The 143,852-nt window shown below is 48.8% G+C and overlaps 3 protein-coding genes and 2 pseudogenes across 4 annotated transcripts; 3 read left to right on the forward strand and 2 right to left on the reverse strand.

Annotated features, from left to right (window-relative positions):
- Positions 1 to 4,966: 4,966 nt before the first annotated feature.
- Positions 4,967 to 7,832, reverse strand: LOC100217298 (aldose 1-epimerase). The gene is made up of 5 exons (NM_001143646.1): positions 7,493 to 7,832; positions 7,283 to 7,332; positions 6,284 to 6,407; positions 6,051 to 6,158; positions 4,967 to 5,753 (listed from the first exon to the last, which is right to left on the reverse strand). The coding sequence occupies exons 1-5, from the start codon at positions 7,668 to 7,670 to the stop codon at positions 5,122 to 5,124; spliced, it is 1,092 nt and encodes a 363-aa protein (NP_001137118.1). The 5' UTR covers positions 7,671 to 7,832; the 3' UTR covers positions 4,967 to 5,121.
- A 52,038-nt stretch (positions 7,833 to 59,870) lies between these two features.
- Positions 59,871 to 60,762, forward strand: LOC100384863 (uncharacterized; annotated as a pseudogene). The gene is made up of 2 exons (NR_157347.1): positions 59,871 to 60,373; positions 60,455 to 60,762. The product of NR_157347.1 is annotated as an uncharacterized protein (transcript).
- A 3,256-nt stretch (positions 60,763 to 64,018) lies between these two features.
- On the forward strand, positions 64,019 to 64,449 carry LOC103646365 (uncharacterized). The gene has a single exon (XM_008671100.4). It carries the CDS (start codon positions 64,056 to 64,058, stop codon positions 64,431 to 64,433), a length of 378 nt encoding a protein of 125 aa, XP_008669322.1. The 5' UTR covers positions 64,019 to 64,055; the 3' UTR covers positions 64,434 to 64,449.
- Positions 64,450 to 64,768: 319 nt separating this feature from the next.
- Positions 64,769 to 98,889, forward strand: LOC103648591 (dehydrodolichyl diphosphate synthase 6-like; annotated as a pseudogene).
- Positions 98,890 to 106,213: 7,324 nt separating this feature from the next.
- Positions 106,214 to 108,138, reverse strand: LOC103646366 (galactose mutarotase). The gene is made up of 5 exons (XM_008671101.4): positions 107,759 to 108,138; positions 107,617 to 107,666; positions 107,420 to 107,540; positions 107,168 to 107,275; positions 106,214 to 107,091 (listed from the first exon to the last, which is right to left on the reverse strand). The coding sequence occupies exons 1-5, from the start codon at positions 107,940 to 107,942 to the stop codon at positions 106,469 to 106,471; spliced, it is 1,086 nt and encodes a 361-aa protein (XP_008669323.1). The 5' UTR covers positions 107,943 to 108,138; the 3' UTR covers positions 106,214 to 106,468.
- Between the last annotated feature and the right edge of the window lie 35,714 nt (positions 108,139 to 143,852).

Consider the following 143,852-nt stretch of genomic DNA (forward strand, 5'->3'; position numbering starts at 1 on the left):
CGCTACTTACCATGGCTTTAAGCTCTATCAAATGGACGTGAAGAGTGCCTTCCTCAATGGACCAATCAAGGAAGAAGTCTATGTTGAGCAACCTCCCGTCTTTGAAGATAGTGAGTATCCTAACCATGTTTATAGACTCTCTAAGACGCTTTATGGGCTCAAGCAAGCCCCAAGAGCATGGTATGAATGCCTAAGAGATTTTCTTATCACTAATGGCTTCAAAGTCAGAAAGGCTGATCCTACTTTATTTACTAAAACACTTGCAAATGATTTGTTTGTATGCCAAATTTATGTTGATGATATTATATTTGGGTCTACTAACGAATCTACATGTGAGGAATTTAGTAGGATCATGACACAAAAATTCGAGATGTCTATGATGGGGGAGTTGAAGTACTTCTTGGGATTTCAAGTGAAGCAACTCCAAGAGGGCACCTTCACTAGCCAAACGAAGTACATTCAAGACATACTCACCAAGTTTGGGATAAAGGATGCCAAGCCCATCAAGACACCCATGGGAACCAATGGGCATCTCGACCTCGACACGGTAAGTAAATCCGTAGATCAAAAGGTATACCGGTCGATGATAGGTTCTCTACTCTATTTATGTGCTTCACGACCGGATATTATGCTTTCCGTATGCATGTGTGCAAGATTCCAAGCCAATCCTAAGGAAACTCACCTTAGGGCCGTAAAACGAATCTTGAGATATTTAGTTTATACTCCTAAGTTTGGCCTTTGGTACCCCAGAGGATCCACATTTGATTTAATTGGCTATTCGGATGCCGATTGGGAGAAAGTAGTCTAGGGCTTATATTCTACTCACAAGTATCCGTTTTTGGCGATTCATGCCAAAGGTGGAGAAAGTATGAGCCCAAAGCAAAAGGACCGCACCACCACCTAATTTTAAAATGAAGTTGTTTAAAATTGATATCTTATTGTGTTCGAAAGGGGGAGAGAGTAGTATCTTCAAAATCTATATCTAAAACCCTCTTGAACACTAAGAGGAGGATTTCATTAAGGGGGAGTTTTGTTTAGTCAAAGGAAAAGCATTTGAAACTGGGGGAGAAAATTTCAAATCTTGAAAAATGCTTCTTTCAATCTTATTCATCTATCTTTGACTATTTGCAAAAGGACTTTGAAAAGAATTTATAAAAGAAAACAAAACAAGTGGTGCAAGTGTGGTCCAAAATTTTAAATTAAAAGAAAGCCATCCATGCATATCTAGTAGAAATGATTATTGGTTTCATTCCAAGCAACCTTTGCACTTACATTATGCAAACTAGTTCAATTCTGCACTTTTATATTTGCTTTGGTTTGTGTTGGCATCAATCACCAAAAAGGGGGAGATTGAAAGAGAAATAGGCTTACACCTTTTCCTAATTGATTTTGGTGGTTGAATTGCCCAACACAAATAATTGGACTAACTAGTTTGCTCTAGATTATGAGTTCTACAGGTGCCAAAGGTTCACAACAAACCAATAAAAGGACCAAGAAAGGATTCAAATATAGAGAGCTAAAGTCAGCTGAAGTGTGCCCTGGTCTGGCGCACCGGACTGTCCGGTGCACCACCAGACAGTGTCCGGTGCACCAGGGACTCTAACTCCGAACTGCTCACCTTCGGGAATTCTGGGAGCCACTCTGCTATAATTCACTAGACTGTCCGGTGAAGCACCGGCCAGTGTCCGTTGGGGGCACCGGACTGTCCGGTGTGCCAGCGGAGCAACGTCTACTTCGTGCCAACGGTCGTCTGCGAAGGCATTAAATGCGCTACAGTGCGCGCCTGCGCGCGCAGAAGTCAGAGCAGGCGGCAGAAGGCGCACCGGACAGTCTACAGGACCTGTCCGGTGCACCACCGGACAGTCCGGTGGCCCAGAAGACAGAAGCTCCAACGGTCAGAATCCAACGGCTGGGTGACGTGGCAGGCGCACCGGACAGTGTTCGGTGGCGCACCGGACTGTCCAGTGCGCCATGCGACAGCAGCCTTCACCAAACGGCTAGTTTGGTGATTGGGGCTATAAATACCCCCAACCACCCACCATTCATTGCATCCAAGTTTTCAGACTTTCTACACCTTACAAGAGCTATAGCATTCAATACAAGACACACCAAAGAGATCAAATTCTCTCCCAAGCCCAAAGATCATCCCCAATCAAATAGTGGCTAGTGAGAGAATGACTTGTTTTCATTTGAGCTCTTGCACTTGGATTGCTTCTTTTTCTCATTCTTTCTTGTGATCAACTCAATTGTAACCGAGGCAAGAGACACCAATTGTGTGGTGGTTCTTGCGGGGACTTGGTGTCCCGTTTGATTGAGAAGAGAAGCTCACTCGGTCTAAGTGACCGATTGAGAGAGGGAAAGGGTTGAAAGAGACCCGGTCTTTGTGACCACCTCAACGGGGAGTAGGTTTGAAAGAACCGAACCTCGGTAAAACAAATCATCGTGTGTCACTTCCTATTTGCTCACGATTTGTTTTTCGCCCTCTCTCTCGGACTCGTTCATATTTCTAACGCTAACCCGACTTGTAGTTGTGCTTAAGTTTATAAATTTCAGATTCGCCCTATTCACCCCCCCTCTAGGCGACTTTCAGTTTTGTTTATCTACTATAGCTCAAGACTGTGACTAAATTTCAATGAATTAAGGTGGATAGCGTCAGATTTGAAGATGAGAAGCTTTAGGATACCTCATATTGGGCTAACATTACCATTCCCATGGCACCGTTACCATTCCATGTTTCTAATGCACTGAGGGTCTGAGGCCACGCTTTTGTATGTGCCTACCGCCAAGACACCTTGAGGTACACATGTGGTTTGTTATTATCTTGAAAGCGTAATTGTGCCAATACTATAACCTTAATATGCTTGCTTGATCTATATTTTTTCTGCCATCAAGAATGAGGCAATTAGATAAGGATATATGTTAGCTTTGTCAGTATTGTGTGAGTCTTTAAGCGTAGCAGTAAAAGTTTTGGCACACTATTGTTTTAGTTATTATGATCTGAACAACCCGTTTTATATAGGGAGCTCATGGCAAATGCATCCTCACAACAGGACGATGGAGCTCAAGGCGTCAAGTGGTGGCTCGCTCGGACTCGCGCTCCTCTGCAACAAGGCACTGTTCCCCATGAGGGTTCCCATTACCATTGCACTCGCGTCACCTGTCACTAGGGCTCTGAGCCATTAGAGGCTCGTCAATTTATGTAAATTTATGTTCCGTTGCAATGCACAGGCACATATATAAGATATTAAGATCGAAGATAATATATATATTGTTTGTTTTCATGTATTAACTAACACTGTTTAGATGTACATAAATTACCATGATATTATATGTTTCTGTTACAACGTACATGTACTCACCTAGTATTAAATAAGGTTGTACATACCCTAAAAAATATGATATATGACAGAAACAACATAAATTAATTTTGTAAAATATATTTAAACACGTTGCTCATATATACGAAACCTTATAAACTAAGGCACGCGCACACGACTCCTGTAAACATTTATGACAGATTATGCTAGCAAATCTTATGATCCACAATGATGCCTCAGCGTTAATGGCTGCACTGTTTGACAATAAAATAGTACAAGTATATTTGTGAATGTCTGCTTTTATAATTTATACTTAGTTTAAAATAGCAAAGCATAGAATAGAAGCATGTAAATGATATATACCAGAGGTATCCACGTACGATTCCGTGGAAAAGAACATGACATGTGGGTCTTTGAGCTTAGCCAAGTGCTTAAGAATGGCCCACACAGTTAGACGAAGATTCCATCCACATAGAAATTCTAGAAAGATAAAGGTGGCAAACATCCTACCGGGTCAGGAGATAATAGGGATATCTATGTAAATATGGTAAGATCTCAGTATGATAAGGAAGAAACATGCAAAATGACAGAATATAGCTTGTACACGGTTCTAGACAAACTCGATCACGACTTAACCGACCCAAACACATACCTTATAAACATTGTTCCTTTTTGGACTATAAAAGAAGTGTCGGAATGACAGATCATCACATTATATTACATAGACAATAGACATTGCCATAAATTGAGCGTAGGGTGTTATCTCGTATCGAGAATCTGAACCTGTCTAAATCTTCGAATTTCTTATGCATTTACTTTAAGTCGTCTATATGACGACCTACCCTATAAATGGAGTACTAAAAAATCCTTGACAGTTGGCACGTTAAGTAGGAAAAGTCGTGTTGATCATTAGAGATCTGATGAAAACCATGGGTTTCACACAAGGAGAGGAGGTATTCTTTGGTACCCTCAATTCATTGCCAACTCGTTTAGAAACCTGAGGCTTGCCTAGATTTTTCCAGCTACTCCAGCGTCCCTTGTCCAAGCTTCAGCAACCATCTACTACTACAACTATTCTAGCTCTATTTCACCCATACAAGCCCTACACAATACTAGTAGCTAAACCTCTAGTCTATGTCATAACAACATACAAGCTATGGCTAGCAAGAACTACTAAAGGACCACTTACATTAAAACTATCTACTACTACAACTATCACTACTCTGGTGCTAGACAAACATGTACCACACAAGTAAAATGTAAAAGTAAATGCATGAGTGTGAGTAAATATCCTTTGTATTGCTCTTTAAATATAATCCTTTATCCATCCTAAATTATAAGCTATTTAAATTTTCTCAAAGAGTCAAAAAAAAACTTCGAAAATTGACTAGATTTATATAATAATAAAATAATAATTATTATGTCACCAAACAAGTATCATTAGATTCTCCATTAATTATACTGTTATGTATTTGATATCATTTTTTATAATTTTTATTAGATTTGAGATGACTTGCGTTTTAAACAAAATTAGAATAACTTATAATTTATAAAATAGGACCAGCGAAGTGAAGTGACTTATGAAATTGACTTCGGTTCGTGCATGATTTGATTGGATTGGTTAGTACATAATCTTTGCGATAAACATTAATTACGGTCCGCAAAACAAATTGACTTGAAATCATGTAACGTGTGTCTCCAGTCCCAATAAGGCCCAGTTGCCACTTTGCCAGTGACAATCATAACAGGTACTAGTAGATTGATTAGCCAGGGACCAGGGTGTTGTTGCCTATACAGAGAGCGGCTAGAAGGAGAACTTGAACACCATGTCGTGCTTGTACACCTGCCCCGGCCTGACGATCTGGGAGGGGAAATTGGGGTGGTTGACGGCGTCCGGGAACCCCTGCGTCTCGAGGCACAGCGCGCCGTACTGCTGGTACACCTTGCCGCCCTTCCCCTTGACGTCCTGGAGGAAGTTGCCCGTGTAGAACTGCACCCCAGGCTGGTTGGCCCACAGCTCCAGCGCCCGGCCGGACGCGCCGTCCCGGACGACGGCCACCTTCCGCAGCGCCCCGGGCTCCCCGTCCACGGCGTAGTTGGTGTCGTAGCCGTAGACGCCGGCCTTGCCGCCGGAGACCTGGCGGATGCGCGAGCCCACCGCGGCCGGCGCGAGGAAGTCGTAGGGCGTGCCGGCCACGGGCGCCACCGCGCCCGTCGGGATGAGGCCGCCGCCCACGGGCGTGTACCGGGACGCGAACAGCTGCACCGTGTTGCGGAGGACGTCGCCGCTGCCCTGCCCGCCCAGGTTCCAGTACGTGTGCTGCGCCAGGTTCACCGGGGTCGCCTTGTTCACGGCCGTCGCGTTCATGTGCACCCGCAGCACGTAGGGGGCCGCCAGCTGGTACGTCACGTACACGTCCAGGTCGCCTGGGAAACCTGTTCCACACCACACGCACATCCACAGAAGGGGCGTTTAATTAGATGCACGCGTGGCGTTTTCAGTTTTTTTTTCCCCTCAGTTCAGCTCCCGGCAATATACGTCAGACCTTGAATACATAGCAGTACTGATGTTTACAGATTTGACCGTGTCCGGGGTTTCAAAGTTTGGAAATTTTGTCGAAGAAGGGACGGAGGGAGTAGCTAGTGTTTGGTTAAACTGAAGATTGGTTCTGGAAAGAAAAAAAGATGTGTTTTTTCTGGACGACTGAGGGAGTGTATGTGATCCAGTGTTACCTTGTTCTCCATCGAAGCTGTGGTAGTACAACGTGATGTAGGGCGAGTCACCGCCACCGACGAACTCTTTAACCGTCCATACAACCTGACTGAACCCCCTATGGCCACCTGAAACAAAGGGCAAGAGAGAAATCAGCCACTGCTCTCACGGGGCATTACAATGGAGTGGGGACGATCGACGATTCAGTCCACCCAGCAGCCCTGAATAATCAAGCATATATATATACACACACCATGAAGCGTGTTGTTGCCATCGTTCTTGAAAAGATGGTAAGCCTTTCCGTCGAGCACGAAGCGCGCGTTGGCGATCCTGTTGGCCACTCGTCCGACAAGCGCTCCGAAGTAGCTTTTACCACTCTGAAGAGTGAAGCGAGCTAGGAGGTTTAGTTGCTTATCCATATGGAGAACAGAAACTGAATGTACTATAGGTCTATATAGCACACTGAGAATGCAATTATTGAACCGAATTGTAAAAGGTTGGCAAAGATGCTTTTTTGGATGAAGCTAGAGAGAGAGAGAGAGAGAGAGAGAGAGATTGCATTTGAACTTTTACCCTGTTGGCTCTAGAGTTAGTTAATTAGTCTTGGGCAGAGATCAGGAGATCACGTGGTGGAGGCTGTCTGCTTCCCACAGTTCATATAATACTTGCTAGTTGCTATCTCTCGCGTAACATGGCCACTGCCGGCGCCCAGCATAAAGAAATGAAACTGCATCCAGCTAATGGCCTAATCGTTTCTCAGAGTTCCTTTTTCTTTTCTATTCTATCCCGCTGTGCTTTACAAGGTTGAGACGTGGCGAACACATCTCAAAAAAAAAAAAAAAATTTGTGTGTGTGTGGGGGTTGTTTTCTCTGGCTGGGACCTCCCCGTGTAGAAAACTGAGCTCAAACTGACAGCGACGGCATAGGTCCGTGTGGCTGTGTTTCTTTCTGATAGCCATGGCCTTATGAATGATTGACTGGTTAGCAGCAGCGTGGCTTTTTTGCCGGATACTGGACGGCCAAGTAATTAAATAAATATATATCTTCTCCTTGCATATACACTATTTGCAAAACTGAAAAAGGATGGCGCAAATCCGGAAGATGGAAATGAGGAATGAATGCATGTCCAAGGCTCACTACGACGTTATGCAGACAACAGTAGTTCGTAAAACTGTTGCAGAGATAAGCAAAAACATAAAACCAATAACGGCTGTGTCAGTAAGAACGGGAGCAGTGTGATGCTGGAGCTTACCACGTATCCTCCAATGGTGTCGTAGCCAAGCACGACGTCAGCAAAATCCCCTGCGAAGGGAGTCGGGGCGACAGAGCAGTAAATACGTTGGTGATGGCGGACTGGACTGACTAATCGCACACGTACAGCGGGGGACGGACTGCCATGCATAGATGGATTCTTTTCGAGAGAGATAGAGGAGGAGGAGGAGGAGAGGAAAGTCGAACGCACCTTTGGAGTCCGGCAGCACAACGGAGGTGATGGTGGCGCCCCAGTTGGTGACGCCGACGGAGAAATCGCCCGCCTTGAGCTCGTACACGCCGACCATCTTCCTCCCCGCCGCATTGGCGGAGCCGGCGGCGGCGGCGCACGCGCACAGCAGCGCGAGGAGCAGCGGAGCTCTAGCCATGATTATCAGCCAACGCAGGAGGAGTCAGTCAGCTGTGGCCGTGCCGTGCGCGCCCAGTCGCGGCCTGCGCCTTAAGAAGGACGACGAGCGGAGGCAGGAGCAGAACAGGAGGGACGACTGACTGACTGACTTACTGGGCGACTGGCGACAGCTGCTGCTGCTGGAATAATGGATGGGGGTGTATGCAGTCAGTCAGTCAAAGATGTTGCTGGGATTGTGAATTGTCGTCTCGTCACTCAGCACGCCGAGGCCAGCCACCGCTACCGCTTGTCTCGCGTTTTTTTTTCATTTTTCTTGTCCGCAAGCGCAAGCTAATCTGCGCTGCGTGCGCGCCCATCCAGCGAGCTTCCGTCGCGTGCGAGTGCGAGCAGCAGCAGGCCGCCGGCTACTTGGCTGGCACATGGGCGGCGAGTATTCCGTTCGTCCATGCGACGACCTCGTGCTGCGCACGATGGCCCAGCGGCAGCGCTTGGAAACAGGTAGTACGCACGTTCGCCAGTTGTCCGCGCATATGGTGACCAGCGTTTGTGTGCGCGGTGCGCCTCCACACTTCCGATCGGAAGGAAATCGGTCGGGATTTTTCGTTGCCCGCGGATTGTCCTTGTCCGGGGCACGTTGTGCGGAAATCCTCTAGGGATAGATCCACCGCTGACAAAGCGGTTGTTGGCGAGGGCAAAGGAGTCGTGTGATCGTGAGTTGGTGACCGCGGCGGAAGACACGGGATCACACGGCTGTTTTAACGTGGACAGAGGAGCAAGTAAAACGCGCGCCGGCGTCGTCGTGCGCAGGCTGTAGTTGAACCAGGCAGCGTACGAGTACGATCATATCCGTTGCGGTTGCAGGGACGAAGCACGAGAGTCAGTTCCACACCGGAGCTGGAAGGCCACCTGACCAGAGAGCAGCACTTGCGCTTCTCATCCATCGCTGGCGGTGAGCAGTGGCAGCCTGGCAGGACAGGCGTCACCTGTCAGCAGCACCCAGCAGCGTCACCGTCACGTCGCTCGGGCAAGCGATGAGAGATATGGCGGCCTCCTCGCCGGTGGCGAGCACCTCGCACGAGCCTACGATCTACGGGGAATCTGGAACATCTAGTTCTCTTTGGCTTCAAACAGCGAATCACAGCGACCGCTGGAGCGCTGAGGGTGGTAACTATGCAAAAAAAAAAAAAACCTAGTAACCCGAACCTAAAATACCCGAATTTCGTCCTGAAATTTCGGTTAGCAGCTTGTAAAACCCGAATTTATTTCGGTTAATTCGGGTATCATAATCGGGTATCTGAAATACCCAAACTTTCCAAACTTTCATGTGTAATATACTCAAATCATTCTTAATTATTAATCTGTGCATCTATAATTATGTGTAAGTGTGCATGACTTGTGATTATAGATTGCTTGTGTTTTTTATGTCCATGTATATCTGTTGACGCCTTTTTGGAGGCGCCAATCACTTCAAAAGAACCAACGGCGGTGCTCTCTGGTCAGGTGCGGACGGTCCGCGGCACAGGGCCGGACGGTCCGCGACCTGGTGTGAGGCGGCGGTGCTCTCTGGTCAGGCGCGGACGGTCCGCGGCACAGGGCCGGACGGTCCGCGACCTGGTGCAGGAGCTCGGGTTCCCTGCCTGACGGCCGGACGGTCCACGCCCTAGGGTCGGACGGTCCGCGCGTGCGCAGGGGCGGCGGAAGATCGCCGGCGACGCCTGGATCTCGCTCCCGGGAGGGACCCCGTCGGGGAGGAGAGATCCTAGGAGTTGTCTAGGCTCGGTCAGGCCGACCTAGACTCCTCTAATCGACGTAGAGTCGAGGAGAGGCGGAGAATTTTGTGATCGAGAGGCTAAACCTAAACTAGACTAGAACTACTCCTAGAATAAAATGCGAAATAGAAGTGTTTGATTCGATTGATGATGATTACAAATCGACCGTAGACCTCTCTATTTATAGAGGAGGGGGGCTGGACCCTTTACCGTCAGAACTCCGAGCAAATCCAGCGATTTTTGCCAACAAACGCAGCGAAAAACTCGGAACCCTAATCTGTTCTGCGTGTGCGCGGACCGTCCGGCCCACAGGCGCGGACCGTCCGGACCGCGGACTGTCCGCACCTCAATTTGGTGCTCAACATATGCCCCCTGCCTTTTGGTGGAGCTTGAGCAAACCAAAAGCAAATAACTCGATGAGATTACATCGATTCTCTTAGGCATCTTGCCACATACTAGGATGTTACTGCTTAAGGAATTGCCCATTCAAGGCTTTGGGTAGATCTTTGCCTTGTAATGTTTGCAATAAATAGGCGTTACCAGACATCACCTGTTTTACTTTATATGGACCCTCCTAGCTTGGCGACCACTTACCAAACTTTCGGTCTTTACTCCTTAGAGGCAGGATGGTCTTCCACACCAGGTCCCCTATTTGAAATGACTTTGTTTTGACCTTCTTGTTGTAGGCCCTGGCTACTTTGATCTTTTCCTTTTCTATTGCTCCCAAAGCTATCACCCTCTTGTCGGTCACCTCATCAATATTATCCATCATTGAATTATAATAATCCATGACGGTTAGTTCATTTTGTCTTGCGAACCTGACAGCATTCAAACTTATTTCCATAGGCAACACTGCTTCTTGCCCATAGACAAGCTCAAAAGGAGACACTTTAGTAGCACGATGTTTAGATATTCTATGAGCCCATAAAGTGTGGCGGAACTGCCCGAATTATTCCAACTTAAGTGCCTATGTCCCGCCTCAGAGGCTAGATCGCACTTAAATGGGAATAACCCGTCAATCCCTCGGATCTAGTCCGACGAGGCCACTGACAGGATCAAGTACCACAGTCTCACTCGATGGCGAGTCACAGAGCAAATACAATAAAGCATAAAACCATGCATTAAAGAGTATTAAATTATTACATCATCATCGAAGTTTGCAAAAGTAGTCATCATTGTTCGAAGTGCAGCGGAATAGAACTAACAGTAAATAAACAGAGAGATGGGGAAGCCTGTCCCATCACTCCTCATGCTCCTCCTCAGCCGAGGTAGGGTCCCACTCGACAGTCCAACCCGGTGGCAAGATGGACGGCCAAGTCACTCCAGCAACCATGTCCTCCAGAGAACCTGTAAAATTGTGCCACAAGCAAGGCTGAGTATACTAATACTCAGCTAGACTCACCCGGTGTGAGGAGTCTACTCCTCTACCTCTAGACATGCAGCTGTTTGGCTGTGGGGTTTGGTTGCCAAAAGCACTAGCTGAGTTTCTAAGTCAAGTTTTAACTTTGTCAATTTAAGTGTGACTCTCTTAAGGCTAAATGTGTACTATCTACTCATACATAGTAGCAAACATTTTAGCAATCAACATCTTATAGCAACTCATCATATTTCCACTTGTTACTCAATGCAGTACAAAGGATCATGCAGTCTCATTAGCTGCGAGAAGCATACGATTCGAATCGAGTTTTTATCCTTGCAAGGTAAACCTAAACACACGACATGTAGGGGCACTCCGTCCCCACACACATCAACCGTTCCCATCGATTCCCTGGCAATAGATCAGGGCTCACCGCCTTGGCGTACAATGCCTCACTGACCCCGACTGCCGTCATGCAGTGACCGCACTTGTACCCACCATAACCGGAATGGGAGACCACGTCTCAGGTCGCGTGAGGGGCAAAGTCTGCGGGTAGGTTCACTCAGGTACTAGGCTTACCGATTTACCATATTTCTCGGTATGTGTTTAGTACGTTCAAACGCTTGACACAGGTATCCGCACGTTAATCCTTATTCCATTTTCCCATCTCGTAGACAACCAATCCCCATGGATTGTTGTCTACAACTAGTATCATAATAGTATGAAGGTGGGTACAACCAAATCCTGATCTCGCGCGAGTGCTAGAAAAATCACTCGTCTTCTACCGAGATCCTAATTAAATAAAGCAACTGCTCGACCTATCATACTAGTATTCATCTCAAAAGGATTCCTGAGATCATGCAACTAGGGTTTCAAACAACTCCTACACCTAAGTGCACATTCAGTCCTACAATCATTAAGTATAGTAAAATAGCATAAATAATAGGTTATGCATAAACCGGGGCTTGCCTTCCAAAGCAGTGGCAGGCAGGTCCTCTGGTGCAGGCTCTGGTGCTGGATCTGGGGCCACCTCCTAAGCAGCTCCTTGCTCCGGTACGAGGACGTACTCTCCGTCAGCAAGGTTATAGTCTATCGAATGCAATGAACATGTATGTCATGACTATGCAGAATTTAATAACATTAGGCTAAAAGAAGAAAACTGAGTTAAGGAGTAACTTAGAGTTTCTTGGTCATGCGGGGCTTTTAGTGGGTTATGCTTATCACTTTTAGGTTTAAGTTTTTATTGAGGATAAACATAGGGAATTGGTATTGCCTTTACATATTTCAGTGGACAAGTTAAAAAGAGTTTTTAGGATGACACTAATTTCCTATTATTCATTTTTTCCTTTTTTCTACTTATGGTTTCTAGTGTAGGTTTGAACTACAACAGTGGTTTAATAATTTCCAAAAATTTTGTAAAAATTACAGTGGGTTGCCATTTGCTATTCTAGCCTGCTTTAAGAATTTGAAGCTTAAAATATAGAGGGTATGCTTCGGACAAAAATAACAAGAGTGGTGCAAAATGGGCCACTTTACACTACACCTCCTAATTAGGGGTGGGTTCTGTCCTAAAGGTTATTTTTGCTGGCATCTACTAGTAATAATAGGCTTCTGTGTTAAAAATCATAGAAAGCTAAGGGATGGTCATTTAGTTATGATTTTCTAAAGTTAAATGTCAAAAAGGCACTTTCTACTACATTGTTATTTGAAAAATGTCCAACAGCCAATTTCATATTTTTCCTAAGTTCTTATTAACCAAACATTAGTTATCCCAAGGGTTGGGGTGTTTTCACCTTGGGGTTATTTCTGTAGGGTTTTTCTAAGTTTTCCTTGTTTTATTAAAATAAAAGGTATTCTACTTATTTTATACTAAACCAGGGTATGATAGATTTTTCCAGTGAACTATATTGAATAAGTACCCCTAACAAAAATAGGGGTGCCCTCTGGTTCATTATGTAAATCACATTTTCTATTTTTCTTCACCTTAAGCATATTGTAAAATAAGGGGTCAAAACTAACTTAATGGAGTGGACAGAGAGGTTTAATATTTTTAAACAGGTCAGTAGGTAGATATAAACTTCTCCAAATTTTTCTAACCCTAGCCAAATAGTGCAACTAATTTTTGCCCTATTATTTAGCTTATGGCAAAAACAATAGTTAAATTAGAACCCTAAAGTTTTCTGTAGTACATAGGGGTTTTTATATTTTTCTTAAGTGGTTTACATTATTTAAAGTCTGGCAAAATTGGTTTGACCAAATTTGGATGAACTAAACCGAAGTTATGAATTTTTAAAGTTTCTGTTCAATTTAAAAACAGATTTAATAAGAGTTTCCTGGAAAAACAGTTTACACCGAGGCCCCTGGGTTTAAACTAAATCAACCCGCACAAATCTACCCCTGCGCCACTATTCCCCTGGGTCGCTGACAGTTCAAAAACCCCCCTGACCTTCCCTTCTTCTTCCCCGAGGTCCTTCCCCCAATGTAAACAGTACCCGCGGGAAAGAAAAGGGTGGCGCGGCTTACCGGCGGCGAGATAGGTCCGGCGAAGGGCAGGGTTGGCTCAGGGAGGCTCTAGCGGTCACAGCGAGGTGCGGCTCGACGACAGGGATGGCCGGAATCGCTCGGTCCACGCGCGCAGGCGGGTGTTCTCGTCGGCGGCGAGTGTACCGGCCAAACCACGACGATCTGGTTCAATCCAAGGGCACGGTGAGCTTCACGGGGTAACGTAGTGACCGTGTGTACAAGGAATCGGAAAATGGTTGAGCGGATTACCCGGTCCACGTGCGCCAGCGGGGGGAAGAACTCCGGCGAGCACGGTTTCGCTATTCCGGTGACGCGGGTCCTCGGTTCAAGCTTGAGTAAGCTTCACGGCCTCACCTGGAAGCTATCTGAAAGCTTGGATCGAACGGAGGAGGACGGGAAAGGGGCTGGCCACGATGGTTGCTCTCGGGCGGCACTGGCGGGTCGCGGGGAGGTCGCCGGAGCTAAGGGCTGGCTCGGGGAAGTCAGGCGAGGTACGGAGGAGGCAACGGGGAAGGCAGCCGAGCACTGGGACGGGCTTTATAGCCGTGGCGCGGGCGTGGTCACGGCCGGCCGCGGGCGCGCGGGGGTTCGCACACGGGCGTGCTCTGAGCGCGCCCCCGGGTGTCAGCCCGCGTCGAACACGTGGGAGCTCGCTTCTGCCATGGTTCAACGGCGGATTTGAGCACCATAGCGTGCCTATCAACGGCGGATTTGAGCACCATATCCTACCTTTTTGCTGTGAGTTCCAAGTCAAGATATGGTCGGGGTAGGGAGATAGAGGGGTGAGAAGTTGGCTGTGTCAGCTAGGTCCAAGCCGAGACAAAAATGGTGCCAAGTCGTGTCAAACGCCCTAGGGTAGGTGTGAGAGCACCTAGAGGGGGGGGGGTGAATAGGTGATCCTGTAAAAACTTAAACTTATAGCCACAAAACTTGATTAGGCGTTAGCACAGTTTATGCCAAGTGGCTAGAGAGGAGTCAAAACACAATAACCACAAGAATCCAATCACAGAGATGACATGTGGTTCGGCCAAGTACAAAACTTGCCTACTCCACGTTGTGGCGTCCCAACGGACGAGAGTTGCACTCAACTCCTCTCAAGTGATCCAATGATCAACTTGAATACCACGGTGTTCTTGCTTTTCTTTTCTCAATCCCGTTTGCGAGGAATCTCCACAACTTGGAGCCTCTCGCCCTTACAAAAGATGTTCACAGAGAATCACAGAGCAAGGGAGGGATTAGCAACTCACACACGACACAAAGATCACAGCGAATACGCACACACAAGACCCAGACTTGAGCTCAAAAGACTAGCACACTAGAACGGAGCTCAAATCACTAGAATGTCGAACAAGTGCGCGAGATTGATGTGTGAGTGATCAAGAGTGCTCAAGGAATGCTTGGTGTTCTTCTCCATGCGCCTAGGGGTCCCTTTTATAGCCCCAAGGCAGCTAGGAGCCGTTGAGAACAATTCTGGAAGGCCATCCTTGCCTTCTGTCGTCGGGCGCACCAGACAGTCCGGTGCACACCGGACAGTGTCCGGTGCCCGATTCCTTTCCTTAAATAGGCGCAGCCGACCGTTGCCGACCACTGCAGATCTGGCGCACCGGACAGTCCGGTGCACACCGGACAGTCCGGTGCTTCCTTCCGACCGTTGGCTCGGCCACGTGTCGCGCGCCGATCGCGCGGCCGACCGTTGGCCCGGCCGACCGTTGGCTCACCGGACAGTCCGGTGCACACCGGACAGTCCGGTGAATTTTAGCCGAAGTCGCCGGAGAAAAACCCGAGAGCGGCTGGTTTGCGCTGCGCTGGTCTGGCGCACCGGACACTGTCCGGTGCACACCGGACAGTCCGGTGCCCCAGCCCGAAGCAGCCTTTGGCTTTACACAGCCACTCTCCACTTCCTTTCTTTTCTTCTTCTTCCTGTTTCTAACACTTGGACAAGATATTAGTACACAAAACCAATGTACTAAGGCTTAGAAACATACCTTTAATTGTGATTTGCACTTTGTTCAACCATGGGCACATTTAAGCACTTGTGTTTGCACTCAATCACCAAAATACTTAGAAATGGTCCAAAGGCACATTTCCCTTTCAATCTCCCCCTTTTTGGTGATTTATGCCAACACAACATAAAGCAACTAGAACAAGTGCAAAATCACTTCAAATAAAAACTAACTTTGAGTTTTATTCAATTTTGGCATATATGGATCATCCTTTGCCACCACTTGGTTTGTTTTTGCAAATCAAACTCAAATCTCTATCTCTAAGTCAAACACACATGTTGAAGCATAAAGAGAGTCATTCCAAAAGAGATTGATCAAAGATTTCAAAAACTCCCCCTATTTCCCATAATCAATACTTCTCCCCACAAGAAGCCAACTTTTGACAAGAGAGACAATAAAAGAGTTTAACAACACAAAAACTCTATTCTACTATTTTCAAAATCTCTCAAGTGGTAGCTGATCCATTTAATCGCTTTGGCCTTTATTTTCTCCCCCTTTGGCATCAAGCACCAAAACGGGATCAATCTTGGCCTTGGAACCTCATTGCCTCACCAAAATTTTCAATTAAGAGCAAATGGCAATAAGATTTCATGAGATGAACTTGGAATTAGTTACCCTCTCATCGGAGTGCAGTGGAAGTCTTTCATGGTCCAAGTCCACCTTTTCCCTTTCAATCCTCCTTCGAGACTAAATTACCAAACTCAAGTACATGGTTAGTCTCAAAGGGTCAAGTTGTAACACATCTCCCCCTAAACATGTGCATTACTTTGCAGCGGACTTGTGAGGTCCAGGGAGTGTTTGTACAACTTGAGCACCATAATAAGCAACAAAATGCAGAATGAACATGATCAAGGGCATACACACATGTATGCTACAATTCAATCCAAGTTCCGCGAATCTAAGACATTTAGCTCACTACGCAGCCTGCAAAAGGTCTTCTCATCTAGAGGCTTGGTAAAGATATCGGCTAGCTGGTTCTCGGTGCTAACATGAAACACTTCGATATCTCCCTTTTGCTGGTGGTCTCTCAAAAAGTGATGCCGGATGTCTATGTGCTTTGTGCGGCTGTGCTCAACAGGATTCTCCGCCATGCGGATAGCACTCTCATTGTCACATAGGAGTGGGACTTTGCTCAGATTGTAGCCAAAGTCCCTGAGGGTTTGCCTCATCCAAAGTAGTTGCGCGCAACACTGTCCTGCGGCAACATACTCGGCCTCAGCGGTGGATAGGGCAACGGAAGTTTGTTTCTTAGAGTTCCACGACACCAGGGACCTTCCTAAGAATTGGCACGTCCCCGATGTGCTCTTCCTATCGACCTTACATCCAGCATAGTCGGAATCTGAGTATCCAACTAAGTCAAAGGTAGACCCCTTTGGATACCAGAGCCCGAAGCAAGGCGTAGCAACCAAATATCTAAGAATTCGCTTCACCGCCACTAAGTGACATTCCTTAGGATCGGATTGAAATCTAGCACACATGCATACGCTAAGCATAATGTCCGGTCTACTAGCACATAAATAAAGCAAAGAACCTATCATTGACCGGTATGCTTTTTGATCAACGGACTTACCTCCTTTGTTGAGGTCGGTGTGTCCATCGGTTCCCATCGGCGTCTTTGCGGGCTTGGCGTCCTTCATCCCAAACCGCTTTAGTAGATCTTGCGTGTACTTCGTTTGGGAGATGAAGGTGCCGTCCTTGAGTTGCTTCACTTGGAACCCAAGGAAGTAGTTCAACTCGCCCATCATCGACATCTCGAATTTCTGCGTCATCACCCTGCTAAACTCTTCACAAGACTTTTGGTTAGTTGAACCAAATATTATGTCATCGACATAAATTTGGCACACAAACAAATCACCATCACATGTCTTTGTAAAAAGAGTTGGATCGGCTTTCCCAACCTTGAAAGCATTAACAATTAAGAAATCTCTAAGGCATTCATACCATGCTCTTGGGGCTTGCTTAAGTCCATAGAGCGCCTTAGAGAGCTTACACACATGGTCGGGGTACCGTTCATCCTCAAAGCCAGGGGGTTGATCTACGTACACCTCCTCCTTGATTGGCCCATTGAGGAAAGCGCTCTTCACATCCATTTGGTACAACCTGAAAGAATGGTGAGCGGCATATGCTAGCAAAATACGAATGGACTCTAGCCTAGCCACAGGAGCAAAAGTCTCCTCAAAGTCCAAACCTGCGACTTGGGCATAACCTTTTGCCACAAGTCGAGCCTTGTTCCTCGTCACCACCCCGTGCTCGTCCTGTTTGTTGCGGAACACCCACTTGGTTCCCACAACATTTTGCTTCGGACGAGGCACCAGTGTCCAAACTTCATTGCGCTTGAAGTTGTTTAGCTCTTCTTGCATGGCCAACACCCAGTCCGGATCAAGCAAGGCCTCTTCTACCCTGAAAGGCTCAATAGAAGAGACAAAAGAGTAATGTTCACAAAAATTAACTAATCGAGACTGAGTAGTTACTCCCTTGCTAATGTCACCCAGAATTTGGTCGACGGGATGATCCCTTTGGATCGTCGCTCGAACTTGGGTTGGAGGTGCCGGTTGCGCTTCTTCCTCCATCACGTGATCATCTTGTGCTCCCCCTTGATCACACGCCTCCTTTTGATGAACCTGTTCATTGTCTTGAGTCGGGGGATGCACCATAATTGAGGAAGAGGGTTGATCTTGCTCATCTTGTTCCTGTGGCCGCACTTCTCCAATCGCCATGGTGCGTATGGCGGCCGTTGGAACGTCTTCTTCATCTGCATCATCACAATCAACAACTTGCTCTCTTGGAGAGCCATTAGTCTCATCAAATACAACGTCGCTAGAGACTTCAACTAAACCCGATGATTTGTTGAAGACTCTATACGCCTTTGTATTTGAGTCATAACCTAACAAAAACCCTTCTACAGCTTTGGGAGCAAACTTAGAATTTCTACCTTTCTTCACTAGAATGTAGCATTTACTCCCAAATACACGAAAGTACGATACATTGGGTTTGTTACCGGTTAGTAGCTCATACGACGTCTTCTTGAGGAGGCGATGAAGGTAGACCCTGTTGATGGCGTGGCAAGCAGTGTTAACGGCTTCCGTCCAAAAGCACTCGGGGGTCTTGAACTCTCCTAGCATCGTCCTCGCCATATCGATGAGCGTCCTGTTCTTCCTCTCTACCACACCATTTTGCTGTGGTGTGTAGGGAGCGGAGAACTCGTGCTTGATCCCTTCCTCTTCAAGGAACTCCTCTACTTGAAGGTTCTTGAACTCGGATCCGTTGTCGCTCCTTATCTTCTTCACTTTGAGCTCAAACTCATTTTGAGCTCTCCTGAGAAAGCGCTTGAGGGTCCCTTGGGTTTCGGACTTTTCCTGCAAGAAGAACACCCAAGTGAAGCGGGAAAAGTCATCAACAATAACTAAACCATACTTACTTCCTCCTATGCTCAGATAGGCGACGGGTCCAAAAAGGTCCATATGCAGCATCTCCAAGGGTCTTGATGTCGTCATCACATTTTTGGTGTGATGAGAGCCTCCCACCTGTTTCCCTGCTTGACAAGCTGCACAAGGTCTATCTTTTTCGAATTGAACATTAGTTAGACCTATCACGTGTTCTCCCTTTAGAAGCTTGTGAAGGTTCTTCATCCCCACATGTGCTAAGCGGCGATGCCACAGCCAGCCCATGCTAGTCTTAGCTATTAAGCATGCATCTAGACCGGCCTCTTCTTTTGCAAAATCAACTAAATAAAGTTTGCCGTCTAATACACCCTTAAAAGCTAGTGAACCATCACTTCTTCTAAAGACAAACACATCTACATTTGTAAATAGACAGTTATATCCCATATTGCATAATTGACTAACAGATAGCAAATTATATCCAAGACTCTCTACTAAAAATACATTAGAGATAGAATGCTCATTAGAAATTGCAATTTTACCTAACCCTTTTACCTTGCCTTGATTCCCATCACCGAATACAATTGAATCTTGGGAATCCTTATTTTTGACGTAGGAGGTGAACATCTTCTTCTCTCCCGTCATATGGTTTGTGCATCCGCTGTCGATAATCCAGCTTGAACCCCCGGATGCATAAACCTGCAAGGCAAATTTAGGCTTGGGTTTTAGGTACCCAACTCATGTTGGGTCCTACAAGGTTAGCACAAATATCTTTAGGGACCCAAATGCAAGTTTTGTCTCCCTTGCATTTTGCCCCTAACTTCCTAGCAACTATTTTCCTATCCTTTCTACAAATAGCAAAGGAAGCATTTAAAGCACAATAAATTGTAGAAGGTTCATTCACTACTTTCCTAGGAGCATGAATAATATTCTTCCTAGGCACATGATGAATAGCATTTCTCCTAGACACATTTTCATCATGTATAAAGGAAGAACTAGAAGCAAACATGGCATGAGAGTTAAAATCATCATATGCATTATAACTCCTATAAGCATTTCTAGTTTGTCTCCTATCATGATATATAAAAGCATGATTCCTTTTAGTGCTACTTGCCATAGGGGCCTTCCCTTTCTCCTTGGCAGAGATGGGAGCCTTATGGCTTTTTAAGTTCTTGGCTTCCCTCTTGAAGCCAAGCCCATCCTTAATTGAGGGGTGTCTACCAACCGTGTAGGCATCCCTAGCAAATTTTAGTTTCTCAAAATCACTTTTGCTAGTCCTAAGTTGGGCATTAAGACTAGCTAATTCATCATTCAATTTTGAAATGGAAACTACGTGTTCACTACAAGCATTAATATCAACATCCTTACACCTAGTGCAAATTTCAACATGTTCAACACAAGAGTTGGATTTATGTGCTTCTACTAGTTTAGCATTTAAGTCATCATTAATGCTCTTTAATTTAGAAATTGAATCATGGCATGTTGACACTTCACAAGCAAGCATTTCATTCCTCTTAATTTCTAATGCAAGGGATTTTTGAGCCTCTACAAACTTATCATGTTCTTCATACAACAAATCCTCTTGCTTTTCTAAAAGTATATTCTTTTCATTCAAGGCATCAATTAATTCATTAATTTTGTCTATCTTAGATCTATCTAAGCCCTTGAACAAACATGAATAATCTACTTCATCCTCATCACTAGATTCGTTCTCACTTGAAGAAGCATAGGTAGAGTTGCGAGTACATACCTTCTTCTCTCTTGCCATAAGGCATGTGTGACGCTCGTTTGGGAAGAGGGCTGATTTGTTGAAGGCGGTGGCGGCAAGTCCTTCATTGTCGGAATCGGAAGAGGAGCAATCCGAGTCCCACTCCTTGCCTAGATGTGCCTCGCCCTTTGCCTTCTTGTAATGCTTCTTCTTTTCCCTCTTGTTTCCCTTTTCCTGGTCACTATCATTATCGGGGCAGTTAGCGATAAAATGACCAATCTTACCGCACTTGAAGCATGAGCGCTTCCCCTTCGTCTTGGTCTTGCTTGGCTGCCCCTTGTGACCCTTTAGCACCGTCTTGAAGCGTTTGATGATGAGAGCCATCTCCTCATCATTAAGTCCGACCGCCTCAATTTGTGCCACCTTGCTAGGTAGCGCCTCCTTGCTTCTTGTAGCTTTGAGAGCAAAAGGTTGTGGTTCGTTGATCGGTCCATTCAAGGCGTCGTCCACGTACCTTGCCTCCTTGATCATCATTCGCCCGCTGACGAATTTTCCTAAGACTTCTTCGGGCGACATTTTGGTGTACCTAGGATTCTCACGAATATTATTCACCAAATGAGGATCAAGAACGGTAAAGGACCTTAGCATTAGTCGGACGACGTCGTGGTCCGTCCATCGTGTGCTTCCGTAGCTCCTTATTTTGTTGATAAGGGTCTTGAGCCGGTTGTATGTTTGAGTTGGCTCCTCGCCCCTTATCATCGCGAACCGTCCAAGCTCGCCCTCCACCAACTCCATTTTGGTGAGCAAGGTAGCGTCATTTCCCTCATGAGAGATCTTGAGGGTATCCCAGATTTGCTTGGCGTTATCCAAGCCACTCACTTTATTATATTCATCCCTGCACAATGAGGCTAGAAGAACAGTAGTAGCTTGTGCATTCTTATGGATTTGCTCATTAATGAATATAGGACTATCCGAACTATTAAAGTGCATTCCACTATCTACAATCTCCCATATGCTAGGATGGAGAGAGAATAGGTGACTACGCATTTTGTGGCTCCAAAATCCGTAGTCCTCCCCATCAAAGTGTGGGGGCTTGCCGAGTGGAATGGAAAGCAAATGTGAATTTGAACTTTGCGGAATACGAGAGTAGTCAAAAGAAAAGTTAGAATTAACCGGTTTCCTTTGCTCGTAGTCGTTGTGGTCGTTGTCCTTTTGGGAAGATGTAGACTCATCACTGTCGTCGTAGTAGACGATCTCCTTGATGCGCCTCGTCTTCTTCTTCTTCCCTTCCTTTCGTCTATGACCCGAGCCGGAGTCGGTAGGCTTGTCATCTTTGGGCTCATTGACGAAGGACTCCTTCTCCTTATCGTTGATCACGATTCCCTTCCCCTTAGGATCCATCTCTTCGGGCGGTTAGTCCCTTTCTTGAAGAGAACGGCCCTGATACCAATTGAGAGCACCTAGAGGGGGGGGGTGAATAGGTGATCCTGTAAAAACTTAAACTTATAGCCACAAAACTTGATTAGGCGTTAGCACAGTTTATGCCAAGTGGCTAGAGAGGAGTCAAAACACAATAACCACAAGAATCCAATCACAGAGATGACACAGTGGTTATCCCGTGGTTCGGCCAAGTACAAAACTTGCCTACTCCACGTTGTGGCGTCCCAACGGACGAGAGTTGCACTCAACTCCTCTCAAGTGATCCAATGATCAACTTGAATACCACGGTGTTCTTGCTTTTCTTTTCTCAATCCCGTTTGCGAGGAATCTCCACAACTTGGAGCCTCTCGCCCTTACAAAAGATGTTCACAGAGAATCACAGAGCAAGGGAGGGATTAGCAACTCACACACGACACAAAGATCACAGCGAATACGCACACACAAGACCCAGACTTGAGCTCAAAAGACTAGCACACTAGAACGGAGCTCAAATCACTAGAATGTCGAACAAGTGCGCGAGATTGATGTGTGAGTGATCAAGAGTGCTCAAGGAATGCTTGGTGTTCTTCTCCATGCGCCTAGGGGTCCCTTTTATAGCCCCAAGGCAGCTAGGAGCCGTTGAGAACAATTCTGGAAGGCCATCCTTGCCTTCTGTCGTCGGGCGCACCGGACAGTCCGGTGCACACCGGACACTGTCCGGTGCCCGATTCCTTTCCTTAAATAGGCGCAGCCGACCGTTGCCGACCACTGCAGATCTGGCGCACCGGACAGTCCGGTGCACACCGGACAGTCCGGTGCTTCCTTCCGACCGTTGGCTCGGCCACGTGTCGCGCGCCGATCGCGCGGCCGACCGTTGGCCCGGCCGACCGTTGGCTCACCGGACAGTCCGGTGCACACCGGACAGTCCGGTGGATTTTAGCCGAAGTCGCCGGAGAAAAACCCGAGAGCGGCTGGTTTGCGCTGCGCTGGTCTGGCGCACCGGACACTGTCCGGTGCACACCGGACAGTCCGGTGCCCCAGCCCGAAGCAGCCTTTGGCTTTACACAGCCACTCTCCACTTCCTTTCTTTTCTTCTTCTTCCTGTTTCTAACACTTGGACAAGATATTAGTACACAAAACCAATGTACTAAGGCTTAGAAACATACCTTTAATTGTGATTTGCACTTTGTTCAACCATGGGCACATTTAAGCACTTGTGTTTGCACTCAATCACCAAAATACTTAGAAATGGTCCAAAGGCACATTTCCCTTTCAAGGTGTCACCTCTTTCCAGGGCATTCTAGGGTTAATTTGGCGCCACTTTGTCAATTGGGTCGAAGTGTTTTGAATTTTGGATTAAGGTGAACATGTGGGATCTTTGTTCAAGGTTTAGTTTTTTTGACTTAGGCAAATTCTGAATTCTCTCTTGTGCTCAACCTTGGGCGAACTTTTTGGGGCTTTTATGAATCCTTTTTGGGGTTACTTTCTTACTACCATTTGTAGGTTATGAATTATACTACAACTTTTGTATTTGGCCCAAGCCATGATCATAAGGTTTACATGACCTTTTGATCCTAGCTTCAAATAGGGTTCCTATTGCCCAAGAGGGGTTTGCTTTAGGGTTTTGGGAATTCCCCCCCTTAGATGTGTATGACAAGCTAGGGCATGATATCCAAGATGATTTGCACTTGCTTAGGACCTTGAAATCCAAGTTTGATGTACTTTGCCCAAATCAATCCTCATGTGATAATAGGTTAAAAGGGGTAGCCCTGGGTGGACACCCTGAGTAACACCTGGGGTGTTACAGCCCTCCCCCCTTAAAGGAATCTCGTCCCGAGATTTGAGGTAGAGTCCCTTGGAGGGGTGCCTGAAGGTGTGCTACTTTTTCTTTACTCAAGTTTCTTTTATTAACTGCTCTTCGAATGTCATTCTCTTTGCGACTTCAGAAGGAAGCCCTTTTTAAGTTAATTCCACAACTTAGACTATCCTTGTTATCTAAGTTTTTCTTATAATTGTATTCAAAGGGCAGGTGGGGGTGGGGTTTTGGGTTACGTACCGACTCCTTCAGGCAGAAAGTCGGGGAAGCGAGAGCGTAGAAAATCCTCCATCTCCCATGTAGCTTCCTCTGCTGAATGGTGACTCCACTGAACTTTATACATCCTGATTGACCTTGCCCGTGTTGATCTCTCCTTCTGATCTAATACCTTGACGGGGTACTCTTGATAGGACAAGTCTGGTTCTATCTCAATGTCTGGTTCTGGCAGCACTTCAATGGTGTCGGCGTTTCGAGACCGGGGGGTCCCTCAGGCCGACGAGTGAGTGCCGCGTGCCCCAGCCCAGATGGGTCGAGCGCGTGGGCGAGCGCAAAGGGGGGAAAAGAGCGAGGCGGCTGGAGACCGGCGCGAGAGAGGTGGGAATCCCGCGGCCTTCGTGTTCGTCCCGCGCCCAGGTCGGGTGCGCTTGCAGTAGGGGGTTACAAGCGTCCACGCGGGTGAGGGAAGCGAGCGGCCCCAAGAGAGCGCCTGTCCCGTCCTCGTCCCGCGCGGCCAACCCTCTCTAAGAGGGCCCTGGTCCTTCCTTTTATAGACGCAAGGAGAGGATCCAGGTGTACAATGGGGGTGTAGCAGAGTGCTACGTGTCTAGCGAGGGAGAGCTAGTGCCCTGAGTACATGCCAATGTGGCAGCCGGAGAGATCCTGGAACCCAACTAGTGTGATGTCGTGGCCGCCGGAGGAGCGGCGGAGCCTGGCAGAGGGACAGCTGTCGGAGCGGTCGTGTCCTTGCTGACATCCTCCTGCTTCCGTAAGAGAGCTGAGAGTCGCCGTCGTCACAGGGCATGCGGGGCGCCAGCATTGCCTATCTGGTGGAGACAGCCAGATGGGACACCGGTCTTGTTCTCTGCGGCCCGAGTCAGCTCGGGGTAGGGTGATGATGGCGCTTCCTGTTGACGTGGCTGTCCTGCGCCCTAGGTTGGGCGACGTGGAGGCTCCTCCGAAGCCGAGGTCGAGTCTGTCTTCCATGGCCCAGGCCGAGTCCGAGCCCCTGGGTCGGGCGAGGCGGAGGTCGTCGGCAGAGGCCAGGACGGTGTCCGAGCCCTAGGGTCGGGCGAAGCGGAGTTCGTCGTCTTCTGGGGCTGAGCCCGAGTCCGAGCCCTGGGTCGGGCGGAGCGGAGTTCGCCGTCTTCTGGGGCCGAGCCCGAGTCCGAGCCCTGGGTCGGGCGGAGCGGAGTTCGCCGTCTTCCGGGTCTTAGCCCGAGTCCGAGCCCTGGGTCGGGCGGAGCGGAGTTCGCTGTCTTCCGGGGCTGAGCCCGAGTCCGAGCCCTGGGTCGGGCGGAGCGGAGTTCGCCGTCTTCCGGGTCTTAGCCTGAGTCCGAGCCCTGGGTTGGGCGGAGCGGAGTTCGCCGTCTTCCGGGGCTGAGCCCGAGTCCGAGCCCTGGGTCGGGCGGAGCGGAGTTCGCCGTCTTCCGGGGCTGAGCCCGAGTCCGAGCCCTGGGTCGGGCGGAGCTTCCTATGGTGCCTTTGGCAGGGCCTTTGCGTTATGCTCCTGCAACTTGGTCGGTCGGTGCGGCGATTTAGTCAGGGTTGCTTCTTAGCGAAGGCAGGGCCTCGGGCGAGCCGAAGATGTGTCCGCCGTTGGAGGGGGGCCTCGGGCGAGACGGAAATCCTCCGGGGTCGGCTGCCCTTGTCCGAGGCTAGGCTCGGGCGAGGCGTGATCGAGTCGCTCGAATGGACTGATCCCTGACTTAATCGCACCCATCAGGCCTTTGCAGCTTTATGCTGATGGGGGTTACCAGCTGAGAATTAGGAGTCTTGAGGGTACCCCTAATTATGGTCCCCGACAGTAGCCCCCGAGCCTCGAAGGGAGTGTTAGCACTCGCTTGGAGGCTTTCGTCGCACTTTTTTGCAAGGGGACCAGCCTTTCTCGGTTGCATTTTGTTCCGGTGGGTGCGCGCGAGCGCACCCGCCGGGTGTAGCCCCCGAGGCCTCGGAGGAGTGGTTTCACTCCTTCGAGGTCTTATTGCCTTGCGTAATGCTTCGGCTGGTCTGGTTGTTCCCTCATGCGAGCTGGCCGTAGCCCGGGTGTACGGTCGGGGCCCAAGTTCTCGGGCTGGTATGTTGACGCTGTCAACAGTTTGGCCGGAGCCGGGTTTGCGAGAGCAGCCCCCGAGCCTCTGCACAACGCCGCCTGTCCAGCCGCGGAGTTAATGCGACGGGGCGAGTAGTTGGCGGGGCGGCCGTTGCGCGTGCGCGAGCCGTTCGAGGAACGGATCACGGGCGCGTTGTCTTCACGCCGTGAGAGGGGGTTCTCTTGCTGCCCCCGGATGGGACGTGAGCTTGGCTGGCGACGTGACCGCTGCTCCCGCGCGCCTGCCTCCGTCATTACTGCCGGCCCACTTTTGGCCGCGTTGACCGCCGCGTCAGGCTGGCGCTGCTGGGTCGCGCGCTGGGTCGCCTCGAGTCGCGGTATTGGTTTCGCAATCGAGGAGACGCGGTGGTGGCGCAAGTGGCGGTGCAGTTGCTTGCATGCAGCATCCGGCGCGCCGGTTTGCGCGACGCGTGGGCCTGGGCCCCCATGCTGGCGTGTCAGGAGTCGGAGAAGCGCGTCCACTTGGCGCGGTGGCATGCCGCCTGCATGGCTGCCCGCCTCTTTCGCCCGTTGGTCTGGGCAAAAGTGGAGGGTCACTTGTAACCGCTGGGCGGTTGCGTGCACCACATGCGGCAGTTTGGCTTCTTCTGCTCGGAGCCGGTCTGCATGACATGCGGGACCCAGCCCCCGCGCCGCAGGGGAGGGCTTTGGAGCGTGTTGGAGAAGACTCAGCCCGTGACGGTTGGGGGTGCAAGCAGGGAGAGTTGCCTTTAAAAGGAGGGCGACCCCTTTCGAAAGGCGACCGTGTCTTCTCGCTCCCTTATGCACCGCGTTTTTCCACCTTCCAAGCCCCCGGATGGGGGATACCCGCCGTCTTTTTGCCTCATCGTTGGAGGGACGCAACTCCGTGGGAGTTGGTACCTTTCAGCCATCGTTCGGCTTCAAGGATTTTCATCATGCAGCCCGGCTGCATCCCTCCACCGGCGGTCACCCAAGATGGTGACCTCCAGCTTGATGGTGGGGGAAAGCGAGCCAGGCTGCGGCCTCTGCTCCTCCCTCAGCCTCAAGGATTTTCATCACCAGGGCTGGGGAGGAGAGTGTGCCGAGTTGGGGTCGGCCCCTGCGCGGGCGGCGACCCGCTTCTTCACTCGGTGATTGGAGGGAAGGGCGGCCGTCGTCCGTGGCGCCGGCAGCTGCACCGTGCCTGGCTCTCGGACGCGAGTGGCTTCGGAGCCGCTCGTAGTGCCGGCATCTGCCACGGCAGCTGGAAGAGGTTCTTCCGCCGGCGCTGATAGCCAAGGCCGGCCACGGGCTGACCTCCGACTCTACGGCCTTCTGCCCGTCCTTGCCTCACGAGTTTGGGCATGGGCGGGGGCCTCCTGGCAGCAGCATCCGCCCTGAGGTCAGTGCTGCCGCTGTTCGGCCCCCCGGAGCAGAAGTCGTCATCGTCGCCGCTGCTGGAGCGGGTAACGACAAGCCGTTCGTCAGTCTTTTGTTGCTCCGCAGGCCCACCCCTATCGAGTGGGGTTGTTCGTACCTGCGGAGGGGGAACCGGAGTTCCGTTTGTAATGGCCCTTTGAATGCCAGGGTTTTTTGTTCATTGCGGCTTTCGGGGCCTGAACATGTATGTAATTTCGGCACGGAGCCGTGTTTTTTCCTCATTTTTGAGCGCTAAGACTCGTTTGTTGATTATCTGAACCGCTTCACCAAGCATGAGTCGCCCCGTGTCAAGGTGACGAGTGAGGTATCCGTATCCCGGAGGCGTAGGAGTCCCTCGGCTCGGTCGGCCTTGCTGTCCGAGGCTCCTCTAGCTTAGTTAAAGGGACCCCTCGGCCGCTCTTCGATGAGCCGAGGCCAGGGGTAGCGATATCAGTATGAACAGAGGCGGAGTCGGCTCGAAAATGAAACCTGGTTGGCCGGAGCCTAGCCGGGTTGTCCGTTGGCGGGACCGACGCCGGATTTGATCAGCCGAGGCCTCAGGTCGGGCTGGCGCCCTTGGGAGATGGTCGGCCGAGGCCCCAGGGGCAACCGGCCGAGCCGCCTGCTCGGGCCGGATTCCCGGAGAAGTCCCTGGCAGCGATTGCCCGGGCGTGGTGATGACGTCGTCCTTCGGAGCGGAGATCCTCGGGCCGCATCGCCGTCCGAGGCTAGGTCGGGCCTCGTCGAAGGTGTCGTCGATGCCGAGGGTGTTGCTGCCTTCCAGCGTCAAGACCCGAGCCTGCAGGGTCAGAGTGTCTTGTAGCGTGTGCCTTCTGCAGCCGCCGAGGCCAGAATACACGCCCTCGCTGTGTTGTAAAGCTGCGTCTCCTTTCCTCTTGTTTTGAGTATCTGGACTTTTTGTCGGTAACAGGGATGTTTGTGTGAGTGGGAGTTGCTTCTCGTGGAAGGTGATGAGTGAGGTATCCGTATCCCAGAGGCGTGGGAGTCCCTCGGCTCGGTCGGCCTTGCCGCTTACGCGTACTTTCACCCGTCCATGAGGCCCTGCCACCGACTCAGTCGAGAAGGCTCGAAGGATCGCTTTGGCAGAAGAACTTCCGAACATGAAGACTTGTTCGGTCCGCGGAATCACTTTATCCGAACGTGAGTTACTTATCGCAGAAGGTGATGAGTGAGGTATCCGTATCTCGGAGGCGTAGGAGTCCCTCGGCTCGGTCAGCCTTGGCTGCTTACGTGTACTCCGTCGTTTTCAGGATCCACTTTTCGAAGTAGTCAAAAAGCACGAAAGATATTCTGGCAGAAGAGATCTTTTTTCGAGGAAAATTTCGACGCAGAGGGGGTTCCCCCCTTTTAGCCCCCGAGGGAGGGTCGGGCTTTGCCGAGGCGAGGCCGACCCTTCCTTGATGACTAAACTTTGCGTGGGTGCGAGGTATATGAACGACTTGAAAACATCTCAAGGGTAGAAGCGACGTAGCTGTTGGACGTTCCAAGCGTTGTCGTAGACCTCGCCTTGACTGTTGGCCAGCTTGTACGTTCCGGGCTTCAGAACTTTGGCGATGACGAATGGCCCCTCCCAGGGGGGCGTGAGCTTGTGCCTCCCTCGGGCGTCTTGCCGCAGCTGAAGCACCAGGTCGCCCAACTGGAGGTCTCGGGGTCGGACCCCTCGGGCGTGGTAGCGCCCCAGGGACTGCTGATACCGCGCCGAGTGTAGTAAGGCCTTGTCCCAAGCCTCTTCCAGCTGGTCCAGCGAGTCTTCTCGGCTAGCTTGGTTGCTTTGATCGTCGTAGGCCCTCGTTCTCGGGGAGCCGTATTCCAGGTCAGTGGGCAAGACGGCCTCGGCCCCGTAGACCAGGAAGAACGGCGTGAAACCCGTGGCCCGACTTGGCGTCGTCCTCAGGCTCCAGACCACCGAGGGGAGTTCCTTCATCCATCGCTTGCCGAACTTGTTGAGGTCATTGTAAATCCGAGGCTTGAGCCCTTGTAGAATCATGCCGTTGGCACGCTCTACTTGCCCATTCGACATGGGATGAGCTACGGTGGCCCAGTCCACCCGGATGTGGTGATTCTCGCAGAAGTCCAAGAATTTTCTGCCGGTGAACTGGGTGCCGTTGTCGGTGATGATGGAGTTCGGGACCCCGAAGCGATGGATGATGTTGGTGAAGAACGTCACCGCCTGCTCGGACCTGATGCTGTTCAGAGGTCGGACCTCGACCCACTTGGAGAATTTGTCGATGGCGACCAGCAGGTGCGTGTAGCCCCCGGGCGCCTTCTGCAAGGGGCCGACGAGGTCCAGACCCCACACAGCGAAAGGCCAGGTGATGGGTATTGTCTGCAGAGCCTGAGCGGGCAGGTGGGTCTGCTTCGCATAGAATTGACACCCTTCGCAGGTGCGGACAATTCTAGTGGCGTCAGCCACCGCCGTTGGCCAGTAGAAGCTTGCCGGAAAGCATTCCCGACGAGGGCTCGAGGCGCTGCGTGATGGTCGTAAGCCCCCGAGTGTATCTCTTGCAGGAGTTCCTGACCTTCGGCGATGGAGATGCATCGCTGGAGGATGCCCGAGGGACTGCGGTGGTAGAGTTCCTTCTCATCGCCCAGCAAGACGAACGACTTGGCGCGTCGCGCTATCCGCCGAACCTCGGCTCGGTCGAGGGGTAGCTCTCCTTGGCGGAGATATTGCAGGTACGGGGTCTACCAATTTCGTTCAGGCGTGGCCCCGCTTCGCTCCTCCTCGATGCGCAATGCCTCGCCCTCGTAGACCGAGGGTACCTCGGGTTGAGCTGAGGGTGCCTCGGGCCGTGCCGAGGGTACCTCGGGCTGGACCGAGGGTGCCTCGGGCTCGGGAGGGTCGTCGATCTTGACGGAGGGCTGATGCAGATCCCGGGAGAAGACGTCCGGGGGAACCGTTGTTTGCCCCGAGGCTATTTTTGCCAGCTCGTCCGCAGCCTCGTTGTAGCGCCGAGCGATGTGGTTAAGCTCGAGCCCGTAGAACTTGTCTTCCAGGCGCCGAACCTCATCGCAGTAGGCCTCCATCTTCGAGTCGCGGCAGTGGGAGTTCTTCATGACTTGGTCGATGACGAGCCGCGAGTCGCCGCGAGCGTCGAGGCGTTGGACCCCTAGCTCGATGGCGATTCGCAATCCGTTGATCAGAGCTTCGTACTCAGCCACATTGTTGGACGCCGGGAAATGGAGGCGTAGCACATAGCATAGGTGTTTCCCGAGGGGTGAGACAAAGAGTAGGCCCGCGCCGGCTCCCGTCTTCATCAACGACCCGTCAAAAAACATGGTCCAGAGCTCCGGTTGAATCGGAGCCGTCGGTAGCTGGGTGTCGACCCATTCGGCTACGAAGTCCGCCAAGACCTGGGACTTGATGGCCTTCCGAGGCGCGAACGAGATGGTCTCGCCCATGATTTCCACCGCCCACTTCGCAATCCTGCCCGAGGCCTCTCGGCACTGGATGATCTCCCCCAGGGGGAAGGATGACACCACAGTTACCGGGTGAGACTCGAAGTAGTGTCGTAACTTCCGCCTCGTCAGGATCACCGCATACAGCAGCTTCTGAACTTGTGGGTAGCTGATCTTGGTTTCGGACAGTACCTCGCTGATGAAGTAAACTGGTCTCTGAACGGGCAATGCATGCCCCTCTTCTTGCCTCTCGACCACAATCGCGGCGCTAACCACCTGAGTGGTCGCGGCGACGTAGACCAAGAGGGCTTCTCCATCAGCTGGGGGCACCAAGATAGGCGCCTTGGTGAGGAGCGCCTTCAGGTCCCCGAGAGCTTCTTCGGCCTCAGGGGTCCAAGTGAAGCACTCGGCCTTCCTTAAGAGGCGGTACAGAGGCAGGCCTCTTTCGCCGAGGCGTGAGATGAAGCGGCTCAGGGCCGCGAGACATCCCATGACCCTCTGTACACCTTTTAAGTCCTTGATGGGCCCCATGCTGGTGATGGCTGCGATCTTCTCCGGGTTGGCTTCGATGCCCCACTCGGAGACGATGAACCCCAAGAGCATGCCCCGGGGTACCCCGAAGACACACTTCTCGGGATTGAGCTTGATGCCTTTTGCCTTGAGACACCGGAATGTCACTTCAAGGTCGGAGAGGAGGTCGAAAGCTTTCCTTGTCTTGACTACGATGTCATCGACGTAGGCCTCGACCGTGCGACCGATGTGTTCGCCGAACACATGGTTCATGCACCGCTGGTACGTCGCACCCGCATTCCTCAAACCGAACGGCATGGTGACATAGCAGTACATGCCGAAGGGCGTGATGAAAGAAGTCGCGAGCCGGTCGGACTCTTTCATCCTGATTTGATGATACCCCGAGTAGGCATCGAGGAAAGACAGGGTTTCGCACCCAGCGGTGGAATCCACGATTTGATCGATGCGAGGCAGAGGGTAGGGAACCTTCGGACATGCTTTGTTGAGACCAGTGTAGTCTACACACATCCGCCATTTCCCCCCTTTCTTTCTCACAAGCACAGGGTTGGCGAGCCATTCGGGATGGAATACCTCTTTGATGAACCCGGCTGCCATTAGCTTGTGGATCTCCTCGCCTATCGCTCTGCGCTTCTCCTCGTCGAATCGGCGCAGAGGCTGCTTGACCGGTCGGGCTCCGGCCCGAATATCCAGCGAGTGCTCGGCGACATCCCTCGGTATGCCGGGCATGTCCGAGGGACTCCACGCGAAGACGTCGGCGTTCGCGCGGAGAAAGTCAACGAGCACTGCTTCCTATTTAGGCTCGAGCCCGGAACCGATCCGGATCTGCTTGGAGGCGTCGCCACTAGGGTCGAGGGGGACGGTCTTAGCCGTCTCCACTGGCTCGAAGTTGCCGGCATGACGCTTCATGTCTGGCACCTCTTTGGAGAGGCTCTCCAGGTCGGCGATGAGGGCCTCGGACTCGGCGAGGGCCTCGGCGTACTCCACGCACTCCACGTCGCATTCGAACGCGTGTTTGTACGTGGGGCCGACGGTGATGACCCCATTGGGGCCCGGCATCTTGAGCTTCAGGTAGGTGTAGTTGGGGACGGCCATGAACTTCGCGTAGCATGGCCTCCCCAGCACCGCGTGGTAGGTTCCTCGGAACCCGACCACCTCGAACGTCAGAGTCTCCCTTCGGAAGTTGGAGGGTGTTCCGAAACAGACAGGGAGGTCGAGTCGTCCGAGGGGCTGGACGCGCTTCCCGGGAATGATCCCGTGGAAGGGCGCAGCGCCTGCTCGGACGGAGGACAGATCGACGCGCAGGAGCCCGAGGGTCTCGGCGTAGATGATGTTGAGGCTGCTGCCCCCGTCCATAAGGTCCTTGGTGAGCCTGACGTCACCGATGACAGGGTCGACGACGAGCGGGTATTTCCTCGGGCTCGGCACGTGGTCGGGGTGATCAGCTTGGTCGAAGGTGATGGGCTTGTCGGACCAGTCTAGGTAGGCTGGCGCCGCCACCTTCACCGAGCAGACCTCCCGGCGCTCTTGCTTGCGATGCCGAGCCGAGGCATTCGCCGCGTGCCCGCCGTAGATCATGAAGCAGTCGCAGACCTCGGGGAACTCTCCTGCTTGGTGATCTTCCTTCTTGTCGTCGTCGCGGGCCCTGCCACCCTCCGCGGGTGGCCCGGCCCTGTGGAAGTGGCGCCGAAGCATGACGCACTCCTCAAGGGTGTGCTTGACGGGCCCCTGATGATAGGGGCACGGCTCCTTGAGCATCTTGTCAAAGAGGTTGGCACCTCCGGGGGGCTTCCGAGGGTTCTTGTACTCGGCGGCGGCGACAAGGTCCGCGTCGGCGGCGGCGCGTTTCGCTTGCGACTTCTTCTTGCCTTTCTTCTTGGCGCCGCACAGAGTAGACGCCTCGGGAGCATCTTCCGATGGGCGGCCCTGGGGCTGCTTGTCCTTTCGGAAGATAGCCTCGACCGCCTCCTGGTTAGAGGCGAACTTGGTGGCGATGTCCATTAGCTCGCTCGCCCTGGTGGGGGTCTTTCGACCCAACTTGCTCACCAGGTCGCGGCAGGTGGTGCCGGCAAGGAACGCGGCGATGACATCTGAGTCGGTGATGTTGGGCAGCTCGGTGCGCTGCTTCGAGAATCGCCGGATGTAGTCCCGAAGAGACTCTCCCGGCTGCTGTCGGCAGCCTCGGAGGTCCCAGGAATTCCCAGGGCGCACATACGTGCCCTGGAAATTTCCGGCGAAGGCTTGGACCAGGTCATCCCAGTTGGAGATCTGCCCCGGAGGCAGGTGCTCCAACCAGGCGCGAGCGGTGTCGGAGAGGAACAGGGGGAGGTTGCGGATGATGAGGTTGTCGTCGTCCGTTCCACCCAGTTGGCAGGCCAGGCGGTAGTCCACGAGCCACAATTCCGGCCTCGTTTCCCCCGAGTACTTCGTGATAGTAGTCGGGGGTCGGAACCGGGTCGGGAACGGTGCCCGCCGGATGGCCCGGCTGAAGACCTGCGGACCGGGTGGTTCGGGTGAGGGACTCCGATCCTCCCCGCTGTCGTAGCGTCCCCCACGCCTGGGGTGATAGCCTCGGCGCACCCTCTCGTCGAGGTGGGCTCGACGGTCACGGTGATGGCGCTCATTGCCGAGGTGGCCCGGGGCCGCAGGCGCGGTGTTGCGCGTGCGCCCGGTGTAGACCGAGGCTTCCCGCATGAAACGGGAGGTCGCGGCATGAGGTTCCGAGGGATATCCTTGCCTTCGGGAGGCAGTGCTCTCGGCCCGTCGGACCGCGGCGCCTTCCAGGAGATTTTTGAGTTCTCCTTGGATTCGCCGACCCTCAGTGGTGGATGGCTCCGGCATCGTGCGGAGGAGCATCGCTGCTGCGGCCAGGTTCTGACCGACCCCACTGGATGCAGGTGGTGGCCTGACCCTGACGACATCGGCGACGCGGTGCTGGAGACCCTGGGGCAGATGACGTATTTCTCCGGCCGGGGGTTGGCCCACCCATGCCTGCCCGACGTCCCGGCGGATTGGCTCAAGCTCTCCTGCTCCCTCGTTGATCCTGGCCTGCGCCCCGCGGACTTGCTCAAGCTATGGGTCGTAACCCCCCGCCGGAACGGGGACCACAGCTAGCTCCCGCGGGATGTCAGCGCGAGGCACCGGCCCAGGGGGAGCACCGTCCTCCGGCATGCCGAGATGATTGCCTTCGGAGGGACCCCCTAGATCGACGTGGAAACATTCGCGGCTTGGGTCGCAGTCCTCGTCGTCGAGGCTGCGGCTACCGTCGGAACAGTCGGAGAGGCAGTAGTCACATGCGGTCATGAAGTTCCGCATGGCCCGGGGGTTGCCAAATCCACAGAAATCCCAACAGATGCTGGGGTCGTCATCTTCCTCGGACCCAGAGGGCCCGTAGGTCGAGACGTCCGTCAGCCGGTCCCAAGGCGACCGCAAGCGAAACCCCAGAGGGTTTGTACTCGCCTTTACAAGGGCGCCCGCCAAAGCAAGATTGCTAGGCGGGTTGAGGCGGAGTACAAATGACGTAGGATGGGAATCGGTTGGTACCTTTTGGTCGTCGAGCGGCGATGGAGTTACGTCGAGGACTGATTGCATCGTCGCCTCCGGTACGAGGGCGACGTCCTGCAAGCTTTTCGCAAGCGCGCTGGCGTCGTCCACTTGCTCGGGATTGGCGTGTCGCGGGGAGATGGCGCTCGCCTTCGTCTCAAACGCGAGGTCGACGCCCAACGCGCCCCCCGTTGGGGTGCTAGGGACGTCGACTCGCTCGACAGCCGACGAGGCGCGACCTCCTGCTTGGCCTTGGTTGCCCCGCCTCCTCCTCCGTTGGCGGGGGAGAGGACGGGGCGAGCTCGAATGTTGTTCTTCCGCCACGCGGGGAAGACGTCGTCGATTCCGCCGCCGGCGGGCGGGCTGTCGGCCACCATTGTCGTTGTCGCGCGGTGGTGGAAGGAGTATCATGTCGTAGCTGCCGTCGAGGGACATGAACTCAAGACTCCCGAAACGGAGCACCGTCCTGGGTTGGAGAGGTTGTTGGAGACTGCCCATCTGGAGCTTGACGGGAAGCTGTTCGTCAACACGCGGCAGGCCCCTACCTGGCGCGCCAACTGTCGGCGTTTCGAGACCGGGGGTCCCTCAGGTCGACGAGTGAGTGCCGCGTGCCCCAGCCCAGATGGGTCGAGCGCGTGGGCGAGCGCAAAGGGGGGAAAAGAGCGAGGCGGCCGGAGACCGGCGCGAGAGAGGTGGGAATCCCGCGGCCTTCGTGTTCGTCCCGCGCCCAGGTCGGGTGCGCTTGCAGTAGGGGGTTACAAGCGTCCACGCGGGTGAGGGAAGCGAGCGGCCCCAAGAGAGCGCCTGTCCCGTCCTCGTCCCGCGCGGCCAACCCTCTCTAAGAGGGCCCTGGTCCTTCCTTTTATAGACGCAAGGAGAGGATCCAGGTGTACATGGGGGTGTAGCAGAGTGCTACGTGTCTAGCGAGGGAGAGCTAGTGCCCTGAGTACATGCCAATGTGGCAGCCGGAGAGATCCTGGAACCCAACTAGTGTGATGTCGTGGCCGTCGGAGGAGTGGCGGAGCCTGGCAGAGGGACAGCTGTCGGAGCGGTCGTGTCCTTGTTGACGTCCTCCTACTTCCGTAAGAGAGCTGAGAGCCGCCGTCGTCACAGGGCATGCGGGGCGCCATCATTGCCTATCTGGTGGAGACAGCCAGATGGGACACCGGTCTTGTTCTCTGCGGCCCGAGTCAGCTCGGGGTAGGGTGATGATGGCGCTTCCTGTTGACGTGGCTGTCCTGCGCCCTAGGTTGGGCGACATGGAGGCTCCTCCGAAGCCGAGGTCGAGTCTGTCTTCCATGGCCAAGGCCGAGTCCGAGCCCCTAGGTCGGGCGAGGCGGAGGTCGTCGGCAGAGGGCAGGACGGTGTCCGAGCCCTGGGGTCGGGCGAAGCGGAGTTCGTCGTCTTCTGGGGCTGAGCCCGAGTCCGAGCCCTGGGTCGGGCGGAGCGGAGTTCGTCGTCTTCTGGGGCCGAGCCCGAGTCCGAGCCCTAGGTCGGGCGGAGTGGAGTTCGCCGTCTTCCGGGTCTTAGCCCGAGTCCGAGCCCTGGGTCGGGCGGAGCGGAGTTCGCCGTCTTCCGGGGCTGAGCCCGAGTCCGAGCCCTGGGTCGGGCGGAGCGGAGTTCGCCGTCTTCCGGGCCTTAGCCCGAGTCCGAGCCCTAGGTCGGGCGGAGCGGAGTTCGCCGTCTTCCGGGGCTGAGCCCGAGTCCGAGCCCTGGGTCGGGCGGAGCGGAGTTCGCCGTCTTCCGGGGCTGAGCCCGAGTCCGAGCCCTGGGTCGGGCGGAGCTTCCTATGGTGCCTTTGGCAGGGCCTTTGCGTTAAATGCTCCTGCGACTTGGTCGGTCGGTGCAGCGATTTAGTCAGGGTTGCTTCTTAGCGAAGGCAGGGCCTCGGGCGAGCCGAAGATGTGTCCGCCGTTGGAGGGGGGCCTCGGGCGAGACAGAAATCCTCCGGGGTCGGCTGCCCTTGTCCGAGGCTAGGCTCGGGCGAGGCGTGATCGAGTCGCTCGAATGGACCGATCCCTGACTTAATCGCACCCATCAGGCCTTTGCAGCTTTATGCTGATGGGGGTTACCAGCTGAGAATTAGGAGTCTTGAGGGTACCCCTAATTATGGTCCCCGACAAATGGGTAGGCGAACACACTTCCGCAGCTGAGATACATGGAACACATTGTGAACTGCTGACATGTGAGGTGGCAATTCCAACTGATAGGCCACGGGCCCACAACTTGCTTTGATTTCATAGGGTCCAATGTAACGAGGAGCTAACTTGCCCTTGATCCCGAATCTCTAGACACCCTTGGTGGGTGATACCTTAAGATAAACATGATCTCCCACCTCAAACTGTAGAGGCTTCCGCCTCTTGTCATGATAGCTCTTTTGCCTGGCCTGAGCAGCTTCTAGGTTCTTCTTGATAATTCTGACCTTTGCTTCTGCTTCAAGTACCAAATCTGGCCCAAAAATTTCCCTCTCTCCTGCTTGAGACCAATTCAGTGGGGTCCTACACCTTCTCCCATATAAGGCTTCAAAAGGTGCCATCTTCAGACTGGACTAATAGCTGTTATTGTAAGAAAATTCTGCCAAGGAAAGACACTTGTCCCAATCCTTTCCATAGTGTAGTGCACATGCTCGCAACATGTCTTCCAAAATCTGATTCACCCTTTCTGTCTGGCCATCTGTTTGGGGATGGTATGCTGAGCTTCGTATTACTTGGGTCCCAAGGGATTCTTGTAGCTGCTCCCAAAAGCGTGCCACAAACAGTGCTCCTCTGTCAGATACAATGGTTTTTGGAATACCATGCAACCGCACTATTTGATCAATATATATTTCTGCATACCTCTCTGTCTTGTGGGTGGTATGCACTGGCAAGAAATGAGCAGTCTTAGTTAATCTGTCCACAATAACCCAAATAGAATCATGGTGCCTGGAGGTATTGGGCAATCCCACTATGAAGTCCATGCAAATGCCCTCCCATTTCCAAGATGGTATGGGAAGGGGTTGCAAAGGGCCTGCTGCCTTCAAATGACTAGCTTTGATTCTCTGACAGGTATCGCACTCGGATATGTACTTGGCAATTTCCCTCTTCATTCTGGTCCACCAATACAAAGATCTGAGATCATGGTACATCTTGTTGCTACCAGGGTGCATGGAGAATTTTGAAAGATGAGCTTCGTCCAGTATCTTCCTTCTGAGCTCTGGGTCCTTGGGAACAACCAATCGATCTCCAAACCATAGAATTCCCTTGCTGTCTTGCCGGAAGCACTTGTATTTTTCGGCCTTTTGCTTGATCATTTCCTTGATAACCTGAACACCCTTATCTTCAATCTGTGCCCTGACTATCTGCTCTTGCAATGTGGGCTCCACCGAGATATAGCTTAGGTCACCCGAAGAAACAACTTCCAGGTTCAATCTGCACAACTCATCACACAGGGTGGTAACTCTCACATCCAAGTTCATACAATTGCACTGGGCCTTTCTGCTCAAGGCGTCTGCCACAACATTGGCTTTGCCAGGATGGTAATGCACTTCCAAATCATAGTCCTTGATTAACTCCAACCACCTCCTCTGCCTCATGTTCAGATCTGCCTGAGTGAAGATGTATTTGAGACTCTTGTGATCAGTGTAGATGTTACAGTGAGCTCCCATCAAGTAGTGTATCCATATCTTAAGAGCATGAACCACAACTGCCAATTCCAGATCATGCGTAGGGTAGTTCTGCTCATGGGGTCTGAGTGCTCGGGAAGCACAAGCAATGACTCTGTTCTCTTGCATCAAGACACATCCCAAACCTGTACCAGAAGCATCACAATAAACTTCAAATGGCTTGGTGTTGTCAGGTTGAGCCAGCACTGGGGCCGTTGTCAAATGCTGCCTCAAAGTGTGAAAGGCATCTTCGCACTTTTGGCTCCAATCATACTTGACTCCCTTTTTCAACAGTTCAGTCATGGGTTTGGCAATTCTGGAGAAATCCGGAATAAATCGTCGATAATACCCTGCCAATCCCAGAAAACTCCGAATTTGCCTCACTGTAGTCGGGGGTTTCCAATCCATCACCTCTTGTACCTTCTCAGGATCAACTGATATCCCATCCTCAGAAATTGTGTGACCCAAGAATTTAATCTCCTTCAGCCAGAATTCACATTTAGACCACTTGGCATACAACCGATGGTCACGCAGTTTCTGAAGCACAGTATGCAAATGTTTGGTGTGCTCGGCTTCATTCTTGGAATAGACCAGAATATCATCAATGAAAACGACCACGAACTTGTCTAACTCTAGCATAAACACTGAGTTCATCAGGTACATAAAGTAAGCCGGGGCATTGGTCAGCCCAAAAGACATCACCAAAAACTCATACAACCCATATCTGGTAGAGAAAGCCGTCTTGGGAATATCACTTGCACGGATCTTAATCTGGTGGTAGCCTGAGCGAAGATCTATCTTGGAGAACATCTTGGCTCCTACTAACTGATCAAACAGAACATCAATACGGGGCAGTGGGTATTTGTTCTTGATAGTCACCGCATTGAGAGGGCGGTAGTCAACACACATCCTCAAACTCTCATCCTTTTTCTTCACAAATAATGTTGGACATCCCCATGGTGAAGTACTTGGGCGAATAAACCCCTTGTCTAACAACTCTTGCAATTGCTTCTTCAATTCTGCCAATTCCGCGGGAGGCATCCTATAGGGTCTCTTGGAGATAGGAGCAGTCCCGGGTTGTAACTCGATTGCGAACTCAATGTCTCGGTCAGGTGGCATCCCTGGCAACTCATCCGGAAACACATCCGGGTAGTCACAGACCACTGGGATCTTTTCCACTGGGGACTCTATCATAACGAAGGCACAAGAACGGGTACAACCCTGGTCGGGCAGATATAAGGTAATCTCGCCATCCAAAGGAGAGTGGATTTCTATGGCTCTGGCTGCGACATCAATCACCGCGTGGTGCCGTGATAACCAATCAGTCCCTAGGATGATATCCACACTATCCAACCCCATTATCAAGAGAGTGGTTTTGAAAATGAAACTACCCAGCTTAATTGGTACGTGTCTATTGATCTGATAGGTGGCAACCCTGCCTCCTGGTGTTGAGATTGTAATGCCCCCATTGGTGTGGTGAAAAGGCAATTGGCACTTGGCACTAAATTTGGTACTGATAAAACTGTGTGATGCACCAGAATCAAAAAGAACAATAGCAGGATAATTCAAAACTGTAAAGATACCAGTCAAGACGGGTGCTCCCTCTGGAATATCAGCCATGGTGGTGAAGTTTAGCCTGCCCTGCCTCACTTGCACCTTCTGTCTCTTGCCTTGATTCTGGTTAACATTCTGCCCCTGCCTCTGCTGGTTCCTGGGGCAATTCTTGGCATAGTGTCCGGTGTTGCCACACGTGAAACACCTGTTGTCATTTGCCTGGCGGTACTGCTGCTGCTGGTTGTTCCTCTGAGCGGGAAACTGGGTACGGTTGGGTGCCTGCTGCTGCTGCTGTGGTCGGATCACCCATCTCCCTTGCTGCTGCTGGGGTCCCCTGCTCTGAGTGTCGGACACAATCCTGAAGCGTTGTGGCTGAGCTGAAGGTCCTGCCACAGGGATCTTCCTCTTCTTTTCTGCCTGTCGAGCTGTAATGCAGTCCTCCTGGGAGATAGCCATGTTGACCAACTCATTGTAACTGTTGGCTCTCACGGTGTTGAGACGATCACGGAGCTTAGTGCTAAGCCCCCTCCTGAACCTGTCTCTCTTCTTATCATCCGTATCTGCATGATATCCAGCATACTGGCACAAGTCATTAAAAGCCTGGGCATATTGCAACACTGTCCTGTTGCCCTGAGTGAGTGCCAGAAACTCGTTGAGCTTTCGGTCCAAAATCCCGGCTGGTATGTGGTGTCCCCTGAAAGCTGCCTTGAACTCTCTCCACTCTACCTCTCGATCCTCTGGCTGCATGGCAAGAAAATGGTCCCACCAAGTCCTTGCGGGTCCGCGAAGCTGCTGGGTGGCGAACCTGACTTTAGTGACCTCTGAGCAAGCTCCATGGAGTAGCGGGAACTTGGATTCCACCACTCGCAGCCACACATCTGCATCAAGTGGGTCCTCTGCCCTTGTGAACAATGGAGGCTGAGTACTGAGGAACTCCTGGTAGGTAGCTGCCGTGGGGTGACGCTGATGGTCTCCACCACCATAATGCTGAGGTGGTGGCTGACGCTGAGCTAGCTGCCTCAAGATCTCATTCTGCTGAGCCATTAGCTCCTGTAGAGTGGGAGGCGGTGGCGGCGGTGGAGGAACGCGCTCATTCTGGCCACGACGCTGCCTCCCGGCCATCTGAAAAACCACATATATACTTAACACCATATCTCCAAGTTCAAGGTTTAATCGCGGCGAAAAGAGTTAAAAAGCAAAGTGATAGATTCCAACTTAAACAGAAAGGATTTAAAAAGGCATAAATTTTTCCTTCCAAATTTAAAACTGATAACAGCATCCATCAATCATGCTTCCAAGAGAGTTTGTCATGGTTACATCATTTGTCCCAAAATAAAGACTCAACTCTATCTAGCCTAGTACCCCAAGGGTGCAAAAGCTAAGCTAGCTGCGAGGAGTCCTATCATCACCAACGTCTAACTCTACCCCGGACAGCTAGTGAGCGAACGAGGCAACACTCGACTCGGGGGAAGGTGGTCTCCCTGAGCCAGCAGTGTCCACACTAGAGGCAGGCTCATCTCCTCCCTCGATGTCGACGTCCTCGTTGGCCTCCATATCCTGGATCTCCTGGTGATGCATGTCCAAGTGCTCGTTAGCCTCAGCAAGCTGCTGCTGAGTGTTAATGAGCTGATCCTCGAGAACCTCGATGGTGTTCTCCCTGGTGCCCACCAATTCCTCCAACTCTTGGATATCAGTGGATAGCTGCTCCACCTGCAAGTCCTTTTCCACCATTTCAGTGGACAAATCCACCACAAGCTCCTCCCTGTTGTCCAAAGTAATCTTTGTCGCCTCCAGCAGTGCCACCAGATGGGACATCGCCTCACCACGCATCACTTGCAGACGGTACAGAGCATTCATGCACCGTACGGTCAAGTGCGCAGTCTGTCCTGGGTAGATGGCCCAGATATCCTTGGCATGCTCCACCCGATCCTTCCACATTGGGTCGTCCTCCCTTTCGGCGGGGAACAAGCCAATGGGGTGGGTAGCCAGCTCCAAAGGATGGAATCCGCAGAAAGTGGTCAACCCGTGCAGAGCGATCGCCTCGATCGTGTCCTCAGCCCGGTATCCAAAAGACTCAGTCCAACGAGCGCCAGCCTGGCTGCAGGGGATGAGGCTCCAAGGTCATCCTCACCCTACAGCGGGGCACTCGGTGCTTCTCGAACTGCTGCACCGCGTACTGAGGGGGTGTCGTGTATCCGGCCCCCTGAAGTACCTCCCACAAAATGTGGGGAAAGCCCTCTCGTGCAAGCCCGTCAGTGTGGGATAGTGCATTTCCGTCCTCTGAGGATCCGTGGGAAGTCATCTGTGCACGGTTAAGCGTAAGTAAAAGAAAAAGAATTATAAAAAGAACAAGAAAAATAAAACTCAGCCTTTCTTTAGTTAATTAAAAAGGTACTAGGGACTTAGTTGGTTATTATCTTGTTTCTAAGTCCTTACTCAAATATCCATTTGTTTAATTTAGAAATGCATGCATGCTCGTCCTGAACGACCTCACCCACATAAGGGGATAGGGAAGAACTCCCATCCCTTAAGGTGGCCTGTAGGGCCTAATCACTTAGCCACCTAACTATCCTTCTATCCTCCCAAGGCTTCACGTCCTAGGTCTATCTTGCTCGCCCTACTATCTATCCAACATTATTTCTAACAAGTTTTATTTCGGAAAAAGGATGGTATTTACATTTTATTGATTCCTCTGTGGTGGTACAAGCTCCGATACCAGCTGTGGCGGAACTGCCCGAATTATTCCAACTTAAGTGCCTATGTCCCGCCTCAGAGGCTAGATCGCACTTAAATGGGAATAACCCGTCAATCCCTCGGATCTAGTCCGACGAGGCCACTGACAGGATCAAGTACCACAGTCTCACTCGATGGCGAGTCACAGAGCAAATACAATAAAGCATAAAACCATGCATTAAAGAGTATTAAATTATTACATCATCATCGGAGTTTGCAAAAGTAGTCATCATTGTTCGAAGTGCAGCGGAATAGAACTAACGGTAAATAAACAGAGAGATGGGGAAGCCTGTCCCATCACTCCTCATGCTCCTCCTCAGCCGAGGTAGGGTCCCACTCGACAGTCCAACCCGGTGGCAAGATGGACGGCCAAGTCACTCAAGAAACCATGTCCTCCAGAGAACCTGTAAAATTGTGCCACAAGCAAGGCTGAGTATACTAATACTCAGCTAGACTTACCCGGTGTGAGGAGTCTACTCCTCTACCTCTAGACATGCAGTTGTTTGGCTGTGGGGTTTGGTTGCCAAAAGCACTAGCTGAGTTTCTAAGTCAAGTTTTAACTTTGTCAATTTAAGTGTGACTCTCTTAAGGCTAAATGTGTACTATCTACTCATACATAGTAGCAAACATTTTAGCAATCAACATCTTATAGCAACTCATCATATTTCCACTTGTTACTCAATGCAGTACAATGGATCAAGCAGTCTCATTAGCTGCGAGAAGCAGACGATTCGAATCGAGTTTTTATCCTTGCAAGGTAAACCTAAACACACGACATGTAGGGGCACTCCGTCCCCACACACATCAACCGTCCCCATCGATTCCCTGGCAACAGATCAGGGCTCACCGCCTTGGCGTACAATGCCTCACTGACCCCGACTGCCGTCGTGCAGTGACCGCACTTGTACCCACCATAACCGGAATGGGAGACCACGTCTCAGGTCGCGTGAGGGGCAAAGTCTGCGGGTACGTTCACTCAGGTACTAGGCTTACCGATTTATCATATTTCTCGGTATGTGTTTAGTACGTTCAAACGCTTGACACAGGTATCCGCACGTTAATCCTTATTCCATTTTCCCATCTCATAGACAACCAATCCCCATGGATTGTTGTCTACAACTAGTATCATAATAGTATGAAGGTGGGTACAACCAAATCCTGATCTCGCGCGAGTGCTAGAAAAATCACTCGTCTTCTACCGAGATCCTAATTAAATAAAGCAACTGCTCGACCTATCATACTAGTATTCATCTCAAAAGGATTCCTGAGATCATGCAACTAGGGTTTCAAACAACTCCTACACCTAAGTGCACATTTAGTCCTACAATCATTAAGTACAGTAAAATAGCATAAATAATAGGTTATGCATAAACCGGGGCTTGCCTTCCAAAGCAGTGGCAGGCAGGTCCTCTGGTGCAGGCTCTGGTGCTGGATCTGGGGCCACCTCCTGAGCAGCTCCTTGCTCCGGTACGAGGACGTACTCTCCGTCAGCAAGGTTACAGTCTATCGAATGCAATGAACATGTATGTCATGACTATGCAGGATTTAATAACATTAGGCTAAAAGAAGAAAACTGAGTTAAGGAGTAACTTAGAGTTTCTTGGTCATGCGGGGCTTTTAGTGGGTTATGCTTATCACTTTTAGGTTTAAGTTTTTATTGAGGATAAACATAGGGAATTGGTATTGCCTTTACATATTTCAGTGGACAAGTTAAAAAGAGTTTTTAGGATGACACTAATTTCCTATTATTCATTTTTTCCTTTTTTTATACTTATGGTTTCTAGTGTAAGTTTGAACTACAACAGTGGTTTAATAATTTCCAAAAATTTTGTAAAAATTACAGTGGGTTGCCATTTGCTATTCTAGCCTGCTTTAAGAATTTGAAGCTTAAAATATAGAGGCTATGCTTTGGACAAAAATAACAAGAGTGGTGCAAAATGGGCCACTTTACACTACACCTCCTAATTAGGGGTGGGTTCTGTCCTAAAGATTATTTTTGCTGGCATCTACTAGTAATAATAGGCTTCTGTGCTAAAAATCACAGAAAGCTAAGGGATGGTCATTTAGTTATGATTTTCTAAAGTTAAATGTCAAAAGGCACTTTCTACTACATTGTTATTTGAAAAATGTCCAACAGCAGATTTCATATTTTTCCTAAGTTCTTATTAACCAAACATTAGTTATCCCAAGGGTTGGGGTGTTTTCACCTTGGGGTTATTTCTGTAGGGTTTTTCTAAGTTTTCCTTATTTTATTAAAATAAAAGGTATTCTACTTATTTTATACTAAACCAGGGTATGATAGATTTTTCCAGTGAACTATATTGAATAAGTACCCCTAACAAAAATAGGGGTGCCCTGTGGTTCATTATGTAAATCACATTTTCTATTTTTCTTCACCTTAAGCATATTGTAAAATAAGGGGTCAAAACTAACTTAATGGAGTGGACAGAGAGGTTTAACATTTTTAAACAGATCAGTAGGTAGATATAAACTTCTGCAAATTTTTCTAACCCTAGCCAAATAGTGCAACTAATTTTTGCCCTATTATTTAGCTTATGGCCAAAACAATAGTTAAATTAGAACCCTAAAGTTTTCTGTAGTACATAGGGGTTTTTATATTTTTCTTAAGTGGTTTACATTATTTAAAGTCTGGCAAAATTGGTTTGACCAAATTTGGATGAACTAAACCGAAGTTATGAATTTTTAAAGTTTCTGTTCAATTTTAAAACAGATTTAATAAGAGTTTTCTGGAAAAACAGTTTACACCGAGGCCCCTGGGTTTAAACTAAATCAACCCGCACAAATCTACCCCTGCGCCACTATTCCCCTGGGTCGCTGACAGTTCAAAAACCCCCCTGACCTTCCCTTCTTCTTCCCCGAGGTCCTTCCCCCAATGTAATCAGTACCCGCGGGAAAGAAAAGGGTGGCGCGGCTTACCGGCGGCGAGATAGGTCCGGCGAAGGGCAGGGTTGGCTCGGGGAGGCTCTAGCGGTCACAGCGAGGTGCGGCTCGACGGCGGGGATGGCCGGAATCGCTCGGTCCACGCGCGCAGGTGGGTGTTCTCGTCGGCGGCGAGTGTACCGGCCAAACCACAGCGATCTGGTTCAATCCAAGGGCACGGTGAGCTTCACGGGGTAACGTAGTGACCGTGTGTACAAGGAATCGGAAAATGGTTGAGCGGATTACCCGGTCCACGTGCGCCGGCGGGGGGAAGAACTCCGGCGAGCATGGTTTCGCTATTCCGGTGACACAGGTCCTCGGTTCAAGCTTGAGTAAGCTTCACGACCTCACCAGGAAACTATCTGAAAGCTTGGATCGAACGGAGGAGGACGGGAAAGGGGCTGGCCACGATGGTTGCTCTCGGGCGGCACTGGCGGGTCGCGGGGAGGTCGCCGGAGCTAAGGGCTGGCTCGGGGAAGTCAGGCGAGGTACGGAGGAGGCAACGGGGAAGGCAGCCGAGCACTGGGACGGGCTTTATAGCCGTGGCGCGGGCATGGTCACGGGCGGCCGCGGGCGCGCGGGGGTTCGCGCACGGGCGTGCTCTGAGCGCGCCCCCGGGTGTCAGCCCGCGTCGAACACGTGGGAGCTCGCTTCTGCCATGGTTCAACGGCGGATTTGAGCACCATAGCGTGCCTATCTTGGCAAAGTCACTGTGTACGGTCGCTTCCCTGCTCCATATCCTACCTTTTTGCTGTGAGTTCCAAGTCAAGATATGGTCGGGGTAGGGAGATAGAGGGGTGAGAAGTTGGCTGTGTCAGCTAGGTCCAAGCCGAGACAAAAATGGTGCCAAGTCGTGTCAAACGCCCTAGGGTAGGTGTCACCTCTTTCCAGGGCATTCTAGGGTTAATTTGGCGCCACTTTGTCAATTGGGTCGAAGTGTTTTGAATTTTGGATTAAGGTGAACATGTGGGATCTTTGTTCAAGGTTTAGTTTTTTTGACTTAGGCAAATTCTGAATTCTCTCTTGTGCTCAACCTTGGGCGAACTTTTTGGGGCTTTTCTGAATCCTTTTTGGGGTTACTTTCTTACTACCATTTGTAGGTTATGAATTATACTACAACTTTTGTATTTGGCCCAAGCCATGATCATAAGGTTTACATGACCTTTTGATCCTAGTTTCAAATAGGGTTCCTATTGCTCAAGAGGGGTTTGCTTTAGGGTTTTGGGAATTCCCCCCCTTAGATGTGTATGACAAGCTAGGGCATGACATCCAAGATGGTTTGCACTTGCTTAGGACCTTGAAATCCAAGTTTGATGTACTTTGCCCAAATCAATCCTCATGTGATAATAGGTTAAAAGGGGTAGCCCTGGGTGGACACCCTGAGTAACACCTGGGGTGTTACATAAAGCTTCGGACAAAATCTTATGCCAATGCTTAGGATTATCAGATATCTTCTTTTTTATCAAGTTGATCAATGTCCTATTACTAGACTCGGCTTGTCCATTGGCCTGAGCATAGTATGGAGATGAATTAAGCAACTTAATTCTATATAATTCAGCAAATTCACGTACCTCCTTTGACATAAAAGAAGTCCCTTGATCTGTAGTCAAGGTCTAGGGAATGTCAAATCTATGAATAATATGCTCAGTTATGAACTCAATTACCTCCTTGTGTGTCATGTTCTTCAGAGCAACGGCTTCAGTCCATTTGGTAAAGTAGTCAGTGGCAACTAACACGAACCGATGCCCCTTTGATGATGAAGGATGAATTTCTCCAATAAAGTCTAATCCCCATCCTCTGAACGGCCAAGGCTTGATGATAGGATGTAATTCGGCTGCAGGGACCAACTGTAGGTCGCCGAATTTTTGACACACTTGGCAACCCTTGTAGTACTTGAAACAATCAGCTATCATATTAGGCCAATAAAAACCAGACCTTCGCAACAACCACTTCATCTTTGGAGCTGATTGATGGGTACCACAAATTCCTTCATGTACTTCGGCCATGGCTAATATAGCATCATCTGGGCCCAAGCACTTAAGCAGGACGTCATTGACTGTTCGGCGGTAAAGTTCATCACTCATCAAAACATACTTGAAAGCTGTTCGCCGAATGTTTTTATCTGTCCTGATATTGGGATTTCGTAAATAATTAAGTATAGGTGTCCTCCAATCACTTGCATTGGCTTCATTGTCAGCCGCATCGATTAAGAGAACATTTCTGGTAACTCCGGACGGTCCGCGACCTGGGAATTTGGCTCTACATTGGTTATTAGATTTTCAGTTTTGTGAAATTTCCCTCTCTTTACCCGATAACCTGATGCATCTTGTGCCAAATCATTAGCTCTATGATTCTCAACTCTAGAGATATGCCGAATATTGAATTCGTCAAAAGAATGGATTATGCTCCAACATTTCTCAAGGTAACTATTTAGAGTACCATCAAAACATTGATATTCTTCTAACACCTGTTGGACGACTAGCTGAGAATCATCAAATGCTTTTACATGTTTGACTCCCATACCATTAAAAGTTCTAAACCGAACAAAAGTGCTTCATATTCGGCTTGATTGTTAGTGCAATAAGTTTTCAATTGGCTAGAGAAGTCAAAGGAGACATTACTTGGTGAAACAAGCACAATGCCAATTCCTTGCCCTTCATTGCAAACCGATCCATCAAAATATAAAGTCCAAGGAGTAATAGTGAGGTATGACATGTCTAGTTCATGAATATCATTAACCCGATGTTCTACAATGAAATCCGCTACGACTTGGCCTTTCATAGATTTCAATGGTTCATAGGCCAAGTCATATTCTATAAGTGCATAAGCCCACTTACCAATTCTACCACTCATAATTGGGTTATGCAACATGTATTTGATCACATCGGCTTGACCAGAAACAGTGCAATGACTAGACAGTAAATAACATCTACATTTGGTGCATGCATAAAACAAGCATAAGCATAACTTTTCAATAAAAGTGTACCTTGTTTCAGCATCCACCAACCTTCGGCTTAGATATGTCACCACATGTTCCTTCTCCTCAGTTTCTTGTGTCAGAACAGCCCCAATGACCTTATCCTCAGCTGCAATGTATAATCGGAATGGTACTCCTGCTCGTGGTGCTTTTAATACGGGAGCCGAAGATAAGTATTTTTTGATGAGATCAAATGCTTTTTGCGGTTCTGCCCCCCAAGCGAATTCGACATCATTCTTAAGCCGAAGAATAGGGGTGAACGCATCAATCTTCCCAGCTAGGTTAGAAATAAACCTTCGTAAATAATTCACCTTGCCGAGAAACCTCTGTACCTCGATCTTACAGGTCGGAGGTCCCACATTTCGAATAGACTTGATTCAGTCAGGGTCTATCTCTATACCATGTTCATGTATGACAAATCCTAAAAACTTACCAGCCGACACTCCAAAAGCAATTTACGTGGGTTCATTTTCAAACCATACTGACGCATTTTATCAAAGGCTTTGCGCAAATCAGCTAGATGAGAACTAAACTTAGCCGATTTGACTACAATATCATCAATGTAAACTTCCACAGTGTTTCCTAACAATTCATGGAAGATCAAATTCATAGCCCTCTGATAAGTAGCACCAGCATTTTTCAAACCAAATGTCATGACAACCCACTCAAATAAACCAATGAAGCCTAGACATATAAAGGTCATTTTAGACGCATCTTCTTCGGCCATGAAAATCTGATTATATCCGGCATTACCATCAAGGAAGCTAATAATTTTATTTCCTGATGCATTATTGATTAATGTGTCGGCTATGGGCATGGGATATTCGTCTTTAGGAGTTGCTCTATTTAAATTGCGAAAATCAATGCATACTCTAAGTTTACCTAACTCCTTCTTCTCCACCGGCACAATATTGGAGACCCGCTCTGCGTATCTGCAAGGTCTGATAAAATCAGCTTCTAGCAGCCGGTGGATTTCGTCCTTGATGCGTGGGAGAAGATCTGGACGAAATGTTCTAGCTCTTTGCTTGAAAGGTCTGAACCCAGATTTAATAGGCAGCCGATGCTCTACGATCTCTCGGCTTAATCCAGGCATCTCAGTGTAATTCTAAGCAAAGCAATCTGAATATTCCTTCAATAAACCGATCATCTCATCTCTAGGATCGGTCTCCAGGGTCTTGTTTACGAAAGTCGGCCTTGGAGTTTTACCATCTCCTATGTCAATCTCTTCCAAAGGATCGGCCGATGTAAACTCCTGTCCTAGTTTATCAAGATTTCTGAATTCCTCTATCATGTTCCCCACAGAGGAATTAGAAGACCTTTGTGTGGCGGTGGACTCTCCGGTCTCGGGGACCGGATCATCCGTAATACTGTCCTTTTGCTGTGATATATGTTCGGTCTTAAAGTCTGAACCCTTTTGTGAAAGACCAGACCATCCGGCCTTGGAAGCCGAACTGTCCGTGACCAGAGACTCATGAACTTTGTGTGTATTCATCATTTAAATTTTATTTAGGATTTAGACGATTCTCCATCGGCTCTAGCATTACAGGAATGAAACCTTTCTTATCTATACTTATGAATTGATAATCAGAAAAATCTACTCCTGTGAGACATGTAGCAGTCTCATAAGTCCAGAGTACAGGGGCATCGGCCACAGTGATGCAGGCCGATACATCAGCATGTACTTGTTCTATGTCATCGCCTACCCATTGTATTAGCATTTGATGTAATGTAGAAGGTATACATTGATTGGCGTGAATCCAATCTCTGCCTAGGATTAAACTATAATTTCCTTCTACATCAGCGACGAAGAATGCAGCAGCAAGGGTCTTAGTCCCAATGGTTAATTTAACGGACGTGACTCCCCTGGCTTTGATCGAACTATCAGTTCCAACACCGCTGAGGGTCATGTTGGTCTTGACAAGTTCGTCATCTTGTTTACCTAATTTTCTGTATAATGAATAAGGCATTAGATTTACAGCCGCCCCTCCATCTACCAACATCTTAGCAATCGGTATCCCATCAATGTGGCCGCGCACGAAGAGCGGCTTTAAATGATTTACCGATTCTTTTGGTTTAGTAAAGGCGGCTTCTTTAGGACCAAAATCAAACTGGGCAACAACAGGTTCATCGTCGCCGATAATAGTACAATCGGCGGAAAATGTAATAATATTTACATCCATACCTGGGCGTTCTGGAGAAGCCTCGTAGTCGACCAGATCTTCTCCCAGCAGGTAGTCCTCCTCCATTGATGTTGTCGTGTCATTGGAGGCTTCCTGGTGAACGGCGGACGGTCCGCGCGCGGGGGCCGGACGGTCCGCGTCTGGTGCAGGTTGTCCAGACGCTTCCTGGTGAAGGCCGGACGGTCCGCGCGCAGAGGCCGGACGGTCCGCGCCTGGTGCAGATTGTCCAGACGCTTCCTGGTGAAGGATGGACGGTCCGCGCGAAGAGGCCGGACGGTCCGCGCCTGGTGCAGATTGTCCAGACGCTTCCTGGTGAAGGCCGGACGGTCCGCGCGAAGAGGCCGGACGGTCCGCGCCTGGTGCAGATTGTCCAGCCTTGCTGGCCGTGCTATCTGCCATACCTGCAAGGTGCTGCGCAGGTGTTGTTTGATTTTCTATTTCTGTGGCCGTTTGTTTTTCCTCAACGGCCTTTGGTCTCCATTTCTTTTGCGGTGGCGGGTATAGTGGATGTGTGTCATTGAATATCTTTTCCGCCTCTTTCTCCTGGCTCTCCTTTGCTCTTAGGCGCTGTAATTTTCTCTTTTGGGACCGTGTCAATCCCACTGGGCACCATCGAGGCATGGAGTATTTTGGATCGGCTGTTTTGATGGTAACCGTATCTTCTTTTTTGGTTGTATTGGCCGATTCACCAAAAATCATCGGCCCTTTATTGTCTCCCTGTATGACAACATCTGCAGTGCCTATTTTGATGATATCCTTTTTTGTTGTTCTTTGAGTTGCTGCAGGCATATGCCCCCCTGCCGGATTGGTCGGCCTTGGAGGCCGAGTAGTCCGGCAATCTCGTTGGGCCTGTGCCTGGTGACCGGATTCAGCATCGCTCAATCGGTTTGGTACTGGCGGCGCCAACCTGTCAAAAACAGATGTTTGGGGTGCCCCCCAGGCGGGGTATTGTGGCATCCCAAATGGATATGGTGGCATGCCCCACATTTGATGTGGGACATATGGTGGGGGTAGGTATGTGTATGGATATGGCATAGACGGATAAGGGGGTGGAGGTGTCCATGTCGGCATGTTAGGTCTCAATTGTACAATAGGACCTTTCATTTCTTCCAATTGGTGAGGTGGTCCAATCGGCCTGACCTGACGTTGCTCATGAATGGGTGAGCGGGGTCGCTTTGGTGGTCGGTCACTGGGGCCGGCCTTCTTTTTAACGTATTTAGACAGCAATTGATCGAAAGCCAGGCCAGGCTTGATCAGCCGACCAGCTGCTTTAAATGTATTTGTTTTCCACGTACCTATCTCTGGTCGTCGTGGTTTGAAGGTACGTGGCCGCTACGAGTCCTGAGCATGGCCGGACCGTCCGGAGAAGTGTCGGACCGTCCGCGCCTGGATGACGGACTGTCCGTGATGCGCAGCACGGGTTCCCGCAAGTGTCTCCCTGTCTGTGCTTGCCCCCCAGTGCTAGAGGCTGTGATGGTCACCTTCAGGGTCTCCCCTCCATCGGGAGTCTTCTCGGCCACCACTTTCCTACAAGAAACTTTACAATCCCCATCGGCCTTTTTAGCATTGCCGATGATTGTTTCCCTGCCTTTGCCTTTATCGGCTGTATTTGGCTGAACCAGGACTTTCTTGCCCTCGAAGTCAATCATGTTCATCAGAAAGGGCTCTGTATCCACCTGCATTTCCTGAAATTTCAATCGTCCTTCGTTAATGGCTGATTGAATCTGTCGCCGAAATACATTACAATCATTAGTGGCATGAGAAAATGAGTTATGCCACTTGCAGTACGCACGACGTTTTAGCTCGTCGGCAGATGGAACAGTGTGATTTATTTTAATATTGCCATTTTTGAGTAACTCGTCAAATATTTTATCACACTTACCGACATTAAACGTAAACTTAACTTCCTCTTGCCGTTTCTTTTGAACCGGCTGTAAGGAGGAACAAGCCGAAGATTTGGCCTGTTTTGGCCAAACCATTTCAGCAGCGTACACTTCTGCTGATTCGTCATCTGAGCTACTTTGGTCGCATTCTACTATATGTACGTTGTGATGCATTGTTTTAGCAGTTTCTTTACTCCGGCTTTCGCAAGCCAAAGCTCTCTGGTGTAACTGTGCTAGTGTAAAAAAAATTGTATGCCTTCTAATCTTTCTTTTAAATAATATCGTAGACCATTAAAGGCTAATCCTACTATCTGTTTTTCTGCTAAATGAATTTGAAAGCATCGGTTTCTTGTATCTCGGAATCTCCGGATGTAATCATTAACCGATTCATCTTTTGTCTGTCGCAATGACACTAAATCTACCAAATCTAACTCATAGTCACCGGAGAAAAAATGATCATGAAATTTTTGTTCTAGATCCCCCCATGATGAAATGGAATTAGGAGGTAAAGTGGCATACCATGCAAACGCGGTTCCTGTTAGCGATAATGAAAATAAATGCACGCGAAATGCCTCTGTGTCGGCCAATTCTCCCAATTGTGCTAAGAACTGGCCTATATGTTCGCGCGTGTTTTTCCCTTGATCACCCAAAAATTTTGCGAATTCGGGTATTTTAGTTCCCTGTGGGTACGGGTGGTGATCAAATTAATCGGCTGTCATAAGGTTTCCGATATGATTGCCCCCCAGGGATCATACTTACTCCGAGCTTATCTCGGAACGCCCCGGCTATTTCTTCCCTCACTATATCAATGGCAGCCGGTGCAAGACCACCGGCTCTCTGGTCAAACATAGGTGGGGTTGGTTGCATATTAGTATGTTGTCGTTCCCCCCATTGGTTTGAGCTACGTGGTGCATTTCCATTTGCCTTATATGGCTCATAGGTTTGATCGTTTCTTTCCGACCTTCTAGGTGGGGCCGGAAAGCTTTCCTGGGCTCTGGATCCTGAATTAATGGGCTGGTGCATTGCATAGTGTGATGGGAAGTGTTGCTGGGACGGGCGAGGATTCAGGTAATAATCCTCCTCAAAAGACTCATGCGCGGACTGTCCGGATACGTACCCGGACCGTCCGTGGTTATATGCGGACCGTCCGACTGGGTAGTTTGGGTTCTGTGTCATATGTGGTGGCTCGGGTGCGTATTGGGTATTTCATTAAAAATGGGCCCGGCCGTGACTGGCCCGGACGGTCCGCGCTCACGTGTGGACGGTCCGGGCATGTGCAGATCGGCTGTTTTGCTGCCGATTTGCGGTTGCTCAGGGTACGTGTCCATCGGCATCCCATAAAGGGGTTGTGACTGGTCGTGACAACCTACAGCCGATGTATTACGCGTGTTACCCCCTAATTCTACCTCGTGTGATGGAAAATTTGCAATGCTAGATTTGTCAAATGCACGCGCTAATCTCCTATAATCGTTTTGCATGTCCCCTATGATATTTTGCATTTGTTCACGATGTTCATCTACATAATTCTTAAGAGATTGCATCTCGTTTGTATTACTTACATTGGGGATGTCTGGCGTGGGTCGCAGTGAAGCCGGATCTGTTGCCCGATGTCGGACGACCTTGTTGTTCCTGTCCACTTTGAAGTTGGCCAAGAACCTCGCTTTCGCCTCCTGTATCATCTGCTCCTTGTGCTCCTCGAATTGGAGCTGTTCGTCAGCCGGCAATGTATCCCAAGTCGGCTCTATGATGTTGCTTGGAGAAATATCAGAGCTATCCCTTGAACCGGCCATTGAGGGCCGATTTGATAGGTCTAAATATGTCTTCCCCAGCGGAGTCGCCAAAAAGTATGTTGACGCCTTTTTGGAGGCGCCAATCACTTCAAAAGAACCAGCGGCAGTGCTCTCTGGTCAGGTGCGGACGGTCCACGGCACAGGGTCGGACGATCCACGACCTGGTGTGAGGCGGCAGTGTTCTCTGGTCAGGCGCAGACGGTCCGCGGCACAGGGCCGGACGGTCCGCGACCTGGTGCAGGAGCTTAGGTTCCCTGTCTGATGGCCGGACGGTCCGCGTCCTAGGGCCGGACGGTCCGCGCGTGCGCAGGGGCGGCGGAAGATCGTCGGCGGCGCCTGGATCTCGCTCCCGGGAGGGACCCCGTCGGGGAGGAGAGATCCTAGGAGTTGTCTAGGCTTGGTCAGGCCGACCTAGACTCCTCTAATCGACGTAGAGTCGAGGAGAGACGGAGAATTTTGGGATCGAGAGGCTAAACCTAAACTAGACTAGAACTACTCCTAGAATAAAATGCGAAATAGAAGTGTTTGATTCGATTGATGATGATTACAAATCGGCCGTAGACCTCTCTATTTATAGAGGAGGGGGCTGGACCCTTTACCGTCAGAACTCCGAGCAAATCCCGCGATTTTCGCCAACAAACGCAGCGAAAAACTCGGAACCCTAATCTGTTCTGCGCGTGCGCGGACCGTCCGGCGCACAGGCGCGGACCGTCCGGACCGCGGACCGTCCGGCCTCAGGGCCGGACTGTCCGCACCTCAATTTGGTGCTCAACAATATCATTATTCAAACTATATTTTTATACTAATTTAATATGGTGCATGTGTTTTTATGAAGTTGACATAACAGTTCGGTTAGTTCGGGAATACCCGAAATTCCGGGTACCCGAATTTTCGGATATTGTAAACCCCATTGTAATTTCGAGTATCGATTTTCAGAACCAGAAATTTAAAATATTTGAATGACCCGATCCGAAATTTTCGGGTAATCCGAACGCCCATCACGCCCACGTGCCGAATTGATGGTTTGGATGGTCAGTGCGTGCTCCATGCACGCAAAAATCATGAAACAGGAGGATGATTGAGAAGTGAGAAAGCCATAGTGCTAAGACGCGGCCTGGATTCTGGATAGACTGTAGTTTATAATACAAAACTAAATAGTTTTTAAAAATATTTTTAATTTAAACGATAAACAAAATAATTTATCTAAATGTCTCTGGCCCCATGATTTTTTAGACCACCTAATTACACGCTCTATTAACTTCACTAGATTTACGGGAGCTAGCATACAGAGATCTCAGTTCTCCGCAGATGCCAACGGTAGCCAAGGACGAGCCAAAAAAAAACTAGATATCGTGGAATAAATTTAAACTAAAAGACTAGAAAACATAAACACAAAATTAAAAGCTTAAAGTAGCACAAAAAAGACATTAGCGGAGGATGAGCCAAAAAAGTTAGGTACGGCAGAGTAAATTGAAACTAACAAATTACAAAAGCCAAACACAATCAAAGGCTTAAAATAGCAAAAAAGACATCATATCTTGGGAGTGTTAGGTTCCACCCAACTAATATTTAGTCTATGACACATCGAATGAATGATGATTACGAGTATTAAATGTAGTCTACTTAAAAAACCAATTATATAGATGAACTAAAAGACGAGACGAATTTATTAAACCTAATTAAGTTTATATTTAATACTCATGATTGATATTTAAATATTTGATGTGACACGAACAAATTTTAGTCGGGTGAATCAAACACTCTTGTATGGTTAGAATATTATCAAACGTAGACATTAGAAGTTGTTGTGTGATGCTTTGGACTATAAAAAAGAAGGTGCATTATATTATATGTTCATGTACGGTTAGAATATTACGGAGACTTCTCGCATATTTAAGGTGCTTGAATATTTAATTAACTTTAGACAATATGTTTATACCATCAACTAACAGAATATAGGAAAGGACACACACGCCCCTTCCCTAGCGCCCCTGTTCTAGCACAGGACACACACGCCCCCTCTGCTCAAGCGAGCCCCTGCTGCTTTCCCGTTTGTCGTTCGCTCCATCCTCCTTTTGGTTGTGCCATCGCACTCTGGTCGTGCCTCCCGCTGCTAGGCGCTCGGATCCGCGCGACCCTCCCTCCTCTCTAGGCGTGTGTACGACGGTCGGCCTCATCCCCGATCCACCTCCGGCACGCCTCCCTCGGCCGCCCCATCGGCAGCGTCCGCGTCTCTCCTTCAAGCTTCTTCCATCGCTCCATCACTGGTGTTGACACCCCTTGCCAAACTCCGGGCAAGCCCCTGCACGGCTGGTTCCGCCCCGTCATCCTTCTTCATCATCGCCATTATTGGATCCGTCGCTGCTGCGACTTTCTCGGCCGGATTCACCGCTGTCGTGACCTTCTCAACTAGATCTGCCGTCCTTTTGGCCGGATAGCCGTCTTCGTGGCTGGATCCGTCGCTGTCGTGACTTTCCCAACCGGATCCACCGATACCCCTTCTACCCTGTCGCATCTACCCTGTCGCAGACGTGGCCACCTTGACCGGCATAGACCCACGTGCTGCCGTCAACCTTCCTGGCGGGGCTCCTCAACGATCGGACGAAAGAAGAAGCAAGAAGGTCCTCGTTCTACTGGTATTCTTCTTTTGTTGTATCGCCCCACCGATCGTTGACTCTCGAACGTCGACCCACTCCCGAAGAACAGACTACCGATGCGTGTCTCTCGACCATGGCCACCTCAACTTCGGCTACCTCGGCATCCAGGGCTATTTCAACCCGTCTCTGCTCCAGTCGCAATATTCGTACGCTCACGACGCTACGACTGCGGGGGGTTTCAACCCGTCGGCTCCTACCTTCGAATTCTGCTCCAGTCTCATCGTTTGCAGTACTCCTGTTGCGACTGCGATAAAATGTTAAAGTGTGTTCCTATGTGTAGATGGGCTGGCACTATTGTTGGGCTGCCGGCCCATTAGAGTTATAGTTCATGTGTCTCTATATATTGTAATTCTCTATGCAATACATCAATCAAGCAGTCACTCTCTTACTATCGCGTAGCAGATATTTTTTACTAGGTTAGCACTTGCATTATTGATACAAATGTTTTGATTGTTTATTCCCTGCTCCTTGGCTTTGAGCCTTTGAACATATGCAAATAAATTATTTTCTGCAGCCCGAACATAGGATGTTTGCACAATACATAGAATTAAATATTTGTGAGACATGATCGCCTGAGACTACCACATTCTTTAAAGTGAAAATAGTCTACTAATTCTAACTGACTAAAGAGAACAAGGTAACATCATGGTCTTGAGGAAATGGAAATATTATAGCCCATAGTTTTTCTGATTAACAGAAGTAATCTCCATGAACACGCAGAGTCCACTTGAAACAACCATGCATATATAGGAAGCAAAAGCACCATCAATCAAAGTGTCTGCTTATCAGTAGAAAATCTACTGGATTCTATGAAGTGTCGCTTTCAACATTTTACCATGTGATTGGTTGCGCCGCCAGCCACGTCCAGGCTCACCGCATACGGTTGACCATACAAAATTTGTGATTGGTTGGCTGTAGAGGATGATGGCAGCCTGCTCCCACGCATACCCCATAACCTTTATTTAGCTCTCTCTTCTGCATGCATGGAGATACAGCTTCGCCGCGTTTCCAGCAACCCAGGCTGGCGTGAGTAGTCCTGCAAGATGGGCCGTGCCGTGCTGGCCCGGCACGAGCCCGTCGTGCTTCGGGCTTCAAAGTGTCGGGCCGGGTCGGCACGAATTACTTCCGGGCCGGGCCTTATCGTGCCTATACACTAAAATGGAGGCCCAGCACGGCACTAAAGCCCGCCGTGCTTGAATCGGGCCGTGCTTTTTTAGGCCCGGCACGCAATTAAAAATAAAAACAGTTCATATTACATTAAAAGCTCATAGTCCATATTAACAGCAATGAACACAAATATGAACAACTTGTAGAGTGGAGACTGGAACTGGAACTGCGCACAGCTCTGTGTAGCTGTGTGCTGTGTGCTGCGTCGTGTTGTGTTGTCACAGGTACAGTACAGACAAATGCCCAGTCTCGCTGAGAAGAGAGAACTCTCCGCTTGTCTTGTTCTTTTTTTCACGAGCTACGGAATCTTGGATGCACACCTTTTTGTTTGACAGCGTTTCTGATTCACAGGGTGCACAGCCAGTGGACTGGAACTGGCGCTTCCGCGCTTCGATTCCTGAATCCTGGCTGCGCGGCGCGGTCGCGGAGACGGGAAGCTGGAACTGAAACGGCGTCGCTGGCGCTTCGATTCCTGGAGACTGGAGAGTGGAGACTGGAACTAGAGGTGGCGGGCTGGCGGCACGGCGCCCTGGAGATTGTGACGGGTGCTCTGGAACTGGGAATGGCGCTGGCCCGGGTTAGGGTTTAGGCGGCGGCGCGACGTACTCTGGAGAGTGGAACAGAAACGAGGCGTCGCTGGTATGAATGAATTGCGCATGCGAGTGAACCCTAAAGGCCTTAACGCGTGCAACTGCGAATCTGGGCTGACCGTGCCATTTTTCGTGCCGGGCTGGCCCGAGCACGGCCCATTACCTCGTGCCGTGTCATTTGGGCCATCGGGCCGAAACGTTAAGCACGGCCCAGCACGCTAATCGTGCCGTGCTGGCCCGGTTTCTTTTCTACCGTGCTGGGCCGGGCTTCGTGCTTTTAAATTCGTGCCGTGCCCGTGCTGGCCCGATGAGCACGGCCCAAACTAACAGGACTAGGCGTGAGGCAGGCGCTCCACACTCAGTAAACCAATCACGTGGTTAGTGTCCATGCTTGTAATGTCTATACTAGATTAGAAGGTAGTGTCTTATGACCATATACCTAATGTTTTTCTTGAATGGAGTTGTCGGTTGTTGAATCCGCATTAGGATCGTTTCATTGTTAGAATATGCTACACATAGGTTACAACCTTTTTCTTTGATCAGGTGTTTTCCTGTTTGCAGCTTTGGTAATTGGTTGCATACTACCTCATCATCGGAATGGCGGGGTCACTTATCTCTCCCTCACCTAATGTGGTGAGTTTTATATTTGCAGCGACATTTATTATGGACGGTAATCGTCGATATGCCAAATTCAGAAGCATGTAAGAAGGAGCTGGTCACACGATGGGTTTCTCTGCTCTCATTGCAAGTCTGCTGTACTGCTATGAAATGGGTGTGAAGTACATCACCGTTTACGCATTCGGCATTGACAATTTTAAAAGGGTTTTTTACATTGGTCCCCTTAGTATCGCCACACTACTTGTTACTACCCTTAGTTTTTCTTGTTACTCAGTTTTACCCAACACTGATTCCCTTTGCTCACAAATGCGCCTGGACGCCGTCTCCGTTCACTTTAACGTTACTTACAGGATGGACCCACTACAAACTTTCACTATCTTCTGCGCAGCAGCCTCTTCTTCCCCGATCCCGACTCCAACTCTCCCTCTCTCCTTCGCCTCGGCGGCACGGCAGCCTGCTTCTTCACCGGGGTGGCTGCTTCTTCACCGGCGCGGCGGCCTGCTTCTTCACCCGCGCGGCGGCCTACTTCTTCGACGACGCGGAGGCCTGCGGCGGACGCGACGCGGCGGCCTTCCGGGCGGTCGGATCCGCGGACGAACGGATCTCCGGCGCCTGTCAGATCTTCGAACGCGGCGCGGTGGCCTACCGGGCGGACGGATCCACGGATGAACGGATCTCCGGCGTCACGGCTTGCTTCTTCACCGGCGCCGCGGCCTGATTCTTCGACGGCACAGCGGCCTGCCGGTCTTCTCCAGGCGGGCGGACGCGGCAGCCTGCCGGTCTTCTCCAGGCGGGCAGACGCGGCAGCCTGCCGGTCTTCTCCAGAGCTCGGATTCCAAGTACGTATGATATGAATGTGATGTATTGCGTTCAGATCTACACTTTTGGTGATTACTTATTAATGCTGCTTCGTTCTGCAGATCGGTGATTACTTGAGCGTTGCAATCATGTAGATGGTGCCCGCACCTGATGTAATTGATGTAATGTCAAAAGGGCTCTGGTTGCAACAGTAAGGCATGATTCTCTGTTAGCACTAGGAACTGGAACCACAATTGGTCTGTAATACTGGTAGTTTCAAATTTACCTAAACACTTCAAACCAGAATGGTCTGTAATGTCAAAAGGGATCGGGTTCCTATGAAGTCAAACACAGGAAAGTTTGCATCTTGGAGCCAGACCAGTTGGGCAAATTTTGTTCGGTACCCAATTTTGTTTCGCCATTTCTAAAATCTTGTAGTCAGGCTAGACTTGAACTGATGGTCGAATTTGCACAGATATTTCTCTCTTTATGAACAGTAAAAGAACAGTACAATTATAATGCATCTGATCGAATGCAAATAAATCAATGCATGACTTGCAACCATTTTTAGAGGCGAGGTATAACGCTAAATATCATGACAGGACGATGTCACTGGTTGCTAAATATTATGACAGACTGTGGTGTTCTTTCGCTAGCATTTTACCAGAAGTTATCTTTTTAATTTGAGACACTTTGATTTTCACTACTCCAGTTGAACAGGAAGCATCAGCAGCTCTATTGTCTCATCTGCACTTAAAACACAGTATGTCAGTATCAGGAAATACAGGCTTATGATGGTGAACCTGTGATGAACATTTGTGTCATGATTTTTTTAGTGTGAATTATGGTGTGAGACAAATTTATGTGAATTCTGGGGTGATGAGATCTGGCATGTTCTGATTCTGTACAAAAAAGTACAACAAAATCCAAAAAAAAAATCAAACGCACCATGCAAGCAAGAATCGAACGTGAGACCTATTGGTGTCAATACAGGAAACTAAACTATTTGTATGTAGCCAGTTTCAGCAATGCTCAAAAGTTTTGTTTGTTTTCTTCCTTGAAATTTGTAAAATTTATTCATCTAGCCTCTACAAACTTACTTCATGCATAGATGTCCCTTTTTTGGAATATTTACTATTTTTGTGCTTAAATGCCTTCCTAGCCAAAAATAAATAAATAAATAAATAAATAGCAAATTTGGTCAAAAAATAGTGAAACTTGGTATGGACTCATGTTTTGGCCTTATTTGTTTAAGGTAAAAAATCCAAAGGATTATAAAAAAGTGTGAATATAGGTGCTTCACAAACGGACACATATCTCACTAAGTTTCATGACATTGAACTACAACTACATGGGTTGAGCTACATTTCTTAGTTTTATTTGTTTTCTTCCTTGAAATTTGTACTATTTGTTCATCTAGCCTCTACAAACTTACTTCATGCATAGATGTACCTTTTTTGGACTATTTACTACTTTTTTGTGGGTTAAATGCCTTCCTAGCCAAAATAATAAATAAATAGCAAATTTGGTCAAAAAATAGTGAAACTTGGCATGGGCTCATGTTTTGGCCTTATTTGCTTAAGGTAAAAGATCTAGAGGATTATGCAAAAGTTTGAATATAGGTGCTTCACAAACGGACACATATCTCACTAAGTTTCATGACATTGGACTACAACTACATGGTTTGAGCTACATTTCTTAGTTTTATTTGTTTTCTTCCTTGGAATTTGTACTATTTGTTCATCTAGCCTCTACAAACTTACTTCATGCATAGATGTCCCTTTTTTGGACTATTTACTTATTTTTGGGTTAAATGCCTTCCTAGCCAAAAATAAATAAATAAATAGTAAATTTGGTCAAAAAATAGTGAAACTTGGCATGGACTTATGTTTTGGCCTTATTTGCTTAAGGTAAAACATTCAGATGATTATGCGAAAGTTTGAATATAGGTGCTTCACAAACAGACACATATCTCACTAAGTTTCATGACATTGGACTACAACTACATGGTTCGAGCTACATTTCTTAGTTTTATTTGTTTTCTTCCTTGAAATTTGTACTATTTGTTCATCTAGCCTCTACAAAGTTACTTCATGCATAGATGTCCCTTTTGGACTATTTACTATTTTTGTGGGTTACATGCCTTTCTAGCCAAAAATAAATAAATAAATAGTAAATTTGGTCAAAAAATAGTGAAACTTGGCATGGACTCATGTTTTGGCCTTATTTGCTTAAGGTAAAAAATTCAGAGGATTATGCGAAAGTTTGAATATATGTGCTTCACAAATGGACACATATCTCACTAAGTTTCATGACATTGGCCTACAACTACATGGTTTGAGCTACATTTCTTAGTTTTATTTGTTTTCTTCCTTGAAATTTGTACTATTTGTTCATCTAGCCTCTACAAACTTACTTCATGCATAGATGACCCTTTTTTGGAATATTTACTAATTTTTGTGGGTTAAATGCCTTCATAGACAAAAAAAAATAAATAAATAAATAGCAAATTTGGTCAAAAAATAGTGAAACTTGGCATGGACTCATGTTTTGGCCTTATTTGCTTAAGGTAAAAAATTCAGAGGATTATGCAAAAGTTTGAATATATGTGCTTCACAAATGGACACATATCTCACTAAGTTTCATGACACTGGCCTACAACTACATGGTTTGAGCTACATTTCTTAGTTTTATTTGTTTTATTCCTTGAAATTTGTACTATTTGTTCATCTAGCCTCTACAAACTTACTTCATGCATAGATGTCCCTTTTTTGGAATATTTACTATTTTTTGTGGGTTAAATGCCTTCCTAGCCAAAAATAAATAAATAAATATCAATTTTGGTTAAAAAAATAGTGAAACTTGGCATGGACTCATGTTTTGGCCTTATTTGCTTAAGGTAAAAAATTCAGAGGATTATGCGAAAGTTTAAATATAGGTGCTTCACAAATGGACAACAACTACATGGTTTGATTTACATTTCTTAGTTTTGTTTGTTTTCTTCCTTGAAATTTGTACTATTTGGTCATCTAGCCTCTACAAACTTACTTCATGCATATATGTCTCTTTTTGGACTATTTACTATTTTTGTGGGTTAAATGCCTTCCTAGCCAAAAATAAATAAATAGCAAATTTGGGCAAAAAATAGTGAAACTTGGCATGGGCTCATGTTTTGGCCTTATTTGCTTAAGTTAAAAAATCCAGAGGATTATGCAAAACTGTGAATATAGGTGCTTCACAAACGGACACATATCTCACTAAGTTTCATGACATTGGACTACAACTACATGGTTTGAGCTACATTTCTTAGTTTTGTTTGTTTTCTTCCTTGAAATTTGTACTATTTGTTCATCTAGCCTCTAAAAACTTACTTCATGCATAGATGTCCCTTTTTTGGACTATTTACTATTTTTTTTGGGTTACATGCCTTCCTAGCCAAAAATTAAATAGATAGAAAATTTGGTCAAAAAATAGTGAAACTTGGCATGGACTCATGTTTTGGCCTTATTTGCTTAAGGTAAAAAATTCAGTGGATTATGCAAAAGTTTATATAGTTTAATCGGACCTCTGATTCGGTGAATATAGTTTAATTGGACAAAATGCAAAAAATAGACCCTAGAAGGATCGAACCCAACACACCAAACACCTTACCACTGACACAATCCACTGCGCCATATGTAAGTGACATATGTTCTGACAAAGAAAATTTATTTGACCAATCACATGTGTGCGGATTCAAGGAGCAAGCAACAGCGCGAGACGGCCGGAGCTCAGGACGCCGAGCAGCAGAGGCATGGATCCGCTGGAGACACAGAGCAGCAGAGGCAGCGGAGTCGCTGGGCCGCGGATCCGTCCGCCCGGAGCTCAGGCCGCGGAGCAGCAGAGGCACGGAGCAGCTGGAGATCGACCGGATCCGTCCGCCCGGTAGGCCGCCGCGCCGGTGAAGATCCATCCGCCTGGAGAAGACCGGCACGCCTGCCTGCTCCAGCTCGAGGAGCGCTGGAGATCCACCCGCCTGGAGAAGACGCTGCCGCGTCTGCCTGCCTGGACAAAACCGGCAGGCCGCCGTGCTTTCGAAGAATCAGGCCGCGGCGCCAGTGAAGAAGCAAGTCGCGACGTCGAGGATATACCAGGGCACCAGGCAGCGGAGATCCGTCCACAACCGGTAGGCCGCGCGCCGAAGATCTGCCAGGCGCCGGAGATCCGTTCGTCCGTGGACCCGTCCGCTCGGTAGGCCGCCGTAGGCCTCCGCGTCGTCGAAGAAGCAGGCCGCCGCGCCGGTGAAGAAGCAGGCTGCCGCGCCGCCGAGGATGTGCCAGGCGAAGGAGAGAGGGAGAGTTGGAGTCGGGATCGGAGAAGAAGAGGCTGCGCAAGCGCAAGAGAGAGTGAAAGTTTGTAGTGGGTCCATCCTGTAAGTAACGTTAAAGTGGGCGGAGATGACGTCCAGGCGCATTTCTGAGCAAACGGAACGAGCGTTGGGTAAAACTGAGCAAGAAGAAAAACTAAGGGTAACAATGAGTAGTGTGACGATACTAAGGGGACCAATGTAAAAAACCCATTTTAAAAGGGACCCAAGTGAGGTGGAATCCTTCATCCTTGATGCAGTTAATGGAGGGAAAAAATCAATGAACTATTAGAGAAAAGAAGTGCAATCAACAAGATTAACTGTAAGATCAACTTTTGGGGCAACCAGGACTTGTTATCTGAGCCGGTGAGGTTGGCGGCCCAGAAGCTCATGGAAAGCACAGCTGGGAACACAGGTCTGGTCTTTTCTGTCTGCGCTACATGCCGTACAACTCGACTTCTGAGACTGTCAATGCAGTCAGTGAAGTCTGTGCAGAAAGGATGGAAATGTTTCGGAGTGAAGATATTGGCGACTGCAATGGTCATGCTTATAGATGTCCATCTGGGCCGGGCCCACCGGGTGGCCCGCGACACGGCACGAAAATGGCCCAGCCCAGCACCGGCACGGTCCGGCTTCAAACATGTCTGGATAAGCCCGGCCCGTTCGCTGTGTCGGGCTGGGCCAGGGATTTCAGCCTGTCGGGTTTAGCCCGACCCGACCCATCTAAGGGGGAGGCACGTGGCGGCCCGGTAATATTAACCGGCCGCGCGCGGCGCGTCCTAGCCCCACCCCCTCGCATTCGCATTTACGCTCTCAGTCTCAGGTCTCAGCCTCTCCGCCTCTCGCCCTCGCATCGACGACTCCGCCCGAACCCTAATCTCCTCTCCCCTCTCGGATCTGCGGATCGCCGTCGTCCGCCGGTGTCTCCTCTATCCTCTGTGCTTGGACTCAGTTACCCGCCGGCCGCCCCCGCCGTGCTTGGACATCTATACTTACCTTCCTCTCCCGGTCCTCTCCGGTGTTCCTAACCCTAATCCCCTTCGGTGTTCCTCACTTCACGGATCTCGGCCATCGTCCGTCGTCTCCGGTGCTCCGACTGCACAAGGTGAGTTCCTCGGGCCCTACTCCTTTCCCTTCCCTATTCTATGATTCTGTCGGTGTGTTCATCGGGCCCTACTCCTAACCCTAATTCTTCCGGTGTGTTCCTCAACGTAGGTATCAGTGAAATCCGGTGTTGTGTAGTCGTTGAGGAGTCGGAGACGTGTGCGGTGTGCACGAGGTCGACTGGTCGAGGACTCCAGCTGTGCTCCTCGTGCTCGTTGTCGAGGTCAAGCTCTCAAGGCTATGGATCTTGATGAAAGGGAATTAGGCTTACACCTTTTTCCTAATTGATTTTGGTGGTTGAATTGCCCAACACAAATAATTGGACTAACTGGTTTGCTCTAGTCTATAAGTTCTACAGGTGCCAAAGGTTCACAATAAGCCAATAAAAAGACCTAGAAAGGGTTCAAACAAAGAGAGTAAAAGACATCCCAAAAGGCACCCTGGTCTAGCGCACCGGACTGTCCGGAGTGCCACCGGACAGTGTCCGGTGCACCAGGGCACTCGACGCTGAACTTGCCACCTTCGGGAAAATGGGAGGCCGCTCCGCTATAATTCACCGGACTGTCTGGTGTGCCAGCGGAGCAACGGCTCCTTCGCGCGCAACGGTCGACTGCAACCGCATTCAATGCGCTACAATGCTCGCCAGAGTCAGAGCACGCGCAGTTGGCGCACCAGACAGTCTACAGGACCTGTCTGGTGCACCACCGGACAGCCCAGAGACCCCACAAGTCAGAGCTCCAACGGTCGAACCCCAACGGCTGGCTGACGTGGCTGGCGCACCGGACAGTGTCTGGTGCGCCATGCGACAACAACCTTCCAATGGCCATATTTTGGTGGTTGGGGCTATAAATACCCCAACCACCCCACATTCAAGGCATCCAAGTTTTCCACCTTCAACACATTACAAGAGCTATAGCATTCAATTCTAGACACTCCAAAGAGATCAAATCCTCTCCCAAGTCCGGAATCACTCCAAATCAAATAGTGACTAGAGAGATTGACATTTGTGTTCATTTGAGCTCTTGCGCTTGGATTGCTTCTTTTCTTTCTCATTCTTCTTGTGATCAAACTCATTTGTAATCGAGGCAAGAGACACCAATTGTGTGGTGGTCCTTGCGGGAACTTTGTGTTCCGATTGATTGAGAAGAGAAGCTCACTCGGTCTAAGTGACCGTTTGAGAGAGGGAAAGGGTTGAAAGAGACCCGATCTTTGTGACCACCTCAACAGGGAGTAGGTTTGCAAGAACCGAACCTCGGTAAAACAAATCATCGTGTCTCACACTTTATTTGCTCACGATTTGTTTTTCGCCCTCTCTCTCGGACTCGTTTATATTTCTAACGCTAACCCGGCTTGTAGTTGTGCTTAAGTTTATAAAATTCAGATTCGCCCTATTCACCCCCCTCTAGGCGACTTTCAATTGGTATCGGAGCCAGGTGCTTCATTAGAGCCTAACCGCTCGAAGTGATGTCGGGAGCATCCGCCAAGAGGGAGTTCGGGACCAGCGAGAAGCCCGCCACAAGCCATGGGAAGGCTCCATCCGGGGAGTCCGCCAATAAGGTGAAGGGATCCCCTTCACACAACAAGTCACGTCAGAGCGGTGACAAGAAGAAGAAGATGAGGAAGGTGGTCTACTATGAGACCGACTCTTCGTCACCATCCAACTCCGGCTCCGACATGCCATCCGTAACTTCTAAGCGCCATGAGCGCAAGAAGTTTAGTAAGATTCCCCTACGCTACCCTCGCATTCCAAAACGTACTCCATTACTTTCCGTCCCGTTAGGCAAACCACCCATGTTTGATGGTGAAGATTATAATATATGGAGTGATAAAATGAGGCATCATCTAACCTCACTCCACACTAGCATTTGGGATGTTGTTGAGATTGGAGTACAGGTACCATCACCGGGGGATGAAGACTATGATTCGGACGAGGTCGCCCAAATCCGACACTTCAACTCTCAAGCCACCACTATACTCCTCGCCTCTTTAAGTCGAGAGGAGTATAACAAGGTGCAAGGATTAAAGAGCGCCAAGGAGATTTGGGACGTGCTTAAAACCGCGCACGAAGGAGATGAGGTGACCAAAATCACCAAGCGGGAGACGATCGAGGGGGAGCTCGGTCGCTTCCGGCTTCGCCAAGGGGAGGAGCCACAAGACATGTACAACCGCTTGAAGACCTTGGTGAACCAAGTGTGCAACCTCGGGAGCACCAAATGGGATGACCATGAGATGGTCAAGGTTATTCTAAGATCCCTCGTTTTTCTTAATCCCACGCAAGTTCAATTAATTCGTGGTAATCCTAGATATACACTAATGTCTCCCGAGGAAGTAATAGGAAACTTTGTGAGCTTTGAGTTGATGATCAACGGCTCAAAGAAAATCATCGAGCTAGATGGCCCCTCCACGACCGAAGCACAACCGGTCGCTTTCAAGGCATCGGAGGAGAAAAAGGAGGAGTCTACATCAAGTAGACAACCCATCGACGCCTCTAAGCTCGACAATGAGGAGATGGCGCTCATCATCAAGAGCTTCCGCCAAATCCTCAAACAAAGGAGGGGGAAAGACTACAAACCCCGCTCCAAGAAAGTGTGCTACAAGAGTGGTAAGCCCGGTCATTTCATTGCTAAATGTCCATTATCTAGTGATAGTGACAGGGGCGACGACAAGAAGGGCAAGAGGAGAGAAAAGAAGAGATACTATAAGAAGAAGGGCGGCGATGCCCATGTGTGTCGCGAGTGGGACTCCGATGAGAGCTCCTCCGACTCCTCCTCCGACGAGGACACCGCCAACATCGCCGTCACCAAGGGACTCCTCTTCCCCAACGTCGGCCACAAGTGCCTCATGGCAAAGGACGACAAAAGGAAGAAGGTAAAATCAAGATCCTCCACTAAATATGCTTCCTCTGGTGATGAAGATAACTCTAGTGAAATTGAGGAGGATAACTTGCGCACCCTTTTTGCCAACCTAAACATGCAACAAAAGGAAAAACTAAATGAATTAATTAGTGCTATTCATGAGAAGGATGATCTCTTGGACTCTCAAGAGGACTTCCTAATTAAAGAAAACAAGAAGCATGTTAAGGTTAAAAATGCTTACGCTCTAGAAGTAGAAAAATGTGAAAACTATCTAGTGAGCTAAGCACTTGCCATGATACTATTGTCAACCTTAGAAATGAGAATGCAAAATTAATTGCTAAGGTTGATTCAAATGTTTGTAATGATTCAATTCCCAATCTTAGTGATGATAACGCTAATTTGCTTGCTAAGATTGAAAAGTTGAATGATTCTCTTGCTAGCCTTAGGATTGAAAATGAAGAATTGATTGCTAAGGCTAAATAATTAGATGTTTGCAATTCCGATCTTAGAGATAAGAATGATATTCTACGTGCTAAGATTGTTGAACTTAATTCTTGCAAACCCTCTACATCTACCATTGAGCATGTTTCCATTTGCACTAGATGTAGAGACATTAATGTTGATGCTATCCATGATCACCTAGCCTTAATCAAGAAACAAAATGATCACATAGCTCAACCTAATGCTAAGATTAATGAGCATGACTTAGAAAATGAAAAATTTAAATTTGCTAGAAGCATGCTCTATAGTGGGAGACGCCCTGGCATCAAGGATGGCATTGGCTTCCAAAAGTGGGACAATGTCAAACTTAATGCCCCTCCTAAAAGATTGTCCAACTTTGTAAAGGGCAAGGCTCCCATGCCTCAGGATAACGAGGGTTACATTTTGTACCCTGCCGGTTATCTCGAGAGCAAAATTAGGAGAATTCACTCTAGGAAGTCTCACTTTGGCCCTAACCATGCTTTTATGTATAAGGGTGAGACATCTAGCTCTAGGCAATCAACCTGTGCTAAATTGCCTAAGAAGAAAACTCCTAGTGCATCAAATGATCATAACATTTCATTCAAAACTTTTGATGCATCTTATGTGCTAACCAACAAATCAGGCAAGGTAGTTGCCAAGTATGTTGGGGACAAACACAAGGGCACCAAGACTTGTGTTTGGGTACCTAAAGTTCTTGTATCTAATGTCAAAGGACCTAAAACCGTTTGGGTACCTAAAAACAAGAACTAAATTTGTTTTGTAGGTTTATGCATCCGGGGGCTCAAGTTGGATCATCGATAGCAGGTGCACAAACCACATGACAGGGGAGAAGAAGATGTTCTCCTCCTATGAGAAAAACTGTCACACCAGGATTTTAGGGTCCAAAACCCGGGCGCGAACATAATCACCAGGTGTGCTGGGACCAAGTCTCACACATATGATGAATCATGGCACAGGATCGAATGTCACATCTTTACTACATAACAGGAGTTCTGTACAAAATAAATAAATAATTACATTATAGGGAGACAACGGTCCAGCAACCCAAAGTTGACTGGGAGACGACGACCTAGACCTCTCACGAACTCGCCACAGCATCCTCCACGCGCCTCATCCTGTGGTACCTGTTCTTGACCTGTGGGGGGGTGTGAGACAGCAAGAGTGAGCTCACATACGTTCATCGCTCAACAAGTTGTGGGGAATAATGTGCATGAACTCGCCAAAGGTGGGAGCTCACGTGAAGTGTAAGGCTTACTAAAGAGGATGGTTAGAGCTGAGCATTGCTTTTAAGGTTGGTCAAAATTTTATTAGCAATTACTAAGTATAAGTAAATACCAACCCAATTAAATAGTAGAACAAAAGTAACAACCTCACCTGCGATGCATTGCATATGACAAATTGAGTTTAAGTTCCATAATTTAATCATGTGAGTGTCCGAGCCGCTCATGACCGTGAGCACGGCTAGTATACCAGTTTTACACTCTGCAGAGGTTGCGCATCTTTACCCACAAGTCGTGTTACCCAACTGCCACGGAGTTGATCAGACTCCATACACCTCTACCAAGGAAGCGAGGCAGGGTACCACTACGAGGCCTTTACAAAGTTCCACTAGCTTCAGAAAACCCGCTACAGTTTATAGGAAGCTCCAGTGCAGGGTTCTTGCCTGACCGCCATCGCAGCAAAATCAACCAAGGACCTCCCTACACTGACCACTCCCCTACTGCCCTTGCCCCTTTCGGGTAAGGTAGTCCTCCACTAGCTTTCCTAATTAATCAGCCAAGGGCGTCCCATTATACCCTTGTGGTAGCACTGTTTTCCCGGGTGGTTCTCCATGTTCCCATTAACATAATGATCTTATCATGAATAATAATAATAAACAGATAATAAAAAGTATAACAATGAGTGATGAATATCTTTATACCCAAAGCCATATAAAGCAATAGCATATACTACCCAAAAAGTTTGTAGTAAAACCAGTGGTGATACAAGGTATAAAGATAGTCAAAATCTAGGGTATCCTATTGGGTCCCATCAAAATTAACCTATGCAGATCATTATGATTAATAAGAACATGAATAGATAAAAGAAATGATCAAGGGCACAACTTGCCTTCCACGAGCTCCTGCTCAGCTACATCTACTTGCTGAACCTCAGAATCCACTGTAGCTTGCTCGTCTACTCGCATCAACACAATACATACATAGTATAGCAAAAATTAACATTACACCAAGCATGTAAATAAAATACACAGTAATATTCTAGACATTAAAATGAGATCACAGAAACTGGAATCATTAAATTTGGAGTTATAGATTTTAAGTTATGAATTTCCAAAGATTTTATGCGCTTAATATAGGGTTAAGTGAGAAACAAATTTTAATATGTATTTCATGTAAAAACAGTGGTACTATTTGATAGAGAATAATATTACAGAATTATAGGAACTGGAATGGTCCAATTTGGAGTTCATATGCATTTTATACAAATAAACAAGTTCTAGCATTTATTTTTACACTAAAAAGTGTTTTCCTAATGAATTTATTTGATTTTCTAATTATCTGGACCGAGCGCATAAAAACCTGAGAGGACAGGGGCCCTAGCACAATTATTCCTAAGACCCATAGCGCACTGCGTAGGACGGCGGGTTGAATAAATGAAAAGGCAGGGGTTCTTTTGCAAAGCATACAAGCTGAAGGGGTATCGGGTGGCATCAACCATCCGATCTACATCTGACGGCCTAGATTAGACTCATCTAAAATCGAAACAGTACGAAGTGCGGTCCGTCCGATCAGCGATCTACGACATAGATTGAAATAACTGTGATGGAATCCTAGACACACGATTCAGATCAGATGGATCAGAATCGTCGCAGGACGCACACACTTGCTAGGCGCTATCGTGGTCGTTCACGCGACAATCAACAGCCACAATACTTCTTCTCTCCCACGCGAACACCCGAGCACCCAGGAACACGCGCATGGCGGCGACCCTGCCGGAGGGAACTCAATCCGGCGCTCCACAACCCCAAACTCAAATTAAACGGCGCAACATGAAATTGGGGACATGGTTTAGCGGTGTAGATGGTTCTCACCGGAAATATCGGAGTGATTCCTCCCGGCCACGGCACTAGGCGGACTCGCGGCAAACTTGAAGCTCCGATGACGAATCACGCGAGCTCCAGTTAGAAATCACCAGTGGAGACCCCCCCCGAGGAGATCCCGCGCACACTGACGATGCCAACCGTTCGCTCACCGGGATCCCGACGCCACCATAGGAGAATCTCCCCGTGGCGGCTCTCTCTTTCTCTTTCTCGGTTCACGGAAAAAAGGGCAGGGAGATAGAGGATGCGCGGCGCTGCCCCGCGATTATATAGGGTCAACGAAATCGGTAGTGGGACGCGCTGCTCCTGGGAGAATCGCGGAGTTAGTTGAGCGCGGTCGTCAGCAGCGCAAACCACGGTGATTCCGTTGGAGCGCGCAACAGCTTGCCTGCGGGGAAGACGGAGCACCTGGCGAGCGGGCCCCACCAGTCCGGGCGAATGACGAAATGGGCCCACAGGCCAGCGTCGCGGCGCGCGGATGAGTGAGTGGTGGTCACGCTGTCACTGCCAGGGCGGTCCCGCGCACCAGTGAGATGGTCTCCTGAGCTAGTGCGGAGCGGAGGCGCGCGACTGCGGAGCTGGAATGGGCTGCACGAAGCAAGCCAAGTGGGCTGATAGCGCGAATTTGGGCCCACGGCGTGGATTTCCTGATTTTCTTTATTCTTTTCTATTCCCTTCCAATTACAACTTCAACTCCACTTTAATTTCAAAATTTGTGGCAATTTCATCTTCAAATTTATATTTTATACTCCTCTGAACATAGTATGGATAAATTTTATTTATTTACAAATTTATTCTGTTTTGCATAGTATTTTCTCTCTTGCTTTATATACATTATTTCCAATTTCCTAAAGTACATTTTTTTTGTTAACTTCAAATTCTCACTCAAGTATTATATATATTATTATTATTTTAAATGCACAAACAAATAAGACCCAGCATGATGCATAAGTTGTTTATGTGCCACTTGTTAATTATTCACTTTTCAATGTGGTTATTCACATGTACCAATGAGTAAAGGCAACACATATAGGGAGAATAATCTTAGTTCTTATGCTTTTACAAATTTGGGTATTACAAATCCTACCCCCCTTAAAAATAATCCCGTCCTCGAGATTTGTAAGAAAAAAAAGGATTATACCAAGATTGGTTTGTAATTGAGGTTGTAGTTTCTAATTGATTCAAAAATTAAGAGTCTCTCTCTTTTTTTTAAATACAATTTAGCAAGTACTTAGAAATGCATGGGTATCTTCTAGTTTAGACACACAGTTAGGTAAGAAGAGAGATGGTCAAAGTGAGGTTAGCTGATGGTAAGAAGAACTTGGTAAGGGAAGACTCCATCGAAGGTGGTAAATCTTGAATCATCTCGAGATCTGATTTGACTCATATTCTTCCATGTCGAGGTTGATCTCCTCCTTCTTGCTCTTTGGTGTCTCCATCCGGGTTTGGGACAAGAGGCTAAGAGCAACTCCAGTAGTTCTTTAATAGACTTTCTAAATCAACAATTTAAGTAGTTAACACAAAAACTTATCTCCAACAGTTCTCTAAATGAACTTTCTAAATTTAACAACTTCTCATCTAACCTTATTTTCTCTCTACATTTGGCAACCATTTAGCAACTCCCTAAACAAAAATGTTTACTGCATTATATAGATAATGAAGGTAATTGATGACATTTGTGATTTTATTTTTTATGTGGATAGATACAAAACGAAACTACAACCTATATTTAGAGAACTATTGGAGAACTCACATTTTTTTACTCCCAAAGTTATTTAGCAACTTCTTAAATTTGTGATTTAGAGAGCTAAAATTTACATAACTATTGGAGTTGCTCTAAGATAGATCTGTTATGTAAGTCAAGTTGTTGGGTATGGCCTTATCTTTTGTACCAGCATTAAGTAACTTACTCTAGATTAGATCATAATAGATTAGATAAAAGCTAGATTAGATTGGATATGACTAGATTAGACTAGTTAAAATCTAAATAATTTTTTTTGGATTAGCTTATGGTTGTTATTCTAGAGTGGGATAAATATGCTGATTAGGGCAAGATGGATCCATAAGGATAAGGTAGAATCTTTTGAGGTTAGTTAGATCTATTAGGATGAGATAAAATCTTTTCAAGATAAGATGAATCCATTAAGGTAAGAGAGTCTTTTAAGATAAGATAGAGCTATTAGGCTAGATATATTTTAATTAGGATAATCTAGGTTGTTTAGTTATCTTATGAATTTTATTTATTTACATTTATGTATATATGTATATGTAGATGTAATTGTGGACATTACTCCACAACTCATCCCACTCAATCAAAGATCCAAATCAGACAAGTATCATAAGAACAAACATTCAAGCACATAGATACCTAAAAAAATAATTTTGTTTTTGTTCCTAAGAGTAGGTCTCCTATTCCTAAAGGTCACTTTAAGCACATGATTTCAAAGTGCGAAATCCACATTTGTCTTTAGAAAGAAAAGGTAAGAATAATCAGAGTAAGCGGAAATAGATGAGAAAAGATTAAGGAAAGTTTTGGAAAGAATCAGAGTAGCAAAGGTAAGTAAGCATTGGTTGTCCAGTTCTATCTAGGTTTCGTCCTACAGTCAACATTCCTCTGATACCACTTCTGTCACACCCGGATTTATGATGAATCATGGCACAGGATCGAATGTCACATCTTTACAACATAACAGGAGTTCTGTACAAAATAAATAAATAATTACATTATAAAGAGACAACGGTCCAGCAACCCAAAGTTGACTGGGAGACGACGACCTAGACCTCTCACGAACTCGCCACAGCATCCTCCACGCGCCTCATCCTGTGGTACCTGTTCTTGACCTGTGGGGGGTGTGAGACAGCAAGAGTGAGCTCACATACGTTCATCGCTCAACAAGTTGTGGGGAATAATGTGCATGAACTCGCCAAAGGTGGGAGCTCACGTGAAGTGTAAGGCTTACCAAAGAGGATGGTTAGAGCTGAGCATTGCTTTTAAGGTTGGTCAAAATTTTATTAGCAATTACTAAGTATAAGTAAATACCAACCCAATTAAATAGTTGAACAAAAGTAACAACCTCACCTGCGATGCATTGCATATGACAAATTGAGTTTAAGTTCCATAATTTAATCATGTGAGTGTCCGAGCCGCTCATGACCGTGAGCACGACTAGTATACCAGTTTTACACTCTGCAGAGGTTGCGCATCTTTACCCACAAGTCGTGTTACCCAACTGCCACGGAGTTGATCAGACTCCATACACCTCTACCAAGGAAGTGAGGCAGGGTACCACTACGAGGCCTTTACAAAGTTCCACTAGCTTCAGAAAACCCGCTACAGTTTATAGGAAGCTCCAGTGCAGGGTTCTTGCCTGACCGCCATCGCAGCAAAATCAACCAAGGACCTCCCTACACTGACCACTCCCCTACTGCCCTTGCCCCTTTCGGGTAAGGTAGTCCTCCACTAGCTTTCCTAATTAATCAGCCAAGGGCGTCCCATTATACCCTTGTGGTAGCACTGTTTTCCTGGGTGGTTCTCCATGTTCCCATTAACATAATGATCTTATCATGAATAATAATAATAAACAGATAATAAAAAGTATAACAATGAGTGATGAATATCTTTATACCCAAAGCCACATAAAGCAATAGCATATACTACCCAAAAAGTTTGTAGTAAAACCAGTGGTGATACAAGGTATAAAGATAGTCAAAATCTAGGGTATCCTATTGGGTCCCATCAAAATTAACCTATGTAGATCATTATGATTAATAAGAACATGAATAAATAAAAGAAGTGATCAAGGGCACAACTTGCCTTCCACGAGCTCTTGCTCAGCTACATCTACTTGCTGAACCTCAGAATCCACTGTAGCTTGCTCGTCTACTCGCATCAACACAATACATACATAGTATAGCAAAAATTAACATTACACCAAGCATGTAAATAAAATACACAGTAATATTCTAGACATTAAAATGAGATCACAGAAACTGGAATCATTAAATTTGGAGTTATAGATTTTAAGTTATGAATTTCCAAAGATTTTATGCGCTTAATATAGGGTTAAGTGAGAAACAAATTTTAATATGTATTTCATGTAAAAACAGTGGTACTATTTGATAGAGAATAATATTACAGAATTATAGGAACTGGAATGGTCCAATTTGGAGTTCATATGCATTTTATACAAATAAACAAGTTCTAGCATTTATTTTTACACTAGAAAGTGTTTTCCTAATGAATTTATTTGATTTTCTAATTATCTGGACCGAGCGCATAAAAACCTGAGAGGACAGGGGCCCTAGCACAATTATTCCTAAGACCCATAGCGCACTGCGTAGGACGGCGGGTTGAATAAATGAAAAGGCAGGGGTTCTTTTGCGAAGCATACAAGCCGAAGGGGTATCGGGTGGCATCAACCATCCGATCTACATCTGACGGCCCAGATTAGACTCATCTAAAATCGAAACAGTACGAAGTGCGGTCCGTCCGATCAGCGATCTACGACATAGATTGAAATAACTGTGATGGAATCCCAGACACACGATTCAGATCAGATGGATCAGAATCGTCGCAGGATGCACACACTTGCTAGGCGCTATCGTGGTCGTTCACGCGACAATCAACGGCCACAATACTTCTTCTCTCCCACGCGAACACCCGAGCACCCAGGAACACGCGCATGGCGGCGACCCCGCCGGAGGGAACTCAATCCGGCGCTCCACAACCCCAAACTCAAATTAAACGGCGCAACATGAAATTGGGGACATGGTTTAGCGGTGTAGATGGTTCTCACCGGAAATATCGGAGTGATTCCTCCCGGCCACGGCACTAGGCGGACTCGCGGCAAACTTGAAGCTCCGATGACGAATCACGCGAGCTCCAGTTAGAAATCACCAGTGGAGACCCCCCCCCCCCCCCGAGGAGATCCCGCGCACACTGATGATGCCAACCGTCCGCTCACCGGGATCCCGACGCCACCATAGGAGAATCTCCCCGTGGCGGCTCTCTCTTTCTCTTTCTCGGTTCACGGAAAAAAGGGCAGGGAGATAGAGGATGCGCGGTGCTGCCCCGCGATTATATAGGGTCAACGAAATCGGTAGTGGGACGCGCTGCTCCTGGGAGAATCGCGGAGTTAGTTGAGCGCGGTCGTCAGCAGCGCAAACCACGGTGATTCCGTTGGAGCGCGCAACAGCTTGCCTGCGGGGAAGACGGAGCACCTGGCGAGCGGGCCCCACCAGTCCGGGCGAATGACGAAATGGGCCCACAGGCCAGCGTCGCGGCGCGCGGATGAGTGAGTGGTGGTCACGCTGTCACTGCCAGGGCGGTCCCGCGCACCAGTGAGATGGTCTCCTGAGCTAGTGCGGAGCGGGGGCGCGTGACTGCGGAGCTGGAATGGGCTGCACGAAGCAAGCCAAGTGCGCTGATAGCGTGAATTTGGGCCCACGGCGTGGATTTCCTGATTTTCTTTATTCTTTTCTATTCCCTTCCAATTACAACTTCAACTCCACTTTAAATTCAAAATTTGTGGCAATTTCATCTTCAAATTTATATTTTATACTCCTCTGAACATAGTATGGACAAATTTTATTTATTTACATATTTATTCTGTTTTGCATAGTATTTTCTCTCTTGCTTTATATACATTATTTCCAATTTCCTAAAGTACATTTTTTGTTAACTTAAAATTCTCACTCAAGTATTATATATATTATTATTATTATTTTAAATGCACAAACAAATAAGACCCAGCATGATGCATAAGTTGTTTATGTGCCACTTGTTAATTATTCACTTTTCAATGTGGTTATTCACATGTACCAATGAGTAAAGGCAACACATATAGGGAGAATAATCTTAGTTCTTATGCTTTTACAAATTTGGGTATTACAAAAACCAAGATCCCCAACGAGCTATCACATTCGGGGATGGAAATCAAGGTTTGGTCAATGGATTGGGTAAAATTGCTATATCACCTGAGCATTCCATTTCCAATGTTTTTCTTGTAGATTCTTTAGACTATAACTTGCTTTCAGTTTCTCAATTATGTAAAATGGGTTACAACTGTCTTTTTACGGATATAGGTGTTACTGTCTTTAGAAGAAGTGATGATTCAGTAGCATTTAAGGGAGTGTTAGAGGGTTAGCTATACTTAGTAATTTTGATAGAGCTGAACTCGACACTTGCTTAATTGCTAAGACTAACATGGGCTGGCTCTGGCATCGCCGACTAGCACATGTTGGAATGAAGAATCTTCACAAGCTTCTAAAGGGAGAACACATTTTGGGACTAACAAATGTTCATTTTGAGAAAGATAGGATTTATAGCGCATGTCAGGCAGGGAAGCAAGTTGGTGTTCATCATCCACACAAGAACATCATGACAACTGACAGGCCACTAGAGCTCCTACACATGGATCTATTCGGCCCGATTGCTTACATAAGCATCGGCAGGAGTAAGTACTGTCTAGTTATTGTGGATGACTATTCTCGCTTCACTTGGGTGTTCTTTTTGCAGGAAAAATCTCATACCCAAGAGACCTTAAAGGGATTCTTGAGACGGGCTCAAAACGAGTTCGGCTTAATGATTAAGAAAATTAGAAGCGACAACGGGACGGAGTTCAAGAACTCTCAAATTGAAAGCTTCCTTGAGGAGGAGGGCATCAAGCATGAGTTCTCTTCTCCCTACACGCCACAACAAAATGGTGTAGTGGAGAGAAAGAATCGAACTCTATTGGACATGGCAAGAACCATGCTTGATGAGTACAAGACTTCGGATCGGTTTTGGGCCGAGGCGGTCAACACCGCCTGCTACGCCATCAACCGGTTATATCTACACCGAATCCTCAAGAAGACATCGTATGAACTCCTAACCGGTAAAAAGCCCAATGTTTCATATTTTAGAGTCTTTGGTAGCAAATGTTTTATTCTTGTTAAAAGAGGTAGAAAATCTAAATTTGCTCCTAAGACTGTAGAAGGCTTTTTACTAGGATATGATTCAAACACAAGGGCATATAGAGTCTTTAACAAGTCCTCTGGACTAGTTGAAGTTTCTTGTGACATTGTGTTTGATGAGACTAACGGCTCTCAAGTAGAGCAATTTGATCTTGATGAGATAGGTGATGAAGAGGCTCCGTGCGTCGCACTAAGGAACATGTCCATTGGGGATGTGTGTCCTAAGGAATCCGAAGAGTCTCCAAATGCACAAGATCAACCATCTTCCTCAATGCAAGCATCTCCACCAACTCAAGATAAGGATGAGGCTCAAAATGATGAAGGAGAAGATCAAGAAGTTGAGCCACCACAAGATGAGAACAATGATCAAGGGGGAGATGCCCATGATCAAGATGAGGAAGATGAGCAAGCTGCAAGACCGCCACACCCAAGAGTCCACCAAGCAATCCAATGAGATCACCCCGTGAACACTATCCTCGGCGACATTCAAAAGGGGGTAACTACTCAATCTCGTATTGCTCATTTTTGTGAACATTACTCTTTTGTTTCCTCTATTGAGCCACACAGGGTAGAGGAAGCACTTCAAGATTCGGATTGGTTGGTGGCGATGCAAGAGGAGCTCAACAACTTCACTAGGAATGAGGTATGGCATTTAGTTCCACGTCCTAACCAAAATGTTGTAGGGACCAAATGGGTCTTCCGCAACAAACAAGATGAGCATGGTGTGGTGACAAGGAACAAAGCCCGACTTGTGGCCAAGGGATATTCACAAGTCGAAGGTTTGGATTTCGGTGAAACCTATGCACCCGTAGCTAGGCTTGAATCAATTCGCATTTTACTTGTCTATGCTACTTACCATGGCTTTAAGCTTTACCAAATGGACGTGATAAGTGCCTTCCTCAATGGACCAATCAAGGAAGAGGTCTATGTTGAGCAACCTCCTGGCTTTGAAGATAGTGAGTATCCTAATCACATATATAAACTCTCTAAGGCGCTTTATGGGCTCAAGCAAGCCCCAAGAGCATGGTATGAATGCCTAAGAGATTTTCTTATCACTAATGGCTTCAAAGTCAGAAAGGCCGATCCTACTTTATTTACTAAAACTCTTGACAATGATTTGTTTGTATGCCAAATTTATGTTGATGATATTATATTTGGGTCTACTAACGAATCTACATGTGAAGAATTTAGTAGGATCATGACACAAAAATTCGAGATGTCTATGATGGGGGAGTTGAAGTACTTCTTGGGATTTCAAGTGAAGCAACTCCAAGAGGGCACCTTCATTAGCCAAACAAAGTATATTCAAGACATTCTAAACAAGTTTGGGATGAAGGATGCCAAGCCCATCAAAACACCCATGGGAACCAATGGGCATCTCGACCTCGACACGAGAGGTAAATCCGTAGATCAAAAGGTATACCGGTCGATGATAGGTTCTTTACTCTATTTATGTGCTTCACGACTGGACATTATGCTTTCCGTATGCATGTGTGCAAGATTCCAAGCCGACCCTAAGGAAGCTCACCTTACGGCCGTAAAACGAATCTTGAGATATTTAGTTTATACTCCTAAGTTTGGGCTTTGGTATCCTCGGGGATCCACATCTGATTTTATTGGTTATTCGGATGCCGATTGGGCGGGGTGTAAAATTATTAGAAAGAGCACATCGGGGACTTGCCAGTTCTTGGGAAGGTCTCTGGTGTCTTGGGCTTCAAAGAAGCAAAATTCCGTAGCTCTTTCTACCGTCGAAGCCAAGTACATTGCCGCAGGCCATTGTTGCACGCAATTGCTCTGGATGAGGCAAACCCTTAGGGACTATGGTTACAAATTAACCAAAGTTCCTCTTCTATGTGATAATGAGAGTGCAATCCGCATGGCGGATAATCCCATTGAGCATAGCCGCACTAAACACATAGTCATTCGGTATCATTTCTTAAGGGATCACCAACAAAAGGGAGATATCGAGATTGCATATATTAACACCAAGGAACAATTAGCCGATATCTTTACCAAGCCATTAGATGAACAAACCTTTAACAAACTTAGGCATGAGCTAAATATTCTTGATTCTCGGAATTTCTTTTGATGTCTTGCATACATAGCTCATTAATATACCTTTGATCATGTCTCTTTTATATGCTATGACTAATGTGTTTTCAAGTGAATTTCAAACCAAGTCATAGAATTGAAAGGGATTTGGAGTCTTCGGCGAAGACAAAGGCTTCCACTCCACTTCATCAATTACTCACCCTTCGCCGTCGCTCTGAGCAACTCTCCAACTTTGGTATAATCTTCACTCATATTTTGTTCACCAAAGGGGGAGAAAATAGTTACAAAGGGCTTATATTTCACTCAAGTATCCGTTTTTGGCGATTCATGCCAAAGGGGAGAAAGTATTAGCCCAAAGCAAAAGGACCGCACCACCACCAATTTTCAAAATTTAAAAGGTCTTGAAATGATGAATTTTTTCAATTGGTATCTTATTTTCGATAGAATTTCAAATTGGTACACCCTCTTTAAAAACTAATATCTAAAACCCTCTTGAACACTAAGAGGAGGATTTTATTGAGGGGGAGTTTTGTTTAGTCAAAAGAAAAACATTTGAAACAGGGGGAGAAAATTTCAAATCTCGAAAATACTTCTCAAAAACTTACTCATTTACCTTTGACTATTTGCAAAAGGACTTTGAAAAGAATTTACAAAAGAATTTGCAAAAACAAAACATGTGGTGCAAGCGTGGTCCAAAATGTTAAAAATAAAGAAACAATCCATGCATATCTTATGAAAATATTTATTGGCTCAATTCTAAGTAACCTTTGCACTTACAATTATGCAAACTAGTTCAATTATGCACTTCTATACTTGCTTTGGTTTGTGTTGGCATCAATCACCAAAAAGGGGAGATTGAAAGGGAATTAGGCTTACACCCTTTTCCTAATTGATTTTGGTGGTTGAATTGCCCAACACAAATAATTGGACTAACTGGTTTGCTCTAGTATATAAGTTCTACAGGTGCCAAAGGTTCACAATAAGCCAATAAAAAGACCAAGAAAGGGTTCAAACAAAGAGAGCAAAAGACATCCCAAAAGGCACCCTGGTCTGGCGCACTGGACAGTGTCCGGTGCACCAGGGCACTCGACGCTGAACTTGCCACCTTCGGGAAAATGGGAGGCCGCTCTGCTATAATTCACTGGACTGTCCGGTGAAGCACCGGACAGTGTCCGGTGCCACACCGGACTGTCCGGTGTGCCAGCGGAGCAACGGCTCCTTCGCGCGCAACGGTCGACTGCAACCGCATTCAATGCGCTACAGTGCGCGCCAGCGTTAGAGCACGCGCAGTTGGCGCACCGGACAGTCTACAGGACCTGTCCGGTGCACCACCGGACAGCCCAGAGGCCCCACAAGTCAGAGCTCCAACGGTCGAACCCCAACGGCTCGCTGACGTGGCTGGCGCACCGGACAGTGTCCGGTGCGCCATGCGACAGCAGCCTTCCAACGGCCATATTTTGGTGGTTGGGGCTATAAATACCCCAACCACCCCACATTCAAGGCATCCAAGTTTTCCACCTTCAACACATTACAAGAGCTATATCATTCAATTCTAGACACTCCAAAGAGATCAAATCCTCTCCCAAGTCCGGAATCACTCCAAATCAAATAGTGACTAGAGAGAGTGACATTTGTGTTCATTTGAGCTCTTGCGCTTGGATTGCTTCTTTTCTTTCTCATTCTTCTTGTGATCAAACTCATTTGTAATCGAGGCAAGAGACACCAATTGTGTGGTGGTCCTTGCGGGAACTTTGTGTTCCGATTGATTGAGAAGAGAAGCTCACTCGGTCTAAGTGATCGTTTGAGAGAGGGAAAGGGTTGAAAGAGACCCGGTCTTTGTGACCACCTCAACGGGGAGTAGGTTTGCAAGAACCGAACCTTGGTAAAACAAATCATCGTGTCTCACTCTTTATTTGCTCATTATTTGTTTTTCGCCCTCTCTCTTGGACTTGTTTATATTTCTAACGCTAACCCGACTTGTAGTTTTGCTTAAGTTTATAAATTTCAGATTCGCTCTATTCACCCCCCTCTAGGCGACTTTCACTTGACCCGGCTGCAGAGGCGGAGGAGCGATAACTTGAGGACCACAATGAGGCGATGGATGCTAGACAAGCCTTAATGGGTGTTGGTGTCACTCATTTAGATCCTATTGAGCTCGAGGATTTCGTCGCCTCTAGAACAGGCACTGCTACAGACTCCACGAGCACACCAGCATCTACCACTGCCTCTGCTGGTGGTGGCTCAAGGAAGAGATCCAAAGTTTGGAACAATTTCGACGAGTTAACCAATCTGGTAAATGGTAAGCGTGTAAGGTATGCTGCTCGATGCAAGTTCTGTCATGAGACATTAAGTGCTAGATCCTCTTCTGGTACTGGTCACTTGCTTAGACACAATTGTAGTGCTAAGAAGGCACAAAATTGTTGGAACTTTCTCTCCCGAACAAGATGATCCAACGGGGGAGTGAAAGGGAAGCAAACAAGGTTTTAGCTCAAGAAGGCAATTGCTCTATTAATCCAGCCTCTCAAGGGCACTGTGCGGGGGTATTTATAGGTGCCTGAGTGCCCAGCATCATGGATTAAGGACGCATGTGCCCTCAAGCGCCTAGGTCATCCCCGGAATACTCCCATAAAGCAGGGTTACAAACTGTCATTACAGAAAAGCCTTCACAAACCGGGCCCGTAATGCGCTTAGCCGCGCGGGGCCTTTTACAATGGGCCGAATTCTACGTGGGCCTTCGCGTTGGACGAGGCCACGAGATGGAGCGACCTCGTCGTAGGCCTTCGTCTTGCAGCGTATCGGACGAAGGGTGGAAACTGTCGACCGTTTAGCCTCTGTTGGTTCGGTGAGATCGGCGAAGGCATCGAGCGAAGGGTGGCGTCTTCGCCTTCGCCCCAACATTTGCCCTCCGAGGGACCAGTTCGACTAAGTCATCTGGTGCCGAAGGCGTCGCTAGATGGTGGAGACGCTGCCCTCGCTCGAAGTGGTTCCGCGCGGGTTTTTGATGTGACCGTTGATGGACGCGGCACTGTTGGACTGCAGGTTTCTCGAAGCGTCGCGTCCTGTGTATAAAAGGGGGCGGGGCGGCGCGGGTTAGGTACTCTTTCTGCGCGCCGCAAAACCCTAGCCTCCTTTTGAAACCGTTTGATCGCTCGCCTACCCTCCTTGCTCCTGCTCGTCGGAGATCTGGCCCGTGTGAAGCAGACCGCCTGCCGCCGCCGACGGTACGTAGCCATGTCATCCTCTTCCTCTTCCGCTACCAATACACCGCCGGCCGGCGCATCGTCCGTGGGCACGCTGAGCAACGTGGCGGTGGAGGAGTTGCATCCTGGTGACACAGTGGAATTTGGCATGTCGCGGATGTCCTCGATCCGCGTGCACGACATGCAACACCTTGGATATTTTGGCGGCGGAGTGGCGCGTGTCCCGGGGGCGGAGGAGGTCCCCGAGCCAGAAGGCGAGTTGGTCGTCTTCGAGGCCTTTTTCGCCGCTGGCCTTCGTCTGCCTGCGCATCGATTCGTGGCGGAAGTTCTGCGTAGATTCAAGCTCCAGGTCCACCAGCTGACACCGAATGCCATGGTGGCCCTGGCAAAGTATGTCTGGGCGACGACTTCGTACGGCGGGCAGCCCTCTGTGGAAGTCTTCGCGAAGCATTATTGTCTGCATTGGCAGAAAAGGAAAATTGGACATAAGATTGCACAATTTGGATCTTGCACATTTACGCCGAAGACCGGCAAGACTTCGATGGAAGTCGTGGAGTTGGTGCCCTGCGCCCGCAATAAATGGGGCAACTGGTGGGAGTTTTGGTTTTAGGTTTCCGAAGGCACAGTCGAAGACCATCAAGGGCTCCCCGTGGCCATCATGTGCTCACATTATTATGTAGCGTACCCGTAGTTCGAGGTAGCGGAGGATGATGAAAACGAAGGGGCCCTTCGGTGCGCTGTCCGCATGAGTAGCAGGCGCGACCTTGTTGAGGAGTTTGTCGGGTATGGGGTATGGCCCTTAGCGCATGGCTGGGCGCTGGGCGAAGTATGCCCTCGCTAGATGCCCTCCCGTGGTGGGATGCTGGTGCGAAGTCCTGCCTTCGCGCTGGATTTGCATGGTCGAGATCCTGCCGCATTCGTGCGTGAAGCGAAAGACGGTGCGGCGAGGATCGTGGGTCGCTACGTGCCGAAGATAGAGGGTCCACGGAGCTGGGATATCCGTGGGTCCAATGACAGGCTGAACCGGGTCTTCGAATTAAACCATTTACCGTACGGTTGTTATCCCGGGGAAGACGCCGCCGACCGCCGCGGGAAGAAACCGGTGGGCGGTACCGAGGAAGGGCCTTCGCTGGAGGCTGCCCCGGCCACTAAGAAGAGAAAATTAGGTACTATAGTGGGGGAAAGGGGGTGTCTAATAATTTTGCTGTGGAGTTGATGGGACATGTGCGGCCCCCGGGGGAAGGATGTCTTCGCCCGAGCTCCGGGAGTCTTCGGCGCGAATGCTGGAGGTTACCGGGGGTCGGTGGCCAAAGAATCTTCTGATCCCCTGGGCAGAGGGTGAAGACATGTCTATGTCTCGTATAGCTCGTGGCTTGAGAATTTTCCCTTACGGACGGAATATTGCTGTTGTTGTGTCGGCAGTGATGAACAAGGATCGCCAGGATGTTGCGCAGAAGCGCCGGGCGGTCATCAGGCTCCCCGATCCTAGGCGTAAAGCGAAGAGAGCGCGGAGGAGTGCGAAGGCTGCCGCCCCGGCGGTAGCCAGTCGCCGTTGGCTACGAAACCGGCCGCGCCCGGATCCAGCAAGGTGCCGGAGAGCACGAAGGCAGTCGTCGCCGGCGGAATCAAGTCTACCCCGGGCAGAGCTGCGAAGGTCCGGGAGCTGACTTCGCCGGGGAGACGCGTTGCTGACTTCGGCACGAATATTAGCATGGACGACTATTTCATTGGTAAGTATGTTTTTTTGACCGGTGGTGCGTTGCAGGGTCGGGCGAGGGGCAAATGGTTGTTGTCCCGCCTGCGGTGGCAACCACGGCGTCAACCGCGGTGGTTGGGATGAAGGGTAACGCTTTTTGCGCGAGCGGCGAGATTTCGTTGGCCGCTGCCGTCAAGAACGAGGCGGGCACCATGTCCCGCCGGCTGAGGGAGGCGTCACAGCAGCTAAGTCAAGTAAGTTGAGCTGGACTTCGGTGTTTGCTGTTTCCATGGGGATTGTGGTCTTATGTGTTTCTGTTAGGCGGCCGACTTCGCCGACCGTGTGGCGTCTGGTGCCCTTACTGCAGATGTGTCTGCCGAAGTCGAGAGACTTTGGGCGCAGCACGCGGACGCCGTCCGGGAGAAGTCGGCTGCGGAGAGCAAAAACCGCAGGCTGGCGGAGAAGGTGGCCGCCCTGGAGGCCGAGAAGATGGACCTTCGGTGCCAGCTGGTGGAGGAAAGGAGGGAGGCCAACCAGGCCATCGCCGAGGCGCAGGCGGAGGCCAAATTGGCGCGGGCGGAGGGAAGTCTCACCAGCCAATGCGCCGAGGAATGGGAGGTGAGGTTCAACGCTCTGCGCGGCCGCATGGACAAGGCCGAGGCCTCTACGTGCTTGGAGGTTGAGCGGACGCGCGCATAGCTCGTGGACTCGTACCGCGAGCTAGGTGCGCGGACTGCTGACTTCGAGGTGCCCGACCGGGAGGCGGGCCTTCGCTTCCTCGAGTGGTTGCAAGAGGAACTGCTGGTACTCCCGAGCATCGTGGAGGGTTTCATGTCCTTTGCCTCCCTCGTCATCTGCGAAGGGGCCATGAATGCTCTGTCCTGCGAGGGGTGCAAACACTATGAGGTCTTCGACCAGTCCGATGAAAACTTTGAGCGCGAAATTTTTAAGGTCGTAGACCCTGTGGTAAAGGATTCCGCGGGGGCACTCTTCGATTGGATGTGGGGTCCTCATGGTCGGGAGGCGGTTAGGAAGCGGTCTGATCGGGCGAGAGAGCAGGTAAGGCTTGTTTTTTGTTTCATGTGGTTGAATGTGGGTACGTGTGGGTTTGTTGAATGAGTGTGCTGTTGCTGCAGATGGCGCGTGCCGAGGATGTCGAAGACCTTGGGGATCTGAACGGCGCGCGGCCCGAGGCCGAGGTCAACCCGGTGCTGCCCGAGGCTGAGGTCGACCCGGTGCTGCGCTCGGAAGCTATTGAGGACTCCTCCGCCGAACTTGTGTCCACTGTGTCCGGTGAAGGCTCCTTGCCAGCCCCTGCGCCGACGGCGGAGGACCCCCCGAAGGCGATGGCGGAGCTGGCAGCGGAGGATCCCATGGCGGCGGCCGGGCCTTCGCAGGTGGCTTAGTAGGTGTGGGGGAGTTAGTAAATTTTGCCTGTGTTACTGAACATTGGTTGCTGCGCAGGTTCAAGATTTTGGGCTTGCGCACGCAACCGCTACTGACACTACTAATTTTGTGGCGGCTTCGACCGTGGTTGCTGAAAATGAATCGGATGATTCTGTGTCTAAGTTTTTTGAGTCTGGTGATTCTGGGAGTTCGGTCATGTGGACTGAAGAGTCTTCGGATGAGGACTTGGATTATTTTGCGGCCTTGGATGTGGCTGCGGCGGAGGCTTCTCCGCGTGTGATGGATGCTGAAGTTCTTCCTGGTCCAAGTGTTGGGCGTAGGCAGCGAAGGGCGGTGGCGAAGCGTAGAGTGAGTGAGGTGGAGGGTGGTCGTCTTCGTGTGGGCAGGGCTGGCAAGCGGGAATTGTTGTCCTCGCCAGTTGGGGCGAGTGTAGGTGAGGGGGAGTTGCGAAGTCTCTTTGAGGGTGAGGAGCTGAGGATAATGCTGTTTAACTACAGGGAGATGGGTATCATCCCGAAGGTTGAACCAATGTAAGGTGTGATGCCCTCGCTGTATGTGTGTAACTATAATTTGTATGATTATTTGTATGATGAGGTTGTGTGCCTTCGCTGATCCGGTTGTGCCCGTGGGGGACTTGTGCACTTGGTCTAGCGCGTTTATTATGTCGGTCCGGCTGCACCTGTAGTCGGTTTTTGCACGGATAGTCTTTTGAGGGAGACTTCGATTTTGCGCATTTGTTGTGCTAGTCCGGCTGCACCCTTAGGCAACTTTTGCACGGATAGTATTTTGGGGAAGACTTCGATTTTGCACACTTGTTGTGCTAGTCCGGCTGCGCCCTTGGGCGACTTTTGCACGGATAGTCTTTTGGGGAAGACTTTGATTTTGCGCACTTGTTGTGCTGGTCCGGCTGCACCCTTGGGCGACTTTTGCACGGATAGTCTTTTGGGGAAGACTTCGATCTTGCACACTTGTTGTGCTAGTCCGGCTGCACCCTTAGGCGACTTTTGCGTGGAGTGTCGCACGCGAGGGTAGCCAGCGCTGTCCCTCACGGTGACTTCGTTGTGGTCGAATGCCGAAGACCGTCGATGCGGTCTTTTTCAACGTTGTAATTTTTGCGGGGGATTTTTTGCGTGTATATTACATGGCTCCGCCTCATTAAAAACCTCACCCCCGGGAGGAAAAGAGTGCGGGCCGGAATAAAGCTGTTTTGCGAATTACAAGGGCGAGCTGGCCCTGAGGAGTCAAACAAAAAATTTGCGGAGATTGTCAATGTTCCAAGAATGCTCTAAGTCCTCGCCGGATGGCGTTGTTAGCCTATACGCGCTGGGGGACGCCTTCGACTTGACGATGAAAGGGCCCTCCCACTTTGGCTCTAGCTTGCCCCGGGACTCTATTCGAGCTGTTCGGACGAGTACGAGGTCTCCTTCGCTGAATTCCCTCAGGATGACTTCGTGGTCGCGCCATGCTTTTGTTTGAGCTTGGTATTTGTTTAAGGCCTGTAGGGCGAAGACGCGGTCTCCGTCGATGAGGTCCTTCAAAGTAGGCTCGTCTACGTCGGGGACGGCTGAAGTGACTGTCCGTGGTGACCCATGTTTTATTTCTTGCGGGGTCATGGCTTCCGATCCATATAGAAGGCGGAAAGGGGTGAACCCAGTCGCCCTGCACTCAGTCGTGTTCAGCGCCCAGACCGCTTCAGGTAACAGTTCGGCCCACTTGCCTTTCTTGTCGTCGAGGAGCATTTTCTTGATGGCTGTGAAAATTTTACCATTGGCGCGTTCCACGACTCCGTTGGATTGCGGGTGGTACACTAAGGCGAAGGCAAGCTTGGTGCCAATGGAGAAGCAGAAGTCCTTGAAGTCTTGGCTGTCAAATTGCTTGCCATTGTCAATTGTGAGCTCGGACGGGACTCCGAAGTGGCAAACAATGTTTTGCCAGAAGAATTTCTGGGCAGTCTTCGATGTTATTGTGGATACTGCCCTCGCCTCGATCCATTTGGTAAAATACTCGACGGCGACGAAGGTGAACTTGAGGTTCCCTTGGGCCGTGGGTAGGGGCCCGACAATGTCCAGGCCCCAGCGCTGAAGGGGCCACGTGTGGGCGATTAGCTTTGTGAATTGCGAAGGGCTTCCTGAGCGTGGAGAAAACTTTTGGCAGGCTTCGCATGACCTTGTGACCCGATTTGCAGCGCAGATCATAGCGGGCCAATAGAAGCCTTGTCGGATCACCTTTGCGGCTAAGGCTCTAGGCCCTACGTGAGAGCCGCAAGTCCCGCTATGGACTTCGCGCAGGATTTGGACGCCTTCGGTCTCGGTGACACATTTAAGCATGGGTTGGCTGACCCCCTTCTTGTAAAGCTGGTCGTCGATGAGCGCGAAGTCCGGCTTCGGTGTTTGAGGCGCTTGGCCTCGTTGATATCGGTTGGGTAATAGTACCCCTGCAGGAACAGGGTTATTGGTGCCCGCTGGTCTTCGGTCATGATGAGGTTGACTATGCGGTGGCCCTCGCTGTCATTGGTTATTTGAAGGCTCTCTGGGCTGCGGACGGCTGGCGTGCCGATGACATGGTTGAATACGTCGGAGGGCAGGGCCTCGCCTCTGGCGGCTGCCTTGGCCAAAGCATCGGCCTCCTCATTCTTGGCTCGGTCCACGTGCTGCAAGGTGAAACCTTTGAATTGCCTCTCGAGACTGCGGATAGCTGCGAGGTATTGCATAAGTGCGGGGTCCTTTGCTGTGTAGTCTTTCTCGACTTGGTCGGCGACTACCTTGGAGTCTGTTTTGATGATGCAGGTAGTGACACCAAGTGCCCTTAGCTTACGAAGGCCGAGGATGACAGCTTCATACTCTGCTATATTGTTGGTGCATCTGTCAGACTCCAAAGCAAAGCTAAGGCGTGCTGGATATCTGTGCTTGACCTCTATGGGTGAGGTAATGACTGCAGCGGCGCCTGCCCCCTCATGGCACCATGCGTCGTCGCACTGGATTTTCCACACCTTCTCTGCGGATGTGTCCGGCTGCGCTATTGGCCCAGTCCAGTCGACGATGAAGTCTGCCAGGACTTGTGACTTGATGACTGTCCTGGGCTCGAATGTGATATGGTAGCCGGAGAGTTCGGCTGCCCATTTAGCAATCCGGACTGATGCCTCCGGGTTTCTAAACAATTCGTCGAGTCCCCTATCTGAGGTGACTCGGACCTTGAACGCTTCAAAATAATGGCGCAATTTGCGCGAAGCCATAACAACTGCGTAGGCAATTTTTTCCATTTCCGTCATATTGCATTTTGATGTCGTGAGTACTTCGGAGACGTAATAAACTGGACATTGCTTGATCGTGCCCTCTCTGCCCTGATCTTGAACCAGTGTTGCGCTAACCGCGTGCGACGAAGCTGCGATGTAGAGCAACAGGGGTAGCGAAGGGTTGGGGCTTGTAAGAATCGCCAACTCTGACAGGTACTGCTTTAATGAAGCGAAGGCCGCCACCTGCTCTGGTCCCAATGCAAAGTTTTTTGTGTCACGGAGTGTTTTGAGGAAAGGGAGGCTTCGCTCTGCGGATTTGGAGATGAATCTGTTGAGGGCAGCCAATTTGCCTGTCAGTCGTTGGACGTCTCTGCCTGACTGCGGGGGGCGTCATGTTGATGATGGCCTGGATTTTGGTCGGATTGGCTTCGATCCCGCGGTGCGACACCAGGTATCCCAGTATTTTCCCCTGACGAACGCCGAAGACGCACTTCTCGGGGTTTAAGCGAAGTCGTGCGTCTTGCATGTTCGCAAACGTTTCGGCGAGGTCAGCCAGATGGTCTTCCTTGCTTCTGCTGGCGACGACGATGTCGTCCACATATGTGAATATGTTTCTGCCGACTTGGCTCTCGAGCACCGTTTTGGTGAGCCGAGAGAATGTGGATCCGGCGTTCTTGAGTCCCTCCGGCATTCTGATGAAGCAATACGTGCCGAAGGGTGTTATGAAACTGGTGCTTGCCTTGTCTTCCTCCTTCATATATATTTTATGGTAGCCGGAGAAGCAGTCAAGGAGTGACATGACTTCGCACCCGGCCGCACTATCGACGATTTTGTCGATCCGAGGCAGCGGGAAGTTGTCCTTGGGGCAGGCCTTGTTGAGACTGGTGAAATCAATGCACATCCGCCATTTGCCGCTCTTCTTCTGTACCATCACTACGTTGGCGAGCCATGTAGGGTAGGCGAATGGCTCGATAAATTTGGCCTCAAGCAGGCGATGTACTTCGGCCTTGCCGGCTTCTGTCTTCTCATCAGACATCTTGCGCAGCCGCTGTTTCTTCGGCCTCACCGAAGGGTCGATTCCCAAGCTGTGCTCGATGATGGAGCAACTGAATCCGACCAGGTCGAGGGCGGACCAGGCGAAGACGTCTTTATTTTTGGACAGACAGCAGAGGAGTCTCTCCTCGTCATGCGGAGTGAGGTCTTCGTTGATGGTGACCGTTTGCTTGGGCGTTGCTTGGTCGAGGGGGACATTCTTGGTCCCATCGTTGCTCTGCAGCTGTGCCTTGTCGTGTTCTTTGGCGGTTGGGCTGGCAGACTCGGGGACCTCGTGCTGGGCCGTGAGGCAGTGTACGTTCCTTTGCCTAGGAACGAAGTCTCTTTCTATGTTGCGCGCGGCCTGCTGGTTGCCGTAGACTGTGATCGCGCCTTGCGGACCTGGGATCTTCATGCACAGGTAAAGTTCGTGAATGGCTGCCTCAAACTTGTTGATGGAGCCCCAACCCATTATGGCATTGTACGGGTACACCATGTCGACGATGTCGAACGTGACTTGCTCACTTCGTGCATTGGGAGCTACACCGAAGGAGAGGGGTAGCTCTATTTTGCCGACAGGAAAGGTGCCCTTGTCGCCGAAGCCATACAGTGGGTTGTCCGAAGGCTTAAGCAAGTTGTGGTTGATACCCATGCGGTCGAAGGCATGGAGGAAAATGGTATCCGCCTGGTTGTCATTGTCGACTAAGACTTTGTGCAGGTCCCAGCCTGCCACGCTGCAGTTGATAACCATGGCGTCAATGTGGGGTGCGCTACGCAGGTCGATGTCTCGGGCGTCGAAGGTCAATGGCACATGGGACCACTTTGTCTGCACGACTGGACCGGTGACGGCGACGTGGTTGATGCTGCGGTAGTGGTCCCTCTTTTGTCGCTTCGTGTCGTAGTCGACACTGGACCCCCCAGTGATCATGTGAATGACTCCGCAATATGGCTGATCGGCGAAGTCTTCTTGCTTTGGGGCCTGTGGGTGGTTGGGGTGGTGGATGTTTTGCTGTTGCGGGTGTGGAGGTGGGAGTGGGGGAGGTACGATTTGTACCTCCTGGTGGTGTTGGTATGCGTGGTGAGGTGGGTGCGGAGCGGGGCCGTGGTTGTATGGCTGAGGGGGTTGTTGATATGTGTGCACGACAACTCTAGGGTTGTCAGCTGGTTGCGCCCGTGCCATCCTGTCTCTGGTGGCCTTCGTCTCTGGGCAGTCTCTTGTAGGGTGCACGCAGTCTTCGCCGTAGAACAAACAGTAAAATATGCGTGCCTGCTGCGCACATCCCCGGCCCCGACCACGAGTTCCATTTCCGCGTCCCTGGGGGGGATACTCCTGGCGGCGGGGGGCCTCACCAGCGGGGTGCTGGTTGGCGATGTTGTGTACCTGCTGCTGACTTCGGCCGTCCCGACTGGAGTCTGCCTGCGAAGGCCTCGTCCACGTACGGCTGGACTGCGGATGGTCTTTAGGTTTCCTCTGAGACTCGACTTTGCGCTGGTGGAGCTCTTCGGATCTGGCGTATTTTTCGAATAGCTGATACAGCTCCTAGAGGTTCCTGGGTGGATCTCTGATGCAGTGGCTGTAAAGGACGTCAGCCCGAAGACCACTGATGGCGTAGTGAATGGCAATTTGGTCATCAACCAAAGGCAGTTGTGACTTGAGAGTCAGAAACTTGTGGTAGTACTCCCTCAGAGTTTCTCTTTCCAGCTGCTTGCAGAGTGAAAGTTCAGCCAAGGCGTCGGTGTCTGGGCGGTACCCTTGGAAGTTGAGCAGGAATTTGTCCTGGAGACTTCTCTAGGAGTCGATGGACAATGGGGGCAACCTGGTGTACCAGGTGAGGGCCGGGCCTTCGAGGGCGATGATGAATGACTTGGCCATCGTGGCGTCGTCCCCTCCGGATGATGCAACGGCGACCTGATAGCTCATGATGTACTGTGTTGGGTCAGTGTTGCCGTTGTACTTGGGATAGGTCCCTGCCCTGAAGTTGGCGGGCCATGGTGACACTTGCAGGTGTGGCGCCAGGGGACTCCGCTCGTTAAGGTAGTTGACACCTTGGAATGTTGCGGCGTGCGGGATGGCGTGTTCGCGCTGAGGGATGAACAGGTCTTCGATTTGTGCGCGCTGCTGGAGGGGTGGGCCATGTTGCAGACCGAGTTGGCCTTCTCGCTGCATGAGCGTGATCTCTTGCTCAAGCTCCTGAGCCTTCTGCTCTTCATCGCATATCATCTGGCGCACCTTGGCTTGCGCAGACACACGTTGGCGCTTGGCCTCGAGGATCTCTTTTTGCTTCTGGAGGTTGCGGTTCTTGATGCGCAAGGCACATAACTGTAGCTGTTCCTCTGCTGAAACGACGATGACTTCGCCGTCCTTGGTGGCATCCGCGCCCTCTGGTGGAGCGAAGCCTGGGGGAGGTTGCGGTTGTCCTCCGGAGCTGCAGGTGCAGAGACTGCCTTCGGGTGTGGGTTGTTCATTGCGCTGCCTCTTGCTGAGTGTGTCGTCTTCGTAGGCTTCTTGGTGGGTGGTGTCGACGAGGGCCTTACCCCTTTTCTCGGCCAGCAGCGCTGCCTTCGCAGCTTCGTCAACGGATGGGGCTGCCTTCGAGCTAGCTCTCTTGGGTGCCATCGCGGGTGGTTTTTCGTAGCACGAACGGTGGGCGCCAAATGTTGGAACTTGCTCTCCCGAACAAGATGATCCAACGGGGGAGTGAAAGGGAAGCAAACAAGGTTTTAGCTCAAGAAGGCAATTGCTCTGTTAATCCAGCCTCTCAAGGGCACTGTGCGGGGGTATTTATAGGTGCCTGAGTGCCTAGCGTCATGGATTAAGGACGCATGTGCCCTCAAGCGCCTAGGTCATCCCCGGAATATTCCCATAAAGCAGGGTTACAAACTGTCATTACAGAAAAGCCTTCACAAACCGGGCCCGTAATGCGCTCAGCCGCGCGGGGCCTGTTACAATGGGTCGAATTCTACGTGGGCCTTCGTGTTGGACGAGGCCGCGAGACGGAGCGACCTCGTCGTAGGCCTTCGTCTTGCAGCGTATCGGACGAAGGGTGGAAACTGCCGGCCGTTTAGCCTCCGTTGGTTCGATCAGATCGGCGAAGGCATCGAGCGAAGGGTGGCGTCTTCGCCTTCGCCCCAACAACGATCACTCTGGCCAAACCCTATCTGTGCTTAAGTACAACCCCGATGGTTCTTTGCAGCGTTGGGAGTACTGTCCTTCTGTTGCAAGGAGTGAACTTTGTCGTTTGATAGCTAGAGATGATCTACCTCTATGGCATGGCTCCACTGATGCATTTAAAGAATACATCACTCGTTCACATAACCCTAGATTTGTGCATGTTTCTAGGCAAACCACTGCTAGGGACATGATTAAGTTATATAATGAGCGTAAGGTAAACTTAATTGGTACTTTGAAAACTGATGTTACATCTATTTGTCTAACCTCTGATATTTGGGCTGGCAAGGCTAAGGAAGACTATTTAAGTGTAGTTGCTCATTTTGTGAATTCTCACTGGGAAATAGAAAAAAGGTTGCTTGGTCTAAGCTTAATTGATGGTAAACATAGTGGTGTTAGTATTGCTAATCTGGTTACTACTGTGATAGATGATTATGCTTTAACTGATAAAGTATTTGCAATCACCTTAGATAATGCTTCATCAAACAATACTGCCATGAAATATCTGAGACCTTTCTTGTCTCGTTACCTTGGTGTGCCTGCTCCTGTTGTGACTGATGATGATGATGATTCTTTTACACCTACTGATGATGACTTGTGCACTATGTTCTTGCATCAAAGATGTTCATGTCATGTTATTAATTTAATTGTTAAAGTTGGTCTTCAACATTTGAAAGCTTATATTGATGATTTTAGAACTACTATAACCTTTTTAAATGCTTCAAATCAACGAATAGTTGCATATAAAAGCTATTGTATGAGTATGGCTATTCGTCCTCGTAAGTTTGGTGTTGACATGGATGTTAGATGGAATTCTACATACTTAATGCTTAAACACCTAGTACCATACAAGTCCAGCTTTTCTGTTTTTATCAAAACTCAGTATCCTTTGCATCCTGATGGTACTCCTTTACTCACTGATGATCATTGGACAATTGCTGAAAAAGTTCTTTCTTTCCTAGAATTATTTTATGAATCCACTATTGCATTGTCTGGTGTTTACTACCCTACTGCTACTTTGATGCTACACCATATTCTGAGGATAGCCAGACATCTAAATTCATTTGAAAATGATAGACTTCTTACGGCTGTTGTTGTTCCTATGAAAGATAATTTTTTGAAATATTGGAGGGATATTCCTATTCTATATGCTGTTGCATTTATTTTAGACCCAAGGGCTAAGATGAGGGGTTTTAACAAACTCCTTGTCATGTTAGCTAGCTTAACTGGTACAAATTACTCTAATGTTCCAATTGAAGTACTTAATCACTCCCTAATCTGTATAAAAAATAGTAAACCCCTCAGTACACCAAATTAAGGTAGGGTTTACCATTTAAAATCATTTTAGCTCAAAGTTAAAGAAAATAGAAAAGGTAGTGTAAAATAATAACTAGGGGCAACCATATTTTTGCTAGCTCACTTATTTAGTATAGTTCACTCGAAAATTTTATTAGACCCTCTGGTAGTGCAAAAGAAATGCCTTTCCTTTTATTTTAGGAAAATAATGAAAACTTAGGAAAATCTTAGAAAAATAATCCTGAGGAGAAACCACCCCCAGCCTTGGGATAACTAATATTTTGTTATTATGAATATAGGAAAAATATGAGTTCTGTTGTTTGATATTTTTCAAATAACAAGTTAATTATAAGTATCTTTTTGGCATTAAACTTTAGAAAATCACAACTAAATATTCAGTAGGTCTTTTTCAGTGATTTTTAACACAGAGGCCTAATATCACCTATGAATCTTGACAAAAAATAAAATTTGATATAGAGGCCTCATTTAAATCATAGCTATAGTGTAAAATGTCCTTTTACACTTGTTTTTGTTAATTTTGCACAAGTAGTATCTGAATTAATATCCACCTCAAATTTTTAAGAGAACCCACAAATGTAAATATTTACCCACTGTAATTTTTATAACATTTTTGGAAAATGTTAACTAACCCTGATGGTTCAAAAATGCTTAATAAGAAGCAATAGAAAGAAAAAGGGAAACCTTGGGAGAAATAGATGAAAATACAAAACTCTTAAGTATATCCAAAAAGAAACCCTAGAGAAACACTAAACTTAATACTATTTTACTATGCATAACCTTTCCAAATGTTCACATCATTTTTATGCATATATCTTATGCATTGCATTCGATAGACTGTAATCTCGCCGACGGGGAATACATCCTCGTGCCGGAGCAAGGAGTTGCTCAGGAGGTAGCCCAGGATCCAGCACCAGAGACTGCCCTCGAGGATCTGCCTGCCCCAGCTTTGGAAGGCAAGCCCCGGTTTTATGCATAACCTACTTATTATGCTATTTTACTACACTTATTGTTTGTAGGTTTGTAATGTGCACTTAAGTGTAGGAGTTGTTTGAAACCTTAGTTGCATGACTCAGGATACCTTTTGAGATGGATACTAGTATGATAGACTTCTTATGGCTGCTGTTGTTCCTATGAAAGATAAATTTTTGAAATATTGGAGGGATATTCCTATTCTATATGTTGTTGCATTTATTTTAGACCCAAGGGCTAAGACGAGGGGTTTTAACAAACTCCTTGTCAGGTTAGCTAGCTTAACTGGTACAAATTACTCTAATGTTCCAATTGAAGTTAGATCTAAACTATCCAAGATATTTCAGTTGTATGAAGCTAAATTTGGTGACACACGCCTGCGTGCTAATCAACACCCAACATCTCTTGGTTCTGGTAAGAAAAAAATGGCATGGGATGACATCTATGGTGATGATGACTATGATGGTGAGTTTTCTGTGGGAAGGAGACCAGGTTCTAGTTCTATCTCTACTGCTGCATCCACTTCTAAGCTGGCATCTTACTTAGATAGTGATACTATAACTGAGTTTGATGAGGACTTCAATGTCCTATCTTGGTGGCATCAGCATAAGCTCACTTATCCTAATCTTGCTCTACTTGCTAAAGATGTCTTGACAGTCCCAGCTTCTACTATATCTTTAGAGTCTACCTTTAGTCTTGCTGGCAGGGTGATTGAAGAGCGTCGACGTCGCCTGGCTCTAGATATGGTCGAGGTTTTGTCTTGCATAAAAGACTGGGAGCTTGCTGATGCTCACCTACAGCATACTGAGGAGGAAGAGACACGGGAACTTGAAGCTGAACATGAGAATTTGTACCTTGATGATCTAGAAGAACACAAATAGTAGTTGGTGGTGGACTGGTGGTGGGCTAGCTTAGTTGTTTGCCTGATGCTTGATGGCTTATTCTTGTAATGAACTCATCGACTGTATGAACTCATGTACTGTATGAACTTATGCCTTAGGGCTTAGAAGTTGTGGTTGTACTCTTTTTTCCTTCTTAGGCTTTTTTTCACGAGGTGTGAGTTTTTGTCTAAGAAGGTTTTTAATGAGCCAGCCATTGCGCACAGCTCCATAATTATCTGTTTTCATATGTTATGTGTGCTTGTGTGTTGTGCTGTGAATTTTAGAATTTTTTGTAATTTCTGATTTTTTTAGGGTGTGCTAGGCCAGTGGAGGGCACGGCCCAAAATGGCCCACAGGCTTTCGGGCCAGCTCGGCACGTTTTGGGCCTGTCCGAGCCGTGCTTGGACACATGTCCTGGCAAGAGACTCGATCCGGCATGGCCCGAGAAAATAGTGTGTCAGGCCAGACACGACCATGTTCATGCCGTGCCTAACCAGGTTCGGGCCGGGTCCGTGCCGGACGGCCCGGATGGACATCTATAGTCATGCTGCGAATAACGGTGTGTGTTCAGAGACTTCAGTGGCGGATTTGGATGGCCACATGTATATAGTGCTGGTTGCCCAGATCCTGATATCGTCATCCGGACTTCAGGCGAGACTCGACTGACCAATTTCCTCCTTTGGCAGACAACGTTTAGTCACTTGCAGAATCCAGATCCTTTGTGGCTCGAGTTCTCTTTCAGGCACCTTGTTTGGGTCTAGAGCAGTGCAGGAAGTTGGCTAAGAATCAGTTCCATTTATTTGCAAGGAGGTGCCAGGAAGGCTTGACTATGAACATCTCACGCTAGTACAAAGAAGCTCTATAGTGACGGTTGTAAACCTATTTTCACTAGCATTTCTTAGAACCGTCGGTGGTAGGGGCCAGTAAAAATCATCATTTTTACACGCGGGTAACTGAGGACCGCGGGTGAAAATCGATTTCCACTGGCGGTTGAGTTAAGAAAACCACCAGTGGAATCCACTGATAGTCCACGTAATAAATTTGCTAGTAAAAATTATTTTTAGAAACATTAAACGAGTTTTTAAAACAGTAAAAAAATTATTTAAGGAGAGGACTCAGCCTACCCCACCTACCCGTCTCCGTCGAAGTCGTGGCATTTTTTCACACAAAATTCACGTGCTACGTGATTGTTAGAAATCAAACCGTCAACCTCACCCTCGTACATACGCTCCAATGTCACTCCGTCTATGACATGCTTTATCTCTAGTTTATAGTTTTTTTTCACATGTTACAACTATTTAAGTGTAAATTGCTTATTTGAGAACGTAAACGAATTCAAATAAAAAAGTTGTCAACTACAAAGTTGAATAACTTTTGAAGTTCTACAACTTTCATTTTGACACTTTTTTCATCCGAGGTAATTTACAAAATTTGAATTTTAAATTTGACATACTTAGATTCAATTTTGAGAACCGAAATGAGTTCAAATAAAAAAGTTGTCACTACAAAGTTTCATAACTTTTAGAGATCTACAATTTTTATTTTGGTGGTTTTGTTATACAAGGTCGTTTGAAAAACTCGAAAATTTAAGGATAAAAATGATTTTTAGTGGTGGTTCCTTAAGAAAACCGCAACTAGAAATCGATAAGTACAGGCGGTTTCTTAAAAAACCGCCACTAGAAATCATGTATTTTTACAGGCAGTTTTCTTAAGAAACTGACTGTAGAAATACGATTTCTAGTGGCGGTTTTCTTAAGTAACCGCCACTAAAAATAGCACAGTCGTTTGATAACCGAATCCGTCTGTAAAAATATATCGTCCCGCAAGTTTTGAGTCTTTTTCTATTAGTGTCGAGCTGTACAAAACTTCCCCTTCTCAATTTCCCGGTAATGGGAAGTGCAAAAAAGAACATACTAGCATATAACATTATGAATAGTTCACAAGCAAAATGTGATTGCTAGAGCGGATCTAGACAAAATAATCATTGGTGTCATCTCTATTAAATTATAAAATCATCAACTCATTTAAGTGCTAACATACATACATTCTAATAGAGATTACTAAAATTCATTGGTGTCACATGACACCACAAAAAGAGCCTAGATCCGCCCCTGACGCTACCGTAACTATGTAACTTATTTGAGCTTGTAAAAGTGCTGTGATTCCTAAATCAATAGGGTGCCTGGGGTAACATGGTGTGTGAGCGCATCATGCTTTTACCGGATTATGATATCAATGCTACCATTTGCCAAAGGTTGCCATTCGAGAAGGAGAAAAGTTCATGGCGGTGGGCGGTTGGTGATTCAATGGGCGGACCTTTACTTCAGGGTTTATAGGTAGCCCCTCTCTAGTCTGTAAAATACATATCTTTTGATCTAATTAATTCCTCTGTTTTGCACGACAAAGACCGAAGCTTCAAAGTAGGGGCTTCCCCAAGAGCTCCACAAGACCACAAATGAGGGTTAGAGGATAGATTTAAGGGTTCTTCAAAATTTAAGGTTCTAGTAGTGATTCTGTTGGATCTTGTTTTTTAAAAACTTATTTAGTTTTGATGGCTCAAGTAGGGGCCGTACCAGAGTTATTGTAAGGGTATCTCTAGCAGGTAGTGTAAACGGTTGGGTAAAGTACTGTTTTGCACTGTAGATTGTACTGTTTGTAGAGTTGAGTTTGAAATAGAGAGTGAAATAGGGAGTCTGCTGGAGATAGTCTAATACAGTAAGATATAGAGAAACCTTAATAGCATATTGTGCTTGGTTTGAAAAATGAGTTAGTGCATCATATTCTCACCCTTCACTTTTTTATTTGGTGGTGGAATAAAATAAATTAATCCATCATTATTTCATTCCTCGTAGACTAATAGTCACTAATAATACGAGAAATGAATTCATTCAATCAAATTTGTGGAAGGAATGAACATCATCTTGTTGACGCCTTTTCGGAGCGCCAAACACTCAACAAGAACCGTGGCGGTGCCCTCTGCACAGGGGCGGACGGTCCGCGCGCAGGGGCCGGACGGTCCGCGGCCTGGTGCGAGGCGCGGTGGTGCTCCCTGCGCAAGGGCGGACTGTCCGCGGCCTGGGGCCGGACGGTCCGCGGCCTGGTGCGCTGCTGGGACTTCTGCCTGACGGCCGGACGGTCCGCGCCCTGGGGCCGGACGGTCCGCACGTACGCAGGGACGGCGGAAGATCGCCGACGGCGCCTGGATCTCGCTCCCGGGAGGGACCCCGTCGGGGAGGAGAGATCCTAGGGGTTGTCTAGGCTCGGGCCGGCCGACCTAGACTCCTCCAATCGGCGTAGAGTCGAAGAGAGGCGAAGAATTTGGGGATTGAGAGGCTAAACCTAAACTAGACTAGAACTACTCCTAGGATAAAATGCGAATAAAAGTTGTATTGATTCGATTGTTGATGATTACAAATCGGCCGTATACCTCTCTATTTATAGAGGAGGGGGGCTGGACCCTTTACAAACTAATTTCCGAGCTTATCCCATGATTTTAGCTAACAACCGTAGCACAAAACTCGGAACCCTAATCTGTTCTGCGCACGCGCGGACCGTCCGGCCCACAGGCGCGGACCGTCCGGACCGCGGACCGTCCGGCCTCAGGGCCGGACCGTCCGCGCTCAATTTGGTGCTCAACATATGCCCCCCTGCCTTTTGGTGGAGCTGAGCGAACCAAAAGCAACTAACTCGATGTTATCACATCGGTTTTCTTAGGCATCTTGCCACTTACTAGGATGGTACGCAGTGGCCTTGGTCTCGATGGTTGACTCAACGGACGTGATCCCTTTAGATTTGATCGAACTGTCAGTCCCAACATCGCCGAGCGTCATACTGGTCCTGACCAATTCGTCGCCTTGCCTTCCTAATTCTCTAAGTGTTCTGGCGTAGCTCCGTAGTCGACCAGGTCTTCTCCTTGCAGGTCGTCTTCCTCCATGGGCGTCGGTACGTCGTCGGAAGTGTCTTGGTGTAGTGCGGATGGTTCGGCCTCAGGGGTCGGATGGTCCGCGTCCTGTGCAGATGATCCGGCCTTTATAGCCGGACAGTCTACCATACCTGCAGAGAGATGCACAGTTGTTGTTTTATTTACTATCTTTGTGGCCGTTTGACTTTTCTCAACGGCCTTTGGTCTCCATCTCTTTTGCGGTGGCGGATACTGCGGATGCGTGTCATTGAATATTCTTTCTGCCTCTTTTTCCTGATTCTCCTTTGCTCTGAGGCACTGTAATTTTCGCTTTTGCGATCGTGTCAATCCTGATGGACACCATCGAGGCATGGAGTATTTTGGATCGGCTATTTTATTGACAGTCGTACTTTCTTTTTTGTTTGTGTTGGCCGATTCACCAAAAATCATCGGCCCTTCGTTATTTTGTTGTACGACGACATCTGTCGCTCCTATTTTAATGACCTCTCCCTTTTTCGTTCTGTTGGAGGTTGTAGCTGTATGCCCCCCTGCCGGATTAGTCAGCCTTTGGGGCCAAGTTGTTCGGCAATCTTGCTGGGCCTGTGCTCGTGGACCAGATTGAGGGGCTCTCAATCGGTCTTGTACTGGAGGTGTCAACCTATTGAATACAGATGTTTGGGGTGCCCCCCAAGCGGGGTACTGTGGCATCCTAAATGGGTATGGTGGCATGCCCCACATTTGATTTGGGACGTATGGTGGAGGTATGTATGTGTATGAATATGGCATAGGTAGATATGGTGGTGGAGGTGTCCATGCAGGTACGTTAGGTTTTAATTGAACATTATGACCTCCCGTCCTTTCCGATTGGTGTGGTGGTCCAATCGGCCTAACCTGTCGTCGCACCTGGGTGGGTAAGCGAGGTCCGTTTGGTGGCCGGTCGCTAGAGCCAGCCTTCTTTTTCACATATTTAGACAATAATTGATCAAAGGTCGGGCTAGATTTTACCAACCGACCAGTTGCCTTGAACATGTTAGTTTTCCACGTACCTATTTCTGGTCGTCGTGGTTTGAAGGTACGTGGTCGCCGCGGCTCTTCGACGTTGCCGGACCGTCCGCACCTAGACACCGGACCGTCCGCGATGCGTAGTATGGGTTCTCGCGCATACCCCCTTGTCTGTGCTTGCCCCCCAGCGCTGATGGTTACCTTCAGTGTCTCCCCTCCATCAGGAGTCTTCTCGGCCATCACTTTCCTGCAAGAAATTTTGTTGTTTCCATCGGCCTCCCGTGCGTTGCCGATGATGACTTCTTTGTCTTTGCCCTTATCGGCTGTGTTGGGCCGAATTAGGACCTTTTTGCCATTAAAGTCGATCACATTCATTGGGAAGGGCTCCGTGTCCTCCTGAAATTTCAATCGTCCCTCATTAATGGCCGATTGAATTTGTCGTCGGAACACATTACAATCATTAGTGGCATGGGAAAATGAGTTGTGCCACTTGCAGTATGCGCGACGCTTTAGTTCGTCGGCAGGTGGAACGATATAATCAATTTTAATGTTACCATTTTTTAGTAATTCATCGAATATCTTATCACATTTGCCGACATTAAATGTAAACTTAACCTCCTCTTGTCGTTCCTTTTGAACTGACTGCAAGGAGTAGCAAGCCGAAGATTTGGCCTGCTCGGGCCAAACTATTTCGGCAGTGTAAACTTTCTTTGGTTCATCGTCCGAACTACTTTGATTGTGTTCTACTATAGGGACATTATGATGAACCGTTCTGACTAGTTCTTTGCTTCGGCTTTCACAAGCCGAAGCTCTCTGATGTAATTGTGCTAGAGTAAAGAACTGGATGCCTTCTAATCTCTCTTTTAAATAATAGCGCAATCCATCAAAGGCTATTCCCGCCAGTTGTTTATCTGTTAAATGAATTTGAAAGCATCGGTTTCTCGTATCCTGGAATCTCCGGATATAATCACTAACCGATTCATCCTTTTCTTGTCGTAGGGTCACTAAGTCTACTAAATCTAGCTCATAATCACCAGAGAAGAAGTGTTCATGAAATTTTTGCTCTAAGTCTCCCCATGACAAAATGGAATTAGGAGGGAGCGTGGCATACCATGTGAATGCAGTCCCTGTTAAGGATAATGAAAATAAACGCACACGGAATGCTTCGGTGTCGGCCAGTTCTCCTAATTGTGCTAGGAACTGGCCTATGTGCTCACGCGTGCTTTTTCTTTGGTCACCCGAAAACTTTGCAAACTCGGGTATCCTAGTTCCCTGTGGGTATGGGTGGTGATCAAATCGGCTGTCATAAGGCTTCCGATATGATTGCCCCCCAGGGATCATGCTTACTCCGAGCTTATCTCGGAACGCCCCGGCTATTTCTTCCCTCACTATACCAATGGCAGCCGGTGCAAGACCACCGGCTCTCTGGTCAAACATAGATGGGGTTGGTTGCATGTTAGTATGTTGTCGTTCCCCCCATTGGTTTGAGCTACGTGGTGCATTTCCATTTGCGCTATATGGCTCATATGTTTGATCGTTTCTTTCCGGCCTTCTAGGTGGGGCCGGGAAGCTTTCCTGGGCTCTGGATCCTGAATTAATGGGCTGGTGCATTGCATAATGTGATGGGAAGTGTTGTTGGGACGGGCGAGGATTCAGGTAATAATCCCCCTCAAAAGACTCATGCGCGGACTGTCCGGATACGTACCCGGACCGTCCGTGATTATATGCGGACCGTCCGTCGTTGTATGCGGACCGTCCGACTGGATAGTTTAAATTCGGTGCCCTATGTGGTGGCTCGGGTGCGTGTCTAGGTAACTCATTAAAAATGGGCCCGACTGTGGCTGACCCGGACGGTCCGCGCTCGCGAGCGGACGGTCCGGACATGTGTAGATCGGCTGGTTTACTGCCGATTTGCGTTTGCTCAGGGTACGTGTCCATCGGCATCCCATAAGGGGGTTGTGACTGGTCGTGACAACCTTTAACCGATGTATTACGTGTATTATCTCCTAATTCAACCTCGTGTGAAGGAAAATTTGCTATACTAGATTTATCAAATGCACGTACTAGTCTCCTACAATCGTTTTGCATAACCCCTATAATATTTTGCATCTGTTCTCGCTGTTCGTCTATGTAAGCTTTAAGAGATTGGAGTTCGTTGGTGCTACTTACATTTGGGGTAATCGTAGTAGGTCGGAGCGAAGCCAGATCTGTCGCCCGTTGCCGAACGACTTTGTTGTTCCTGTCCACTTTGAAGTCAGCCAGGAACTTCGCCTTTGCTTCTTGGATCAGCTGCTCCTGGCGCTCCTCGAACAGAAGCTGTTCTTCAGCCGGCAAGGCTTCCCATGTCGGTGTGATGATATTGCTGGTGGAAACCTCAGAGCTATCTTTTGAACCGGCCATTGAGGGCCGATTTGATAGGTCTATATGTGTTGTCCCCAGCGGAGTCGCCAAAAAGTATGTTGACGCCTTTTCGGAGCGCCAAACACTCAACAAGAACCGTGGCGGTGCCCTCTGCACAGGGGCGGACGGTCCGCGCGCAGGGGCCGGACGGTCCGCGGCCTGGTGCGAGGCGCGGTGGTGCTCCCTGCGCAAGGGCGGACTGTCCGCGGCCTGGGGCCGGACGGTCCGCAGCCTGGTGCGCTGCTGGGACTTCTGCCTGACGGCCGGACGGTCCGCGCCCTGGGGCCGGACGGTCCGCACGTACGCAGGGACGGCGGAAGATCGCCGACGGCGCCTGGATCTCGCTCCCGGGAGGGACCCCGTCGGGGAGGAGAGATCCTAGGGGTTGTCTAGGCTCGGGCCGGCCGACCTAGACTCCTCCAATCGGCGTAGAGTCGAAGAGAGGCGAAGAATTTGGGGATTGAGAGGCTAAACCTAAACTAGACTAGAACTACTCCTAGGATAAAATGCGAATAAAAGTTGTATTGATTCGATTGTTGATGATTACAAATCGGCCGTATACCTCTCTATTTATAGAGGAGGGGGGCTGGACCCTTTACAAACTAATTTCCGAGCTTATCCCATGATTTTAGCTAACAACCGTAGCACAAAACTCGGAACCCTAATCTGTTCTGCGCACGCGCGGACCGTCCGGCCCACAGGCGCGGACCGTCCGGACCGCGGACCGTCCGGCCTCAGGGCCGGACCGTCCGCGCTCAATTTGGTGCTCAACACATCTCATCTAGAATAAATTGGTGTTTGCCTAAATGCCTTACATGATACATGATGAAGCAAAAAAGAACGTAACCGCTTGTTCTAATTAACAAAGAACAAATTAAGTTCGATTCAAATACCAATTACCAAGTCTTCGTGGAATGGGAATAGGGGCATCATAGCGCCGACACTACATCTCTGTATGCTGATTTATTATTAGAGCTCACTCGTACGAGATGGCTGATCTGATCTGCATCTGCTGACGAAAGAAAGAAGGGCATTAACTAGAAGGAAAACTTGAAGAGCATGTCATGCTGGTACGTCCCGCCGGGCCTCACAATCTCCGACGGGAAGTTGGGGTGGTTCACGGCGTCCGGGAAGGCCTGCGTCTCGAGGCACACCGCGCCGTACTGCCCGTACACCCTCCCGCCCTTGCCCTCGACGTTGCTGAGCCAGTTGCTGGTGTAGAGCTGCACCCCGGGCTGGTTGGCCCACAGCTCCAGCGCTCGACCTGACGCCGGGTCACGGAGGCGCGCGACCCGCCGGAACCGGAACCCGTCCCCGTCCACCGCGTAGTTGACGTCGAACCCGGCCATGCCGGCGGCGGAGACGTGCTTGATGCGCGAGCCCAGGAGCGTTGGCGCGCGCAGGTCGTACGGCGTGCCGGTGACCGGCGCGACCTCCCCCGTCGGGATCATGGCCGCGTCCACCGGCGTGTACCGCGACGCTAGCACCTGGACTAGGTGACCGAGGGCGTCGCCGCTGCCGGCCAGGTTCCAGTACGCGTGGTTCGCCAGGTTCACCGGCGTCGCCTTGTCCAGCGCCGTCGCGTTCATCACCGCTCTCAGCTCGTACGGCCCGCAGCACAGCTGGTACGTCACGTACACGTCTAGGTCCCCCGGGAACCCTGCGGAACAAGTCGTCGTTAGAGCCGCGCGCGTCGTCGTCGTCGCGTTCTGCGTGAGCACGTTATTGGTTTTCACCTTGCTCCCCGTCGAAGCTGCGGTAGTAGAGCGTGATGTACGGGGAGTCGCCGCCGGGCACGTACTCCTTCACCGTCCAGATGACTCTGTTGAACCCCCGGTGCCCACCTTTGTGGTGATCCATTTACATGCGGTGGCATGGCAGCATGACCAAACCAGTGAACGATTGGTCAAATGCATATACACAATCTATCATCGTGCATGGCATGGACATGAGGTTGAAGAAAGCAGGGTGAATCCCCAATCAATTACCGTGAAGTGTGGTGGTGCCGTCTTTGTTCAGACGGATGGTTTTGCCATCAAGCACGAAGCTGCCGTTGGCGATTCTATTGGCTACTCGTCCGACCACGGTTCCGAAGGCGGAAGAAGCGTCCTGATCATATATAGACGGTTTAATACAAAATTCTCAGAACAGAGGTATTTGTGACCCTAGTACCCTACCACCGTACCACGTACTGTGCGAGCTTGTCGTACCCAAGGACGACGTCGGCCAGGTTTCCTACAGCAAGAAAGCATGACATCTTGTTCACAAAACGTCGTTACGCAAGCAGATGGATGGATTGGATGCTCCGGGAGCAGTGGAAGCCATACCTTTGGAGTCGGGAACGATGACAGACATGAGTGTGGCTCCCCAGTTGGTGACCTTGATGGAGAAGTCCCCCTTCTTGTTCCGGAGCCTGTACGCCCCAACCGTCTTCCTCGCCGCGTCTGTGCTGCCGGCCAATGCTAGGCACAGCAGGACCAAAGAACTGGCGAGCGCTGCAGCTCTAGCCATGGGTCAACTGTTAGCAAGCACACAGCAGTAATGTGCAGGTCTGCAGGGGGCCGGCAGCCGGGGAAGAAGGTACGGCTGGTGGAAGGGACGGGCTGTTGTGTGTATACAGGCAGATGACTAACATTCTCTTCTATCGAAGTCTTGAGCCTTGAGTAAAAACCAGAAGGTCAAAACTCTGGTCCACAAGTTGGCATCCAAATGTGTGTTTTTTTTTGTCTAGAGATTGAGAATTTACTGGTTCATGACGGGTAGTCTCAAGATTATCGGTTTAGAACCGTTCGGACTTTACAGATTCTCTCTCCACAAGGTTTAATGCATATGGCATCTTTGGTACAGAGGTTCATATAAAACTCGGAAGGCATAGAACCATGCCCGTTGTAGACCCCCAAGGACAACCGACACAATGCATATGTTCCAACATGAGCAATAAAATAGTACTACCTTCATTCTTAGACTAGGTCAGTACCCGTGCGTTGCAACGGGAACATATAATACCATGATAACTTATATACAAAATGTGTCTTATATTGTTATAAGAAAATATTTCATAATCCATTTGTGATCCTAGCCATACATAAATTTTGTTATTTTAATTTAGTTGTTTCACTACTATATTGCAACCATCAGTATCATGCAGACTTCGATATATGTCATGATTTGCATGGTCTCATCATTGGAAAGCACGTGCCACACCTGCCGGTAGAAGTTCCGTCGTACATCGTTAGTCATCAGGCACGCACCACCATACACGCTTGCTTAAACAAAAAATGCAAGTGTGTGTTTGCGAAGAGAATTAAAGGCAGGCCGGCACAAAAGCTACCCCGACGATGGCGAGTGATCATTGTTGTCGGTCCACCTCTGCTCACCTCCGGTGTCGAGATGACGCCACAATCCTTGATATAATAGTCATCGAACGCGCGCGATTTACCGATCACTCTTGGCTAGGCTGCCAAATGAAGTGCACCCCTGGCTCATCAGCGAGGTAGTACACCTGGTCGTTGCACCACCGGATGTGCTACTCCTCTACATACATCTTGTTCGAGGACACTCACCCAACAACAACAATGGTCGTCATTCCAGCGCACAAGAATTCATGGCCGGTCAGTAGCGACTTACGTGGCAGGTTAGGCTTCAGATGGATGATGAGCTAGACGGCGTGATGGCGTCGTCGTAGGTTGTGGTGCCCAGAACAACCCGAGAGTCGTCGACATTGGCGACGACCATGAGGTCCCCATGTTTGACGATGGACAGCGCGGTGCAGCCGCTCTGGACCGCGTCCAAGCGGCGGCTGCGTCGGAGCTTACCGTACACAGCGGCGCATGGGCCATGTAGGACTGCTTCCAGAGGTCGAACTGGTAGTCGCCAAGTTTCTTCTCGTCGTCGGTGAGCGACGCCAACGCGAGCGCCTCGTGCTAGTGGTGTTTGTTTGGAGTTTCCAAGTAAGAAACATGGATTCATCTTTGGCATTGGTTTATGAAAATGATTTATAAGTTAGATCCATGGAAAAATATTACGGAGAATAAATGTTACACATGCAAAAAAAGTATTTAAGTTGAAAACATTCTTCAAACAAAAGAAATTGCATGCAAGGCTCTTCTTTAAATACTACTCCCTCAATCCAAAAATATAATTTAATAATCTCGGTGATACTTATCTACTACTACACATTGTGTAAGGGTAGCAGGTGGGCTTCAGGAGAGATGTAGTATATGGTTTTACTATAATAGATGTAGACATAAATACACATGTGGTGTAGTGGTAGCTACAAACACATTTACTTGAGGGGTCGCGGGTTCGAATCCCCTTAGAGCGAGCTTTGTAGGAGGGGTAATGAGAAAGACACGTGATAGCCGGGAATGGAAATGTGAATGAGTTTTGCAGGGAGGGGGAATGAGAAAGACAGGCAGCTGGGAATGGGAATAGGAATGGCAGAACACGGAATGGGGCAGCCTACCCCTTACCGTCTTAATAGGTAGTAGAGATATATATATGAAACCGTTAACTTTTTTAAAAAAACTTTGGTCACTCGTTTTATTCAACAAAAATATGAAATATTATTTATTTTTATTTTATTATAATTTACTTTATCACTTAAGGTAGTTTGAACGTGACTTGAAATTATAGATTTTTGAATAAGATTAGTGGTCAAACTTTTTTTAAAAAGTCAACGGTATCATATATTTAAAAACAGAGGGAATAATATTTTTTGGAAGGGAGAGATCTTATCGTACTATTATTACTAATTAGAACTTGAATAGAAACTCAACTTTAATTCTTATTAGACATACTTAGTGGTGACAATGAGCTCCACATTTTACGCTATAAAATTTAAGGACGAGGTAGAATTAGGATTAGGCTATATTTCTATTTATTTTTAACTAGAAATAATTTAGTACCCTTACAAATTGGTGAAGGAGTATTTGGATTGCGATCCGTTACGTACCACCCCACATACTAAAAAGCTAAAAGGAAATCCTCACAATAATTAAGAACATCGGACCTTCACTCCAATAAACTCAGCTCATGTTGGCCATTGTGTTGCATTGTAATACGATACCACCGGACCAATCGGTTCAAACCGCCAATCGACGTCGACACCTTGCTATCAGACCATCTTCTACCTATATTTCTCCTGCAATTAAAAAACAAATTTACAATTGAATATTTGAAGGCTATTTCTAAATAATGAACAACTCACCAATCGTTTAGACGTCTGCTAGGTGCAAAGGACCTTAGCCTCTTTCGAGATTGATCCCCTATGACCCCGGAGGTACACGTTGCTGTCCATTTTACGAATTTTCACTTTATTTAAAAAAACAAGGGGGCTGACGGTGGGCCGCTACAAGGCCTGGAGGTCGAGCAGCCCACCGGAAAGCGCTGGTAAAAAACCAGCTAGGGCACCTCCTGCGTGTGTCCAGAAACAGGAACAGAGAGCGGCGGCGGAGGCTGAACGGCTTGGCCGGCTTGCACGGTCGCCTCTGTCGTTTCTCTTAGTTCAACGGCCTTCGAATTTGGTGCTCGGTCTGCTCCATAAGTATGGGTGCGTTTCCCCTCTCTCTGGCGCTGGCTGAGCAGTCTGATGTTCTTCTTCCTCTCTTCGTGTGGGTTGCTCCGGTGAGAACTGGAACTACCAGTTCGTTCCCTGGTATTCTGGTGGCGATTCTTGCTGGGAGTGGTTCAAAGTGGGAGGAAGTGGTGCTGTGCTTGCGCAGCGTGATTTACCTCTGCTCTGTTGCCAGAATCATGCACTTCTCTAGTGTCGAGATTCTTGTCTGATCTCTGTCCACCGTGGCCTGGTGTTTGGGCTCCCTGCTGCACGGTGTTCCTCTTCTCGGGCTGGTGCTGTGGACGTCTCCCTCGGCTCCGGCAGCGGCTCTAGTATCTCCGTCAACCTCCCGCCGTGTAGGTCCGGACGTGGGTGGCGGAATTGGTTTTCTGGGACAGAACCTTATGTTCGCTGAGCTGGTCTTCCCACGTAGACAATCTACATGCTGTGAGTTACCTGTTGCCTCATGTAGCATCCCAAAAATTCAAATCCTAAAATTTTCTCAAACTCACTGTTGGGGCGAAGGCAAAGACGCCACCCTTCGGCCTGCAGCATGGCCCACCCCTGCAACACCGGGCGCAGCCGGAGAACCCGCGCTTCCCCCAACATGACTACGCCTTCCACCACGACGCGCCATTCCAAGGGGTCAACTACCTCGACGAGCGCAGTCCCCTGGCGCCACACCTGCAAGTGACGCCTTGGCCAGCTAACTTCCGAGCAGGGGCATATCCCAAGTACAACGGCAGCACCGATCCGGCGCAATACATAATGAGTTATCAAGTCGCCGTTGCATCCGCCGGAGGGGACGACGCCACAATGGCGAAGTCTTTCATCATCGCCCTAGAGGGCCCAGCACTCACCTGGTTCACCAGATTGCCTCCGCTGTCCATTGATTCGTGGAGAAGTCTCCGGGACAAGTTCCTTCTCAACTTCCAAGGGTACCGTCCAGACACCGACGCTTTGGCCGAGCTCTCGCTCTGCAAACAGCTGGAAAAGGAGACTCTGCGGGAGTATTACCGCAAATTCCTAACACTCAAGTCACAGCTGCCCTCCGTCGATGATCAGATCGCTATCCACTACGCCATCAGTGGCCTTCGGGCCGGCGTCCTCTACAGCCACTGTATCAGAGATCCACCCAAGAACCTTCAGGAGCTCTATCAGCTCTTTGAAAAATATGCCAAATCCGAAGAGCTCCACCAGCGCAAAGTTGAGTCACAGCGGAAGCCCAAGGATGCCCCGCAGTCCAGCCGCACATGGACGAGGACTCCGCAACCAGACTCCGGTCGAGAAGGCCGCGGTCAACAGCAAGTGCACAACATCGCAAACCAGCAGCCTGCTGCTGACCCCCCTCGTCGCCAGGAATATCCCCCCCAAGGCCGCGGAAACGGAACTCGTGGCAGGGGCCGAGGGCGCGCGCAGCCGCCGCGCCGGTTCTACTGCCTTTTCCACGGCGAAGACTGCGCCCACCAAACCAAAGACTGCCCCGAAACGAAGGCCACCAGAGACAGAATGGCGCGGGCGCAGCCAGCCGACAATCCCAGAATTGTCGCGCATAATTACCAGCCACCCCCTCCACCATATATCCACGCTCCCGCTCCGCATCCACCGCACCACGCTTACCAACACCATCAGGAAGTACAAATCGTACCTCCTCCACCCCCACCACCACACCAGCAACACCAAAACATCCCCCATGCCCCAAAGCAGGAAGACTTCGCCGATCAACCATATCGCGGAGTCATTCACATGATAACAGGGGGTCCAGCACTGACTTCGACACCAAGCGGCAGAAGCGGGACCACTACCGCAGCATCAACCATGTCGCGGTCACCGGCCCAGTCGTGCAGACGAAGTGGTCCCACATACCGCTAACCTTCGATGCACGAGACGTCGACCTGCGCAGCGCCCCCCACATCGACGCTATGGTCATCAATTGCAGCGTGGCAGGCTGGGACTTGCACAAAGTCCTAGTCGACAACGGCAGTTAGGCGGACATCATTTTCCTCCACGCCTTCGACCGCATGGGTATAAGCCACAGCCTGCTCAAGCCTTCGGACAATCCGTTGTATGGCTTCGGCGGCAAAGGCACCTTCCCCGTTGGCAAAATAGAGCTTCCCCTCTCCTTCGGTGTAGCACCCAATGCCCAAAGTGAGCAAGTAACCTTCGACATTGTCGACATGGTATATCCGTACAACGCCATCATGGGCCGGGGCTCCATCAATAAGTTCGAAGCCGCCATCCACGGACTGTACCTATGTATGAAGATACCAGGTCCGCTAGGCGCTATCACGATCTACGGCAACCAGCAGACGGCGCGCAACATAGAGCGGGACTTCGTGCCTGGTCAGAGGAACGTACACTGTCTCACGACCCAGCGCGAGGTCCCCGCGCCCGCCAGCCCAGCCGACAAGCAGCACGAGAAGGCACAGTTGCAGAGCCAAGATGGAACCAGGACTGTTCCCCTAGATCAGGCCACGCCCAAGCAGACAGTCACTATCAGCGAAGACCTTACGTCACATGAAGAAGAAAGGCTTCTCTGCTGCCTGGCCAAAAATAAAGATGTCTTCGCCTGGTCCGCCCTAGACCTGGTCGGAGTCAGCCGATCCATAATTGAGCACAGCTTGGGAATTGACCCTTCGGTGCGACCAAAAAAGCAAAGGCTCCGCAAAATGTCCGACGAAAAGACAGAGGCCGCCAAGGCGGAAGTGCACCGCCTCCTAGAAGCTAAATTCATCGAGCCAGTGGCTTACCCCACGTGGCTCTCCAATGTCGTAATGGTGCAGAAAAAAAGCGGGAAATGGCGAATGTGCATAGACTTCACCAGTCTCAATAAGGCCTGCCCGAAGGACAATTTCCCGTTGCCGCGGATCGACAAAATAGTCGATAGCGCGGCCGGATGCGAGGTCATGTCACTCCTCGACTGCTTCTCCGGTTATCACCAGATATACATGAAGGAGGAAGACAAGGCTAGCACTAGCTTTATAACACCCTTCGGCACTTATTGCTTCATCAGGATGCCGGAGGGACTCAAGAATGCGGGGTCCACCTTCTCCAGACTCACCAAAACAGTACTCGAAGGGCAGGTCGGTAGAAACATATTTACTTATGTGGACGACATTGTCGTCGCCAGCAAGAATAAGGAGGACCATCTCGCCGACTTTGCCGAGACATTCGCGAACATGCGAGATGCACGACTCCGCCTTAACCCGGTAAAGTGCGTCTTCGGTGTTCGCCAGGGCAAGATATTGGGTTACCTGGTGTCACACCGCGGCATCGAGGCCAACCCAACCAAGATCCAGGCCATCGTCGACATGTCGCCTCCGCAGTCCGTCAGGGACGTCCAGCGTCTGACAGGCAGATTGGCCGCTCTCAACAGATTCATCTCCAGGTCCGCCGAGCGAAGTCTCCCCTTCCTCAAAACACTTCGCGGTGCGAAAGACTTCGCCTGGGGGCCGGAGCAAGCAGCGGCCTTCGCCTCATTAAAACAGTACTTATCGGAGCTGGCCATCCTCACAAGCCCCGACTCCTCGCTCCCCCTATTGCTCTATGTCGCGGCTTCGCCGCACGCGGTCAGCGCGACACTAGTACAGGAGCAGACTATTGAAGGCACAGTCAGACAGTGCCCTATTTACTATGTCTCCGAAGTCCTGACACCGTCCAAATGCAACATGACAGAGCTGGAGAAGATCGCCTACGCAGTTGTTATGTCCTCGCGCAAATTGCGCCATTACTTTGAAGCATTCAAGGTCCGAGTCACCTCTGACAGGGGGCTTGGCGAACTATTCAGAAACCCGGAGGCATCGGTGAGGATTGCCAAGTGGGCAGCCGAACTCTCCGGCTACCACATCAGCTTCGAGCCCTGGACAGCCATCAAGTCGCAAGTCCTGGCAGACTTCGTCGTCGACTGGACTGGGCCAGTAGCACAGCCGGACCCGTCCATAGAAAAGGTCTGGACCATCCATTGCGACGGCGCATGGTGCCATGCGGGGGCAGGCGTCGCTGCAATTGTCACCTCACCAATCGGAGTCAAACACAGATATGCAGCACGCCTCAGCTTCGCTCTGGAGTCCGACAGATGCACAAACAACATCACAGAGTATGAAGCGGTTATCCTCGGCCTTCGCAAGCTAAGGGCCCTCGGAGTCACCACATGTATCATCAAGATAGACTCCAAGATAGTTGCCGGCCAGATCGAGAAAGATTATGCAGCAAAGGACCCCGCGCTCATGCAATACCTCGCGGCTATCCGAAGTCTCGAGAGACAGTTCAAGGGATTCACCCTGCAGCATGTGGATAGGGCCAAGAACGAGGAGGCCGACGCATTGGCCAAGGCTGCCGCCAGGGGCGAGCCCTTGCCCTCCGACGTGTTCTTTCACACCATCGGCAAGCTCCCGCCGTCCGGAGCCCCGAAGGGCTCCAAATAACTAATGATAGCGAGGGCCACCGTATAGTCAACCTAATCATGACCGAAGACTGGCGGACGCCAATAACCCTGTTCCTACAGGGGTACTATCATCCAACTGACGTCAGTGAGGCAAAGCGCCTCAGACATCGAAGCAGGGACTTCGCACTGATTGTGGGCCAATTATACAAGAAAGGGGTCAGTCAGCCAATGCTCAAATGCGTCACCGAAACCGAAGGCATGCAGATCCTACGCGAAGTCCACAGTGGCACGTGCGGCTCGCACGCAGGGCCGAGAGCCCTGGCTGCCAAGGTGATCCGACAAGGGTTTTACTGGCCCGCAATGATCTGCGCCGCAAATCGGGTCACGAGGTCCTGCGAAGCCTGCCAGAAGTTCTCTCCTCGGTCAGGCAACCCCTCGCAATATACAAAACTGATTGCCCATACATGGCCTCTCCAGCGCTGGGGCCTGGACATCGTCGGGCCCCTGCCCACCGCTCAGGGGAACCTTAAGTTCGCCTTCATAGCCGTCGAATACTTCACCAAATGGATTGAAGCGAGGGCTGTCTCCACAATCACATCAAAGACTGCCCAAAAATTCTTCTGGCAGAACATCGTTTGCCGCTTCGGAGTACCGTCCGAGCTAACAGTTGACAACGGCAAGCAGTTCGACAGCCAAGATTTCAAGGATTTTTGTTTTTCCATCGGCACCAAGCTTGCCTTCGCTTCAGTCTATCATCCGCAGTCCAACGGGGTCGTGGAGCGTGCCAATGGGAAAATATTCACAGCTGTCAAAAAGATGCTCCTCGATGAAAGAAAAGGCAGATGGACCGATTTATTACCGGAGGCAGTCTGGGCGCTAAACACAACTGAGTGCAGGGCGACCGGGTTCACTCCTTTCCGCCTTCTATACGGATCGGAGGCAATGACCCCGCAAGAAATAAAGCATGGGTCCCCGCGTACAGTTCCGTCAGCCGTCCCCGACGTGGATGAGCCAACTTCAAAAGATCTCATTGACGGAGACCGGGTCTTCGCCCTACAGGCCCTAAACAAATATCAAGCCCAGACCAAAGCATGGCGCGACCACACAGTCATCCCGAGGGAGTTCAGCGAGGGGGACCTCGTACTCATCCGGACGGCTCGGACGGAGTCCAAGGGCAAGTTGGAGCCCAAGTGGGAGGGCCCCTTCATAGTCAAGTCAAAAGCTTCCCCCAGCGCTTACAGGCTCACAACGCCAAACGGCGAGGACCTGGAGCACTCCTGGAACATCGACAACCTTCGCAAATTTTTTGTTTGACCCATTTAGGGCTGATTTCGCCCTTGTAATTCGCCGCAAACAATCTTGTACCGGCCCGCACTCTTTTCCTCCCGGGGGGTGAGGTTTTTAACGAGGCGGAGCCATGTAATATATGTGAGAAAAATCCCCCGCAAAAACATGTGTCGAAAAAAGACCGCGACAACGGTCTTCGGCATTCGACCAATTCGAAGTCACCGCGAGGCTAAGCGCTAGCCACCCTCGTGTGCGACAAGTCCGCGCAGAAGTCGCCTAAGGGTACAGCCGGACTTAGCACAACAAGTGCGAAAAAATTCCGATGTCTATCGCGAAGACTATCCGCGCAGAAGTCGCCTAAGGGTGCAGCCGGACTTAGCACAACAAGTGCGAAAAAATTCCGATGTCTATCGCGAAGACTATCCACGCAGAAGTCGCCTAAGGGTGCAGCCGGACTTAGCACAACAAGTGCGAAAAAATTCCGATGTCTATCGCGAAGACTATCCGCGCAGAAGTCGCCTAAGGGTGCAGCCGGACTTAGCACAACAAGTGCGAAAAAATTTCCGATGTCTATCGCGAAGACTATCCGCGCAGAAGTCGCCTAAGGGTGCAGCCGGACTTAGCACAACAAGTGCGAAAAAATTCCGATGTCTATCGCGAAGACTATCCGCGCAGAAGTCGCCTAAGGGTGCAGCCGGACTTAGCACAACAAGTGCGAAAAAATTCCGATGTCTATCGCGAAGACTATCCGCGCAGAAGTCGCCTAAGGGTGCAGCCGGACTAAGCACATCAAGTGCGAAAAATTCCGATGTCTCTCGCGAAGACTCCGCGCAGAAGCCGCCTAAGGGCGCAGTCAAACTAGTACAACAAAAGCAGAAGCGAAAGCATCAAACCATCCGCGCTAAGACCGACCATAATCACACCAGCACAGCATAGCCAACCATGCCACACAAAGTACACAGCGCCCTCGCAGGCACAGGCACGCGAGGGCACACAACATCTTACAACCTTTTACACATATACAAGCGAGGGCACCACACTCTACATCGGCTCCACCTTAGGAATAATCCCCATCTCCCTATAATTAAATAACATTATCCTAAGCTCCTCACCCGCAAAAAGACTTCGCAGTTCCCCTTCCCCTGTGCTCGTGGCGGCCGGCAAAGACAACAGTTCCTGCCGACCACCCCTACTCACGCGAAGCCGAGCCCCTTCCTCCGCACTAACCCTACGCTTTGCAACCGCCCTTCGTCGTCGGCGCCCGGTGCTAGGACCCAGCACGTCTGGCGCGTCCGCGGCGTGTGGCGAGCCTCCGCCGCAGCCACGTCCAAGGCCGCAAAATAATCCAAGTCCTCTTCCGACGACTCCTCAGTCCACTCAACCGAGCTCCCAGAATCAGTAAAATCAAAAAACTCAGATACAGACCCACCATATTCATTTCCATCTTCCGCGGTCGAAGCCGCCAAAAACCCAGTAGTAGCGGTTGCGTGCGCAGGCCCAAAATCTTGAACCTGCGCAGCAACCAAAATTCAGTACAACATCCAAAAAGTCCCCAACCCTAAACACCCACTACGCCACCTGCGAAGGCCCTGCCGCTGCGGGAGCCTCCGCTGTCTCCTCCGCCGCTGTTTCCGCCACCACCGCCGCGGAATCTTCAGCGCTCGGCGCAGCAGCTGCGGGGGCGTCAGGCGCGCCTTCGGCCACCTTTGGGGGCAGGTCTTCGCCGGCCACAGCAGAGGTGGGCACGCTCGGCGCGTCTTCCGCAGGCTCCGGGGTTGTTTCCAGGGCGACTCCAGTCGCGGCCTCCGCAGGGGTCGGCTCCGGGCCAGGCAGCGCGCTGTTCAGTGCCCCGAAGTCGTCCACCCGCTCGCCACGCTCCGCCTAAGACAACACACACAAAAATTCAGCAAGCACACGCACAGAACACATCCAGCAAACACCGAACAAACGACAACGTTACCTGAGCCCTCGCAGCCTCGGCCCGTTCCCTGACCACCTCACGACCGTACAGACCCCACATTCGGTCATAGAGGGCCCCGGTGGACTCCTTCACCACGGGGTCTTCGACCTCATAGATATCTCGCCCAAAATCTTCATCTACCTGGTCGAGGGCCTCAAAGTGCCGGCACCCTTCGCGAGAGAGCGCGTTCATCGCCCCCTCGCAGGTGACCAGGGAGGCGTACGACATCAACCCCCCCACGACGGCTGGAAGTTCCAGTAGCTCCTCCTGCACCCACTGCAGACAGCGAAGGCCGGGCTCTCGGTCCGGCACTTCGAAGTCACCGGTCCGCGCACCCAGCTCACGATATGTATCCATAAGCTGCGTGCGCGTCCGTTCGGCCTCCACATGCACTGCGGCCTCGGCCTCCTTAGCGCGGCTCTCCAGGGCGGTGAGCCGCTCTTGCAGATGTTCGGCGAGCTCCTTGGCAAGATTGCCCTCCGCCCGCGCCAGCTTGGCCTCCGCCTGCGCAGCCTGCCCCTTGGCGACGGCCTCGTTAGCTTCCCTCCTCTCCGCCGCCAGTTGGCGCCGGAGGTCAGCCTTCTCCCTCTCCAGGGCGGCCACCCTGTCCGTCAGCTTACGGCATTTGCTGTCGGAGGCCGACTTCTCACGGACAGCGTCAGCATGTTGTGTCCGAAGTCTCTCGACTTCGGCAGACACAGCCGCCGTGAGGGCCCCCGACGCAGTATGGCTGGCGAAGTCAGCCACCTGCAGGGCCGCGACGTAGTACGTAAGGCCGTTACCCCAAAAGAGGTGGGGGAGAGAGTATAGCTCAACGGACCTGACTCAGCGCCTCCGTCGCCTGACTCAGCGCCTCCGTCACTCCCTTCAGCCGGCGGGTCGCTGCGCCCGCCTCGCCCCTGACAACGGCGAGGGCCGACACCTCGCCTCCGGCGTCAAGGGCCTCGCCCCTCGCCTTCGGCACTATGGCCGCCGTCGCGATCTCCGCGCCAGGCGCAACCATAGCAAGCTGGCCCTCGTCCGACCCTGCAACGCATCTTCGAATAAAAAAAATAATAACAATAACAATAATAGGCCAGCGACTTACCACCAAGATAGTCATCCACAGTAATGTTGGTGCCAAAGTCGGCAACACGTTTGCCCGCCAGCGGCAGCGCTCGGGCCGCCTTCGAAGCCTCCGCCACTCCGCTGGCCGGGGGCACCACCTTCGCTGACTTGGAGCCTCCGGCGCCCGCCGTTGCCTCCGGCGCCTTGCTAGGTGCAGAGGCGCCCGCCTTCGCCGCCAGCGGCGGCTTACCTCCGCCGGAGGCCACAGCCTTCGCAGTTCCTCGCTGCCTTTTCGGCCGAGCTTCGTGAATCCTGACAGTCGCCTGGCGTTTTTGCGCCGCCCCTTGGCGATCCTTGTCCATCATTGTCCACACAACAGCACCGATATTTCGCCCGTAAGGAAAAACTCTCCACCGATGAACCATACGAGATGTAAAACAGTCCTCCTCAGCCGCGCAGGGGATAGGAACATTTTTCGGCCAGCAACCCCCGGTAACCCTCAGCATCCGAGCCGAAGACTCCCGGAGCTCGGGCGAAGACATCCTTTCCCCCGGGGCCGCACACGTCCTCATTAACTCTCTAGCAAAACTATCAGACACCCCAAGTCCCCCCATCGCAGTACCTAATTTTCTCTTTTTTGAGGAGGGGGGCGGCCGCCAGCGCAGGGTCGCCTCCAGTCTCCACCGCCGGTTTCTTCCCACGGCGGTCCGCTTCGTCTTGACCAGGATAGCCGTCGTACGGCAATTGATTTAATTCGAAGACCCTGTTCAAGCGCTCATTTGACCCGCGGATATCAAAGCTGCGCTGGCCTTCAGTCCTCGGCACGTAACGTCCCACGAGCCGCACCGCCAAGTCCTCCGCATCACGCACAAAGGCGGCCGGGCCACGATTTCGCAAGTTCAGTGCGAAGGCAGGACTTCGCACCACCCTTCCACCGTGAAAAGGCATCTGGCGAGGGCACACTTCGCCCAACGCCCAGCCGTGCGCCAAGGGCCAGACCCCGTATGCCACGAACTCTTCAACTAAATCACGCCCACTGCTCTGACCGGCGGCGCATCGGAGGGCCCCTTCGTCTGCATCCTCTTCTGCCACTTCAAAAGGCGGATACGCAGAATAATAATGAGAGCACATCTCAGACACGGGGAGTCCCTCATGGCCTTCGACAGTACCCTCAGCAACGTAAAACCAAAATTCATTCCAACTGCCCCACTTGTTACGGGCGCACGGAACCAACTCCACTACTGGCATTGTGGTCTTGCCGGTCTTCGGCGTGAATGTGCATGACCCGAACTGGGCAACTCCGTCCCCAACCATCCTCTTCTGCTAATGCAAACAATAATTCTTCGCAAAAACTTCAACAGACGGCTGCCCGCCATACGAAGTCGTCGCCCAGACATACTTCGCCAGCGCCACCATGGCATTCGGTGTCAGCTGATGTATTTGAACATTGAATCTACGCAGGACTTCGCCAACAAACCGGTGCGCAGGCAAGCGGAGACCGGCGGCGAAGAACGCCTCGAAAACGACCAACTCACCCTCCGGCTCGGGGACTTCCTCCGTCCCCGGAGCACGAGCAACTCGCCGCCAAAGTAGCCCAACCGCTGCATATCTTCAACACGGGCTGACGTCATCCGTGACACACCAAAATCAACAGAGTCGCCGGCGCGCAACTCCTCCACCACCAAGCTACTCAACGTCTCCTCAGACGAGGCGGCCGCCGGCGGCATGGTGTCGGCGGAAGAAGAAGAGGACGGCATTGCTACGTACCGTCGGCGGCGGCGGGCGGTCTGCTTCACTCGAGCCAGATCTCCGGCGATCAAGAGCACGGCGGGCAGACGAACAGCAAGTCGGCGGGCGGCTAGGGTTTTCGCGGTGCGCGGAAGGCAAAGTTCAAAAAGCACCGACCCCTGCCCCCTTTTATAGGCAGGGCGCGGCTCTTCGGGAAACCCGCAATCCGACAAGGCGCGGCGCTTCGGGAAACCCGCAATCCAACAGTACGCCGTCCATCAACGGTCATGTCGAAAACCCCCGCGGAACCACTTCGAGCGAGGGCAGCGTCTCCGCCATCTAGCGACGTCTTCGGCACCAGGTGACTTTGTCGAACTGGTCCCTCGGAGGGCAAATGTTGGGGCGAAGGCAAAGACGCCACCCTTCGCTCGTCGTCTCTCGCTGCAGTCGCTGGTTTGACGAAGACAAAATGGGCAGGGACACCCTTCGCTTCATTCAGCACCAGACGAAGGCCTGCGGTGACGTCTCCCCGTAGCACGGCCTCGTCCTGCTCTGAGGCCCACGTGTGATCTGGCCCATTGTAACGGGCCCCGCGTGGCCGCCTTTGTGTTACAGGCCTAGTTTGTAAAGGCATTCTTGTAATTACGGCTTGTAACCCCGCTTTATGGGAATATTCTGGGGATAAACTAGGTGTCTGAGGGCACATGCGTCCTTAACACAAGGCGCTGGGCACTCAGATACCTATAAATACCCCCGCACAGTGCCCGTGAGAGGCTAGATCAACAGAGCTATTGCCCCCGTGCACGTAACCCTGTTGTCACCACCGTTCACCCTTGTTGGCTTCCTTGCTGCTGAGAGCAAGTTCCAACACTCACCCTAAATTTAAAATGAATTTCAAGTTTCATTTCAAAATGTTTGTTTGTGAGTTGATATCAACAAATAAAATATAGTGGTCTATATTATCTCCAAAATCCTCCTCAAAATATCCTACAAATATTTTCCAAGTGATCCCCCTCAAATTCTTTCCAGAAATACTGCCCAGATATTTCCCTAGTGATCCCCTTCAAGTTCTTTCCAGAAATACTGCCCAAATATTCCACCGATATATCTCCAGATATTTTCCTCTTGAGAAATACCTTCAGAATCATTTTTCAAGTCCCTACAAATATTTTCTTCATAACTTTCCTCATGCCCATACGTATACGTATGCCTCCAGTGTCATAAGGTGACCTCTACAAGCTAATTATACTCATACAAGACAAATCCATGCTAATCTCCCACTAATCATCTCATCCTCCCACTAATCCTCTCATCCCTCCCCCTAATCCCCCACCATGGCTATAAATAGAGGGGCAAGGGCCTCCTCTCATTCCACCCCAAGCCATTTCATGGCAACTCTCTTCCCCCCCACACACACCCACTCCATGTTCCACACAAGCACACACTAGCACAAGGATCGTTCGATCGTTCTTCGATCGTTCGTCCCCCTGTTCTTAGTTTGTTCGTTCGTTCGTCCGATCGTTCGTCCGATCGTTCATGGTTCGTTCGTCCGTTCGTCCGATCGTTCGATCGTTCGTCCGTTCGTTCTTCCAAATAATCTTTTTCCTGTCGTTATGCTGCCGAAATTCCGATCGTTCGTTTGTTCGATCATTCGATCGTTCATCGTTCGTTCATAGTCCCTATTCATCATTCATCGTTCGTTCATAATCCCTATTCATCGTTCTTTCAGATAATCTTTGTCCTGTCGTTATGCTGCCGAAATTCCGATCGTTCGTTCGTTCGATCATTCGATCGTTCATCGTTCGTTCATAGTTTCCCATTCATCGTTCGTTCATAGTCCCTATTCATCGTTCGTTCATAGTCCCTATTCATCGTTCTTCCAGATAATCTTTGTCCTGCCGTTATGCTGCTGAAATTCCGATCCTTCGTTCGTCCGATAATTCGATCGTTCGTCCGTTCGTTCGTCCAAATAATCTTTTCCTGCCGTTATGCTGCCGAAATTCCGATCGTTCGTTCGTCCGATCATTCGATCGTTCGTCCGTTCGTTCATAGTTCTCATTCATCGTTCATCGTTCGTTCACACGAACTATTCACCATCACTATTCACCATTACTATTCATCGTTACTATTCACCGTTACTAGTCATCGTTACTATTCACACATATACTATTCATCATTGTTACTATTTATCGTTACTATTCATCATCGTTAGTATTCATCGATGATATCTATAATTACTTTTCCGTCACCACTATTCATCGTTACTAATCACCGTTACTATTCATCGATCATCCGATCGCCCCAAATTTCAACTACTCATCCATCATGTTGTCCAGTCCACTTAAGACCAGCCAGACCCATATTCCAGTCATACGGACTCCGGTGACTGTGATTTTCCTTCCAGTAGGGAACTTCCCATCTGGTCACCCATCCTAGGTTTCTCCAAGTTGAGCATGCTTAACTTTGAGATTCCTTTGAACCAGGCTTCCAAACTCAGATTCCAATAATTCTTGTTTCTAAATTCTTATCAAATTATTCCCTATCCAACCATGTCATCCCTTAAGCATGGTTCATGTTCCAAAAGACTCCCAAAATACTCTCGTCCCATATTTTGCCTATAACTCTCCTGTTCATACTAAGTCAGACGATTCATTCGTCACTATTCTCACCTACAGTGAACTTCACTGTGCTACACCACATACACCCAGCTATAAATACACCCAGCTACCCTCTCCCTCTCCACACACACTCCACACCCTCAGCCAAGGAAAACTCCCACCCACTCAGTTACTCTGCTCTGCCGGCTACACGCGTAGTGTCGCTTCGCCTCCAGTCCACCCTCCTGGTAAGCACCTCCGCTCCACCACTAGTAGTATCTCAACACCACATGACACAGATTCTACTCAAGACTCTACCCATCCATATATCGCTATTCTGACCACTATACTAAATATTTGTTGGTATACTTGCTGGTTTGTATGTTTGCTTGTTCATGTTGCATAGTTATCGGAGCGTTCGTGTCGTCTCGTGGAGGCCAGATCTGCAAGTCTACGCCAGGCGGTGGAGCCAGAAGCCAGTTCCGCGAGCTCCCCTTCCCCCTTCACCGAATAAGCACGGCAAGCTCACTGGATCCCTTTGATGCATAAATTACCTATGTTTTACAACCACAACCCTCAGCCTGTTATTTTATGCATAATATGATTTTGAAACAAGTTATTATGGCCACCCAGCCGCTTGCCGCAATCAATCCCTGATATAATTGTTACAAATGATTTGAGGAAAGGTGTGAGTTTTCAAAAGAAAATGCTTTTCAAAATGTGTTTGATGAAGGGTTTTCACCCTTATCACCTTTGAGTAGGGATTATCAGGGACTCCCTGGTTTAGGGGAGGGCCTAAGGTGATGGCTCAGCTGGTTTAGGCATGAGCAGAAGGATTGTCCCCTCTTATAAGGACCGGTTTGTCATATTTCACTACCTGTACTCATGATAAGTACAACCACTCGAGACTGTGTGGGCAGTCACTCAATCTGAACTCGTACGGTCCAACCCCAGGGTTATGAAGGCTGGGGAGCATTGGAGGATAAGGAGGGGGAATGTTTTGTCCGGTTTGGACATGGCGGTGGCCTGACTCCTTCTGGTATAACCGTTAAGGTTAGGATGTGCGAGGAAAGAAAGAGATTCGGATTCGGATCTCATTGATCATGAGATCGCAGAGCCGGACTAGTGGGTAAAGTGTACCCCTCTGCGCAGAGTTTGAAAACCTATTCGAATAGTCTATGTCCACAGGAATGGACGAGTCTGGTATGGTATGACAATTAATGTTTTGTTTTCAAAAAAAAGAGGTGCTTTTGAGAAAAGTGGTTTTTAAAAAGGTTTGGCGGTTGAGCCGTGAGCTATGGTGGACAGGAAGTCTAGTAGCTGTTTTGAAAATGAAAACCAGTGGGAAACTGCTGAGATACCTGGATGGTTTAGTCCAGGGGATTTTGTTCTATACTGAAAAACTTCCTGCTCCTTTTGGAGAGGATGCGCTTTGCAAAAATACAAAATGTTTTTCAAAACAACCCTGCATAAAATATTGTTGTTTCTGCAAGATTTCCTGAGCTCCACATATTCCATGCATTATATCTGATTTCCCCATTCCGCGGGTGAAGGTGGGATGCTGAGTACGTTTGTACTCACCCTTGCTTATTTGTTGTTTTTCAGAAAAAGGAGATCGGGTAAGAGTTACGACTGTTCCCAACCTTGCCTGTGGCTGTTGGACCGTTGGATTGCTTCACTGCGTATATCGGGCTGCTTCAGCCCCACTCTGATGATATGTCCCGAGTTGTGGACCAACTCTTAAAGTTGTTCACCACCTTTATAGGTTTGTATCGTTTAAGCAGATCTGTAATCATCTGATGTATAAATGTGTTTACTAGCCTCCTGGGACTAGTAATTGTATCACATTTGAGTCCCAGAGGATTGGGGCACTTCAGGTGGTATCAGAATTGTTAGGTTGGCCGCAGGACGTAACCCTTAGCCTGATCCAAAAGTTTTTGAGTCCAAACTATTTTCTTAAAAAAAATTCTTGCTCTCATCCATTCATTTCAAAAATGCTTCCCCCTTTCCTTCTCTCAGAAGTCAGATGGAGGTTCGTTGCCAAACCAGCTTTTGCCAGAATGAAGATGGTTTCCCCAAGCTGCTGAGAGCATGCACAGTCCGCCTCGGAATCAGGAGTCAGCCAGAGTATGATGGTCGTGAATTCGTCGAGCATAGCACAGAGAAGTGTGTCATGACTATATACATTGGATCCAGTCCGCACCATGTGGAATGGAGTGTCACTGCTGCTGGGCACAGATTCAAAGACACCTGCCAAGTCGTCGCCCGTAAGGCATTGAGGGCCCTGTGTTAGATCTATGAAGAAGAAGTGGCTGACACCCCGCTTGGATTCTTTCCGCCCTTTTAGAGAGACCGTCCCGTTTGGATGGCCAGAATGGTTGCATTGAAAGGGCAGCAGCTGCTTGAGGACGACCCCTCAGTCGTGTACCTCACTGCATACCTGCTCACCCTAGATGCCCAGTATGATTTCTTGGCTCAGCACCACAGATGATTGCCCGAGCAGAAGATGCAGAGAAGCGCAACCGTCAGCTCCATGTGAATCTCACCTCAGCTCAAGCCCGTGTAGCTGCCTTGGAAAGTCGTGAAGCCATTGCTGTTGAAGCCCTGAAGCAAGCCAAGGATGAGCATGTCCAGAAGTTGATGGAGACCTACTTGGTAACCCATAACCAACGTAGAGCCCTATGAATCCAAGAGCCCGCTTCATCCAACGCAGTTCAACCCATGAAAGCTGAAGATCCCCAGATTCTTGAAGGTCACCCGGTCTCTACCAGAGGAGAAAAGAAGACTTGGGAACTACCGGAAGGAGCCATAGTCTTCGAAGGAATTCCAGTCTTCCCTCAGGCTATGGATAAGCAAGAGCACCCTGAGTCCCCCCAAGATCCCCCGCCAGAGTTGTTTGAGCCCCTCACCATGAAGAAGATTCTAGCATCGTCCCGTGAGATCAAAGAAGAAGCTGCGAGCACCCTGCCAGCACCGCCGCCCTCTGAGGAGCTACAAGAGCTAGTCCAGCTTGAAGAAGAGTTTAACCCAGTCTTGCCATCTCAGTTACCGCCAGAAGAAGTCATCAACATCAGCTCCCTCTTGACCCATCCAGGAGATGTCTCAGATTGAAGTTGTGCGCCAGCCTCGCGAGAAGAGAAGCTGCCAGATCTGAAGTTAGTTATGCCCAGTCCTCTGCATGCATTAGGTAGTGAAGTTTTTTCTTCACTTTGGTTAGAGCCCTGCATGTATGAGAGGTAATCGTGTAGACTCGTGTTTTGCAGAACTCTATTTGTGTGGCCCCCTAGGGCATTTCAAAATGAATTTCGCTTAATGTTTTCTTCCCTTTTGAGTGCATATGTGATGCTTTAACGTTAGTGCTCATAAGTTGCATTTAGCATAGTTCTCAATTCAGGAGCCAAGCAATAGTAGTTATGCTTAGCCCCCGAATCTGAGTAGTCCGTGCTTTGGAAAAACTCTATTCTTCCCTTATTCAAAACATTTGATTTGTTTGTGCATATCATTGCTGAGCTTGTGTGTTTTCTTTATTTTTCAAGAAAGGTTTTCTCTAAAGACAGATCACAAACTAGAGCTAATCCTCACCTTATGCTTCCATTCTCCCCTTAACCCATCTCAAGAGAAAAGCACCTGACCCAAGAAGATACCAAGAAGCTTACCCTTGAAGCCTGGAATAAGCTACAGAAGGAACCTATCCAGCCGCTCAGTCAAAAAGGCCGACAGTAAGAATCAAAGCACTGCCCCTGAGTCAAAGTAAACAGGAAAAGAGGACAGAAGGAGTTATTACCATACAGAGAGGCAAAGATTCTTGGAACCAGAGACCACAAACATCAGGGTCATTGACCCCATGAGAGCACCTAGAGGGGGGGTGAATAGGTGATCCTGTAAAAACTTAAACTTAAGGCCATAAAAACTTGATTAAGCGTTAGCACAATAATGCCAAGTGGCTAGAGAGGAGTCTAAGCAAAACACAACAACCACAAGAGGATCAACACAGATAGACACAGTGGTTTATCCCGTGGTTCGGCCAAGTACAAAACTTGCCTACTCCACGTTGTGGCGTCCCAACGGACGAGGGTTGCAATCAACCCCTCTCAAGCGGTCCAATGACCCACTTGAATACCACGGTGTTTTGCTTTGCTTTTCTATATCCCGCTTGCGAGGAATCTCCACAACTTGGAGTCTCTCGCCCTTACAAAGATGTTCACAAAGAAGCACGGAGTAAGGGAAGGATGAGCAACACACACAAGACACAAAATCAAAGCGACAACACGCACACAAGTCGCAACAAGAGCTCGCAACGCAACCCGACGAGTTCTCAACTCAAATAGAGCTCTAGTTGCTATCACAAAGAATCAAATGCGCGGAATCGAAGTCTTGGTGCTTAGGAATGCTTAAAGAATGCTTGGTGTACTCCTCCATGCGCCTAGGGGTCCCTTTTATATCCCCAAGGCAACTAGGAGCCGTTGAGAGCATTCCAGGAAGGCAATTCTTGCCTTCTGTCGCCTGGCGCACCGGACAGTCCGGTGCACCACCGGACACTGTCCGGTGCGGATTTCTTTCCTTATTTGGTGAAGCCAACCGTTGCAGATTCAGAGCCGTTGGCGCACCAGACACTGTCCGGTGCACACCGGACAGTCCGGTGCCCCCTTATGACCGTTGGCTCGGCCACGCGTCACGCGCGGAATCCTCGACCGACCGTTGGCCCGGCTGACCGTTGGCTCACTGGACAGTCCAGTGATTTTTAGCCGTACGCTGTTAATCATCTCCCGAGAGCGACGAGTTCGCCTGTGAATGGCTCACCGGACAGTCCGGTGCACCACCGGACAGTCCGATGATTTATAGCCGTACACCGTCATCGAAGTCCCGAGAACAGCAAGTTCGCCAGAGCCAGCCTGGCGCACCGGACACTGTCCGGTGCACCCAGACTGAGCAGACTTTGGCTAAACAAAACCATCTCTTTTCCAATTTGATTTATCCTATTTCCAGCACTTAGACACAATACATTAGTTCTCAAAACAATGTACTAAGTCTAGAAACATACCTTTAGACTTGATTTGCACTTTGTCCATCAATTGGCATAGATTTACACTTAAGCACTCGTGTTGGCACTCAATCACCAAAATACTTAGAAATGGCCCAAGGGCACATTTCCCTTTCAATCTCCCCCTTTTTGGTGATTTATGCCAACACAACAAAAAGCAACTAAAAGAAGTGCAACATCAATACAAATGAGAACTCAAAATTGTTTTGATTCAAAATTGGCATATATGGATCATTCTTTGCCACCACTTGGTTTTGTTTTTGCAAATCAACCTCAATCTCCTATCTCTAATTCAAACACAATTGTAGAGACATAAAGAGAGTTGTTCCAAGAGAAATTGATCAAAGATTTCAAAAACTCCCCCTTTTTCCCATAATCAACCATTCTCCCCACAAGAGGCCAATTTTTGACAAGATAGACAATAAGAGAGTTTTGACAAACCAAAAGCTCTATTCTACTATTTTCAAAATCTCTCAAGTGGTAGCTGATCCATTTGTTGCTTTGGCCTTATTTTCTCCCCCTTTGGCATCAAGCACCAAAACGGGATCAATCTTGGCCCTTAAACCTCATTGCCTCACCAAAATCTTCACATAAGAGCACAAAGGCAATAAGAAGATGGGGATGAACTTGGAGTGAGTTACCCTCTCATCGGAGTGTAGTGGAAGTCTTTCATGGTCCAAGTCCACCTTTCCCTTTCAAACCTCCTTTGAGACTAAATCAAGCAAACTCAAGCACACGGTTAGTCTCAAAGGGTCAAGTTGTAGCACATCTCCCCCTAAATATGTGCATCACTTGCAAAAGGACTTGTGAGGTTCGGGGAGTGCTTGTACAACTTGAGCACCATAAATGAACAACAAAATGCATAAGGAACATGATCAAAGGCATAAACATATGTATGCTATAAATCAATCCAAGTTCCGCGAATCTAAGACATTTAGCTCACTATGCAGCCTGCAAAAGGTCTTCTCATCTAAAGGCTTGGTAAAGATATCGGCTAGCTGGTTCTCGGTGCTAACATTAAACACTTCGATATCTCCCTTTTGCTGGTGGTCTCTCAAAAAGTGATGCCGGATGTCAATGTGCTTTGTGCGGCTGTGCTCAACAGGATTTTCCGCTATGCGGATAGCACTCTCATTGTCACATAGGAGTGGGACTTTACTCAGATTGTAGCCAAAGTCCCGGAGGGTTTGCCTCATCCAGAGTAGTTGCGCGCAACGCTGTCCTGCGACAACATACTCGGCCTCAGCGGTGGATAGGGCAACGGAAGTTTGTTTCTTAGAATTCCATGACACCAGGGACCTTCCTAAGAATTGGCACGTCCTCGATGTACTCTTCCTATCGACCTTACATCTAGCATAGTTGAAGTCTGAATATCCAATCAAGTCAAAGTTAGACCCCTTTGGATACCAGATCCGGAAGCAAGGCGTAGCGACTAAATATCTAAGGATTCGCTTCACGGCCACAAGGTGACACTCCCTTGGATCAAATTGAAATCTAGCACACATGCATACGCTAAGCATAATATCCGGTCTACTAGCACATAAATAAAGTAAAGACCCTATCATTGACCGGTATGCCTTTTGATCAACAGACTTACCTCCTTTGTTGAGGTCGGTGTGTCCGTCGGTTCCCATTGGAGTCTTTGCGGGCTTGGCGTCCTTCATCCCAAACCGCTTTAGCAAGTCTTGTGTGTACTTTGTTTGGGAGATGAAGGTACCGTCCTTGAGTTGCTTCACTTGGAACCCAAGGAAGTAGTTCAACTCGCCCATCATCGACATCTCAAACTTTTGAGTCATCACCCTGCTAAACTCTTCACAAGACTTTTGGTTAGTAGAACCAAATATTATGTCATCGACATAAATTTGGCACACAAACAAATCACCATCACAAGTCTTAGTGAAAAGAGTTGGATCGACTTTCCCAACCTTGAAAGCATTAGCAATTAAAAAGTCTCTAAGGCATTCATACCATGCTCTTGGGGCTTGCTTAAGTCCATAGAGCGCCTTAGAGAGCTTACACACGTGGTCGGGGTACCGTTCATCCTCGAAGCCAGGGGGTTGCTCCACGTACACCTCCTCCTTGATTGGCCCGTTGAGGAAAGCGCTCTTTACATCCATTTGGAACAACCTGAAAGAATGGTGAGCGGCATATGCTAGCAAAATACGAATAGACTCTAGCCTAGCCACAGGAGCAAAAGTCTCCTCAAAGTCCAAACCTGCGACTTGGGCATAACCTTTTGCCACAAGTCGAGCCTTGTTCCTTGTCACCACCTAGTGCTTGTCCTGTTTGTTGCGGAACACCCACTTGGTTCCCACAACATTTTGCTTGGGACGAGGCACCAGTGTCCAAACTTCATTACGCTTGAAGTTGTTGAGCTCCTCCTGCATGGCCAACACCCAGTCCGGATCTAGCAAGGCCTCTTCTACCCTGAAAGGCTCAATGGAAGAGACAAAGGAGTAATGCTCACAAAAATTAGCTAATCTAGAACGAGTAGTTACTCCCTTGCTAATGTCACCCAAAATTTGGTCGACGGGATGATTCCTTTGAATCGTCGCTCGAACTTGGGTTGGAGGTGCCGGTTGTGCTTCTTCCTCCATCACATGACCATCTTGTGCTCCCCCTTGATCACACGCCTCTTCTTGACGAACCTGTTCATCGTCTTGAGTTGGGGGATGCACCATTGTTGAGGAAGAAGGTTGATCTTGCTCCTCGAGTTCATGTGGCCGCACATCTCCAATCGCCATGGTGCGTATCGCGGCCGTTGGAACGTCTTCTTCATCTACATCATCAAGATCAACAACTTGTTCTCTTGGAGAGCCATTAGTCTCATCAAATACAATGTCGCTAGAGACTTCAACCAAACCCGATGATTTGTTGAAGACTCTATACGCCTTTGTATTTGAGTCATAACCTAACAAAAACCCTTCTACAGCTTTGGGAGCAAACTTAGAATTTCTACCTTTCTTCACTAGAATATAGCATTTGCTCCCAAATACACGAAAGTAAGACACATTGGGTTTGTTACCGGTTAGAAGCTCATACGAAGTCTTCTTGAGGAGGCGGTGAAGGTAGACCTGGTTGATGGCATGGCAAGCCGTGTTCACGGCTTCCGACCAAAAGCGCTCGGGGGTCTTGAACTCACCAAGCATCGTCCTCGCCATATCGATGAGCGTCTTGTTCTTCCTCTCTACCACACCATTTTGTTGTGGTGTGTAGGGAGCAGAGAACTCGTGCTTGATCCCTTCCTCCTCAAGGTACTCCTCCACTTGAAGATTCTTGAACTCGGACCTGTTGTCGCTCCTTATCTTCTTCACCTTGAGCTCAAACTCATTTCGAGCTCTCCTTAGGAAGCGCTTGAGGGTCCCTTGGGTTTCAGATTTATCCTGCAAAAAGAATACCCAAGTGAAGCGGGAAAAATCATCAACTATAACAAGACCATACTTACTTCCTCCTATGATTAGATAGGTGACGGGTCTGAAGAGGTCCATATGAAGCATCTCCAAAGGTCTTGATGTGGTCATCACATTTTTGGTATGATGAGAGCTTCCCACCTGTTTACCTGCTTGACACGCTGCACAAGGTCTATCTTTTTCGAAATGCACGTTAGTTAGACCTATCACGTGTTCTCCCTTTAGAAGCTTGTGAAGGTTCTTCATCCCCACATGTGCTAAACGGCGATGCCACAGCCAGCCCATGCAAGTCTTAGCAATTAAGCATGCATCTAGATCGGCCTCCTCTTTTGCAAAATCAACTAAATAAAGTTTGTCGTCTAGTACACCCTTAAAAGCTAGTGAACCATCACACCTTCTAACGACAGACACATCTACATTTGTGAATAAACAATTATATCCCATATTGCATAATTGACTAACGGATAACAAATTATATCCAAGTGACTCAACTAAAAACACATTAGAAATAGAGTGCTCGGATGAAATAGCAATCTTCCCTAACCCTTTCACCTTGCCTTGGTTCCCATCACCGAATATGATTGAATCTTGGGAATCCTTGTTCTTGACGTAGGAGGTGAACATCTTCTTCTCCCCCGTCATGTGGTTTGTGCATCCGCTGTCGATAATCCAGCTTGAACCCCCGGATGCATAAACCTGCAAGGCAAATTTAGGCTTGGGTTTTAGGTACCCAACTCTTGTTGGGTCCTACAAGGTTAGTCATAATGGTCTTAGGGACCCAAATGCAAGTTTTATCTCCCTTGCATCTTGCCCCTAATTTCCTAGCAATTACCTTCTTATCCTTTCTACAAATAGCAAAGGAAGCATTGCAAGTATGAAAAATTGTAGAAGGTTCATTAATTACTTTCCTAGGAACATGAACAATATTCTTTCTAGTCACATGATGAATATTTTTCCTAGGCATATCTCTATCATGCACAACATGGGAAGAACTAGAAGCAATCATAGCATGAGAATTAAAAGCATCATAACTTCTATTAACATTCCTAGATTGTCTCCTATCATGATACATGAAAGCATGGTTCTTTTAAGCACTATTAGCCATAGGGGCCTTCCCTTTCTCCTTGGTGGAGATGGAAGCCTTATGGCTTGTTAAGTTCTTGACTTCCCTCTTGAAGCCAAGACCATCCTTAATTGAGGGGTGTCTACCAATCGTGTAGGCATCCCTTGCAAATTTTATTTTATCAATTTCACTCTTGCTAGTCTTAAGTTGGGCATTAAGACTAGCCAATTCATCATTCAATTTAGAAATTGAAACTAGGTGTTCACTACAAGCATCAACATCAAAATCTTTACACCTATTACAAATTGTAACATGTTCTACACAAGATGTTGATTTACTTGCTATTTCTAACTTAGCATTCAAATCATCATTTATGCTCTTTAAGCTAGAAATAGAGTCATGGCATGTAGACAATTCACTAGAAAGCATTTCATTCCTTTTAATTTCTAAAGCAAGGGATTTTTGTGCCTCTACAAACTTATCATGTTCTTCATAAAAAAGATCCTCTTGCTTTTCTAATAACCTATTCTTATCATTGTGACGGAACCTCCCAAGTCATTTGGCCCACCTACAGTTGTCCTTGTCCAACAGACATCAGACAACCCTGTAGATGTTCCTGAATCACTTGACAAGTTCGGTATCTTTTTCCTTACCTTTCCAGGAACGTTTCACCTGTCTGACAGACAATATGTTCATCGGAGATGCGAAAATGCGGAAGTGATTACATAAACTTACATTTATGTAAAAAGTAGGAGTAAGCCATATAATACAGACCAGAGTGAAAAGCGAGTGCTGAAAAGTATTATTACAATACCTGGGAGGCAAAAACTCCTCCCAATAAGTTCTTTACATAAAAGTTTTTAAGGAGGACTCGGTCCTCCGGCAGCTTCATTCTTGATTATCTTCACTTTTCACCACCTTGGTGCAAAAACAACAAAAGTTTGTTGTCTCCTCACCTAAAAACAACGGGGGAATAAACCCTGAGTATGGAATTACTCAGCAAGTCTTATCCGACTAAAGAAAAGACTCTCAAGGGTATGCTGGTCATATGGGAGTCAAGGTAAGGCCTTTCAATAATCAAAGACTCTGTTTGCAGAATTGCTTACTAAAATGGATCCTTAACATCCAATTTTATTGTCAGGTTAAGTAAAATTACCTGCAGCTAGAGTTCTTTCTATCCTAGTTCAAACACTTGTCCTGAACTAGCCAATTTCTCGTTAATCCCTTTATCTTCACTGGAGTGCTACGTGTAAGTCAGTGGCCAAGTCTCCATAACCGTGGAGGTACGACGATCCGAATCGATTATACTCAGCTGAGGATCTCCGATCACACGACATATGTAGCACTTAACCCTTGCATATGTCAACCCGCCACCGAGTTTCTTAAGACCAGATCAGGTTCACGCAAACCGAGAGCACAGATACACCACCATCCAGTCTCTTGCCACGGAGGGTACACGCTACTCTTGCCACCGCTCCACGCCCATTTCGTGTTATCTTATTCTGGCCTTAGTCCACCCGAGGCAAAGCTTACCCATGACGAGGCATGTGACCAGTTAAAGGGTCCTCGGTCAGCAGGCCTACATCGACAAGGTCCTTAATCGACTTAGACGGAGACACTACACCGAGACTCTCTTTCTCGTGCAAGTCACCCGCCCGGTCTCAGCTTAATCATTTAATCCCAAAGGTTGGTACCTGGCAGAGGTACATCTTTTCCGATGTCGAATCCATCACGGCCTGTAACACCCCTGGTGTTACTGTCACTAAAACTTGAGCATGGCATCATAAACATTGACATTGCATATGTTTGACATACCTAGAATGCATTCACTAGGTAAAAATTTCAAACTAGTGTATTGTTTTAGTGTTTTGCAAATAGGACCCTGGATAGGGAACCTGACCCTAAATAAGGCTCAAAGGGGTAAAACATAACCCAAGTTGAGAAAACCTAAAGGCTTTAGGAGAATAGTCATAAAATGATCCCAAGACTTAAGTGGAATTACACTTAGACCCCTGGGATACCAGAAACCCTAATTGGAACCCTGGAAAACCCTAAAAATCAAACCCTAGGGGCATATGTGCAAAATTAGTCCACTTTTGGACTAAAGTGCAAAAACCAAGTTAAATAAGTGTCTTAAGTCATTTGGGTCACTCATATGCGAATTTGCAATCCAAAACTTGAGATTTGGACTTAAGTGCAAAAGAGCCATACTTGACCCTTTTTGGTTAAGTCTGCATTTCAGTGTGATTGACTCAACTTGAAGCCCTTGTAACTTTCAAATTATGGGTTTTTTGCCCTAAGTGACCACAACAAGTTTGTAGACCAATCAAAGGAGAACAATTTTGCTGAAGAGAGCAAACCATGTTCTTGTGAGAAATTTGGAGATAATCATGCTCAAACTTGGACTGTCAGACTAATACAGTCTGAATCTCAATTTGACAGTGACTTTGCTCCAAGTTTGAGAGCCATTTTAACCTTGATCCAGTGCTCAACTGATTCCAATCCCTATAGTCAAAATATAGCTGGTATATAGCTCCCCAACCTTGCTGCAGAGCTTGGGATGTGTTGTCATATAAATCTGAGAGAAAATTAAGCTTGAAGATTGTCTGTCAGGTGACTAAATCAGGTATTCCCATGGTACAGTACCTGTTAACTGCAGAAGATCCCGAATTCCCCCCCAGCTCGCCACCGGTGGTCCGTCGCCGTTGATCACTGCTCGCCGTGATTCGTGCGCCGTGGCCATCAGATAAGTCTAGCCCAGTAAAAATCATCGCCGCAGGTGAGCTAGACTCCATTCCGATGACTCCTGTCGTACCCCCTTGCCCGGCGGCCAAAGCGGATTAGCTCGCCGGTGACCGTCGCCTCCCGGCTGTGCGCCGCGTGGCTTAGCTTTTCCACCGCGTCGCCGTGACTCCGTAGGGCCGTCCCATCGTCGCCGGGGAGGTTGCCACGCCGTTAGCCACGGATTCACGGGCGCCAGTGCTTTCTTCCACCTTCGACTGCCGCGCGTCCTTCGTAAAATTCCCGGCCACCGCTTGCTCCTTCTATAAATCGAGCACCCGGGCAGTTGTGCTAGGTCATTGTGAAGCCAACGCACCCACTCCCACCCGTAATCGTTCATCCGAGCTCTGGAATTTCCAACTTCCCCCAATTTCGGTCTCCGCCGCCTTGAAACACACCTCGCTGCGGCTAGCTCAGCTCAGGTTAGTTCATACCGATTGCTCCCTCATTTGAGTGCTCTTGTGTACCTGTGATGCTCACCGGCCAACCCAATTGAACTAAGTCTCCCTTAATCGCCGGGAACGCGATCAACCCTTAGCACCACCCGCGGTCGTCGTGGCCAGAGCTCATTAGTTAGCCATAGATGAAATTAGGTTAGGGGAAAAGCTCGGGATAGGTCCAATTTGATGTCCGCCGCTTGGGAACCCTAGTCGTTGCCCCAATCGGCCGGCCTACGAGCTCGTCGGAGCTCGGCCGCGCGTGAACGCCGTCGTGGACCTTGGTCTGCGAAGGAATAGAAGAATAAGGGCCTTAGTGCAAACTGTCAGTGACTCATAAGCATAGTAACAGGGTCGGTTCCCAGTTAGCTAAAACCCTGAGGGCCTTTCTGTAAAGCCACCAGCGCGGGCGCGCCCTGGTTTCCTGTGTGGTTGGGCCGGTTCGGGCCAGAATCAGCCCAATACTGTTCCACATTTTCCTTTTTCTTTTTCTATCCAGCTTTAAAAATATGTAGAAAATTACAGAAAAATCCTAAAAATATTAGACCAATTTTCCTAGCCTTCTTATTTTCCCTAGAATTTAATAAAAATAGTTCCATGATTTTTAGGGTAAATTAGGAATTTTAAGGTATTTAAAATAGTTTAAGGTAGTAGTTCTGGATTTTTAAAAGATAAATGATAATCCCAAAAATGCTCAAACTTTTTATATGAGTTCCTCATATTATTTAGAAGCCTTGGGTAGAATTTGGATTGATTTGGACCTTGTTTAGCACCTAAACCCCAAACCCCCCCTTCCCTGTGAACTCCTTTACTGACTCCAGAAACCCTAAGTTCTCGGAGTTCCGTGAAGGAAAGTTGTATTCAAGACTTAGATAACAAGTTTATATTATCTTTGCATCCTCATGAGCATTACATGGCATTCATTCTTATACATATGTATGGTTATGATTAGAACACGAGGAAGAAGTGGAAGCCACTGGAGAGCAAGTACCACCACCTTTGGACACTCAGGTTGAGAATTGTTTCTACTTCGATATTTGTGGATCTGAGCTTGACTCACCCATAAACAAAGGCAAGCCCCAGCGCATTTGCCACCCCCTTGTGTTTTAAAATCTTTCTCACTTGCTTGATGCACTAAGTGATAGGTGTTGATTGCTTAAACAATTCCTGCATTACTTTCCTTGGATTTGATTACCTTCCTTGAAATCCCTGTTTTACAAAAGATTTGTCAGTGCTTAGTCTTGCTTTAGTAAAATAAAATGTTTTGTTTTTACAAAAGTTGATGTGGCAAAAGTGGGTGGGATGTTTTTGAAAATAAAACTTGATGGTGAATCTATCACGGTCGTGATGGATTCGACATCGGAAAAGATGTACCTCTGCCAGGTACCAACCTTTGGGATTAAATGATTAAGCTGAGACCGGGCGGGTGACTTGCACGAGAAAGAGAGTCTCGGTGTAGTGTCTCCGTCTGAGTCGATTAAGGACCTTGTCGATGTAGGCCTGCTGACCGAGGACCCTTTAACTGGTCACATGCCTCGTCATGGGTAAGCTTTGCCTCGGGTGGACTAAGGCCAGAATAAGATAACACGAAATGGGCGTGGAGCGGTGGCGAGAGTAGCGTGTACCCTCCGTGGCAAGAGGCTGGACGGTGGTGTATCTGTGCTCTCGGTTTGCGTGAACCTGATCTGGTCTTAAGAAACTCGGTGGCGGGTTGACATATGCAAGGGTTAAGTGCTACATATGTCGTGTGATCGGAGATCCTCAGCTGAGTATAATCGATTCGGATCGCCGTACCTCCGCGGTTATGGAGACTTGGCCACTGACTTACACGTAGCACTCCAGTGAAGATAAAGGGATTAACGAGAAATTGGCTAGTTCAGGACAAGTGTTTGAACTAGGATAGAAAGAACTCTAGCTGCAGGTAATTTTACTTAACCTAACAATAAAATTGGATGTTAAGGATCCATTTTAGTAAGCAATTCTGCAAACAGAGTCTTTGATTATTGAAAGGCCTTACCTTGACTCCCATATGACCAGCATACCCTTGAGAGTCTTTTCTTTAGTCGGATAAGACTTGCTGAGTAATTCCATACTCAGGGTTTATTCCCCCGTTGTTTTTAGGTGAGGAGACAACAAACTTTTGTTGTTTTTGCACCAAGGTGGTGAAAAGTGAAGATAATCAAGAATGAAGCTGCCGGAGGATCGAGTCCTCCTTAAAAACTTTTATGTAAAGAACTTATTGGGAGGAGTTTTTGCCTCCTAGGTATTGTAATAATACTTTTCAGCACTCGCTTTTCACTCTGGTCTGTATTATATGACTTACTCCTACTTTTTAAATAAATGTAAGTTTATGTAATCACTTCCGCATTTCCGCATCTCCGATGAACATATTGTCTGTCAGACGGGTGAAACGTTCCTGGAAAGGTAAGGAAAAAGATACCGAACTTGTCAAGTGATTCAGGAACATCTAAAGGGTTGTCTGATGTCTGTTGGACAAGGACAACTGTAGGTGGGCCAAATGACTTGGGAGGTTCCGTCACAGCTGGTATCGGAGCGTAGCCCTTCTTGGCAGATCTTATGTAGCATCTTCAAAAAGATTTTCTTAAACTTATCTAGAAAATTTCTTCTCTTCTTACCTAAGTATCTCTGAAGAGTTTATTTCGAAGACCAGATAGGAAGAGTGCAATGTATAGAAGGTTGAATCAACTAAGGTTGATTCTGTAATTATTCATGCATCATGCTAAGAATTGTACTAATAAATTTTCCCCCTTAGAAAATGCCGCCGCGTACAAGGAAAACGGCGCGAAAGCATACTGGACCTATCGGTGTACCTCGACACCAACTTGCCCCACGGGAACAAGATAGCAGTAGCGGGAGCAACGATCCAATTGGTGATCTCGAAGCTCGCGTGAATCAACTTCAAACAGAGTTACAACACAGGACCAATTTATGGGTTGCGCATGGTGACCGAATAAATGAATTAAGAAGTTACATCCGCACCCTGCAAGACCAACTCGCTGATCGAGATTTGGCGCTTGATTGGGCGGTACAGTCTCGTTCAGTAGCTTGGGCTAAGGAAGCGAAGGCTCGAGCACGAGTCGAAGAACTTAGCACTGCTATTGACAACTTGCAGGCATATTGCAATACTTTACATGAGGAAGTTCATGTACTGTATTCGCAATTACACCCACATGTCCCTGCGGATCCTGTCAGGTCGGAAGCCGGACCCTCGCATGATGCGGGAGAAGCGCTTGGTGGTGAGTTAGACCTTTTTAGGCCCCCTCCTTCCATGAGGCTGGTCGATGAATGGTCTCCCACACCTGACGACGAAGCTGCTAAGAGCAACCAGAAGCAGGGGTAGTAGTATAGCTTGTAGAAATAGAAGTAGTATAATAGGTTGAACTATTGTATAATGGGTAATGTATCCTGTTGTATAACATCGAGTCTGTATCATTACTTTTGATAGTAATGTAAAATGGAAGGTTTCTCTAGCATATTATGTTTACTTCAAATGTTCTTTGCCTCAGATGCCTACCAGAACTCGAGGACAGGATGCAGCAGGAACTTCTGGGGGGAGGGATGTTACCCCAACTCCACCCCTGGTTCCTCCCACATTGGCCGAGGCGATTGCCGCCTTGGTGAACGCAACTGCAGACAATACCCGCTTTTTGAGAGAAATGGCGGGCCAACAATTCCAGCAGCAGGGTGGAAGGGGTTATCAGCAAGGCCCCCGTGAAACCACATATCTGGATTTCTCTGAAACCCGTCCACCACTATTTGTCAAGGCTGAGGACCCGTTGGAAGCTGATGAATGGATATGGGTTATTGAGCAAAAATTTGGTCTTCTCCGTTGTTCAGAGACACAGAAGCCTTTGTTTGTAGCGCAACAACTGCGCGGCCCTGCCAGTACCTGGTGGGGGAATTTTGTGGCTATTCAACCTGCCAACCATCAAGTAACTTGGGAAGAATTTAAAGTGGCCTTCCGCGAGCACTATATACCCGAAGGTGTTCTGCATATGAAGCAGGAAGAGTTCATGAAGCTAAAACAAGGAGGAGATACTGTCAATCAGTATCTCAACAAGTTCAATCACCTGTCACAATATTCAATTGATCAGGTGAACACTGATTTAAATTACGGGGCGTTTGGATCCCTTCATTTTAGAGGAATTGGATTCACTCAATAAAGTAACTTATTTAGTTTGGAATTTGACATTCCACCACTTTCCAAAGTTCAGATATAAGCCTATCTCAAATTCATGGGGTGGAGGGTGGGAAATGATTTTATGCATTGGTAGAATTTGTTTCTACTCTGTAACTTACATGACACTCTTCTTCTCACTACTCTATAGTAAAGATGTAGCACATAAATATCTCCAACATCTTGCTAATAATAGTATACAAATATATTTTACATAAAACTGAATTAGCTTAATTGATATATGCCTAAATTACTATTATTAGAATGGAATTCAATTCCAATGATCCAAACGGGGCGTTAGAAGAATTGCTTTATGAGAGGTCTAAATGATCGATTGCAGAGAAAAATGGCGGCCTGCATAGATCTCACGTATGGAAAGGCTGTCAGCACAGCCCTATTTGTTGAAGCAAAATATGCAGGTTCCGAGAAGAACAAGGGATTTGGAGGTGAGAAGTCTAATCAGGGCCAGGCAAAGAGGCAACGGTTTGTGATCCGGCCTTCTAGCCAAAATCGCTCTTTTTCTCGACCGCCCTCATTCCCTTTCAAGCAGCCAATCATTATTTGTTCCAACAATGCCCCCACTACCCCGAATCAGCCGGGTGCCCCGGGCACTCGATTCCCTGCTTTGCCCGGCTCCTCAACCGGGTGTTTTAATTGTGGCAAGTCTGGACATTTCATCAAAGATTGCCCATATCCCAAGCAGAATCAATCAAATGCTCAGCAAGGATCTGGGAAATCAGCTCAGCCCAAGGGAAATAATGTGGGGAAGAATACAAAGAAGACGGGGCGGATATACTATACTCAAGTGGCCACTACACCGGAAGGTGAACCAGTGATGATGGGTACGTTTCTCGTGGCCAGTCACCCTGCAATTATTCTTTTTGATTCTGGTGCTTCGCATACATTTATTAGCAAGACATTTGTGGAGCAACATCACATTTTATGCCATGAATCAAAAGAGGGGTTTAAAATTCATTCACCTAGGGGACACATTTTTACTAGAGAAGTGACCTATCAAGTGCCAGTAACAATGGTCGGACGGAACTTTCCTGCTAACATGATTGTTCTGAAAGGCCAGGATATAGATGTGATTTTGGGTATGAATTGGTTAACCCTACACAAGGCAATTCTCAACACTAAACTCAGAACCGTCAGGTTGAGCTATAATCAAGAAGAGATTCTTTTATCCATCCCCATAACCAATCCAGCCAAAGCTTCTGGTAGAATATATGAAGCCATTGTACCGGAGATCAAGGATATTCCAGTAGTATGTGAGTTTCCAGATGTATTTTTGGAAGATTTGCCTGGACTGCCCCCTGAGAGAGATGTAGAATTTGTAATTGAGCTAAAGCCCGGTACGGCTCCCATTTCTCGAAGATCGTACCGTATGCCCCTAATGAGTTGGCAGAATTGAAGATTCAATTACAAGATCTACTGAATAAGGGATTCATCCGGCCAAGCTCGTCTCCTTGGGGTTGCCCCACCATTTTTGTTAAAAAGAAGGATCAAGCCTTACGAATGTGCGTGGATTATCGACCCCTGAATGAGGTCACCATCAAGAACAAGTACCCTCTTCCGAGGATTGACATCCTATTTGATCAATTAACTGGAGCGAGGGTATTCTCTAAGATCGATCTCAGGTCGGGCTATCACCAAATCCGTATTCGGCCCGAGGATATACCGAAGACCGCGTTTACTACGCGGTATGGTTTATTTGAATATTTGGTAATGTCCTTCGGGCTAACAAATGCTCCTGCCCATTTCACTTATTTGATGAACTCGGTGTTCATGCCCGAGTTGGACAAGTTCGTGGTGGTCTTCATCGACGATATCTTGATATATTCTAAAAATGAAGAGGAGCATGCTCAACATTTGCGGATTGTATTGACGCGCCTGAGGGAACATCAGTTGTATGCCAAGTTCAGCAAGTGCGCGTTCTGGCTGGAGGAAATTCAATTTTTGGGGCACGTGTTATCTGCCAAGGGAATTGCGGTAGATCCTAGCAAAGTCAAGGATATTCTGGAGTGGAAACCCCCAACCACTGTTCACCAAGTCCGGAGTTTTCTTGGACTAGCTGGATATTATCGCAGATTCATACCAGATTTTTCTAAGCTTGTGAAGCCAATCACAAGTTTATTGAAGAATGACATTAAATTCAATTGGTCTTCTAAGTGTAATGAAGCCTTTGAGCAATTGAAGACATTATTAACCACTGCTCCGGTATTGGCTCAACCGGACATCACCAAGCCTTTTGATGTATATTGTGATGCGTCAGGCAGTGGACTCGGCTGTGTATTAATGCAAGAGGGCCGAGTAATTGCATATGCTTCAAGGCAGTTGCGCCGACATGAGGAGCATTACCCAACTCATGATCTGGAGCTAGCTGCTGTGGTTCATGCCCTGAAAATTTGACGTCACTATCTGCTGGGAAATATCTGTCATATTTATACAGATCATAAAAGCTTGAAGTATATCTTCACCCAGTCAGAATTAAATATGAGGCAAAGGCGATGGCTTGAGCTTATTAAGGACTATGAACTAGAAATTCATTATCACCCAGGCAAAGCCAATGTTGTGGCAGATGCACTGAGCCGTAAGGTTTCCTGCCACTGTCTTATGGTGAAGACCTCTGACAACACTTTATGTCAAGAGATGGAAAAGCTAAACCTGGGGATGGTCCCACAAGGAACCCTGAATCAGCTAAAGCTTGAGTCTATCATCTTGCAAAGAATAATTGATGCTCAAAAGGATAATGTGGGTATGAAGCACATACGGGAAAAGATAAGGGCTGGAACAGCCAAATGTTTCAAAGAAGACGATCAAGGTGTGGTATGGTTCAGTAACCGCATAGTAGTGCCGAAGAACGAAGAACTCCGCCAGCAAATTTTAGATGAAGCGCATCTTAGTCGCTATTCTATTCATCCGGGAAGC

The sequence above is a fragment of the Zea mays genome, chromosome 2, assembly GCF_902167145.1.
Source record: "Zea mays cultivar B73 chromosome 2, Zm-B73-REFERENCE-NAM-5.0, whole genome shotgun sequence".
NCBI classification, from domain to species: Eukaryota; Viridiplantae; Streptophyta; class Magnoliopsida; order Poales; family Poaceae; genus Zea; species Zea mays.

What these genes read in the sequence shown, in the direction of transcription:
- LOC100217298 (NM_001143646.1), bottom strand. Translation starts at nt 7,670, where the DNA reads ATGGCTAGAGCTCCGCTGCTCCTCGCGCTGCTGTGCGCGTGCGCCGCC. An exon ending in ACACCATTGGAGGATACGTG is followed by an intron (nt 6,408 to 7,282) that starts GTAAGCTCCAGC and finishes TTCACTCTTCAG; the next exon opens with AGTGGTAAAAGCTACTTCGG. An exon ending in TGGCAACAACACGCTTCATG is followed by an intron (nt 6,159 to 6,283) that starts GTGTGTGTATAT and finishes CCTTTGTTTCAG; the next exon opens with GTGGCCATAGGGGGTTCAGT.
- LOC103646365 (XM_008671100.4), top strand. Translation starts at nt 64,056, where the DNA reads ATGTGTGCGGATTCAAGGAGCAAGCAACAGCGCGAGACGGCCGGAGCT.
- LOC103646366 (XM_008671101.4), bottom strand. Translation starts at nt 107,942, where the DNA reads ATGGCTAGAGCTGCAGCGCTCGCCAGTTCTTTGGTCCTGCTGTGCCTA. An exon ending in CATCGTTCCCGACTCCAAAG is followed by an intron (nt 107,667 to 107,758) that starts GTATGGCTTCCA and finishes TTCTTGCTGTAG; the next exon opens with GAAACCTGGCCGACGTCGTC. An exon ending in CAGCTTCGACGGGGAGCAAG is followed by an intron (nt 107,092 to 107,167) that starts GTGAAAACCAAT and finishes CTTGTTCCGCAG; the next exon opens with GGTTCCCGGGGGACCTAGAC.